The 134,273-nt window shown below is 37.0% G+C and overlaps 2 protein-coding genes across 3 annotated transcripts; one reads left to right on the top strand and one right to left on the bottom strand.

Moving 5' to 3' along the window:
• Window positions 1–40,545: 40,545 nt before the first annotated feature.
• On the bottom strand, window positions 40,546–109,354 carry NUDCD1 (NudC domain containing 1). The gene is made up of 10 exons (XM_058564798.1): window positions 109,143–109,354; window positions 98,731–98,885; window positions 86,774–86,959; window positions 83,280–83,460; window positions 82,144–82,323; window positions 78,010–78,214; window positions 74,366–74,510; window positions 69,791–69,916; window positions 43,581–43,740; window positions 40,546–41,012 (listed from the first exon to the last, which is right to left on the bottom strand). The coding sequence occupies exons 1-10, from the start codon at window positions 109,258–109,260 to the stop codon at window positions 40,720–40,722; spliced, it is 1,749 nt and encodes a 582-aa protein (XP_058420781.1). The 5' UTR covers window positions 109,261–109,354; the 3' UTR covers window positions 40,546–40,719.
• Window positions 109,355–109,574: 220 nt separating this feature from the next.
• On the top strand, window positions 109,575–119,526 carry ENY2 (ENY2 transcription and export complex 2 subunit). Of its 2 annotated transcripts, none has more exons than XM_058564801.1 (5): window positions 109,575–109,651; window positions 111,130–111,206; window positions 115,198–115,268; window positions 116,635–116,709; window positions 119,259–119,526. In XM_058564801.1, exons 2-5 carry the CDS (start codon window positions 111,139–111,141, stop codon window positions 119,333–119,335), a joined length of 291 nt encoding a protein of 96 aa, XP_058420784.1. In that variant the 5' UTR covers window positions 109,575–109,651; window positions 111,130–111,138; the 3' UTR covers window positions 119,336–119,526. The 2 variants fall into 2 exon arrangements, with proteins under 2 accessions (XP_058420784.1, XP_058420782.1); XM_058564799.1 differs by having other exon boundaries at window positions 109,641–109,723.
• The last annotated feature ends 14,747 nt before the right edge of the window (window positions 119,527–134,273 follow it).

The raw sequence follows: 134,273 nt of genomic DNA on the forward strand, positions 1-134,273 counted from the left end.
GCAGCCCACCCTAGAGAGTGGCTCCACCCAACAACAAGCCCTCAGGCAACTTGTGGGCCTGCACAGATTGGTGACTGGATTCTCTGCAGCCTGGCAACTGAGCCCAAATCAGTGGGGCAGGGCATGCGCAAGGAGAGGGTGGAGAGTGTGGGGTGGCGGTGGAGTGTGTGGGGCTCCCGCCGTGGAGAGACTGGGTCCACTTCGGGAGGTCGGGGCACGCACGCAGGGCAGGACTGTGTTGACTGTGTGTGTGGACCTGTGGGTGGCAGGGCTTGTCAGCCGCAGAAGACTTGTGCTTCTCAAAGACCCACATAGGGGGTTTGGCCCACCTTCCAAAGCCTGAAACAATTGGGTGCTCCCGTGCCGGAGGCCAGCCCCACCCAGCTGCAATCCTCAGAGAGCTGACAAGAGACCTAAAGGCTGGAGGCTTATAGCAATTGTAAGGCCCTGAGCCTAACAACCTGCCATGCTGGGGGCCTACTCACTTAAAAGAAATACTGCAACACAAATGTGGTATTAGAACTTGCAGCCAACTGTGCTGGGGCTCCCCACACCTCATAAAGAGACTGAAGGGCCCAGAACAACTACAAGCAGCTGAGCATTACAACAGCTGGCCAGGAGCATAACTCGGCCTCCCTGGGCGCCCACAGGGAGGGCAACCAGGCCAAAACAGAAGGACACACGTAGCCCACATAGGGGTCACCCTTGGAACATCAAGAACTGAAGGAAGCACATGGCAGGCCTCCTAAGCCATCATTTACATAAGGTCACCTATCCAAGAGCAGGAGACGTAGCTGACCTATCTAATACCTAGTCACAAGCACAGAGAAAGAGGCAAAATGAGGAGGCAAAGGAATACATTCCAAGTAAGGGAACAGGACAAAACCCCAGAAAAGGAACTAAGTGAAACAGAAATGAGCAACCTACCTGACAGAGAATTCAAACAAAGAGTGTTAAGGATGCTCACTGATCTGGGGAGAAGAATAGATGAACTCAGTGAGAATGTCAACAAAGAAATGGAAGATATAAAAAAGAACCAATCAGAAATGAAGAATACAATACTGGAAATGAAAAATTCACTAGAGGGACTCAAAAGCAGAGTAGAGGATACAGAAGAATGGATATGTGAGCTGGACGAAAGACTAGAAGAAATTACCCAAGCTGAATAGGTAAAAGAGAAAAGAATTAAAAGACTGAGGACAGTCTAAGGGACCTCTAGGACAACATCAAGCACACTAACATCTGTGTTATAGGTGTCCCGGAAGGAGAAGAGCGGGACAAAGGGGCAGAGAATCTATTTCAAGAAATAATAGATGAAAACTTCCCCAACCTAAGGAAGGAAACAGACATCCAGGTACAGGAATCACAGAGAGCCCCAAACAAGATAAACCCAAAGAGGGCCACACCAAGACACATCATAATCAAAATGTCCAGAATTAAAGATAAAGAGAGAATCCTAAAAGCTGCAAGAGAAAGACAAGTTACATACAAAGGAAACCCCATAAGGCTATCAGCTGACTCCTCAGCAGAAACCTTACAGGCTAGAGGAGAGTGGCACGATATATTTAAAGTGCTAAAAGGAAAAAACTTACAGCCAAGAATACTCTACCCAGCAAGGTTATCATTCAAAATGGAAGGAGACATCAAAAATTTCCCAGACAAGCAAAAATTAAAGGAGTTTGTCACCAAGAAACCAGTGCTACAAGAAATGTTAAAGGGACTGATTTAAGGGGAAAAGAGAAGACCACAAATAGGAAAAATTATCTATTTCCATGATAAGAGGGTAATGGATACAAATGCACAAAAAAGAGGTTAGATATGATATCAAAAACATAAAAGGAGGGAGAAGGGGAGTTAAAGAGTAGAGCTTTCAGACAGAGGCCAAACTAAAGAGACCATCAATTCTGTATAGAAGAAGGAAGGAACAGAGAAGGACAACTAAAACACTGAGAAAAAAAAAAAGTTAAAAAATGGCAGTAAGTACATACTTATCAATAGCTACTTTAAATGTCGATGGACTAAATGCTCCAATTAAAAGGCATAGGGTGGCTGATTGGATAAAAAAACAAGACCCATATATATGTTGCATACAAGAGACACACTTCAGACCTAAAGACACTCACAAACTGAAAGTGAAGGGATGGAAAAAGATACTCCATGCAAATGACAATGAAAAGAAAGCTGGGATAGCAGTACTCATATCAGACAAAATAGACTTTAAAACAAAAACTGTAAAAAGAGACAAAGAAGGGCATTACATAATGATCAAGGGAACAATCCAACAAGAGGAGATAACACTTGTAAATATCTATGCACCCAATGTAGGTGCACCTAAATATATAAAGCAATTATTAACAGACATAAAAAGAGAAATAGACAGTAACACAATAATAGTAGGGGACTTGAACACTCCACTTACACCAATGGATAGATCATCCAAACAGAAGATCAACAAGGAAACATTGGCCTTAAATGATACACTAGAACAGATGGACCTAGTAGATATATACAGAGCATTCCATCCAAAAACCGAAGAATACACGTTCTTTTCAAATGCACATGGAATATTCTCCAGGATTGATCACATATTAGGCCATAAAACAAGTCTCCATAAATTTAAGAAGATTGAAATAATACCAAACATCTTTTCTGACCACAAGAGTATGAAACTAGAAATCAACTATAGGAAGAAAATCAGAAAAGCCACAAATACGTGGAGATTAAACAAAATGCTACTGAACAACGACTGGGTCAACGAAGAAATCAAAGAAGAAATCAAAAAATACCTAGAGACAAATGAAAATACGACATGCCAGAATTTATGGGATACAGCAAAAGCAGTTCTAAGAGGGAAGTTTATAGCGATACAGGCCTATCTCAACAAACAAGAAAAATCTCAAATAAACAATCTAACAATGCACCTAAAGGAACTGGATAAAGAAGAACAAACCAAGCCCAAAATCAGTAGAAGAAGGGAAATAATAAAAAATCAGAGCAGAAATAAATGAAATAGAGACCAAAAAAACAATAGAAAAAATTAATAAAACCAAGAGCTGGTTCTTTGAAAAGATCAACAAAATTGACAAACCCTTAGCTAGACTCACCAAGAAAAAAAGAGAGAAGGCACAAATAAGTAAAATCAGAAATGAAAGAGGAGAAATTACAACAGACACCTCAGAAATACAAAAGAATATAAGAGAATACTATGAAAAGCGATATGCCAACCAATTTGACAATCTGGAAGAAATGGATAAATTCTTAGAATCATACAACCTTCCAAAACAGGATCAAGAAGAGGTAGAGAATTTGAATAGACCAATCACCAGTAAGGAGATTGAAACAGTAATCAAAAACTTCCCCAAAACTAAAAGTCCAGGACCAGACGGCTTCCCTGGTAAATTCTACCAAACATTCAAAGAAGACTTAATATCTATCCTTCTCAAACTCTTCCAAAAAATTGAGGCGGGGGGAAGCTCCCTAACTCATTCTATGAACCCGACATTACCCTGATACCAAAACCAGACAAGGACAACACAAAAAAAGAAAATTACAGGCCAATATCACTGATGAACATCGATGCAAAAATCCTCAACAAAATACTAGCAAATTGTATACAACAATACGTTAAAAAGATTATACACCATGATCAAGTGGGATTTCTTCCAGGTACGCAGGGATGGTTTAACATTTGCAAATCAATCAACATGATACACCTCATTAATACAATGAAGAATAAAAATCACATGATCATCTCAATAGATGCAGAGAAAGCATTTGACAAGATACAGCATCCATTTATGATAAAAACTCTGAATAAAATGGGGATAGAAGGAAAGTACCTCAACATAATAAAGACCATATATGAGAAACCCACAGCTAATATCATCCTCAACGGTAAAAATCTGAAAGCTATCCCTCTAAGAACAGGAACCAGACAAGGATGCCCACTGTCACCACTCCTATTTAACATAGTACTGGAAGTCCTAGCCAGAGCAATCAGGCAAGAGAAAGAAATAAAAGGGATCCAAACTGAAAAGGAAGAAGTGAAACTGTCACTATTTGCAGATGACATGATTTTATATATAGAAAACCCTAAAGAATCCACCAGAAAACTTTTAGAAGTAATAAACAAATATGGTAAAGTTGCAGGATACAAAATCAACATACAAAAATCAGTTGCATTTCTATACACTTACAACGAAGTAGCAGAAAGAGAAATTAAGAATACCATCCCATTCACAATTGCAACAAAAAGAATAAAATACCTAGAAATAAACTTAACCAAAGAGGCGAAAGATCTGTACACTGAAAACTATAAAACACTGCTGAAAGAAATTGAAGAAGACACAAAGAAATGGAAAGATATTCCATGCTCTTGGATTGGAAGAATTAACATAGTTAAGATGTTCATACTTCCTAAAGCAATCTATAGATTTAATGCAATCCCTATCAAAGTTCCAAAAACATTTTTCACAGAAATAGAACAAAGAATCCTAAAGTTTATTTGGAACAACCAAAGACCCCAAATAAGTAAAGGAATCATGAGAAAAAAGAACAAAGCTGGAGGTATCACACTCCCTGATTTCAAAATATACTACAAAGCTATAGTAACCAAAACAGCATGGTACTGACACAAAAACAGACACACAGATCAATGGAATAGAATCGAAAGCCCAGAAATAAACCCAGACATCTATGGACAGCTAATCTTTGACAAAGGAGCCCAGAACATACAATGGGGAAAAGAAAGTCTCTTCAACAAATGGTGTTGGGAAAACTGGACAGCCACATGCAAAAAAATGAAAGTAGACCCTTACCTTACACCATACACAAAAATTAACTCCAAATGGATTAAAGACTTGAATGTAAGACCTGAAACTATGAAACTTCTAGAAGAAAACACAGGCAATACGCTCTTCGACATCGGTCTTAGCAACATATTTTCAAGCACTATGTCTGACCGCGCTCCAACAAAGAACCCTAAGTTTTTTTTAATCTATCAATTACTGAAAGAGATATGTTAAATTACTGAAAGAGATATGTTAAAATCTGCTTTGATTGTGGATTTGTCAGCACTTTGAATAAACTCAAGGTGGATAAAAGACTTTAATATAAATATAAAGATAATATAAATATAAAGAACTGTAAAATCTATGACAGTTCCTCTTTTCTTGTTTATTATGACCTTGACACTTTTGAAGACCACTGGTCAGTTATTTTGTACAATATTCCTTAAATTTTTCCGATGTTTTCTCACGATTAGATTGAAGTTATACATCTTAGGCAAAATACCATGGAACCACTGTACCTTTATTTTTCCCTTTGTAATTAATATCTTGAGGGGGGAGGTACTTTGTGCAAATATTCTGTATCTCCTCAAACATTGGATAATAAATTTTAGCATTGATTGATGATTCTTGCCTGCTTCATTCACTTCACTTCTCTGTGCCTCAGTTTTCTTGCTATAAAATGATAGGGATTAGATTAACAAGTTTCCAACATTATTTTTAGCAATAAAAATGTAATGACTATAAACTGAAACATTTCTTCATGCCACTTGATCCCCAGTGTTTTTATTTTTTGTTTTTCCTACATTTTCTATTTTGGCTTCCTTCCTGTTCTTCCTTATTTAAGTCACATACAGAGCGGATACTCATTTATCATGTAACCTTTTCTCCAGTTGAGTTCATTAAAATTAAAGAATCTTACATTTTTTAACAGCTTTAAGTATCATCCATTTGCCAGATAAGAAAACTGCAGCCAAAGGATGAAGCAATGTGTCCAAGGTTATACAACTAGAATGGGAGGGACGGATCTAGAATTTGAACACAGCATTGGGATTCAGGACCCTTCCCAGTATACCAGCTTTTCTCCTCCTGTGAGGAGGTGCCCCCACAAGGATCCAAAGTGAATTCCATGTGCACCACTTAAGCTATATTTCAAGTTAGATCATGCCAGATATATCCTTCATATTTTACGCACTATGCCATGTAACCTAACACTGGGAAAATCTCAAACAATTTATATTTGCTTAGGAAAATTAGTCATAGTTCTTCTCTTTGTTCAGATATTTCATTTGGCCCACGGACATTCACACCTTCATTGTATCCAGGGATGAGATCTTTCCAGACAGATGATTGTGCTAGTCATTTATTTATTGTCTCTGACATCCAACTCTACTGTTTTATGCTCCACTCTGATATTGTGAGGTAGGACCCTGCAAACTTCACTACAAAACTGCCTTGTCATCCGCCTTCATTTAGGTTATGCTAAAGCAAAGTTTCTCAACCTCAGCACTTCTGACATTTTGGGCTGGATAATTCTCTCTTTTTTCTCCAATTTTATTGAGATGTAATTGACATGCAGCACTGTATAAGATTAAGGTGTATAGCATAGTGATTGGATGTACATATATTGTTAAATGATTACCACAATAAGCTTAGTTAACTTCCATCATCTCATATAGGTATAAAAAAAAGAAACAGAAAAAATATTTTTTTCCTTGTGGTGAGAATTCTTAGGATCTACTGTCCTAACAATTTTCAAATATACTATACAGCAGTGTTAACCATAGTCACCATGTTGTACGTTACATCCCTAGTACTTATTTCTCTTATAACTGGAAGTTTGTACCTTTGACTAACTTCATTCAATTCTCCTCCTCCCACCCCCTGCCTCAGGTAACCACAGATCCGATCTCTTTTTCTATGAGTTTTTTTTTGTTACTGTTTATTTGTTTGTTTGTTTAGATTCCACATAATAAGTGAGATCATACAATATTTGTCTTTCTCTGTCTGACTTATCTCACTTAGCGTAATGCCCACAAGGTCCATCCATGTTGTTGCAAATGGCAAGATTTCTTTCTTTTTATGGCTGAATAATATTCATATATGTATATATATGCTTTATGTATTAACCCCCCTCAATGGACACTTAGGTTGTTTCCATGTCTTGGCTATTATAAATAATGCTGCTATGAACATGGGGGTACAGATATCTATTCAACACAGTGTTTTCATTTCCTTTGGATATATTCCCAGAAATAGAATTGCTGGATCATATCATAGTTCTATTTTTAATTTTTTGAGGAACTTCCATGTTGTTTTCCATAGTGGCTGTACCAATTTACATTGCCACCAACAGTGCACAGGGTTCCCTTTTCTCCACATCCTCTCCAGCATTTGTTATCTCTTGTCTTTTTGATGACAGCCATCCTAACAGGCAAAAGGTGATATCTCATTGTGGATTGATTTCTATTTCCCTGATAATTAGTGATGTTGAGCACCTTTTCATACACCTGTTGGCAATTCATGTGTCGTCTTCGGAAAAATGTCTATTTGGGTCCTTTGCCCGTTTTTTTAATTAGATTATTTGTTTTTTTGTTATTTAGTATGTGTTCTTTATACATTATGGATATTAACCCCTTATCAGATATATGATTTGCAAATATTTTTTTCCCTTTTGTATGTTGTCATTTCATTTTGTTAATCATTATTTTTGCTGTGCAGAAGCTTTTTAGTTTGATGTAGTCCCTCTTGTTTATTTTGAATTTTGTTGCTTGGGCTTACATGTCAAATTCAAAAAATCATTGCCAAGATCCATGTCAAGGAGCTTTTCTCCTATGTTTCCTTCTAGAGTTTTATGGTTTCCAGCCTTACATTTAAGTCTAATCCATTCTGAGCTAACTTTGTGAGTGGTGTAAGATAGTGGTCTAGTTTTCATTCTCTTACATGTCAATATCCAATTTTCCCAGCACCATCTACTGAAGAGATTGCCTTTCTCATTGAGTATTCTTGGCTCCCTTATCAAATATTAGTTGATGCATGGATTTGTTTCTGGGCTCTCAATTCTATTCCACTGGTTTATGTGTCAATTTTTATGCCAGTACCATAGTGTTTTGATCACTATATCTTTATAATATAGCTTGAAATCAGGAAGTGTGGTACCTCTTGCTTTGTTCCTTTTTCTCAGGATTGCTTTGGCTACTTGGGGTCTTTTGTGGTTCCATTTAAATTTTAGGATTGATTTTCTACTTCCATAAAAATTGTCATTGGAATTTTTGGGGATTGCATTGAATCTATAGATGGCTTTTGGTAGTATGGACATTTTAATAATATTAATTCTTCCAATCCATGAACACAAGATGCCTTCACATTTATTTTTGTCTTCTTTGATTTATCAATGTCTTATAGTTTTCAGTGTATAGATCTTTCAACTACTTGTTAAATTTTTTCTTAAATATTTTATTGTTTTTGATGCTATTGTAAATGAGACTGTTTTCTTTATTTCTTTTCCTTTTTTTTTTTTGTTTTTGTGAGGAAGGTCAGCCCTGTGCTAACATCTGCCAATCCTCCTCTTTTTTTGCTGAGGAAGACTGGCCCTGGGCTAACATCTGTGCCCATCTTCCTCCACTTTATATGGGACACTGCCACAGCATGGCTTCCCAAGCGTTGCATCGGTGCACACCTGGGATCCAAACCGGCAAACCCCGGGCTGCTGCAGTGGAGCGTGTGCACTTAACCACTTGCGCTACTGGGCCGGCCCCCTTTATTTCTTTTTCAGATAATTCATTGTTAGTGTATAGAAACACTACTGATTTTTGTATGTTAATTTTGTATCCTACAGCTTTACTGAATTCATTGATTAGATCTAACTATTTTTTGGTGGAGTCTTTATGATTTCCTTTATATAGATCAGGTCATCTGCAAATAGAGTGAATTTTACTTCTTTCTTTCCAGTTCTGATGCTTTTTATTTCTTTTTCTTGCCTGATTGGTCTGGCTAGGACTTTTAGTACTACGTTAAATAAGAGTGGTGAGAGTCAGCGTCCTTGTCTTGTTCCTGATCTTAGAGGAAAAGCTTTTAATCTTTCGCTGTTTAGTATAATGTTAACTATGGGCTTTTCGTATATGGCATTTATTATGTTCCTTCTATTCCTAATATGTTAAAAGTTTTTAATCATAAATAAAAGCTGAGTTTTGTCAAATGCTTTTTCCACATCTATTGAGCTGATTGTATGATTTTTTTCTTTCATTCTATTAATGTGATGTATCACATTTATTGATTTTCATATGTTGAACAATCCTTGCATTTCAGGGATAAATCCCACCTGATCATGGTGAATGATCCTTTTAATGTGTTGCTGAATTCAGTTTGCTAGTATTTTATTGAGAATGTTTGCATCTATATTCATCAAGGATATTGGCCTGTAGTTCTCTTTTCTTGTAGTGTCCTTTTCTCGCTTTGGTATCAGGCTAATGCTGGTCTTGTAAAATGAGTTTGGGTGTGTTCCCTCTTCTTTGATTTTTTGGAAGAGTTTCAGAGTATTGGCATTAATTCTTCTTTAAATGTTTGGTAAAATTCACCAGTGAAGCCATTTTGTCCTGGGCTTTTCTTCTTGGGGAGATTTTTGATTACTGATTCGATCTCCTTACTAGTAATTGGTCTGGTCAGATTTTCTACATCTTCCTGACTCAGTTTTGGTATGTTGTATGTTTTTAAAATGTTTTCATGTCTTCTAGGTTGTCCAGTTTTGTGGAGTATAGTCATTCATAGTAGTTTTTTGTGATCCTTTGTATTTCTGTGGTATCAATTGTAATGTCTTTTTCATTTATACGTTTTTGATTTGGATCCTCTCATTTTTTCTTGCTTAGTCTGGCTAAGTATTTGTCAATTTATCTTTTCAAGGAACCAACTCTTGGTTTTGTTAATCTTTTCTACCATTTTCCTGTTCTCAATTTCATTTGTTTCTGCTCTAATCTTTATTATTTCCTTCCTTCTGCTAACTTTGGGCTCAGTTTGTTCTTCTCTTCCTAGTTTCTTGCAGCACAGAGTTCAGTTGTTTATTTGAGATCTATCTTGTTTCTTGCTGTAGGTGTTTATCATTATGAACTTCCCTCTTAGACTGCTTTTGCTGCATCCCATAACTTTTGGTATGTTGTGTTTCCATTTTTGTTTGTCTTAAGATATATTTTTATTTCCATTTCCAGGTGATCTGGCCCAGCTTTCCAGTCAGGCAGGGCCAGGAGCTGTACTCAAGAATAGGCAGAGCTATGAATTAACTCTCCTGCCTGTGTGGAATGTGAGGGTCAGCCCCAAGCAGCTTCTCAGGTGTTCCTAATCAGGCTTCCTGGTCAGGAGGGGCCAGGAACTGCACTCAGCAGTGGGTAGGACTATGAATTAGCTCCTTTTCCTGGATGGAACATAAGGGTCAGCCCCAAGCATTCTCCCAGGTGTTCTTGATCAGGCTTCTAAGTCAGGAGGGCCAGGAACTGCACTCAGCAGTGGGTGGAACTATGAATCAGCTCCCCTGCCTGCACAGAGTGGGAACACTGACTCTAAGCTTGGGAAGGCTCTTTGTTTATGGTCTTGACTCAAGCCAACCCACTTCTTAAGTTCCCTGGCTGAACAGTGCTACTGGCTTTGCTCTGGGGACGATCAGTTCTGCCTGCCATACTCTCTACTCAAGCATTGCTCGCCTACACAGCTTCCAGATATTCCAAACAGGCTTTCTGGTTAGGTGAGGCTGGGAGCTACACTCAGCAGTGAGCCAGACTCTGACTATGCAGTTGGCTATGCAGCTACCCTCAGCAGTGGGTCTAAGACTGTGACTCAGCTCCAGGCTCCAGGGCAATAAAAACGCTTCATCCAAGGACCCAAATCAGGCAGACCTGCACCCCACCAAGTTCTCTGGTCATACTGCTCCACCATCTTGGCTCTTCAGATGAAGAAAGCTGCTGGTTGGGACTACTACTTGGGCATTTCAGGTAAGAACTCAGTCTGCCAAGATCTGAGTGCTGGTTGTTTCAAGCCCCTTCCCTCTTCTCCACAATCAGATTCCCAGTGGTCAAGCCCCACAGATTCCCTGGGATGTTTTTCTTCATTCAACAGACATTTATTGAGTATCTATGAATAGACAGGCACTGCACTAGGCCTTAAGAATAAAAGGTAAGCAATATGCAGTCCCTGTCATCTGGGCAATAAAGAAAAGACCTATCAAGAGCCATCTGTAGATGGATCAAGTACCTGCAAATTGTCTTTTAATTCAGTGCCTCAATTGGGAACCCACAGATCAGTGTCAAGAGGTGCACTGTATTGTCTTTCTCTTTAGCAGTTTTAATTGTTTGTAGCGCATGTCCTATTTCTTTAGTTTGGCTTTTAAATTGAAAATATACTCATCCTGACACATGCACTTTTATCCCTACCAAAAATGCAAGTAATTAAAATATTTTATAGTTGCCAAAGCATCAGCAAAAGTAAAAAGAGGTTAGAAAATATGTGTACTTTGTTCTAACATCTTTGTTACATCTTGGGGAAATAAGCCAGATTTATTTAGAGAAATGGATGAAAAGTGAGGGTAAGATAGCAGCTAGGAACTAGTCATAATAAATGTTTAAAATTTCACAAAATACTTCAAGATTGATTTGAGACTTCATATGTTGAGTAATGGAAAATTTGAAAACTTTTTTTAAGTCTCCTGGTTTTAAAAGAATGAGTATTTGAAGTAGAATTCAAAATTTTCTCGTCTGCATGAATATGTCTGGTGAGACAAGGAAAGGACCTTATTTAGTCCCTGTCTTAAATTCTGATCTTGTTTATTTTGAGACAAATAACAAATGGCCTCTCCTTTCTTTTCTTCTGTGATGGAGTGGCCCTGCCAGTGCCTGATGTAGGACCCTTGCTAGGAAGTGCCAGCAGCCCAAGTCAAGCTAACAAAAGCAAAAAGGGGAATGTATTATAAGGATGTTGGGGGATCTCACCAATACACTGGGTTTCAGGAATATTGAAACCAGGGTCTTGAATTGCAGCAGGACCCAATATTTTCTCTCTTTTCTGCACATCTATGTCATTTTTTTTTCTCTCCTTGTAGATCAGCTTTCTAACAAAAACTTCCAAGTTTTATAGGGTCCAGCTTCAGCCACCAGAGAGAAACTGATATAATATGTTCTGTTCCTAAGTCCAAAACTATGAGGGAAAAATCTCAGGTTTTAACCCATTTTGTGACCCATCAAATGTCACCTGGAGATAGGGTCATTTGCAAATAGTTATAGAGCTCAATTAACGAGATAGTTGGTAATTATGCCTAGGGACATCAGGAAGTGGTAACGGAGGTACATTTCACCTGAGCATTTAGGGATGAGCAGGGGTTTGCAGAAAGAAAGTCATACCATGCATACCTGACTGAAAGAACCACCTCTGCGAAAGTGCCGAGGCCTAAAGAGGTCTAGAGTATTGGCAGAGTTCAGTTTTCAGTGTGACTGGACCATAGGAGGCCTGCTACACAGAGCAGGAGATTAAGCTGCAGAGGTGGAGCTTGTTTTCAAAAGGCTATACATGCTGTCAGGATCCCCGTATGCTGTACTACAGAGATTAGACGCAATCATACAAACAACAGGAAGATGAAAGAGGTCTCAGGTAAGAGGCTATCCCAACAGTCTCCAGATTCTAGTTTAAGACAATGGTTCTTAATTGGGGACAGTTTTATCCCCTGAGAGAACATTTGGCAATATCTGGGGACATTTTTTATTACAGTCTCGGGGAGTGCCGCTGGCATCCAGTGGGTAGAAGCCAGGGATGCTGCTAAACATTCAAATGCATAGGACAGCCCTCCACAACAAAGAATTATCCAGTCCAAAATGTCATTAGTGCTGAGGTTGAGAAACCCTGGTCTGAGATCATGGCTGTGGGGACTATAAGGCTTTTGTAGAGATGCTTCAAAAGTGGGTTGCATGTGGGAGTAAGATAATGAGAAGGATCCACAGTGACTCTGTTGTAGCTGTCTCAGGAGCTTGGATAGTCATTGATGCCATTAACTGAGAACAAGTGAACAGGGTTTTGTGGAGATGATAATGAGGTATTCTGTTAGGTTCCTGTCCCATTGCTATGATGCTCCTGCCAGCAAAGTGAAGATGGATAATCAGCCAAAGGGGAAATTGGATGCTATCTGATTGCATATTATCTCTTGCTACAGTAATATAGAGAAACAGAAACTCTGTTAGTTCTTCAGCCTCTACATCAGTATAATAGTAGTGAAAGAAGCCCACAAAATATTGGTCGTTATATGGCTAAATGAAATACTCTTATATGTTCCATTCAGGGAAATGATATTTAATACCACTAATATATATTGAAATGAATAGTGCTTCTGCTCATCTGGTTATTATTCCTTGGTTCTCAGACACTTTGAATAAAAGTATACCAAGCAGGAATTGGAAATTGTTTTATTAACATGCTACCATACCCTTTATAATATTCATACATATTACTTCTTCCAATTGATTAGTGAAATATATTTAGATGTTGACAAAGACTCTCTCCTTGACTAAACTTTAGTGAGGCTCCTCTAAGCACTCGAGGCCTCGACCTTGGTGTCCATCCTTGTCAGACCTGCATCACCCAGTCGTAGCAAGAATCTTCCTAAGTCAATTTAGAGAGAACCCCCGTTGTCGATATCTGATCACCCTCAATATCTGATCAAATTCCTCATCCCCTCCCCTTGGTATCTGGTCACCCTGGTCTGCCTTCGGCAAGAATCCTTTTAGGCCTGTTTAACCAGAATCCCTCTCTACCACTGACGTTTCCTCTTAATTTTCCATCCACTGATGCCCACCCTACTCCTTGGTTATAAATCTCCACTTGTCCATGCTGTATTTGGAACTGAGCCCAGTTCTATGCTGAGGCCTCTTTTCCCCTACTGCAATAGATCCTGAATAAAATCTGTATTTACTGCTTTAACTACCGTCCAGCTATGGTTTTCTTTAACAATATCATCCTAAAGTATGACATTAAACAATCTCAACAAATCCAGATAAATACTACCAGGTACCATTACTACGCTAAGTGGTTATATCAGTTAGGGACTAACCAGGAAGCAGAGCCACTTGAACATTTAAAACAGATTTAATTTAATGCAAGGAATTGATTACATGGGTGATAGAAGAGCTGAGAAGCCACACAGGGCACTCTGAGGCAAGACAGAGATTGCTAAAGCAGGAACCTAGGATTACTAATCCTAGGCCAGAGGGACAGAGAGGAGGTGGAATTACCAAATCCCAGGGGCCAGGGTCTCATGACAGAAGCTGACACCATAGTGCACTTGACCAGCAGGAACCCGGGGCCATGAAGGAGACACACTGCTGCCAGATACATCCCCCAAGGTAGAGAAGACAGTGGTGGGGAAATACCTTGACTTCTCCCTCTCCCACACCTCTAATCCCCAACCAGTGTCACCCATTGTCTGACTCCAGCTGGAAGCTGGGAATCTGGGAAATGCAGTCTGCGGGGGTCAACCCACTTGCAACGTAGAGCAGAGCAGGGGAAAGGCAAGGAACGGATCTGAGGCTAGCAACACTAAAGCCTGGCAGAGTGGTTCATTCAGTATTTATTTAATTTGTGCAACACTCAGCTATTATTACTCACTTTTACAGATGAGGAAATTTAAGCTCATTAAATGACTTTCCCAAAGTCACAGGCCCATAAGGGGCAGGTGTGGAAATTTTACCAGATCTCTCCTGATCCAAAGCTCCTGCCGCTTTCTCAGCAGAGGCTTGAACATCGCCGCTGGGCTTTCCATACTGCAAATCTTGAAGAACAGTTCCAAGAAGGGACTGATAGCCTCCTGGGAAGCAAAATAGGGAGAGTGTCTAAATCACAGAGAGGGCCGGCCCTGTGGCTTGGTGATTAAGTGCGCGCGCTGCGATGCTGGTGGCCCGGGTTCGGATCCCGGGTGCGCATCGAGGCACCACTTCTCCGTTCATCCTGGGGCCGAGTCCCACATGCAGCAACTAGAAGGATGTGCAGCTACGACATACGGCTACCCACTGGGGCTTTGGGGGGAAAAAATAAAATAAATAAAATCTTTAAATCACAGAGAGACTCTCCTGTAATGCAAGGCTACAGGACCTAAGAACCCAGCTGCAGACCGTGAACCTTTTTATTGAACAAAACAAAGATTCTGGACTAACTGCTTACATAAATCATTATTGTTCTGCTTAATGGGGCTGCCATAAACCTAATAACCCAAAGGATTTGAAAGCATTTTAATGAAAAATACACTGGCATTTTAGAGGAAAGCAATTTGGCCCAGGGGGACAGAGTTTGGATACAGGGAGATTTATCCTTGGTAGTCAACAATAAGCTTTGTTACCTGGGCGATGTAACACATTAGTACAAATGAGTTTATGTGATAAGTTGCTGCCAGCAAAGAGCAGAACTTGAAGACAAGTAGAAGGGCACAGGTGAAGTGGTTTTTATGGAGGAGGATGAGAGGTAAGGAGGGAGGAGTGAAGATGAGCTGTCTCGCAGAGAGATAAAGGCTACCTCGAGAATAATGGAATTGCCACGGAAGTTTAATTGTGTTTGTTGTTGTTACTAGTTTGTTTAGCAGATTTCTTATGTACTTATTAAAACTGTGTTGCATGATCCTCTGGTTGTCAGTCCATATTAGAAACCTACCTTTTATGAGTTTATAAGGTTAACTAATGTGGAAAATTCTTCTTCTTGGATGCTTCTAGAACAGGTGTCTGCATATTCTGATCTCCATAGCCCAATGGGTTAGTAAAGTCTCAGATAAGTCCATTTCCAGCGGAGCCAAGTGACAGTTTTTAAAATTCATGATTTATAATTTTTTGTACTCTTTGTGCTTGTGTTAACTTTGGACTTTTTATTGTTTGCTTTTTTGTGTTGTGAAGACAAGCTAGGCTCAAAATTCTCCCATGGGCTTTCTTTGGCCCCCTGTAATCTAGTATCAGACCTAATCCTCACTGCGCTGCTGAGCCACTGGAGAAACTTCTCCTTTGGTCACAGTGATTGCAAAGAGATGGACAAATGAACCAAGTCAAGCCCATCTGAGGCCATTGCTGGGATTTTTCCAATTTAAGGTAATCATGAAGCTGTTAGGATGTAATACTGTAAACTGTTGCCAGTCGCATTACAGCAGACGGAGAAGTCCAATGAGCATCAGGAGAGAATGAAGCTGATACACTAGGAAGGAGAGGACCAAGAGAGTGGATGTGTCAATGTGTTTCAGTTCCGGTTCAAACTCCCAGGTCCCAGACAGTCCCTGGTTCACACAGCTCAAACTCTTCCAACAAGTGCTTCTGTCACTTACAACCGAAGTTCTTGCTTAATATAGTTTGTAATGTAGGTATGATGCCGGCCCTAATATCAGTACCCCTGCATGGAACCCAGCATATATGGGGTTAAAAACAAAAAAGCACTCATTCCCTTTCCCAGCTCCTCTAAGTTACGTGCACATGTAGATATTGGTTGTTTTAAAGCTTTGTATCCCTGAACTTCACAAGGCAAACAGAAGTTACAAATTGTTAAAAGCCCAGGTAGCCTCACTCTGAAGTTCTAGCTAATTACCAATTCTTGATGTTTGTTACAGGGAAACTGATATCCAGAAAATATCAAAAAGCTAAAGCTTCCCCTTGGCTTCCTGGCACCAAAATCCACCATTCATCATGGAGGCAGATAACTGAAGACACCTGTGGATTCCCTCATCTCACCCTCCTGCTCCCTGCCAGCAGCCTCACAGAGCCAAATGCAGGCTGCTGGGAAAGCACTGACCAGCAATGCCACAGGCTCCCCCTCCCTACAAGCAGCTGCATTCCTCACCACCTTTTAAACCCCTTGCCTCCCATCGTTCAGGGAGACGGGATAAATTTGAGGGTTCACTCTCTCATCTCCTGGCTGTCGTCACCTGAAATAAAAACTCTTTCCTTGCCATAAGCAAGGCTTTCCAGTTTTATTTGGCCCCTCTTGTGTGAAGGGTAAAGAATCTGTGTATGTGTCCTGTGTGGGAGATCAAAATTAGCCACCCTGAAGTATATCTCTTTACCTTGATTATTTTCTCTGATGGACATTTGACCTCCCCCAAACTGCCTAAGAATTTAACATAGAAGACCTGTTTCAAGAAGGAGCCCATACCGTATGATGGCTGTAATATAATGTAAAATAGATGCTACAATAGGAAAGGCACCAAGCCCCTCTTATCAAAAATTCTGTCTCTCCACGGCCACATTCTCTAGGTGGCCCTGAAAAGAGTTGCCAGACAAACATTTACATTTATAAGGGAAATCTCCATTTGTAATGGTATCTCCCTCTCTGTACTGGGAAGAGGGGGGATGACCTCATCTCTAGAAATTTATCAATGTGGAAGATGAGGCCTTAAATCTGCATAATAACCTTACTCTTGTTTACTGTACTTTTCCTGTAATCTCCCATAACTGTCTCCCCCCACCCTCAGCATCCTCCTTTGTCCTTAGCTGAAGATGGTATTTAAGATGAGAATCTCTATCATTTTGTCGAGGAAACTCAGTTTCCCTGGTTTCTTCCATGTATACATGTGATTAAACTTGGTATTATTTTCTCCTGCTAACCTGTTTTTTAATTATTTGGCCAGCCAGAAGAACCTTAAGAGAAAGGGCAGAGGGGGATTCTCCCTCTTCCCCAACACTGGTAACAATACCTCATGGCCTTTTAACATCTCCACAGTATCTCCCATCTGCTATTCCTTTCTCTCTCTTTGCCTCTTCTCAGTAACAATGCACAAAAAATTTTAAATCCTTTTTTTCCCATACATAGAAATTTACTAATCATCATCTGTTACCTATAGTCTCTTTTTCAACTGTAGCCCAAATATCTTAGTAAAAGAATTTCCTAACAAAGTTCTCAAAGTCTGATGCCAACTAAAATTTTACCATATTCTATAACATTTTTTGCTTATTTCTTTTGTCTTTTTAAAAGTATATATATGTTTAGATATTTGAGATAGTAAAATTATATCTAATTTTATATTCTGCCTTCTTCACCTCACTTTAGTCCATAGGTATTTTCCCATGTGAATAAAAACTCTTTAAAACCATGATATTTAAGGTCTTCATAGTATTTTATTATATGAATATATGATAACTTACTTATAATTCCCTGAATTTTGAGTATTTAGATTTTCAGTTTTCACTATTGTAAATAACAATGCAATGAACATCTTTATGAATAAATGTTTGTATTTTTGATTCATCTTCTGGAATTGTTTCCAAGAAATGAAATTATAGAGTTAGAGGGTATGAAAAATATTAAGGCTCTTAACCAAATCACTAAACTGTGTCTTCAGAAAGATTGTGTAGGTTTAAAATCTCTCTGGCAGCATATGAAGAAGCGTTTGCTTCACTCCATCCTTGTTATCCAGTGCTTGTTTCAGTTCACCTTGTATAAAAAACTGCTTATTTCACTCCACCCTTGTTACCTATGAAACTTTAAGCGTGGTTACCACGCTTAAAGATTTTCTAACTGATAAGTGAAAAATGATTCATCATTAAATTTCTTTAATTGTCTGAGAGGCTGAGAAATTTTTATACAAGTTTCAGCCTTTTCTTCTTTTGTAAATGGTCTGTTCATGTCCTTTGCCACTTAAGTAATAAAAAACAAAGTCTCCCGTTCCACCTCTCCCTCCATCAGAGACAAACTCTTTTAGTGTTTCTGTTTGAATTTGTTCTGCTGGTTTTAACCATAACTGGGTAACATGCTCAAACTGCCATTTCTTGTTTTATCAAATTTAGACAATATGTATCAGCTCCTGGGTATGAAAAAAGGATTTGACTCACAGTTTATAACTTAGTTTGGTTCCCACTAAAAAGAGACCCTGAGACAAGGACTTAGGTACAAGCAGTTTATTTGGGAAGGCAATGCTGGGAAACACAGCAAAGGAGTGAGGAAGTGTAACACAGAAGGGAGAAAAGCAACGAATGGTGGATTAATGAGCGAGTTACCTCTGTGGGCAACTGGGCTCAGTATCTCTGGGGACCCTCTAAAAAGGGGCAACCAACTCAAATTCTCAGTGAGAGTTTGTCTCACTGAGAGCAAACTCTCATCCTCATTGGTTGAGGGCTATTCCTGGGCCATCTTCCCAGCACTTCTGGCCTGTTTAACTTGCAGGCCAAGCCCATTTGAGCAGAGAGAGAGACACAGGAGGCCGTCAGGACAGTGTGTGCAGGAACTGGCTGTGGTGGCCTCTGGGGTAGACTGTGGGGATACGGGTAGGCACCAACAGCATCTGTGACACTCTTCCTCCCAAAGTGTGATATTCATGTTTCTATTATATATATATATTTGTGTGTATGTGTGAGGAAGATTAGCCCTGAGCTAACATCTGTTGCCAATACTCCTCTTTTTTTTTTTGCTAAGGAAGATTGGCCCTGAGCTAACATCTGTGTCCATCTTCCTCTATTTTGTATATGTGATGCCACTGTAGCATGGCTTGATGAGGGGTGCGTAGGTCCACACCCGGGATCCAAACCCGTGAATCCCGGGCCACCAAAGCGGAGCACGCAAACTTAACTGCTACGCCACCGGGCCAGCCCCTCGTGTTTCTATTATTTTTTTAATTGTTCTGTTGGTTACTTTGATAATTTAACATAGCATACTCCAGATACTTTTGACATTATCTCTTATTGACTCCCCGCTTTGTGAGATAAAAAGATTAGCACCCATGCTCTTTCTTAGCTTTTCCTCTCCCCTTCTATATGTCACCCTCTTTCAGCAACACCTTAACAAGGTTGTTAAAATTCACATTATTTCTGACAACCATAACCAAGCCTTCTTTGTTTTGTCTTTATGGTGATTCTAAAAATTGAGACCCAAAAAATAACATTTCCATATTTATGATTATATAAGCATTGTTTATTAAAATCCCAAGTAATTTGTTTGGATTGCATTTCCACCTCTGTGATCACATTAGCTTGACCTAATGCCACTGGAAGAGGAAATTAAATTTAACATGCTTAATTTCACACCATGTGTCACTCAGCATCACATTTGAGCCATGACTCTCTTCTCTGGTTTTTTATTTTGTTTAGGAATTCTATTCATAATTTTTTCCCTTGCACTATTTGCATTTAGCATACTCTGAGTTTTTTCTAAGCTCAAACATTGATTTTTATTCTAGATAGCTCTCCCTCTCAGAACCCTCTGTCCTTTTCTTCCTAACTGGACTGGTTGCTCTTTAACTCTACTACACAACTGCCCTCATGAGACCCTTTATTATCACTTTATTTGTTTGGGCTCACTGTTTTTCATATTTCATATGCTTCCTTCTCTTGGTTTATTCTCTCTTTTTGCTGGACTATATCCTTTCTAAGAAAATATTCAACTTTCTGAAAACTTACATGCAAGAAAATATATATGTTCTGCCCTCACACTAAATTGATAATTTGGATACAAAGTTCTAGACTGAAAATACTTTATGACAGAATTTTGAATTTATTGTGCCATTATTTTCTACTTTCTAGTACAGTTGGAAAAAAAATATGATGTCAGTATGACTCTTAATTCCTCGTGATTTGGTTTTTTGTCTTTGAAGTTTTTAGGATCATCAGTTAATCTTGGTGTTGTGAACTTTCATGACACTGTCTAGGTGAGGGTCTGTCTACACTTATTTCCTGGATCCAAAAGGATCCATCCTTTTGGCCTGAAGACTGTTTCTTCTTCAGTTCCGGGAAATTCTCTTCTATAATTGTGTTGCTGAAAAAGCCAGGATCTTGGCACCGTAGCCAAATCAATGAACACAATGACAAGGGACTGAGGAAAACAAAGAGTAATTTTTTTAATTTTGCTAGCAAAATGAGGATGTGAGAGGCCAGCACCTCAAAACCCACTGTCCTCCTGAAGTGCTAATAGCTAGGGTTTATAAAGGGAAATCCATGGGAAAGAATATGTTGTACAAGGTTTTAGATAGGGGAGGGAGAGCTGTGGCTTTGTAGGTCGGCGCCTTCCCATCAGCCTGCGTTTGGCCTTGTGAGGCTGTTTGCAGGGAGTAGGATGGTGAGATAGGGGAAACCACAGGTGGGTGTCCTTGGCTGTCTGTCTCCATGACGAATGGTGGATTTCGGCACCAGTAAGCCAAAGAATTGGGGTCTGGGAAGTCTCATTTTCTTGATATTTTCCGGATATCGGTTTCCCTGTAGCAAAACTTCAAGGGACCTGTAACTAGCCAAACTCCAGCGTGAGCCCCAGCATGAGGCCACCTGGGCTTTAACAATCTGTAACTTCCATTTGCATTGTGAAATTCAGGGATACAAAAGTTCAAAAAACAGATATTTACATGCGAATGTAACTTAGAGAAGCAGGGAAAGGAGATGAGTGCTTTTGGTTTTAACCCCATATGTGCCGGGTTTAACGTAGGGGAACTGATATCAGGGCCAGCATCAATTTTTCAGTGAATCCCCATCACAACTGCTGCCACCACAAGTTATCCATTTCTGTTTGAAACAAATGGGCAGATTGCCACGATAGATATTCTGTAATATTAAGTATCTTGGTCTCTTTTCTGACCAGGTCTCACTAGCATAAAAAATTTTGACGGAGAACTCTAGGAAACTGACTCTATGTCAGTTAGTATAATCTGCTTCATTGGGAGCCAACAGAGAGGCAGTTGTGAGGCTACAAAACTGCCCAGATTCTAGAATGAGAAATACTTTTCTTAGAAGCTCCAAAATTTTCACCAGAAGGCTTAATTGTCTCCAGACAATCAGTTCTGTTTTTTTTCTTTTCCCCTAAAAAAAGGCAACAAATGTTTTGCCTCGGAAGATGCTATCTGCTTCTGCTCCATGAGCAGGGTAGAGAAGAATAAGGAAGCCTACAGGTACAGTTGGCCCCTATAGAGACATTTAATTAATTCCTCTGATTTCAGCCTCATTCACTTTCCCAGCTGAGTGAATCTGAGCCCAAAGCCTCAGTGCGGTTCTATTTTGGTAAACTGGCTCCTATATCTTCAGTAGCCCCCTCATAGTGTCTTATAGTTATTGTTTTCTTTACCTGTTTCATCATCAACCACTTCCAATTTCTTGTGTGTGTGTGTGTGTGTGTGTGTGTGTGTGTGTGAGGAAGATCAGCCCTGAGCTAACATCCATGCTAATCCTCCTCTTTTTTTTTTTGGTGAGGAAGACGGGCTCTCAGCTAACATCTATTGCCAATCTTCCTCCTATTTTTTTCCCCAAAGCCCCAGTAGATAGTTGTATGTCATAGCTGCACATCCTTCTAGTTGCTGTATGTGGGACGCGGCCTCAGCATGGCTGGAGAAGCCGTGCTTGGGTGCGCACCTGGGATCCAAACCCGGGTCGCCAGTAGCAGAGCGCGTGCACTTAACCACTAAGCCACGGGGCCGGCCCTACCACTTCCAATTTCTATCTTTCAGAAATTGTTTTGAAATGTGCTTAATCTGCTATCTTCCTATTTATTTGAGGGTGATCTTTAGGTTTTTATTATCCATTTGTATAAGCATTTCATATATGACTTTTTGTCATAATTGTAGCAAATATTTTTACCAGTATCATATTTTTTATTTTTTTGTTTATACTTTGTCTTATTTCAAACAGGATTTAAGACAGAGATTGCTTCCAAGATATACATATATATCTTGGATAAATATATATATGTGTTTGGATAACAAAAATAAATAACAAAATAAAAATACTTTTAAAAGCTTCAATCTATAATATTGAAATAAGAATCCATATACTCTAGACAGCAGGCTGTAGCCAGCTGCAGTATGTAAATTAACCTCCTCTCCACCCCCCACATCTTTAGATGTCCACATCCTAATCCCCAGAACCTGTGGATATGTTACACTATGAGGCAAAGATACACATGGTTGCAGATGGAAATGAGGTTACTAATCAGCTGACTTTAAAATAGGGAGATTATCCTGGATTATCTGGGTGGACCCAATGTAATCAAAAGAGTCCCTAAAAGTGGAAGAGGGAGGCAGAAGAAGAGTCGGCGTGAGAGTAATGCAGCATGAGAAAAATTGGAGCACCACTGCCAGCTTAGAAGATGGAAAACCGCCATGAGCCAAGGACAGCAGGCAGCCTCCAGAAGCTGGAAAAGTCAAGGAAACAAGTTTTCCCCTACACCTTGATTTTAGCTCAGTGAGACCTATCTGGGACTTCTAACTTCTAGAACTGTTAAGATAAATTTGTGATGTTTTAAGCCACCAAATTTGTGATAATTAGTTACTTTAGTAATTTGTTGTATTAGCATACTAATATACAACAATAATGTACAAAATTAAAGACACTCTCTAGGATTCCTACTGCAATTAAGATTCTGGAGTCCAGAATGGGCAAACCCAGCTTGGCAGTACTATTTAGAGAGTGCTATCATTTAGCACATTACTTCCATCTGGGTGAAAGCAGAATAATAATATCAATATATAACAGTTTTTATTTTTTTTTCAATGTGCTTTTAAATACAATTCTTGGAGAAAATTAGGGAGTGACGATTGCCAAAAGCTTCTTTTCGAACAACCTAAAATGCTTATGCCAATGCTGAATTCTCTTATTTATTAAAAGCAACATTTCCAACTCAACCCATTATATTTGACGTCTGATGATCATGAATTGACTGTAGTTTCTAATTTCACATCAGTTTGAAAAGTTGGCGTTACTTGCCTTCAGACTGCTGTCAGACCCAGGATCAATATCTGTTAACACCAAAGTGCGAACATTTGCTAAGGGACTGATGGCTGCAATACTCCTTTCACTCTCCACAACGAGTCAATTCCTATGAATCATCATTCCAGAGTCCCACCAGGAATGCAGTGTAAACCACGAGTTAAATCCCTACCAGAGAAGTATACTCATCTCAAAAATCTGTCATTTCAACTGGCTCGACATCGACCAGACTTGGCAAATAGGTCAATAGGCTTTCCTGCTTTGTAATGAGTCACCAACACCAGGTAGATCAGGGAGCTTAGCCGGCTGCTATATTTGTAAAATAAGATCTTTGGGTAAGTAAACAAGTACTTTTAGCCCAGGACTCAACACAGGTTGAAAATATACCTTAAGAACTAAAACACATCAAGGCAGGTTTTTAAAAAAAGAGCCAAAACTTGGAGAAAAGAGAGTCAAAAAAACTATGAAAGATGCATTGCCTAAAGGAAGGTTGTCCAGAAACATTTGGATAACAGGGTTTTTTCTCATTGTACCAAACTATAATAATCCTTTTAGGCCTAATAAGGAATTATCATACAGCTGGGATCAGTCACTCGTCAGATCACTGGAGAAACCATTAAAAAGTATGCATTTGGAAAGAATTCAAAAGCAGAGCTACGGAAAACACAGTGGAAATTATCTAGACCCCACTCCACCAAGCATGGGGTGGAATCATGAGTTTCTAAAATCATAAGCCAAAATTTCCCATGGATTTGAATATTTTTAACTACTCACTTTCCCAAAGCCTCTGTTTCTAAAGATACTGAATACTGACAACTACAAGAAAAGTTAACCAAGCAGCAAAAGAAAAGCAATAATTGAGAAATACAATTGTGCCCAAAACTCCATCTCCTTAAAATCCTAGACTCTTGGGACGTATATGAATTAAAACATCACGACCACCAAAATCATCAAAAAGTATGTGGACAAGTCACTACGTGTGTGTGCAAAGCAGATTTAAAAAGTGGCTAAAAGCTCACTAGAGTCCATATTGCCTGGTTCAAATCCTGCCACTTTACTGACTGTATAACTAATGTGTAACTAAGGCAGGTTACTTAACTTCTGTGTCCCCGTTGCCTCTTCTGTAAAATAATAATAGAATTGTTATAAGAGACGAGTTAATATGTAAAGTACTAGAACAGTAGCTGGTATATAGTAGGTGCTATTTAGGTATTAGTTGTAATTGTTATTACCTTTAAGAAATAGAATTTTGAAATGCCTGTGGCTCCTATGCACTTTAAGGAAAGATTTCAGCCTGTCATTTAGAAAAATATGTAAATTTAAGATAGCATTATTAGTCTATCTTCTATTTCAAGATCCCAAGTGTTTTTGTTTTTGAAAGGAGACTTCTCTCTGTCCTTAACTTGCAGAAAAATTTTTAAAGAAATTTAAAAGGTTGGACCTTTAACACAGGATGTCCCAAATTAAAGACAGTGTATTCCTTCTACAATTTGCTCCTAATCCTGAATGTACGATAAAAGAGAAATTTGTACTATTTCTTCCTCTTTTATCCTTGTCCTCTATGTTGTCTACCTGTTCTCTCTTCTTGAGTGGCACTGTCACTACTCCAGCTCAGTTTCTCATGCGCTCTTGCAATGACGGTTATAACGGTCCTCTTACTAGTCTCATGCCTCCAGTTTCTCCGATGTCGACATACTTTTACAGACGAACCCTTTTAAGCACCACTTTAATCTCACTAATCCCTAGCCCCAAACTTCCCATAGTTCTCTATCATTTTCAAAATAAACTCCAAGATCTTTAACCTAACATTGAGGGCTTTACCCAATCTGGCCTCAACATTATGTTCCAACCTTATTTCTCCCTGCTCCTCTCTCATAAAGTCAATACTCTATCACAGTAATTCTCAACTGGGGACGATTTTGCTCCCCAGGGGACATTCAGCAATGTCTGAAGACATTTGGTTGTCACAACTGGGAAAGCACGCTACTGGTATCTAGTGGGTGGAGGTCAGGGATGCTGCTAAAGATCCTACAATGCACAGAACAACTCTGCACAACAAAGAATTATCCAGCCCAAAATATCAATAGTGCTGAGGCTGAGAAACCCTGCTTTAGCCAAACTAAGCTAATAGCTGTTTCACACACCTGCTTTAATTTCCTGCTTCTATGCTTCTTTTTTCCAGTGATGCCCCTTTTCTGTGAAATTGATCTATTCTTCAACACTACCTTATCATTTATTCATCAAACATTTATTGAACATCTACTATATGGCAGTCCCTGTAGATACAAAGATGAACAAGATACTCCCTGCCCTAAAGCAGCTCATAGTGCCTGAAACCCTCTCTTCTTGTGTATGCACACCCAAATAGTACTTATTTTTCAAGATTTATATAGAATAACAATAATAATAACTATCATTTATTGAGTGCTTATTATGTGCCAAACACTGTTCCATGTACGAACGCATTTAATTCTAATAATAATCCTATGTGGTAGGTACAACTATTACCCCCCTTTCACAGATGAGGAGACAGGCAAAGAGAGTCTAAAAACTCACCCAATCTTATGGTTAGTAAATGGCAGACCCGGGATTTGAATCTAAACAGCCTGGTTGCAGTAGTCAGGTCAACCACTATGTCACAGTCTACTGCCGCTGTCACTAACCAGCAACTGTCTAGCCACCTCATCCTGCCTCCCCTCATCCCTGACATTTTCAGAATTAAGCTTTCTGCCTTTGACAGCTGCCCCTGGGAGACCCAGCTAAATAGTCTACCTTACTCGCACATAGCAGCACCCACCCTGCAGCTGCCCTCAGATGTAGTGCTTCATGGTCAGATACTGTGGTTGTCCTTGGAGAATCTCTGACTTCTGATCTCCTCTGCTCTCTTTAGTCCTACCACTGGTGCCTACAGGCCTGAAGAGAACCCATCTCTGTACCTCTCAGGCATCAGGAACTCAGACCAGGGTCCTTGCCCCCTTTCCTCGCTGGTGCCCCACCACCAAACCATTTGTCTACACTGCCCTTACCCTGCTCCAGTGGCACTGGACAGGTGGAAAAGCCTGCTGGCTAAGTAGACATCCAACTGGGAAAGAAATGCTGTTGCCCCTTTTTGACACCCCCAAACTTTATAAGAAACTCCCAGCATCTCTTTGGGGAGGAAAAGTAGTCAGGCACTCCCTCTGTCTCCCTTCTCCAAAATAATTCTCTCTCCATCTCAGCCCTATAAGTTGCCGGAAGGCAGCAGGAGTGTGAATGGTGGTAACACAGGTTCTGCTGAACGCTGGCCTCTCAGGAGCCCTGCTACCTCCCAGCAGCTGGTTCTGCAAGCCTAGGAAGCAGGGTGCTTAGCAACCTTTGTTTTCTTCCTGTGAGCTTTAGAAGTCAATTACAGAGGAAATCTCATTTAACACCCACTATCATGCTGTTACTCATCTATCAGTTGTGTATTCTTTAAGACATTAGAAAGTCTTTTGAGGAAACTAGCATGTATTGAAATTAGGCACTCTACGTAACATACAACCCTCACAACCACTCTATGGGGAATGTATTATTGTCCCCATTTTACAGAGTAGGTATTGGGGAAAATTTGACTCCCTAAATCATGTTCATTCTACTAAACAAAACTCCTTGAAGATCTGTGTTTACATTTTGATCATCCTCATCACGTAGCAAAGTCACACAGAAACGTATAGTTGCTACACAAGAAATACTTGATCAATGAACTAATGTACTTGAAGCCTGCTCAAACTTAGGAACTAGCACTCTCTTTGGAGAATATTTATTTTCCCACATATAATAGCTAAAATGCTAAACACGGCTCAGTTCGAGCATTATCACACATATAGAGAGCTATAGATATCTTCATAATTATTCACAACAAAAATCACCTGAAGGCAGTTTCGTCCACACATAGTGGAGTAATGTAAATAAAGCTGACTAGGTAATTACGAGATCAGGCCCTTCTGATCCCCAACCTCCTCTTTCAAACAGCTTTTCTCTGTAATTTGCTCAGATGTCAAGCATCTCTCCTTATCTAAGACCTTAACTTTCAGTTACAGAAGTATTAGTTTTTTACAGTGGTAGTGGCATGTGATAAAATGGAATTGTCTTTGTTAACAGAGGTATAAACCGGTAAGTCTTGTCCTTTATGTATTAAGGAGATGATCTTAATATACCAGCAGTCAAATGCATTCTCTTAATTTTTCTATTAGTGCTGATAGATTTTTCTATTAGATATTAGCTCTTTCCTGGCAAGTGTATAGCAGATGAATGCCTGCGTTAAGGGAGGAAACTTTGCTGAGGCAGTGGCTGACAGAGACAGAGACAAAGACAGACAGACACAGACAGAGAGACAGAAGGAGAGACAGAGAGAAAGACAGAGGCAGAGAGAGAGAGACAGAGAGACAGGAAGGAGGAAGGAAGGTAGAGAGAGGGAGGGAGGAAAAGAAAGAGAAAGAAAATTGGGAGTTCTAGATCACGAGAAACTCTAGTACATGGGCATTCTCACTAATGCTTTCCCCTTGTCCAAAGGGCCTTAACAGGCTGATATCTTTATAAATAATTTTTAATACTTTTAGACCCACTGCGATGGTTTTCAGCTAGACTCTGGACATGTAAGCAATGTTTTCATTATTGATCTAAATCATTCATTACTGAAAATGTATAAATGAGAAACAAAATAAATGGAGATGTAATTTTTAAACTGTAACATGTTCAGGAAACGTTTACATATCAATTTTGCTGTCAGGATAAGACCACTTAGATGGCACATGCATTTGGGGATCTTGAAGTCAGTAGATACATTTTGTTTCTAGGACAAGAGTTAAACACTTGTAATTTTGGAGACTCCACCCCTAAACTAGAAATGTAGTGTTCTTTGTGGTTTTCATAGACTGTGCATGTTATCAAGAACAAAAATACTGAGAGTTTTAAGTCATTTCTTATAGATTCATAGTTTTAGATAAAATATAAATATCAGTAGAATATAACAAAAACACAAAAATAAAGAGAGTGCTTTCATCCAAATAACTCATAATATTACAGGAAAAGTATTGCATCTGAGAGCTTTTGGTGAGAGAGGGTATCACCACTTCCTCTAACCAGTTTCCCCCAATAAAATTATTTGAACAACTTGATCTTAAAAATTTTCCTACCAAAAGAAATTCAAATTTCTTTAAAAATATGTTAACAAGGTAAAGGCAAAAATACCAATATAATTTTTAAAATCCATACATATTTAGCATGGAGGATGACTTCAGAGACTTTCTCTCGGTTCCTTTCTCTCATGTTGTTTCTATAATGGCTTATCGAGATATAATCCACATACTACACAACCCAATTATTTATGTCAATGATTTTTAGTGTAATCAAAGTTGTGCAGCCATCAATCCATTTTAGAACATTTTCATCATCCCTCCCCACCCCCGAAAGACATATACCATTAGCAGTCACTCTCTCCAGCCCTTGGTAACCACTAATCTACTTTCCATCTCTATAGATATGCCTATTCATATAAACGGAATCATACAATATATGGCCTATTGCAGCTGGCTTCTTTCACTTTGCATGATGTTTTCAAGAATCATATGTGTTGTAGCGTGTACCAATACTTCATTCCTTTTTATTGCTGAAAAATATTCCATTGTATGGATATATCACATATTATTTATCCACTATCCATTCGGGTTGTTTATGCTTTTTGGCTATTATGAATAATGCTACTGTGAACATTCCTGTACAGGTTTTTATCTCTCTTGGGTATATAGCTAGGCATGGGATTGTTGAGTCATATGGTACCTCTATGTTTAACCTTTTGAGGAACTGCCAGGTTTTACAAAGCAGCTTTCCATGTTGTTTGCAGTTCTTGATTTCTCAGTTGTCCTCATATCTAATTCCAACTGGGTTCCTGAAGCAGCAGTAACGAACCTCCCACCAGAACCTATTATACTAACGTTATAGAAGAATGCACTTCATACTTTTGTTACCCTGTACCTCCACTAAGATATCCTCATCCTTCTCTGTGTTCCTCTAGTGAGGTGTATATTCGCAGACAGAGAAAAACACTGAATACATATTTGCTCAGGTCCATACATAAATCAGTGAAGGACCTGATAAAAATACACTTTCTTCGCAAGTTCTTAGTTTCATGATTTCAGTGACTGAACTAACATAATGTTGCATGCTAACCTACATTTTTCCTTGGAAAAATACAGATAGCAGATGAGGAAGCAATATTTGTTTTAATGTCAAGAATACGCTCAATCTTCTTCAACATTCACCTGGTACCATTTTTCCAGGAGTAAGAGATCCATGTTGGATATTTTAGCAAGCATGAGAAATGAATCTCAAACACATTTTAAAAATCAGTTTTAGAAGTAGAAAAAATTTAAATGCCTTAAAAATATAGTATGTTGCAGATTTTTTTTTCCATTTAGAGTAGATTTGTAGTATGGGCATATGAAAAATGTCAAAGTCAGAAGACACAGTTTCAGGATTGAAAGATCCCGTAAATCTTTTATCTCCCCTCCCTGGCACCAAAGAAGTTGCTTCCTAAATTTATTTTCATAAATATACATTCTTGAAGAGAGTACCAAAACTATTCTGGAGTAGAAAAAATTTCCCCCTTAAAAAGCAATTGTAATTTATTTATTAAACCCCTATTTATGCTGTTACTGTTAAAAACATAATTTAACTAATATAGTCCACAAACTCAGATGTGAAAATCTAGAATCACGTCTCAGTGTGAAGAGTAGAGTTGTTCATCAGGGGCCGGCCCAGGGGCATAGTGGTTAACTTCATGAGCTCCACTTCAGTGGCTCGCGGTTCACGTGCTTGGATCCCGGACGCAGACCTGTGCACTGCTCATCAAGCCATGCTGTGGTAGTATCTCATATACAAAATAGAGGAAGATAGGCACAGACGTTAGTTCAGGGCCAACCTTCTTTAGCAGAAAAAAAAAGAGGAAGATTGGCAATGGATGTTAGCTCAGGGCCAATCTTCCTCGCCCAAAAAAAAAGAATTTTTCATCAGGAATCAGGCCTCTTTTGACCAACTGACTTAGGCAAAAAGAGAACTTAATGACTCACATTACCCAAAGGCCCAAGAATAGATCTAGCTTTAAGCACTGCTAGGTAGGGCTGGATGATATAATCAAGGTCCATTTTCTCTCTCAGAGCCTCTTCACTCTATTCCTCTATTGGCTCCATATTTTGAGAGGGTCTCACCTTACTATAGTGACAAATTTGGTTTTGTTTATATCCCTTCATTCTCACAGCCAGTGGCAAGTCTTTGTCCCAGAAATCACAGCAAATGCTCATTGTGAATCATTGGTTCTAAATGGCTCAAGTGCCTGTTTATGAACGGATCACCATGACCAGGGAAGTGCAAAGTACTGACTGGCTTAGCCTTAGGTGATGGTGCCAAGAATGGAGCCAGGAACACACAAATATATGCTCTCAGAAAGAAATTATAGTATAACTACCAAAAGAAGGTGAAATGGATGCCGATGCCCAAAATATAGGAAATGTTTACTAAAATGCTATTTCAATACAAGAAAAGTTATTAATAAAAGCAGAAACATAGTGAAAAACATATAATTACACATGTAACAATAGGAGAAAAATCTGATAAAATTCAAACCTAATCCTTAAATAAAAATTTTAATAGCATTATTGAGGAATCACTGACATAAAATAAACTGCATGTTTAAACTAAACTGTTTAATAAAGTCTGATTCGTGTATACACTCATAAAACTATCATAATTAAGAAAATGAACATATCCATTACCCCAAAATGATTCCTTGTGCCCCTTTATAATCTTCTTTCAATGCCTCCCACTTAGGCAACCACTGATCTGTTTCCTATCAGTACAAATTGGTTGGCACTTTCTAGAATTTTATATGAATTTAATCGTACAGTGCATACTTTGCCTTCTTTCACTCTGCGTAATTATTTTCTGGTTCATTCATGTTTATTTTATCAATAGCTTATTACTTTTTACTGTTAACAATCCATTGCAGAGAGATATCACAATGAATTTATCCATTCACCTGTTGATGGACATTTGGCTTATTCTCAGGTTTCGCTATTACAAATAATGCTGCTATACAAGTCTTTGCATGGACATATACTTTCATTTCTCTTGGGTAAGAAAATGGGTAAGTGGAATGGCTGGGTCATGCGGTAGATGCACATTTAACATTTTAGAAAACTGCTGAACTGTTTTCCAAAGTGGTTCTACCATTTTACGTTCCCATCAACAGTGAATGAGGGTTGCAGTTGCCCACATCCTTGCCAACACTCGATATGGTCAGTCTCAAATTTGAGACATTTACATAGGTATGTAGTGTTATCTCATTGTGGTTTCATTTTGCAATTTCCTAAAGACTAAAAATATTGAGTATCTTTTCATGTGCTTATTTACCATTCATATATCTTCTTTGATGTGATATCTGTTCAATATTTTGGCCCATTTAAAAAATTTTATTCATTTAATTATTTTCTTATTATTGTGTTTGGAGGGTTCTTTATATATTATTTACTAGTCCCTTATCAGATAAGTGATTTGCAAAAGTTTCTCCCAATGTGTAGCTTGTCTTTCATTCTCCTAAAACTATCTTTCCAAGAACATAATTTCTTAACTTTGATGAAGTTCAATTTATCAATTTTCTCTTTAATGGATCTTACTTTTTGGTAACATATGCAAGAAATCTTCTCCTAGCCCAGAGTTACAAAGATTTTCTTTTATGTTATCTTCTAGAAGTTTCAGTTTCAGGTTTTACATTTAGATCTATGGCCCATTTTGAGCTAATTTTGGTATAAGGCTGTTAGTTTCCTATGGCTGCTATAACAAATTATGACAAATTTGGTGACTCAAAACAACAGAAATATATTCTCTCATAGTTCTGAGGCCAGAAGCCTGAAATCAAGGTGTCAACAGGGCCATATTGTCTCCACATGTTCTGGGGAAGAATCTGTTCCTTGCATCTTCTAGCTTCTGGTGGCTGCCAGCATACTTGGCTTGCGGACATATCACTCCAATCTCTGCTTCCATCTTCACATAGCTTCTTTTGTGTGTTTATCATAAAGACACTGTAATTGGATTTAGGTTCCACCTAGATAACCCATGATAATCCCTCCACGTAAATAAAGATCCTTAACGTAATCACTTCCGCAAAGACCCTGTTTCTTTATAAGCTAACATTTACAGGTTGGTGATTAGGACCTGATATCTTTTGGTAACTATTATTCAGTCTACCACAAAGGTAAATATGGATACAATTGTTCCAGCACCATTTGTTGAAAAAATTATCCTTTCTTCACTGAATTGCCTTCACATTTTTGTCGAAAATCAATTGACCATATATGTCCATAAGTCTGCATCTATATGTGGACTCTCTGTTCTATAGATCAATCTGTCTGCCTTGATGAAAATACCACATTGTCCATTGTCTTGATTACTCTAGCCTTAAGGCCCGGTGGTGTAAGACCTCTTTGTTTTTCTTTGTGGTATTCTAGGTCTTTTGCAATATCATATTCTACAAAAAAAAAAGCCTGCTAAGATTGATCGATTGCATTGAATCTATAGATAAATTTGAGGAGACATCTTATCAATACTAACTCTTCTAATTCACAAGCACAGTACTATTGTAAATGCTATTGTTTTTATGACATCAGTTTCTGATTGTTCATTGATACTATATAGAAATACAATTAAAGTTTGCATATTGATCTTGTTTCCTGCAACTTTGATAAACTCATAGTAGTTTGTTTGCTTTTTTGTGTGTGTGTGTGAGGAAGATCAGCACTGAGTAACATCCATGCCAATCCTCCTCTTTATTTTTGCTGAGGAAGACCAGCTCTGAGCTAACATCTGTGCCTATCTTCCTCCACTGTATATGGGACGCCGCCACAGCACGGCCTGACACGTGGTGCATCGGTGCATGCCTGGGATCAGAACCCGGGCCGCCAGCAGCAGAGCATGCGCACTTGACTGCTACGCCACAGGGCTGGCCCCTAGTTTGTTTTTATTTTAAATAAATTCCAAAGAATTTCCTACATAAATGATCATGTTGCCTGTGGATCAAGACAACTTGACTTCTTTTCCAATCTGGGTAACTTTTATTTATTTTTCTTGCCTGATTACACTGGTTAGAATCTCTAGTACAATACTAAATAGAAGTAGTGAGAGCAGACATTCTTGCTCTGTCCCTGATCTTGGGCACTTAGTCTTTCATCATTAAGTATGATGCTACCCGTAGTTTTCTGTAGGTGCCCTTTATTAGACTGCGGAAGTTCCCTTTCATTTCTAGTTTGCTGTGAGTTTTTAGGAAGGATATTGGACTTTATCCAATACTTTTCTTATATCTACTGATAAGATTTTATGTTTTTTTCTTATAGTCTGTTGATATGGTAAATTTCGTTGAGATGTATTTCAAATGTTAAATTAAGCTTGCAGTGCTCAGATAATCTCCACCTAGTCATGATGTTATTACCCTTTTTATATCCTTTATATTATTCTTTAATTTGCTAAAATTATGTTAAGAATTGCTGCATCTATGTTCACAAAGGATATCAGTCTATATATAGTTTTCTTTTATCATGTCTTTGCCTGGTTGTGGCATCAGGATAATGCTGGCATCATGGAACAAATTGGGAATATTCCCTCTTCAATTTTCTGGAAGAGTTTGTGTAAAATCGATGTAATTTCTTATTCAAATGTTTGGTGGAATTCACCTGTGATGCCATGTGGTCTGTGAGTCTTTGTGAGAAGAGTCTTAACTGTAAATTCTGTTTTTTAAATAAATATAAAGCTATTCAAGTTGTCTATTTCTTTTTGACTGTGCTTTGGTCGCTTGGGTCTTTTATAAATTGTCCAAATTATTGGTTTAAAGTTGTTCATAATATTCTCATATATTTTTTATATATCTTAGAATTTGTAGTGATTTCACCTCTCTTATTGGTTGATATTGGTAATTTTTATCTTCCTTTTTTCTTGATTAATTTGGCTAAATGTTAATTTTATCAGTCTTTCTTTCAAAGAACCAAGTTTTGGTTTCATTGATTTTTCTCAATTATTTTGTTTCCTATCTTGTTCTACTCTTAGTTATTTTCTTTTTTTTGCAACTTGCTTTAGGTCAAGTTTGCTCTTCCTTTTCTAGTTTCTTGACGTGGAAGCTAAGGCCATTGATTTGAGATCTTCTTTTCTAGTAAAAGCATTTAGTGCTATAAATTTCCCTTCAAATTCTGCTTTAGTGGCATCACAAATTTTAACATGTGTTCTTAGTTTCATTTCTTTTGAATACTTTATAATTACTCTTTGATTCTTTTTGACTTTCAAGTTACTTAGAAATGTGTTATTTAATTTCATAATATGGGGATTTTCCAAAGAGCTTTCTGGTACTGACTTCTTCTTTCATTCCATTTTGCTCAGAGGACATATTTTGTATGACTCTATACTTTTTGATTTATTGAGATTTGTTTTATGGCCCAGAATATGGTCTATATTAATAAATATGATGTTTGCACTTTAGAATGTTTATTCCTAGGATTAACAATATTAAGAAGAATGTAATTCTGTTGTTGCTGAGTAGTGTATCTATAAACGTCAATCAGGTCAACCTCATTGTTAGTGTTATCTGAATCGTCTACATCCTGATTTTCTATTTGTTTTATCAATGATTGAAAGGATATTCAAATCTCCAACTGTAATTGTTGATTTGTCTATTTATTCTTGCAGTTTTACCAGTCTGTGTATCTGAAGCTTTGTTATTAGGGGAATAAACATTTAGAATTGTTAGGTCCTCTTGAATAACTGCCTGCTGTATTATCATGAAATGGCCTTCTTTATCCCTGGTATTATTCTTGGCTCTTAAATTGACATTGTGTGATATTAACATAGCTACTTCAGCTTTTATAGTGGTCGTTTCATATAACTATATACGAATATTTAATATATATTACATATGAATACTTTAATATGTCAAAATACATATTAAATATATTAAAGGTGATTCAATTACACATGATAAATGGGCACAGTTGATTGTGTGCATATTATACCTCAATAAAGTTTATTTAAAAAGCTGGTGCAATGAATAATTATAGATTTGGTACCTAAATGGCACAGTATATTTTTCTAAATTAAATTTTTTTTCAGTAATGTTGGCATTTTGCAAATTGAGTATAGCACTTAACTATAAATGACAGTCTTTTAATGTATGCACACATCTCTTAGACTTTACATCAGAATGTTGCAAATAGGTGACAAGTTGCCTAGATATTTAGCCTTGGTCCTTGGATAGCCAAGGTCACTTCTGGGTAAAGTAGCCTCCTTCTTTTGCCCCAGTGTGCCATATAAGTAGAATTTTCTGTGTGCCAGGAAGTGGGGGAAAAAAAGGTTAGAAATCTATGATATTGCTGGGACACAGCATGGGTACATGTGATAGATTTCAAAAATGGTTCCAATTCTTCATCTTCCCCACATCCACGTTTTTTGCTGTGTAATTTTGCAGGGTACTCCACTCTGACTCTGGGATAAGCTATGTGATTTGCTTTGACCAATATGGTATCAGAAAATGTGACATAAGCAGAAGCTTGAAAAATGCTTGTGCAATTGATCTTGCCCTCTTGCCTTCTGACACTTAGCCATAATACATACCTGGGCTAGTCTGCTGGAGGAAAAGACAGGTGGAACAGAATCTCAGGATGGATGTGGCTGGCAATGGATCCAACACAAGTGACCTCTCTTGGAACACGGCTTGCCTGTTTTTAAACCCAAGGTGGTTGTTCAAAGTCAAGTCAAGGGGTTGGCTCCTTTATTTCCTTCTCATGCAGAAACTTAGGAACTGAAGCAATATTCAATCCTAATTTCTTATTTCCTTTGAGGCACCAAGGGGTACTTCCCTCTTATTTTTTAACACATACATTAAACAACAGAAAAACATGTTTTCATGAACAAAGACTTCTCATAGGGGTATCTATCCTTTTTGGAAAACAGCACATAAATCTTGTTGTAAATTTCCAGTGTGTTACAATTTAACTTTATCTTTCTCTTATGAGAAAAGGAAAAAATATTACTTACACTATGAGTGTCAGGGAGTTTTCAGGCTCATAAAGAAGGACTTAACCTAAAGCTTCTTATAAAGACTAACATATATAGTATTCTAATGTAAAAATATTAAAATTTCGTTATTCCCCTAAGGGACATTTAGATTCCTCTAAATTTTTATTATAAATATTGCCACAATGTATATTCTTATATTTATCACCCTGGGCACATGTTGAGTGCTTTTCTAGTATTGTTAAGATTATACAGCATGCACTATTTATTATTTGAATATATACTGCCAAGTGTCCTTCAGTCCTATTGACACTCCCACCAGGAGTGTAGGGAGAGTTCCCATTTTCCCATACCCTGGCCAATATTTAATATTATAAAACTTTTAAATTTTTACCAATTTCCCTGATTACCATAGGGACTAAGAATCTTTTAAAAAGTTTATTGGCCATCTTTATTTTTCTTTTTCAATGAATTGACTGTTTAGATCTTTTGCTTGCTTTTCTATTGTATAATTTGTTTGCTTTTTATTATTAAATAATACTTTTTATATCTAGATTTTAACCCTCATCTATTATACCCTGGCAAATACCTTCTCTCAGTATGTTGTTTTTCTTTTACCACTGTTAACAGAGCCAGGTCATAAAGAAATTTTACATTTTGTAATGATCACATGCATTCATCTTTTCCCTTATACTTTTGCTTTCTGGGTCTTAAGAAGCCTTCTCAACCTTGAGATTATAAACATTTTCTTCTAATAAGTAAATAAAAATTAAACACGGGGGCCAGCCCAGTGGTGTAGTGGTTAAGTTCACGCGCTCCACTTCGGCGGCCAGGGGTTAGCGGGTTCGGATCCCAGGCACAGGCCTACATACTGCTTATCAAACTATGCTGTGGCAGGTGTCCCACATATAAAGTAGAGAAAGATGGGCACAGATGTGAGCTCAGGGCCATTCTTCCTCAGCAAAAAGAGGAGGATTGGCAATAGATGTTAACTGAGGACTAGCCTTCCTCACCAAAAAAAAAAATTAAATGTGTATTTGTTTACTGATGCAATGATACCACCTCCTTTAATTACTGTTTCATATTATATCTTGTTATCTGGTTGGTTACCTTTTACCCTGGCTGTTTTTGCCCATTATTCTTTCATACTAATTTTAGAAGGGCTTGCTTCTCATTCATGTATTACTCCAACATCCCAGCATTAGGCCTAATTTTTACTAGCTCAACTATTACTTGTTGAGTAAGACACCCTTAGTACTAAAAGTAATTAAAATATTCTTCCAGTGATCAGTAATGACTAGTACAATACTAGTTTTATTTCTTATTATATTTGTCATATATAAACTTACCCTTTGTTCTTATCTCTATAGATAATCACAAATAAAATGCTAGAAATGCCTGTGCAATGGTGATTTAACCTGTAATTTCCCTTCTATGCAGAAATGTGATAGTTGTACATTATTTCAATATTTATTTATTTTATTTTTTTTTTTGTGACGATCAGCCCTGAGCTAACATCCATGCTAATCCTCCTCTTTTTGCTGAGGAAGATCGGCTCTGAGCTAACATCTATTGCCAATCCTCCTTCCTTTTTTTTTTTCCCCCAAAGCCCCAGTAGATAGCTATATGTCATAGTTGCACATCCTTCTAGTTGCTGTATGTGGGACGCGGCCTCAGCATGGCCGGAGAAGCAGTATGTCGGTGTGCGCCCAGGATCTGAACCCGGGCCGCCAGTAGCAGAGCACGTGCACTTAACCGCTAAGCCATGGGGCCGGCCCCTCAAAACATTATTTAACATGGTTAACCATTCTTAATTTCTTTAACTCTCTTATCCTCTTTCTGTCCCTTCCCATTGGCAACTCTTCTGTCTGCCTCTTGTATGAGTTCCACACTTGGTCAAACTCCTTTCTAACAATAGAGCAACCACGCCACCTACACTCTTCCCACTTTTTTTTCCCCCAAAGAGAAATTTTACCTGGCAGTCACTAGAATGTAGACTCTTTGTCTCTTTATCCTTAGCACTGCATTACCCTTAACACTAAAAACATCATGTTATGGTATGTAGTTGATGCTTACTAAACATTATGTTTAAATTATGAATATTGTTAAATGAGTCAATATGAAAAGCACATAACGTACTACTTTATTACTATATTTTATAAATTTTCATTTATAATTTAAGATAAAAATCAACAAAAATACAAGGTACTACGTTCATAGCACTTGTAATATATATCTCATTTAAATGTGTTTACTATTTTTAAAAGTTTAGAATATTGTTTAAGCTGAGTTAAGTGACTGTGGAATCCTTGAAACGTTTCAAGAAAACATAGCTTGGAATCACTGCTCTAGACCTATTACTCTGTTAACATAGGTCAATATGCGACAATATTTAGGACTAATTATCCTGATAGTTTTCAATTCAACATTAATCATATTAAAAATCACATGTACAAGGAAAGAAAATCGATTACTATCTTGAAATTTGCATATATACATAGCCATATGGTTAATTAAGCACCACATTAATCTGCATTTTTCTTATATTCCCTAGGAGGGTATTTATGATCCTTGGGGGAAATTTTAAAGAAAATTTAAATCTACTGTCACACCAGGGTTTTAATAGTTTACTATCTAAATAGTCTTTTGTTTAAGTTTTACGACTCTAAAAAGTTCTGGAAATATCACTGTTTTATGGCATTTTTTTCTATGTTCATGACCTCATGATGCTTGATATCTAGTCTATCTCTTTCCTAATACTAATGGAGTACTATTAGGACTCCAACTATCACTACCAGTTCTCAGAACTTTCCCCAGCTTTTTATCTAGTATCTCAATACTTCTCTCTAGGGAACTGCATTCTGACATAGTGTTTGGAGCATGCATGTAATCCCCATCTTTTTCCTCCTTTTCTGTCTCTCAAACTTGTTTCTTCTTCTTTCAGTCAAACACTTGCCTACATAGGCAAGAAAGACATTAGGACAGATATTTTTTATCTTATATCTCTTTTCTCCTCTTAAGTCTCTTATATTAAGGTCTCAACTCCACTATTAAAATATGAAAACCAACTTGAGGTTCATATAAGAAGAATACCTAAAAATGGTATAAAAAGTAAACAATTTTCCAGGTAAATGCAAACCAAAAAAATCCAAAGAAATAATATGAGAAACTAAAATTCTGGCAAAAAATATTTAATATATAAACAGGATTATTTTTTTTCAACTGTAGAAATATAAGGAGAATTATGTGGTAGACTGTTAGATTAATGGCCCCCAATGCCATTACCTCCTGCTATGTGCATCCATGTGCAGTCCCCTCTCACATTGACTCTAGACTTGGCCATGTGACTTGCTTTGTTCAAAGGAAGAAGAGCAAATATGACAGGTACAGGCTTGAAAAGCTCTTGTATATTAGGGCTTGCCCTCTTGGAATGTTTTCTCTTATGTGTTCTCCTGGGAATAAGTCCAGTCTAGTCTACTGGAGGATGAGAGGCTATATAGAACAGACAAAGCCAAGTCATTGAATCATGAAAAATTATAAAATATCCTAGTTTTAACCACTGAGTTTTGAGGTGGTTTGTTGTGCAGCAATGGATAAGAACTACACTTTGTGGAACCCTATCATCTCTCTTTGTCCTTGTCTGTGGAAGAGGAAATGGAAAAATATTAAATAAAGCTATACTTAATTTGAAAAAACACTTAGGGTCTATCAGTAAACTTTAACAATTTTGGACCTGCTGCACTCCTGTTGTATTTCCTCCTTAGCTATTCAGTCCATTTAAATAAGTATTTACAAGAATCAACATTTTAACTGTTATCCTATACATTCTATAGGTGTAGAATGAAGAAACTGTATCAATGAACAAACAGTACATGATAAATATTTTTATTTTTAAACACTGAATTGTACATCTTTCATATAAAAGATGAGATTCTAGCCTCTGTTTTACAAAATAATTATACTTGCTAATACTATCTTTACATTTTTTACAGAAGCCAATTTTCTCTAAATTTGCAGCTTAAGTCCATAGATTTTATAGAATCATCATCTCTTGAATATACTTCCAATATCCTTTAAAAAATAGAAAATTCATACAAGATAATTTTATTTAACACATTAAAACTTAACAGGTTACAGTATAACTATCCAGCCTTCCACCTACGCCTGAATACTTTTCCAGTACAGAGAAGCCAACATTATTGGAGTAATTAATTTTCTGTATTTACCTTTATTAAAAAGAGGTTTTTGGTAGTGAGAACAAATAGTCTCTCATTTGTTGCTTGAAAGCCTAAAATAGGATCATTGGTTTCTAGGCTTGCTACTTGCTGCTTAGCAACCTGCCCTACTTGCCTGCCTTCCTTTCTATTGTAAAGCACAGTGGACATGGGAGTGGGCTGACGATAGATGAACACTCGACGGAGGCACTCGCAAAGGGCTGCATAGGAGTAATTTGGAGCACAGGCAAAAAATTTTTTGTCTCTCTTTGATGCTTGAACGTAGCCTGTCAAGAAATATGAAACAAACAAAAGAAAAACTATATATTAAACAAAAGGGAAGAAATTGTGATTTAACATTTAATATCTCATAATTATTTATTATAAAATAAAATGCCTGAATAAAATATATACCATAAATACTCAACAATGGTTAAATTTGGAACCATTAATGATTAGCCACAATCAATCTTTCCCAACTGGTGCAAAAATATGGGTTTAATTCCTAAGGAACAAAACAGATGAGATTTAATCTCTTCAAGAAAAGCACAACATAGTTCCACATAATTTCCATGCATAATTAAAATACTAAAAATCTAAAACACTAAAAACATGCCAAAATATCTTTCAATGCCAATTTAATAATTAGGTTCATCAATCACCGATGTGGCATTGCAAAATCTTTTTCTTTTCTTATTAAATAAATGGGAAAATGTTTATAGGATACATTGTGAAATTATTTCAGGAGTATGTTCATAATGCAGGCCCTATCCCTGAAGGTATAGTCTCATTATTTCTATGATGTTAGTCCTATTTTTCTACACCAATACCAACATTGTACAGGATTTTGTTGTACTTCAGCTCCCAAATGTAGAACCCTGAAACTACTACAAGCTTGAAAGAAAACTCAAGTATCTAATTTTAAAAACCTCATTAGGACATCCTTTGAAAACTAATTAAATTTTGGGGAAAAAATCTTATCTTTTTAAGAATTATCTTTGCAGATTAAAAGGGCACTTATGTTCTGAAATATAAAGTAGGATTTCTAGATTGGGACATGGTTAGTGAATGTTAATAACGTGAGATAAAAAATATAACACTAATGTAAATTGAGACCTCATTAAACAACGAATGAGCAAAGGAACCACGGAACACAGACAGATCAATACTGGTTTTTTTGTTTTGTTTTGTTTTTTGTGAGGAGATCAGCCCTGTGCTAACATATGCCAATCCTCCTCTTTTTTTGCTGAGGAAGACTGGCCCTGGGCTAACATCTGTGCCCATCTTCCACCACTTTATATGGGACGCTGCCACAGCATGGCTTGCCAAGCAGTGCATCGGTGCACACCCAGGATCTGAACCAGTGAACCCCGGGCCGCCGCAGCGGAGTATGCGCGCTTAACCGCTTGTGCCACTGAGCCGGCCCCCAATACTGGTTTTTTAATATTAAGCAGAGTTTGAGGAAGAAAAAGTGAAGAGGATGTAGATACCTATTTGAGTAGCTTAGAATTAGCTCTCTAGATTAACATTGACAAAACTGATAATGTATATAACATCTCAAGACTACATATCTAAGGTAATGCTGATTTAACTTAAACTCAAGCATTTAAAAGAATGCTTCTATACTAGGGGATTTCTGGATATAAATGGAGAATCTGAGCATATGAAAATGATGATAGAGCTTTCCTCTTACTGAAAAAAGAGAATAGAGAATAAAAAAAATAGAAATTGTAGTAAAGAGACTAGAAATTATGTGGTCAAATTATTCAAGCAAACTATTTCGAGTCATAAAAATCCATTTGGAGTGTGAATTAACCAGTTTAACGGCCTATATGATCAACTATAAGGGATAATTGACAAATCTCCTCTACAATTAGGGCTGTGCATATATAGCAATCAAAATGCATAATTTTACTTCCTACTGCCAGTTTAAAATAACCTTTCAATAAACCAATAACTGTGGTTAATTCATATAAAAAGTTTCTCCCACATAATACTAAACTACTTTGACATAAAATCAATTGTAACATAAGTCTACAATTATGTAGTTTAAAATTTTTCAAGCCTTATTTATTTATTTTTTTTGTGAGGAAGATCAGCCCTGTGCTAACATCTGCCAATCCTCCTCTTTTTTTTGCTGAGGAAGACTGGCCCTGGACTAACATCCGTGCCCATCTTCCTCCACTTTATATGGGACACCGCCACAGCACGGCTTGCCAAGCAGTGTGTCGGTGCGCACCCGGGATCCAAAGCAGTGAACCCCGGGCTGCCGCAGCAGAGTGCGGGCACTTAACTGCTTGCACCACCGGGCCGGCCCCTCAAGCCTTATTTTTAAAATTGGTATTTTCCCCTTTATCCTACAAAATAAATTTCATTTTTGCTTATCACCATTTTCTCTAAGTGTTTTCATTATAACAGCTCTCTTTCACACTTAAGTTTCATGAACGATGTCTCCTAATGTGCATTACCTTAGAGCAATTCTATAATGTTTTTGAAGATTACTCTGAAGAAACCTGAATACAAGTTCCATGTCAAGCCCCTTGTTCATATTCTAATACCATATAGCTTAACTGAAATAAGCAAATGACTGATTAGAATGATTCAAGGGGTTAGATAACCTCTTTGATTTCCATTCTGTGTTGATCTTCTGTACAAGCATAAAAACAGAGCAGTCCTACTATTCTAAAAGTACTAACTTACATTCATCAACTATATTACAAGCAACCAAATTATAGCACAAATCAATCCAAATATAATTAGCACAGCTCAAATTTTAAAAAAAGAAAAGAATTTTTAAAAAATGATGACTAATTTTTGACATAATGGAAGATGCTGTCAAAGAGCTTGCTTTATACCTAAAGCATTGAAAGTCGCAATGTGCTCCCACATATCGTCTCGTTTGCTGGAATGTGGCTGCCAGAGTAGGGCATCAACATCATGGCGCAAACAGAAGCAGGGCATTTCCTTAGGATCCACTATGACAGAGAAAAGGTACTCATTGCTCCCAAGATTCACCTAAAATAAAAAGTGACAAAAAATAATTTACTCAACAACGAATTATTAATAATGATGATGACAACAACTGACACACAGCACTATATGTCAGCAACTGTTCTAAACTTTTTAACATACCTAAAACTCTTCATAATCCCCTAGGAGAAATGTGCCACTGTTACGTCCATTTTAAAGATGAGGAAAGTGATGCACAGGGCATTTAAGTAACCTGCCCAAGGTCAGCCTGATAATGAGTCGTGGAGCTGAGATTTGAACCTAGAGTCTATACTCTTAACCACTATGCAATACTATCTCCCAACTGTTAGTAACTAGTTTAAAACATGACATAAAGCACCATCTTTTATAAGCAGAATATTTTTTTAAACCAAAGAATAAAAATACGAAGTTTACAAATGCTAACTTGTAATAATGTTAGCAAGAACAATGACAGCTACTAGGATTTATGAGCACATTCTCCATGCCAGGCATGTTATAAATATTAATCTTGACAACCCACAAGGCTGTTATTATCTTCATTTAATAGATGAAATAACATACTTGGAGGACTTGAGTAACTTGTTCTAAGCTACAGAGAAAAATCAAAATGCTGGGATTCAAACTCAGATCTGTTTACCAATTACTTACTTTGGTGTACTGTTTAATTATGGTATCAATGTCAAGAATGTTTATTACGTTAATAATTTTTATTGCAATATTGATGGCTAAAGGAATTCATTTTAATACAAAATCATGAAGTAGAGACTCATAATTGGATTCCATCTACAGGAATACTTCTTTTAATGCAAACAGGTTACAAAGATCTTCTTCTTTATTAGAAATATTATTATCAGAGTTAAAAATGCCTAAATACCAACAAAAATCACATCAAATGTAGAAAACATAAAATATGCCTAGTACTTGATAAATATTGAATTGCTTCCACGAGTTTTAGAGCAGACTGAAGAATAAAATGTTGAGTTACAATCAGAAGTGGAGACCTGCCCTGTATTCAATAGGGAAAGCTGTAAAGTGGCTCTCCAGCAAGAGGACTTATTGCTACAGCTGTGCCAGCACAGGCTATGAGTCACAGGAGAATCCAGCGCCAGAGCAACCCAATTTCTGTTGCCCTAGTAATGTCCATGGATAGGCACTATGGGTGGGGCTAGTGCTTGTTCACTACAGAAAGGGAACAAGCTGGCACACAGTGTTCAAAGACTATTTCCTCTTTCCCTTTGCTCCTGATAATCACTGAAGATTTATTTTCAAAATCACCACCAATTAACCGCATCCCCCTCTGACAGTCTCAATTGTTTACCAAGCGCTTTCACAGAAGAAAAAAATTATTGAAATACAAATACAGGTTGAAATAATATTTTCATAAAAATTCATTTACTTTCATGAGTCAAGCACCTTAAGAATGTATTGAATATTATAATGAAACGACTGATCTCCGATCCTCTCATACTTAATGCACAACAGTGAGAGAGGAACAGAGGGCCCTGAACCAACAAGTGAAAGGCTAACCACTAAGAGAGATCAGCCATGAAAATAAGACGATGGGGATGCAGATCTCTTGTTATGGGTCCCTTACTCCGACTTGGATGTTCCTTCTCTTCTGCTTCTACTTACCTTATACATACCTCCACTACAGTCAAATGGAGTCAAAGTACTACTAATTACAAAAACGGCAATCTCACATGGTTTGCTTTTGCCATACCTTTGACGCAGCATTCTGCCTGGACTCTTCTTGTCCTTTCTTGCCTGATGGATTCCTACTTATCGTCCAAGATTCACTTCAAACATCAGTTGCTGCAGAAGCTTCCCTTATTCTCGTGGTTACATGAGCTGTTTGAACTCTTGAGAACCTCCAGCATCATGTATATTATTCCCAACAAATTATTTATCTTACTACGTTAGATTATTAATATGCATGTACACCACCTGTGTCCCCCCAGGATGTCCACATCTCCATTCCTTGGAACCTGTGAATATGTTACCTTAACATGGCAAAGGGAACTCTGTAGATGTGATTAAGTTAAGCATCTTGAGCTGGACAGATAATCCTGGATTATCTGGGTGGGCCCAACGCATTAACAAGAGTTCTTATAAGAGGGAAACAGTAAGGTCAAAGACACAGAAGGTGATATGACAGCAAAAGCAGAAGGATAGAAGACACAGACTAGAAGACGCTATTGGCTTTGAAGTTGGAGGCTGAGGCTACCAGCCAAGGAATGCAGGCAACCTCTAGAAGTTGGAAAAGGCAAGAAAATGGATTCTCCTCTTAAAGCCTCCAGACGGAATGTACTCCCACACACCCATTTTAGAAGTTCTGACCTCCAGAACTTCTGAAGAATAAATTTGTGTTGTTTAAGTTACTCAGTTTGTGGTAATTTGTTACAGCAGCAGTAGGAAACAAATACCTACTATCACCTATCTCACAAGACTATCTTAGGAACCAGAAGTTTGTCTTCTTGTCTCCATATTCTAGATAACTATTTTTTGAATGGATATTTTATGTAAGAAATCATTTTAAAAATATTTCCAACAAAGCCAATTATCCTTAGAGTTGGGAATACTTTACTCTAATTTACAGTTAGAATAACTGGCTGAGGATTTTGTAAAGCAAAAAACCTTATGATTAAATTCTTAAAGAAATACCCACTGGAAAGTGACAGGGTCAGCAGCTTCCTCACTTCACCAAGTACACAGTACTCTGTGCCTTTTAGTTCTTGCCTCAGGAAATCTTACTTTCTCAATAATATTTCCCCGTGGTTTTCCAGTGTTTAAAAAGGAATGTCCAAACTGACCTGAATGGCATTTTTGAAAGTTTCTCAAAACCTGACTCCAACATGTCTTTCCAATATTGGTTCCTATTACTCTCCTCAAAACCTAACATTTAGCAAAACTGGATCACAATTTATAAAACTGCCTCCCCTACTTTCCACTCTTTTGTCTGCCATGCTTTTTCTGCTTGCTGCATATCCCGCCCATCATATACTTCATGACACACTCAAATGGTACCTTCTCCTCCTAGCAGTTTTCGCGAACAGTAATAAAAAGAAATAACGTATCATCATAATTTGTTTATACCTCTCCTATAGAACTTATCTCCTCATTTCCTTTATATGTTCTTTGAGGGTGAGGACTATGACTTTGGGTAGGATACTTAGCCCCTATTTTATTTTCCTGTAAATATAATGATAATAATAGTACTTATTTCACCATTGTTATGATGAGTAAACAATGTATTTCAAGCACTTACACAGTGCTTGGTATCAAACTTTAATAAATGCAACTGTCCATTATTACCACTCTAGGCATATTCTACACATTCTGCCTTGAATATTACTGGCATTTCAAATTCAACAAATGAGATGAGCAACATTAATGAGGAAAACAGAGCAACTCGGGAGTGATCTTCACGTAGCTCACACAGGACCTACATAATTTTATGCCTAGGAAACGTGTAAATAGCTATAAAAAAGAATAATATACCAATATACCCTTACTCTGTCCTAATCTCAGCATATTTAATTTAGAGACAAATTTCTAAACTCTTGCCCCATTTCAAAAATGAGAAATGCGAAATTCATTATTCTGCTTATCATTTTATTGTCAAATAAATTCTATTTTATCTTTAGTTTCAATTTTATGCCCATCGCTTTCAATTTGATACTTTCCTATAACACATACGTTTCAGTAAACAGTTTGTGGATCTGCTCTAAAAAAAGTGAACAAGTTACTCTTCAAATAAGATTTGGATGCTTTAAATATACCCAAACCAAGTTTCTGGAAGTTTTAAAAACAAATTGTAACTAACTAGGTCTGATGGTACTAACTGCAAGTAATAATTTACTGTGAGAACATTCCCTTTAAATGAGATAAAGAATTCAGAATTTTTTTTTTTTTAATAATTTTATTTATTTTTTCCCCCAAAGCCCCAGTAGATAGTTGTATGTCGTAGCTGCACATCCTTCTAGTTGCTGTATGTGGGATGCGGCCTCAGCATGGCCGGAGAAGCGGTGCGTCGGTGCACGCCCAGGATCCGAACCCGGGCCGCCAGCAGCAGAGTGCGTGCACTTAACCGCTAAGCCACGGGGCCAGCCCAAGAATTCTTTTCTTCTTTATGTAGTAAGAGACTGTGTGACATTCATTCTACTTAATAAATTCTAGCATTCCTAGCCTTCATTTTAAAATCAAGTATTCCATACAGCTAAATAAAAAAGATTATGCCACTGCAAGATGTTTGATACTTCTTAGGTTGGTTAGCAGCTACGATAGGAAAATAAGCTCATAATTCCATTCAAAGGTTGCAAGCTAAAAGTGGATAAAGGAATTGCATATAAACACTGCTTTTATGATAACACCTAAAATATGTTTGGGTTCATTTTTCTCACGGTAGTCTTTGAATCTCTTGATGATTATTTACGCCTTTTACTACTTTTTCTTGCCTCCCTGCACCAGCTAGGATTTCCAGCATGATGCTAACCAGGAGTAATGAGGGCAAACACACTTTGCCTCTTACCAATCTTAGGGGGAAGCATTTGATCTTTTACCGTGAAGTATAATGTTAACTCCAGGCTTTTTGAGGAGGGGGTTATCTTCAATTCCTAGTTTCCTGAGCATTTTTATTATAAATGGATGCTAAATTTTGTCAAATTCTTTCTCTGCATCTAGTAGGATGGTCAAATATTTTCCTTCTTTAGCCTGTTGATATGCTGAACTATACTGATTGATATTTGAATGTTGAAACAGCTTTGAATTTCCAGGATAAACTCTACTTGGTCATGATGTATTATCCCTTTTACTTATTGCTGGATTTGATTTACTAATATTTTACTGAGGATTTTTGTGTCTATCTTCATGAGGGATATTGGTTTCTTTCCTTTTCTCTTTTTTCCTGTTTTCTTGTCACGTCTTTGCTATCAGGGTAATGCTGGCCTCATAAAATAAGCTGGAAAGTGTTTCTTTCCCTTTTATTTTCTGAAACAGTTTGTACAGAATTGGTATTATTTCTTTACTTGGTAGAACACACCAGTGAAGCAATCTAGGTCTGGAGATTTCTTTGTCAGAAGGTTTTTTAACAATAAATTCAATCTCTTTAACAGATATAGGACTATTAAGGTTATCTATTTCTTCTTGAGTAAACTGTGGAAATGCTCATCTTTCAAGAAACTTGTTTCACTTAAATTGTCAAATATATGAAAACAGAGTTCAAAATATTCCATTATTACACCTTAGTGTCTTTTGAACATGTAGTAAATATGCACATTTTTATTCCTGATATTGGTAATGTGTGTCTTCTTATTCCTTGGTTATTCTGGCTAGAGACTTAGCAATCTTGATATTTTCAAAAAACCAGCTTGTTTTATTATTTTTGGTTTTCAATTTCACTGATTTCTGCTCTTATCTTTAAAAGTTTCCTTCCTCCTGCTTGCTTTAGATTTGGTTTGCTCTTCTTTTCCTAGTTTAAGGTGGAAGCTTAAACTATTAAACAGAGACATTTTTTTCTTTTCTAATATAACATATAATGCTATAAATTTCCCTCTAAGCATTGCTTTAGCTGCATCCCAAATATGCTGTGTTTCATTTTCATTCAACTCAAAACATTTCCTAACTTCTCTTGTGAGTTCCACTACGACTCATGGCTTATTCAGAAATGTGTTGTTTAATTTCCAAATATTTGTGGGTTTTCCCGATTTCCCTGTTATTAATATCTAATTTAATTCTGTTACGGTCAGAGAACATTCTGTTTATGGTACATATTCTTTTAATTTGTTGAGGTTTATTTTATGGCCCAGAATAGGGTCTATTTTGGTGAATGTTCCATGTCCCTTCTGGGATTCCAATTAGATACGTTAGACTATTTGATATTGCCCCACAGCTCTTGAATGCTCTGTACTTTTGCTTTGGTTTTTAATCCCCCCAACACACTTTGGTTTCAGTTCTGCTAATTTTTACAAACCTATCTTCAAGGTTACTGATTTTTTTTTTGCAGACATATTGAGCATACTGATGAGTCTGCTGAAGGCATTCTTCTTCTCTTGCTGCTGGGTTTTTTTTCTTATTTCTAGCATTTTCATTCAACTCTTTTACAGTTTCTCTCTGCTAAAATTCTGCATTTATTCATGTATGTTATCCATCTTTTCCACTAAAGCCTTTGACATATTAACCATAGTTATTTTAAATTCCTTGCCTGATAGTTTCAAAGTATGGGTCTTCTCTGAGTCTAGTTATATTGTTTGCCTTGTTTCTTGACAGATTGGGATGTTTTTATTTTCTTCTTTTTGTGTGTCTTGTAATTTTTTATTGAATGCTGGATGTCTAAAACAGTAGAGACTGAGGTAAGTACTATATATGCCTGGGAATGGACACACTTCTGCTGGGCCATTAGTGTGGGTGGTTATGACAGAGGAGGTTGAGAAAGGGCTAATCTAAGCTTCAGTTTTGTGTTGTTGCTACGGTTATCTTCAGTGTATCAGTATTTTTGTTCCCCCCAGCTGCAACAGGTCTTCTTCTGAGCCCTCGGGATGCTAAGATTTGGTGCTCTTCTCTCAGCAGTTTAAGGCTTTTGTTACTTAAGGAAAATAATCTAGGCAGGACCGCATACTTTTTCCACAGCAGAAGATATGTCCCTCCTCCAACTCCACACCACCAAAGTAGCTTTTCTCTTGTCTCCTCCTCTACTCCCAATCTTTCTCGTTAGGCCCTGGTCAAGGTCCATAAAGAAGATCTGTAAATCCCAAGGGTTCTGTACTTTCTTGCTAGCCCAGGCATTTAGCAATTTGTTAGTTGAATTCTCCTTAGCCACTTCTATGGCAGTTCTTTCTTGTTCCTATACTTAGATGAACCAGTTCTCCTATCCCATCTCCCCTTGGTAGCACCTATTTTTCCTTAGACTCCAAAGCTACTTGGTTGCCTGATGAATTTTTTAAAGTAATGATTCTACAGATTACTCAGCCTTTTCTTGTTACACAGGGAGTGACACACTTTCCAGCTTTCTACATCTAGGCAGAATCTGGAACTCCCTTGCTCACTATTTACAAACTTGCCTAAAAAGCCCAGAACTTCAACTTAGGATCAGCAGACTGGTGGTAGCTCAATATCCACAAGAGGTTCCACATACACAAGCAGGCAAATGGTATCCTGTGGGACCCCACTCCCCTGGCTTCTGCTAAGAGAATCAAGGGTAAGCATCTAACTCAAAGGCAACCATCTTTTATCTGAGATTGAAGTGTTTTCTTGAACAGATGCTTCCCATACTGGATGGGGGCTGGCCAATACAATAAAATCATCCCCTCTGGGAAGTCTAAATGCCCAAATAAACAATAAACACACATACAGCTAACAAGGAAGAAAGGCAAAAGATATACCTAGAGAGAATGTAGTAAGCAGAAACCATGATATGAGGTAGAAAGTAAGTTAGTGATCAATAGGTAGAGGTATGAGTAGCAGAAGTAAATAAAGAAGATGTTGATGGGATCATAATGGCACAGCAGTGATGCAGAGAGCAAGGCACATGTGATTCTCAAGAAAAGTAGATTACCTGGTCATCAGAACTATGTGCTGTTTTCTAAACAATGTTCCACTTCTCCTCGAGGCCTGACTTGCTAATGCATTTGTTTACAGAATGACCTTCTAGTTCTCCATGAGATCTGAAGAGATTGTTTCTACTGTTCCTTACAGACTCCACATATGTTCACATTAAATATCCATCACTTAAGATAACAAAACGTTTTCTCTGTTCTCTGCAACCTCTAAAAGTCCAGATAACAAGATTTTGTCCAAAAGAAAAGCAAATCAGAATTAAGATTACATGGGCCGGCGCCGTGGCTTAGCGGTTAAGTGCACACGCTCCGCTACTGGCGGCGCGGGTTCGGATCCCGGGCGCGCACCGACACACCACTTCTCCGGCCATGCTGAGGCCGCGTCCCACGTACAGCAGCTAGAAGGATGTGCAGCTATGACATACAACTATCTACTGGGGCTTTGGGGGGTAAAAAAATAAATAAATAAAATCTTTAAAAAAAAAAAGAATTAAGATTACAAACGAAAGTAACTAAACTAGTTTTGCTAAGTGAATTAAGTGAATGAAATGAAGTGTGATAATTAAAAAATATAATTAAAATTAAGTACACTTTTGTATGATCCTATAGAAACAAAAAATACCAAATAAAAAAAGAAAGAAAATGAAAAACAACAAAGATATCATATCATAATTTGAAGCAGACAAAACAGGGGAAGTGAGACATAGCCATTACTTGGCATGGGCAATTACCTGTAAGAATCAAGACCAAGAAGTTAAAAAGGTCCCTGAATAGTCAAGAGCAGGTGCCACAAATCCCAGGGAGTTCACAACTTGGTAGCCAAGAGCAAAATGGGACAGCCAATAAGAAAGAAGAAAAAGGATGACTGCTTTGAGCAGACACTGTCAAAGGTAAGAAGTAGCATCTAAAGCTTATCAGCAGTGGAAAGAACAAAAACAAACCACATATAACCAGAAAAGAAATTTTTAAAACAGAAAAGGCTGAGGTTACTTAGTGTTGGGGTAGAGAGCCCCGCTTAATGTCGAATGTCTCTAAATGTATTACTACGGAAATATATAGCATTGTAATTAATGTTCACACTGATGACATTCAACCATCAATAAAATGTTACTTTCTCCTCTGAATGCTCTATATAAAATGTTGGACAAGGGGACCGGCCCAGTGGCTTAGTGGTTAAGTTCACATGCTCTGCTTTGGCAGCCCGGGGTTCACAGGTTCAGATCCCAGGCGCAGGCCTACACACCGTTCACCAAGCCATGCTGTGGCAGTGTCCCATATACAAAATGTTAGCTCAGGGACAATCTTCCTCAAGCAAAAAGAGGAAGATTGGCAAAAGATGTTAGCTCAGGGCCAATCTTCCTCACACACACATAAAACAATGTTGGGCAAATAATAAATTTTAGTAAGATTCCATGAAAAAAAAGGCTTTAAATATAGTTTTAGTACTTAAATGAATTGAAGAATTAACTTATACTAGACAATTCATTTATTTGGAAAACTCGTTCTTTGTTAATGCCAAATTTACTGCCTTAAAAAAACTCTTAAAACCATAAACCCTTTGGCCAATAAAATATAATTTCACATTTCTTCTATTCTCATGCTTACTACAGAAAAGGTTATACTTATCTTTGAAGTACTAGTGAAGGCTACAATTAGAATAAAACATTCTCTAGAGAAAAATTTGAAACATGAATTTCAAGTAGTCACTTGATTGTCTTTTTCTTCTCTTTGTAGAACACTTAGCAATTAAAGACCTCTGAAGATTACAAGTGAAGACATTTAAAAAGTGAAGTGAAGATATTTAAAAAATCTTTAATCACTGCTATTACCAAATTAAATTAAAAAGTAGTACTAATAAAAAAATTTCATCTATTCAGATACAAAGTATTTGTTAGGAGGCCAGATTGAAAAGTTAATGACACGAAACTTAATTCCAAATTCGTATTCTGTACACAGAATAAACTGTTAAAATTTACTCTGTTCTTACTATGCATCAAGTATTGAATTGATCTGTATGTACTATTATATAAACACAGAGTGTTTTTCCTTTACTCTCACAATACTACCACACTCAAAACATTTCTAACATCAGATATGTGGGCTGTCCACACATCAAGCAATTCTGACAGCTGGTGTCCTACAATTCAATTCAGTGCTGACACAATCTACTTGGAGATAGCTTCAGATTCCACAGGTTAAGGGCTCAGTCCCACAAGACTCCCTCACCCCAACCCCCACTTCAGATGTCACTCACGAGTCCTAGGTCGTCACCTGTACTTCTGACTGATGGGCTATAAGTCAGGGTTCCAACGATCCCCTTCTTGGGTTCAATAATTTGCTAAAATGGCTCACAGAACTCAGGGAAACAATTTATGTTTACCAGTTTATTATACAAGGATAAAGACAAACATCCAGACGGAAGGGAGGCATAGTGTGAACTACAGAGGAAGGCATACGGAGCTTTCATTCCCTCTTCAGGCATGCCACCTTCCTAGTACCTCCACGTGTTCAGCAACCCAGAAGCTCTATGAACCCCAAACTTTTGGGATTTTTATGAAGGTTTCATCACAAAGGCATGATCAGTCATTAACTCAGTCTCCAGTCCCTCTCCCCTTCCTGAGGGATGGGAGGTGGGGCTGAAAGTTCCAAGCTTCTAATTATGGCTTGGTCTTTCTGGTGACCAACCCCCATCTTGAAGCTCTCTAGGAGCCCATCAAGAGTCGCCTCACTAGGACAAAAGACACTCCTATCACCTAATATCAAATTACAAGGGATTTAGGAGTTCTGTGTCAGGAACAGGGATCAAAGACCAAACATTAGAACAAAAGATGCTCCTAGTGCTCTTATCACTTAGGAAACTACAAGCGTATTAGAAGCTCTGTGCCAAGAACCAGGGGTAGAGACCAATATATACATATTTTCTATTATTTTACAACTACCTTATTTAATCTTCATTACCTGAGAATTAGGAATATGATCCCATTTTACAGAAGAGGAAACTCAAACTCAAGAGGTTAAGAGATTTAAGTTAAGAAGCTAATAAGTGGTAGACGGAATTTAAGTTCAGATGTGCTTCCAAACCCATGTTCTTAATCACCACCACTGCACGCTTTCCCAAAACCCATTTTATAGTAATTATTAAGCAACCACCAGAGTGTGTCCCTGGCTAGGCACTATTTCAGATATGGAAACCCACATACTATAAAATATGTGTATATTCTGCTTGGTCAAATTACGTTATAAGTTGTCCATATGTGGCATGTCTAAAACTGAGGTTTGAAAACAACAGATAAGAAGTCTTATGAAATCCTGAGTTGCATTTTTGTTTGAATACGCGTTCATAAAGTTAACTATATAATTAAAGACATTTTCACATTGACTAGAGATTGGAGCATAGGAAGATGCCAGATCTTAGTTAAGTGGTATAAAATGCAATTGGGGGAAATGCATTTACATCTTTACTAAAAGCTGTTAAGACAGAAAATAACTATTATTTAGAAATATAAGAAAAAATTGCCAACTTTTTCATTTTTGACAATTATCAAATTGGATCCTTAGCTGTGTGTATCATAATTAACATCAAATTTCAACGACTATTCTAATGGAAGATATATATAAATGTACCAGACAACAGAAATATATAAATATATTAGTAAATAGAAAGTGCCATAAGAAAAAAAAAAGAGAAAGCAGGTGAGTAGACAATGCGGTTGTGTTTGACACAGCTTAGTAAGGGATGGGAGGTAACATGTGAACAGAGGTCTGAATAAAGTACAGGGACAAATGAGAAAAGGCAGAACGCTTCAGGGAGACAGAGTAACACGTGCAAGGGCCCTAAAGGACGAACACACTTAGTATGAGGAACAGCATGAACGCCAGCCAGTGCGGTTAAAGAAAAGTGAGCTGGCAAAAAATGACAGAAAATAAGAGGCAATGAGTACTGGAGGGTGGTGTTTTTCAAACTATGTGTCTCAACATGGGTGGCAAAATCAATTTAGTAGATCAAGAAGAGAATTTTCTATTTTCTTTCATCAAAAATAGTATGGAATGAAGTACTAGAGTATGTCTTATACAATAAGGATAGTACTGTTTTGTGAAATTTTTGATTCAGATACGTTTGTGTGTGTGTGTTTCTTGAGTCTCGATTTAAAATATATTACATACAGTGAGTCACAGAAAGTTTGAAGGGGGCTTACAGACCACAGTAAGGATCCCAGACATTATTCTAAATGTGACAGAGAGGAAGCCACTATAGGGAGGAAAGGAATACGGAAATGACAAAATCTATTAAACCCTTTGAAAGGATTACTTTGACCTTCACACAAAGTACTTATTAATTCAAAGGGGAAAATGATAACTTTAGAGCAGATAAACCTGGTAGACACCACATAATTAAATTTAACATCACAATAGTATGAAAAACTGCCAGCTAGTTCCTCCTAATGTGATAACACTGGAAAGGAAATATCATTTATGTAGTATTTCTGGCAAAAATGCAACAACTGAATCTGATCTTGAGGAAATACTGGAGATGGCCTATAAAAGGTACAAATAAAGTCAATGTCATAAAGGCTGGGTAAATGATATTCCAAACTAAAGGAGACTAAAGATATATCATATGACATGGGATTGGATTCCAAATCAGGTGGAAAAAAATTGATGTAAAGTATATTATTTAAGCAATTGGTAAAATATGAATAGAGACTCTATATTAGATAAAAGTATTGCATCAATGTTAAATTTCCTGAATTGTACTGTGGTTATACAAGAAAATGCCTTCAATTTTAGTATATATGTGAGGCACTGGGGATAAATGGACATGGCATGTGCAACTCAATAACATGTTTCAGCAAAAAGGAGGTGGAGAAACAGAAAAAAATAAATGTGGCAAAATGTTAACAATTGCTAAAATCTAAGTGAAGGATATTGTTATGGGCTGAGTCGTATCTCCCCAAAATTCATACGTTGAAGTCCTAACCCTCAGTAACTGAGAGTGTGACTGTATTTGGAGAGTGAACCTTTAAAAGGGTAATTAAGTTAAAATGAGGTGATTAGGGAGGGTCCTAATTCAACATGACTGGTGTCCTTATAAGAAGAGATTAGGACACAGACACAGCACAGGGAAGACCATGTGAAGACAAGAGAGAGACGACAGCCACCTACAAGCCATGCAGAGAGGCTTCAGAAAAAACTAACCATGCTAAACATCTTGATTGCAGACTTCTAGCCTCCAGAACTGGGAGAAAACAAATTTCTGTTGTTTACGCAACCTAGTCTGTGGTACTTTGTTACAGCAGCCCTAGCAGGGAAATTATTATATAGTTTAATTTCTAAGATGGTCAAATTTGATGGATATAATCCAAATGAAGAAAAAATTAAGTACCCCAAGGAACTTAAGAATGTAAAGGGGTCCTGAGACCAAAACGCTTGAGAACTGATTTAGATACTTTCTAAATATATTTCCTTCTTCTAGAACCTCTGATCCTATCTTTAATATCTTCTTGAAAGAATTAGTATACTGAGTACATGCCTTTTCTAATAGCTTTCATAAGGACAATAACTAAAAAAAATTATTTCCTTTTTCTAACTCCTCTGCTTCCGTCTTGATGGGTTTATTTATAAGTTGGAAATAAAGTATTCCCCCCTTATCTGCAGTTTCGCTTTCTTTGGTTTCAGTCACCCGTGGTAAGAAAATAATAAAGGAAAATTCCAGAAATAAACAATTCATAAGTTTTGAATTGCATGCTGTTCTGAGTAGTGTGATGAAATCTAGCACCCTCCAGCCGTGTACGTGAATCATCCCTTTGTCCAGCGTATCCACGGTGTATATGCTACTCACTTAGTAGCCATCTCATTTATCAGATCGACTGTTGCGATATCACACTGTTTGTGCTCAAGTAACCCTTATTGTACTTAACAATGGTCCCAAAGCAAAAGAGAAGTGATGCTGGCAAGTCGAATATGCTGTAAAGTGCTTCCTTTAAGGGAAAAGATGCAAGTTCTCGACTTAATAAGGAAAGAAAAAAAATCATATGCTGAGGTTTCTATGATCTACAGTAAGAACAAACCTTCTATCCACAAAACTGTGAAGAAGAAAAAAAATTCGTGCTAGTTTTGCTGTTGTACCTCAAAGTGCAAAAGTTACAGCCACAGTGCATGATAAGTACTTAGTATAGGATAAAATAGTATATATAGGGTTCTGCTCTATCCACAGTTTCAGGAATCCACTGGGGGTCTTGGAATGTATCCTCCGTGGATCAGAAGGGACTACTATATTCTTTTCAGCTGTCTCAATCTCATGTTTTAAGCAGTATATGATGAATATCATCTGATCTGAGAAACTCACAGTTAATTTTTAAAAATATCCTATCACTTTTGATTGCTCAAGTCTATATTTAATTTGATCACTATAAATCAGTGTTATCTCATAGAAATAAAATAAGAGCCACATACACAATTTTAAATTTTCTAGTAGCCACATTAAAACGCTTTAGAGGGCTGCCCCCATGGCTTAGTGGTTAAGTGCGTGCGCTCCGCTGCTGGCGGCCCAGGTTCAGATCCCGGGCGCGTACTGACACACCGCCTCTCTGGCCATGCTGAGGCCGCATCCCACATACAGCAACTAGAAGGATGTGCAGCTATGACATACGACTATCTACTGGGGCTTTGGGTGAAAAAATAAATAAATAAAATTATAAAAAAAAAAAAACGCTTTAGAAACAGGATAAATTAATTTTAATAATATATTTTATTTAACCAAATGTATCCAAACTATTATCATCTCAACACAAAAATTTCATATAAAATTATTAATAACATATTTCATCCTGAGTCTTCAAAATATGGTTGTGTATTTTACACTTAAAGTACACCTCAATTCAGACAAGCTACATTTCAAGTGCTCAATAGCTACTATGTGGCCAGTGGCTAATATTTTGTATAGCACAGCTCTAAACAGAAGCAAAATAATTCACCTTCAACTGTATTTGAATTCTGATTAGAGCTTTACACCCCAGTGACCATATCTTATTGCTTTTCTTCAGTTCTGATATTTAATATTTCTCTTTTATTGTACTACTGCATATATTCATTTAACATTTTACTTTCCAAATGCCAGATTCTAACCCTGATTTACATTTCTTTCAGGGAATTTCATGTTTTGAAAAATTTGTCATTTACAGTATAGAGTTCTGACCTTTTTATTACAGTATTTTTTCCTAAAACTACGACATATACTGACCTTTCCATGTACAGATAATTTCAAATTGTCCAAAGTCATGACAAATGAAGTCAAGAACAGAGAACTTGAAGTAAACATTGCAGAAAGAAGTACAAATTGTCAATGAAGTATTATTTGATTCCTAAAATGGATGTGGCACTGAACATCTAAAATATAGACTCCTTCAGTCTCTTCGACCACTGGTATCCTCTTGGGTACACCAAGAAACTACTTTTGACCAGGGAGACCTTGACTTTCATACAATACACTGATACACCAGATCTGCCTTTAGAAAGAAGATGCACTTACTACTTATTTGTTTTGAGCTATTCCATTTATATCCATTCCACTTATACTTAAACAGCAAGATTCATGCATTTTTACTTCACTGAATCTTTGTCTTTATAAAAAATAACTAATAATAGAAAAATTATTATAATTTAAGTATTATAATTATAAATATGCTTATAATATGTTTATAATAGTAAAAAGAAACTTTGGTCTCTAATTTAACCAAACTGAAACAGAGATAAGAATCTTTAGGAGGTTCCAGTTCAAGATGGCAACATAGGAAGATCATGAACTCACCTCCTCCATGGACACACTGACTCTACAGCTACATATGGAACCATTTCCTCTGAAAAAAACCCCAAAAACTAGCTTAGCAACTCCTATATATCAGGTGAATGAGAAAAAACCACACCAAAGCAGATAGGCGAAACTGAGACAATCTCACTGTAAATCACACCCCTGGTGCAGCAACCCACAATCGGGAGGGAACTCGAAACTCAGAGCTCCTTCCTGAGGAGCAGTGGGTTCAAACCCCACATCAGGCACTGCAACTTTTAAGACCTGCACCTGAGAGACGAGCCCTGGAAACATCTAGCTTTGAAAGCCATTGTGACTTGGATCCACAAGACCCACAAGCCTATAGTGAACTGAGAAATGTTCTTAAAGGGCTCTCATGCGTGGACTCACCCATCCCAGAGCCTAGCACAGATACAGCTGACTGCATAGGCAACTGACTGCAAAGTGTCTAGACTTTCTATGAAAGAGGCTTTTATTTGCTTATCTTAAAGAACTGACCTAGGTGCAGGCATCTAATTTAACATACATCTACAGGCCTACTGAAATATTCTCCCGTGAAAGAGACTGGCAGATGCCAACTCTGCACTTTCCCTCTGCCTCACTCCAGGACACCAGTATATCCCAGAAAGAGCTGGTACCCTCGCGTGGTGCCCTGATTTTTGCGGCTCCCATCCTGGGGACACCTCTAGATCACCTGGCTCTGTTGGTCAGGGAGGCTTATGCTCAAGGGTCCCACAAGACTGTAACCAATAGAGAAAGACATCTTAACTGGCTTCAACCCCCAGGGCAGAGCAGAGAGGCAACAGACTAAGGCAACCAGTATCTCTGTGAAAGAGGACTATTAGCTTATCTTCATAGCTGTGGCCTGAGGGATAGGCTTCTAATTAAACATACATCTAAGAGCCACCTGTAACCCTCTCCAGAGACCTCAGAGGGTGGGTGCCATCGCCACGCTTTCCCTCTGCTGTGCTCCAGAGCACCAGTATCTCCGGAGGAGAGTTTGTACAAGCGTCTGGCACCCTGGATTTTGTGGCTGCTGCCCAAGGGATGCCCCCTGATCACTTGGCTCTGGTGGCCAGCAGCAGGGCTTGTGTTCTTGGGTCCCATGAGATGGTAACAATTGGAAAGATAGGTCTTGGCCAGCTACCAACACCAGGGCACAGCACAGACAGAAGACAAATTCACCGGCAGTCTTTCTGTGAAAAACACCTATTTGCTTGTCCTGGAGCTTCAGACTGAGGGGCTGGTTTCTGGTTTGGTACACATCTAGGGACTTACTGAGATACTCTCTGGGGATGGAGACCAGTGGGCACTATATTTGTATTCTGCCTCGCTCCAGGTTGCCGGTATCACCTGGAAAGGAGCTTGTACTTTTCTGGTGCCCCAATTTTTGTGGCTGCTGCCCAGGAGACACCCCTAGATCACCTGGTTCTGGTGGCCAGCAGGACTTACGATTGTGGTCCCACAGGACTATATATTTTTCATACTTTAAAAGCTGCCTGCGGGCCGGCCCCGTGGCTTAGCAGTTAAGTGCGCACGCTCCGCTGCTGGCGACCCGGGATCGGATCCCGGGTGCGCACCGACGCACCACTTCTCTGGCCATGCTGAGGCCGCGTCCCACATACAGCAACTAGAAGGATGTGCAGCTATAACATACAACTATCTACTGGGGCTTTGGGGGAAAAAAAAATAAATAAAAAACAAAACAAAACAAAACAAAAAAACTTAAAAAAAAAAAAAAAAAAAAAAAAAAAGCTGCCTCTGTGTCTGGCTTCCAATCACCCTGAATCTAGGTGCTGACTAAGATCCTCCTCTTTGGGACAGTGACAGGTCTTGGTACACTTTCAACTACTGAGAGTCACTAAAAATAAAATAGCCTGCTTGGACAATCACAAAGGTTTGAGAGACAACCAAGAGCTAGAGCATGGTTGAATGACAAGATTCATCTTTTATACAAGGCCACTCCCTTAAGATTGGCAAAGATGGCTGTTTTAGCTAATACACAGAAACCAACACAGAGAGTCAAGGAAAATGAAGAAACAGAGGAATATATGTTTCAAAGGAAAGAATAAGACAAAACCTCAGAAAGAGACCTTAATGAAATGGAGATAAGTGATTTAACTGATAAAGAGTTCACAATAACAGTCATAAAAATGCTCACCAAACACAAAAGAATGGATAAACAAAGTGAGAACTTCAACAAAGAGACAGAAAATATAAGAAAAGCTAAGAAAGTACTAAAGAAAAGTCACAGAACTGAAGAATACAATAACTGAACTGAAAAACACACTACAGGGGTTCAACAGCAGACAAGATGACACAGAAGAAAAGATCAGTGAACTCAAAGACAAGGCAGTGGAACATACCCAATCAGAGCAGAAAGAAAAAAGAATGAAACAAAGTGAAGACAGCTTAAGGGACTTATGGAACAACATCAAGCAGAACAACATTCTCATTATAGGGTTCTCAGAAGGAGAAGAGAGAGAGAGGGGCAGAAAACTTTCCTAACCTGAGGAAGAAAAGACATCTATATCCAGGAAGCCCAGAGAGTTCCAAAAAAGATGAACCCAAAGAGACCCACACCAAGACACATTATATTTAAAGTGTTAAAAGTCAAAGACAAGGAGAGAATCTTAAAAGCAAGAGAAAAACAACTTGTTATGTACAAGGGAACCCCATAAAACTATCAACAGAAATTTTGCAGGCCAGAGGGAGGGACATGATATACTCAAGTGATAAAAGAAAAAAATTTCCAACCAAGAATACTCTACCCTGCGAAGTTGTCATTTGGAATGGAAAAAGAAGTAAAGAATTTCCAGACCAGCAAAAGCTGAAGGAGTTCATCACCACTAGACTGGCCTTACAAGAAATGTTAAAGGAACTTCTGTAAGCTGAAACAAAAGGGTACTAATTAGTAACAGAAAAACATATGAAAATACAAATAAATCTCACTGGTAAAGGCAAATTATGTAGTAACTTTCAGAGTAATCTAATGTTGCAAAGGTGGTGGATTAATCACTTACAAAGCTAGTATGAAGGTTAAAAGACAAAAGTAGTAAAAATAACTATAACAATAATTTCTTAAGGGATACACAAGATAAAAATACATAAATTGTGACATCAAAAACATACAATGTGAGTGGGGTAAAAATGTAGAGCTTTAGAATGCATTCAAACTTAAGTTCTTATCAACTTAAAATAGACTATTATAAGTTGTTATATGTAAACCTCAAGGTAACCACAAAGCAAAAACCTATAGTAGATACACAAAAGATAAAAAGAAAAGAATCTAAGCATACCACTACAGAAAATCATCACATCACAAAGAAGAGAGCAAGAGATGAAGAAAGGAACAGAGGAACTACAAAACAGCCAGAAAACAATGCAAAAAAACGACAATAAGTGCATACCTATCAATAAGTACTTTAAGTGTAAATGGATTAAATTCTCCAATCAAAAGACACAGAGTAGCTGAATGGATTAAAAAAAAAGACCCATCTATATGCTGCCTGTAAGAGACTCACTTCAGATGTAAGGACACACACAGGTTGAAAGTGAAGGGATGGACAAAAATATTCCATGCAAATGGAAACCAAAAGAAAGCTGGGGTAGCTATACTTATATCACACAAAATAGACTTTGAGACAAAGACTGTAATAAGAGACAAACAAGGTCATTATATAATGACAAAGAGGTCAATCAACAAGAAAATATAACATTTGTAACTAGTTATACACCCAACACAGGTGCACCTAAATATATAAAGCAAATATTAACAGACCTAAAGAGAGAAACAGACAGCAATACAATAATACTAGGGGACTTTAATACCTCACTCTCACAAATAGATCATCCAGACAGAAAATCAATAAGGAAACACTGACCTTAAACAAAATGTTAGACCAGGTGGACTTAACAGACATATACAGAACATTCTATCCAAAAGCAACAGAATCCACATTCTTCTCAAGTGCACATAAAATATTCTCTGGGATAGATCAAATGTTAGGTGAGAAAACAAGTCTTAATAAATTTAAGAAGACTGCAATCATATCAAGCATCTTTTCTGAGTACAATGGTATGAAACTGGAAATCAATTACAAGAACAAAACTGGAAAATTCACAAATATGTGGAGAGTAAACAACACACTACTGAACAACCAATGAGTCTAAGAAGAAATCAAAAGAGAGTTCAAAAAATACTTTGAAAAAATGAAAATGGAACTACAACATACCAAAACTTATGGGATGCAGCAAAAGCAGTTCTAAAAGAGAAGTTGATAGCAAAAAAACACCTACATGAGGAAACAAAAAAAATCTCAAACAAACTAACTTTATACTTCAAGGAACTAGAGAAAGAACAAACAAAGGCCAGAGTTAGTAGGAGGAAGGAAATAAAAATTAGAGCTGAAATAAATGAAACGGAGACCAAAAAGCAACAGAAAAGAGAAATGAAACTAAAAGCTGGTTCTTTGAAAAGATAAACAAAATTGACAAACCTTTAGCTAAACTTCCCAAGAAAAAAGAGGGCTCAAATAAGTAAAAGCAGAAATGAAAGAGAAGATGTTACAACTGATACCACAGAAGTGGACAGGATCATAAAAAGACTACTATAACAATTATATGCCAACAAAGAAGAAATAATTAAATTCCTAGAATAACAACCCAACAAGACTGAATCATGAATAAAAAGAAAATCTGAACAGATTACTAAAAAGGAGATTGAATCAGTAATCAAATATCTCCCTATAAACAAAAGTCCAGGACCAGATGGCTTCACTGGTGAATTCTACCAAACATTTAAAGAAGAATTAATACCAATCCTTCTCAAACTCTTCTAAAAAATAGAAGAGGAGGGAACACTTCCAAACTCACTTTACAAGGCCAGCATTACCCTGATATGAAAACCAGACAAGGATGCCAGAAGGAAAGAAAATTACAGGCCAATATCCCTGATGAACATAGAAGCAAAAATCCTCAACAAAATATTAGCAAACCAAATTCCATACATTAAAAGGATCATACAATATGATTAAGTGAGGTTTATTCCAGGGATGCAAGGATGGTTCAACATCTGCAAATCAATCAACATGATATACCACATTAACAAAAGTAAAGATAAAAGTCATATGATCATCTCAATAGATGCAGAAAAAGCATTTGATAAAATTCAAGATCCATTTATGAAAAAAACTCTCAACAAAGTGGGTATAGAGGGAACATACCTCAACACAATAAAGGCCATATATGACAAGCCCACACCTAATATCATACTCAATGATGAAAAGCTGAAAAGTTTTCCTCTAAGATCATGAGGAACAAGACATGGATACCCACTCTAGCCAATTTTATTCAACATAGTGTTGGAAGTCCTAGCCAGAGCAATTAGGCAAGAAAAAGAACTAAAAGGCATCCAAATCAGAGCCAGTCCTGATGGCCTAGCAGTTAAAGTTTGGTCAGGTTCAATTCCCAAGGCATGGAACCATATCACTCATCTGTCAGTAACCATGCTGTGGTGGCAGCTCATACAGAAGAACTAGAAGGATCTACAACTAAAAGATACAACTATGTACCGGGGCTTTGGGGAGAAAAAAAAAAAAACAGGAAAATTGGCAACAGACGTTAGCTCAGAGCGAATCTTTCCCAGCAAAAAAAAAAAAAAAAAAAGGGCATCCAAATCAGAAAGGAAGAAGTAAAACTGTCACTATTTGCAGATGACATATTATATATAGGAAAAAAATCCTAAAGATTCCACTACAAAACTGTTAGAACTAACAAATTCAGTAAAGTTGTAGAATACAAAATCAACATATGAAAATCTGTTGAATTTCTATACATTAATAAACTAGGAGAAAGAGAAATTAAGAAAACAATCCCATTTACAACTGCATCAAAAAGAATAAAATACTTGGAATAGGTAAGGAGGTAAACAACCTGTACGTTGAAAACTATAAGACATTGATGAAAGAAATTGAAGACGACACAAATAAATGGCAAGATATTCTCTGTTCACGGACTGGAAGAATTAGCATTGGTAAAATGTCCATACTATCCAAAGCAATGCACAGGTTTAATGCAAACCCTATCAAAATTCCCATGGCATTTTTCACAGAAATAGAACAAACAATCCTAAAATTTGTATGGAACCACAAAAGACCCCAAATAGCCAAAGCAATCTTGAGAAAGAACAAAGCTCAAGACATCACACTCCCTGATTTCAAACTATATTACAAATCTATAGCAATGAAGACAGTATGATAACACCATAAAAAGAGACACATAGATCAATGAAACAGAACAGAGAGCCCAGAAATAAACGCACACGTATATGGTCGATTAATTTACAACAAAAGAGTCAAGAACATACGATGGGGGAAGGACAGTTTCTTCAATAAATGGTGTTGGGAAAACTGGACAGCCACATTCAAAAGAATGACACTGGTCCACTGTCCTATACCACACACAAAAACCAACTCAAAATGGATTAACAATTTGAACATAAGACCTGAAACCATAAAACTCCCAGAAGAAAACATTAGCAGTAAGCTCCTTGACATCAGTCTTGATGATTTTTTGGATGCGACACCAAAAGCAAAGGCAATAAAAGCAAAAATAAACAAGTTGGACTATATAAAACTAAAAAGCTTCTGCACAGCAAAAGAAACCATCAAGAAAATGAAAAGGCAACCTGCCGAATGGGAGAAAATATTTGCAAATCATATATCCGATAAGGAGTTAATATCCAAAATATATAAAGAACTCATACTACTCAATAGCCAAAAAACAATTAAAAAATGGTAGGAGGAACTTAATAGACATTTTTCCAAAGACGACGTACAGATGGCCGACAGGTACATGAAAAGGTGCTCAACATTACTAGCAATAGGAAAATGCATATCAAAACCACAATGAGATATCACCTCACGTCTCACACCTTACAGGGTCTGGGAGGTGGGTGAAACAGGAGAAGGGGGTCAAAAGGTACAAACGTCCAGTTATGAAATAAATAAGGACTGAAGGGGTAATGTACAGCATTGGCCATAATTAATAATACTGTATTGTATATTTGAAATTGCTGAGAGTAGATCTTAAAAGTTCTCATCACAAGAAAAAAAATTTTTAAATATGCAGAGTGACAGGTGTTAACTAGACTTATTGTGTTGATCATTTCATAATATATACAAATATCGAATCACTATGTTGTACACCTGAAACTAATGTTAATTATATATATCTCTAATATATCTCATTAAAAAAGAGAGAATCTTTAGTTTGAATCATACACTAATTGGACTTAAATCAGCAATTAACATTGTGATTCAAAAGTTTAAAAGTTATATACAAAATGCTGGGAATGTTTCACCAAATACTGTCTCTAAAAACTATGATGCAATGAGGGATGACTGTATATTTCTTAACTTTCTGAGGATAGAACCTGCTTATAACAGAAGACTATCATTCATGCTCTTTAGGAACACATTTTATTCAGAAGTAGGAACTGACTCTAGTGGCTTAGAATTTTCAAATTGTAATTTATGATCTCAGTGTTTAGAGGGAATTATGGTGAAGCATACTGCAAGTTCACAGATCTAGTTTCTAATACTGATTCTGTCTTTGATCTCATATAAACCTCATCTACCTTAGCTCGGCCTAAAACCTCTGCAAAATGAAGAAGATGAAATATAGTTAGTTCTACAGATCTAAAGTTTTTTCAAAGTTGGAAGGATTGTCCCTGTTTATCACATATTACACTTCTCCATTCCTGATGTTTCTACCTATGACACCGAGAAGTTCCATAGCTATGACACTCCAGCTTCTATAAATCCGTAAGGAGTGAAATGGCATCTGGTTGGCAGATATAAGAAAAATCCAAGCATGTTCTGCTCAGTTCTATCAATTTTTTCCTCTAGGGAACTAGAGGTCTCAGAGAATAAGAGGTTTCCACTGCTCCTCCAAGGGCAGCCAGATCTGGTTTAACATTGCCTGTGACTATTGTTAAATCTGCTGAATTTTAGGTTTAGTGAGCAGATGAGGCTTTCATACTATAATGTGTCAGTAAGAAAGGTTTTATTTTGGTCCCCTTCTGTCACTCCTTGGTTTTAATTCTTAACATGCTCAAACATAGGAAATGAAGAAGTATCATTAACTAGAGGCCTCTCGGTGAACAACATTAAACTACTGATCAACACTACTTAGCAGTACTAAGATGAACCGAAATTCTCAGAGAAACTAAGTTTAAACATAGTATTTTATGCCATCTAAGATCAGGTGCCCTCCCTATATAACTTAGGCAGGAAAGAGTACAGGGACAGTACAGAAACTCAAGAGTTACAGCTACTAAGACTATAACTTTAGGAAGAGAGGCCTGATTCTTCATTACAAGAACAAATAATAATCTACGATTAGTAAGATTCAAGAGTCTTCCATCAGTCACACTTAAGAGTGATTCTCTAAAATTTAACCCAGGACAGTAAGAGTATTTGTGTAATGGCCCTTATTTACTCACAATTAGCGGAGTCATCAATGGCATTATGCCAAAACTAAACAACATCTAGGAACCAAAACTCCTAGATAATCTAAGAAAAACTTCGATTATCTGAGATTTGGATCAGCCCCCAGGCTGCATAAAACCATCTGAACAAGAACCCTGTTTACTCTTCAATTAGAAGAGCGATTGAATAGGAAGAGGAGACAGAAAGGTATAGGCAAATTTCTTGAGATTCAAGATGGACCTAAAACAATTTTTATTTTTATGACTGTCACCAAGAGATCAGTCTAAAAATATTTATTAAGCACCTATAATGAATCAGAACCTTTGGTTGGTGTTGGGTACACTGTGGTGAGCAAAATGTCATCTCTGTGCTTTTTAGAAGTTATTGGTGTTGGGGAGGAGAGCAGTGCAGATATAGAAATTCATTATAAAAGTATTTAATTTTGGTACAGCTTCAGTGGCACTTTTCCCTAGCCACTGGTCTTCTGCCATTTCACCTCATCTGTCTACATTGTCTACATAGGCATATAAGCTAAAAATGCTCATTTTTATAACTCCTTTAAGTACTATAATGTCCAGCCATTAGTTAAAGAAAGTTAAATATCCCAAACAGCAAAGGATAGTGAGTGAGAAGAACAGTTAGGAATTTGCTTATAACCAATCAGATGTTGGTCTGCGACTTAGATTCGGTAAATCAAGTTCCCATAACACTTTTGATTTTGTTGCCATGAATTTTGCTAGAATACACTCTCCTCTCAACCTCTACAAGACAAAGAAACACACTAGGCCAAACTTGGCAGAAACTTCCAAGAATTTTCTTGAAAAGAGAGCCTTTAAACCCTATATCAAAGACTGAGAGGTCTAACAACAAAATAACAAAAGACCAAATTGTTCTCTCTCTTCTATTACTTTCGCTTGGACTGAGACTCCTAAAGCCCCAATACTTCTGGTTTTAGTAATAAGACTAAACTAATTTCTACATGCACAGCTCCAAATTAGCCACTGATTTGCTATGGAGACCGTTCTCACATAAACAACTCTATGAAACACTCACTTGGTTATATAGTATTAAGTAATGATTAATGATTCTCCTAAGCAAGACTATCTAATAAAGTTCTAAATTTAAAAAAAATCTACATTTACAAAGCTGAGGACCATACCCTTGGTGACTACACCAAGCTAGTCTAAGCAACGTTCTTCAGTATCTTGATGCACACATCTCAAAGCTTTTGAACAGAATACAATTTTGAAGGAAAAAATTAACCAATTTATATATACTTATGGCATACCAGGGAGAGAGGAAAAAAAATTCCAGATGAATTAAAGAGTCAGATAAAAATATTCCAAAATGAGGGGAAAAAAGGACAAAACTAAATCACTTGAAATAGAAGAATTTTTCAAGTTTGTAACAGGTCACACAAATCACTAAGAAACATTAAAACAAGTAAATGAAAAAATTCTTCACAAAAGAAGAAATAGTCAAAAGAAATATATGAAACAGTCAACAGTAAAAAAAAAACAGAATAACACAAGATCCTGCATCTCGCACACCAATTAGCTAGGAACAAATAAAAATTGAAGGGGCAGGTAAAGATGTAGTGGACCAGGTGATAACTGCCAACGCTAGTAACGAGATTATAAAGTGGAAATCAATTTGTCAGAGCCTTGTCATTAATTTGACTTCTGTAACTTTTTATTAGATAAATACCTCTGAATATAGAAAAGGCCTCATGCAAAAGAGAGATTTAAAACAATAGCATCATCATGAAGAATGCAATTCAAGAAAAAATATGTAAAAGATGCATACCGTAATCTGTAGGACAACCACTACACACACACGAACACCAGCAATAACATTACAGTATAATCCAACCAATTCAGAGATTGAAATAATGTGAGAACATAAGGAAATGCATATGTCATAATGTTGAATGAAAAAAGATATCAAGTTATCATATATTACAGACACAACTGTATACAAAAACCTGCACAGAAAAAAGCCAATTGAAAGATATCAAATATACAATAGCACCAATACAAAACAACATTGTTTTGTTGGGGGTGGTGGTATGAAAAATTCTACTTTACAGAGTGATGAGATTTATATCAGAACCAACTGCCAATCAAGCCATCTTCGCAAAATACATATTTGGTCAATCAATTATCATCTCATCTAATTAACTTCTATTTATTCACAAATTTTTAGAAATATGATCAAGAACTTACCACATGAGTAGTTTTTAACGTATTGCCATCAAATCTGCATAAACTGGAGCTCTCTTCAAAGAAAATATCACATTCTTCTAACTCTTGAGCATTACAAGGAGGTTTTTCTTTATCTGGATTTGGATTCTTAGACCAGAAGATAAAATAAATAAACAAACAACAATAAAATATTTCTTCATATTTAAAAATGTTAAGTTACAACAATAACTAAAAACTAAATTTCAGATCCATGACCAATAAAAACCTAATCAACAAAAACAGACACAGAAATGACAGAATGATGGAATCAGCAGAAAGAGATAGTAAAACAGCTATTATAAACATGTCTATATACTCAAAGACGTAAAGAAAAACATGAACATGTTGAGGGAGGTAAAGAAGATATGAAAAAGAACCAAACTGAACTTCTAGATATGAAAATATAATATCTGAAATGGAAAACAAAATAGATGGGATAGACAGCTGATTAGACATTGCAGAAGAAAAGACCAGTGAGTTTGAAACACAGGAATAGAGTCTATCTAAAATGAAACACAGAGAAGACAAAAAATAAAAACACGGAATCCCAGTGACCTGTGGAACGCTATCAAATGATCTAACATATGAGTAACTGGAAGGTAGCAGGAAGAATGGAAAAAATTTTTTATAAATAGTGGCCAAAACATTTTCAAATTTTATGAAAACTCTAATCCTATAGATTTAAGAAGGTCAAGAATCTCAAGCATCAACAAATATAAAAAAAAAAAAATCACAGCAAGTCACATATTGAAATTGCTGAAAAGCAGTAATAAAGAGAAAATCTTAAAAGCAGTCAGAGGAGGAAAAAAACATATAAACAGAGGAATAAAGACACAAATGATAGCCAACTTCTCATCAGAAACTACTATGCAAGCCAGAAAACAATGGAGTATATTCGAAGTTCTGAAAGGGAGAAAAAAAAGACAACCCTATCAACATTGACTTATATACTTGACAAAAAAAAGCTTTAAAAAAGGGACACAAGATATTTTCGCAGACAAACAAAAGCTGAGAGAATTTATCCAGCAAACCTACACTACAAAAAATTGCTAAAGGAAGTTCTTCAGCCAGGGAAAAATGACACCAGACGGAAATTTGAATTGACACAAAGAAACATAGAACAGAGGAAATGACAAATATGTGGGTCAGTGGAAGACTTTTTTCCTCGTTTTTAATCTCTTTAAAAGAGAACTGACTGACTAAAGCTAAAATAACAATGTATTATTAAGTTTATAACATACAGAAATAATGTATGACAAGATAACACAAAGGATGGAGGAATGAAAATATATGGTAAAGTTCTTAAATTATAAGTGAAGTGATACAGTATTTTTTGAAGACAGAGGGTGATAAGTTAAAAACGTATACTGTAAACTTTAAAACAACCACTAAACACATACATAGGCAAATATCCACCCAAACAAAAACATAGAAGTATAGCTAATAATAAGCTAAAAGTAGAGATAAATGGGATCATTAAAGTAATTTTAATATGTTACATTGCTTAAATGCAAGAATCACTGTCTGGTCTTATATCCCTCATAAGGTAAAGGGATGACAATTTTAGTGATAAATTATACATACACATGTACATAACAGAAATACAATTCTATAACAACTGACAAAATGTCCACACACTCAGTTTGCCAAAACACAGTCATGTTATTGAGAATTAATGAAATGACCTGAGAAAGTTTGTGAAACTAAATGGCTGGGAGTTACAGAGGATCTGTATTACCAAATCTGTCCATGGCCCAGCTGGAATATGGAGACACTTAGTTGTGGTTGTTGGCTCCAGTCTAAACATCAGTGGACACAGCTCTGGTTGCTGTGGCTAGCTAAGAAGGCAATTCCAGCAATTAGCTGGAGCCATTTTGTCACAGTGACTCAAGAAGATACAGTCGTACATTGCTTAATGACAGGATATGTTCTAAGAAATGCATTGTTAGATAATTCTGTTGTGTACTTACAAGGAGTGTACTTACACAAACCTAGATGGTAGAGCCTACTACACACCTAGGCTATATGGTACTAATCTTTTGGGACCACTGTCATATATGCAGTCCATCGTTTACCGGTATGTCATTATGTGGTGCATGACTGCACAGATGTCCAGCAGCACAGAAGGCACCTTCCACATTCCTCCCTCTTTTCCTCTTTCAATTACCCATAGATTAGAGATAGGAGGGCAAAAATTAAAAGTTCAGGACTATTAAGGCAGCCGGTACTTAACAGGACAAGATTACAGAGAAAAGGGAATAGCAGAGAAGAGAACTCAAGCCTACGCTGCTTTCCTAGAGCCATTTACTGATTTCCAAGCTGAGTTGAAAAAGATATGTGGAAAGCAGCAGATAAGGGGCTAAAAAGCTGAGTTTTCATATTATGAAAGCGCTGGGAAACAAAAATTAGAGATCAGGGCCCACACAGGAGGAGAAGCCCTGATAAACATCCCCGACTTTCAGTTGTGATTCATAAAAAGTTCTACCCTAGGAGTAAGAACAAACAAGGAATAAATATCAGCCAAGTAAAGAACTGAAACCCAGCATCAAATCAAATCAATCCCTAATGGGATTAAGATAGTCTGAAAATTTGGGGGATGCAGCTAAAGTCACGTTTAGAAGGAAGTATATAGCATTAAATCAACCATCTGAGCTTTCATCTTCAAAAAAACAGCAAAATAAATCCAAAGTAAGCTTTAAAAGGGAGAAAAAAATAAATGTAGTAACAGAAATGAATGAAATTGGAAACAGAGGGGGAAAAAAAAAAGATCAATGGAAATAGATGCCCAAAATAATCCCATACCTATTAAAGAAATTAAATTCATGGTTAAAAACCTTCCAAATGAGGAAACTCCAGTCCAGATAATTTCACTGGCAAATCATACCAAATATTTAAAGAAGAAATAATGCCAATTCTACACAATCTCTTCCAGAAATAGAACAAGAAGGAAATACTCCCCTACTCATTTTAGGAAGTCAGCATTACCCAATACCAAAACAGGATAAAGACAGTAAAAAGACAAAACAAAACTACAGATCAATATTCCTCACAAACATAGATGTAAAACTCCTCAATAACATATTAGCAAACCAAAACCAGTAATACGTAAAAAGGATAATATATCATGCATTTATCCTACAAATGAAGAAAATGCATTTGACAAAATTCTACAGCCTTTCATGATAAAAACTCTCAGTATCCTAGGAGAATAGAAGGAATAAAAGGAAATTTCCTTAATGTGATAAACAGAATCCATCATACTTAATGGTGAAATATTCCATTCTTTTTCCCAAGATCATGAATAAGGCAAGAATGTCTGCTTTCACTATTTATCACTTCTATTTTATAGCAGATTAGAGGTTCTAACCAATGCAGTAAGGCAAGAAAAAGTATAAAGATTGAGAAACACAAAACTGCCCTCAGTTGCAGATGACAAGATTGTATGTTTGTTTTTTTCAAAATGTAACAAACACACTGGTGTTCAGGCATAAATAACTTACTCACATATACCAATATTCATTTGAAATCATCAAGTTTAAAAGGGAGCTGGCAGCAATTATCTACAATCTCAAAACAAGCCCCCACTACCATCACTATTATATCCCCAGAGCCCTATCACAATAAATACCTGCTGAATGAATGAACATAGGGCAACGCAGTCTGCATGGCTAACTGTAACAAAAGGGCTAAATCAAAGTTTGGTAGTCTTATATACGAATTACAGTGATTCCTGAAATTTTCAATTATTGTTGGCAAACATGAAACTTGGTTTCTCCATTTTAGCCATGTTTTCTTTTGATAGTGACATTTAATTTCAATATTCTAATCTTTCCTTTCTACCTTTGGATGCAACTAACCCTATAGCATAAATACATCTTACAGTCTTCCTCATCACTATAATTCCAGATGGCATTAAGTCAGACATTTTACATGTGCTGATATAATTTTTAGTGAATGAACATATAACTGAAATTCCAGTATACTGCTATATTTGTTCAAATTCTTAACATTATCTTAAAAGTTATCAGAGTGGGAATACATTCCACAAAATCTCATAGTTGAATGAGTAGTGTATTATCATTGTAATAATTACAATGAATTACTTTGTCAATCTAAAATAATTGTACAATATATGATATATATATTTATACATATATATTTACCCCTTGTGATATTCTAAGATCACTTAAAAAAAATTCAGTGATGATAAGTAGCTTATTAGCAAAGTAGACAGTAAATCATAATTATTGTCTCTGCCAGCAATGGTCATTCTATTCTTCTAAAGGAGAATATATACATATATATATATAGAGAGAGAGATACACATAAATACATGCACACCCACCCTACACAACATGACCACAGATATATATGTATTCACATGGTGTAAGGAATGAATATTAGAATTTTAAGCCATATTCAAACACAAGTCAGTGGTACCTAATCAGTGTTTTTTACATTAGGAAAAGCAAAATAATGTTTGAAAAACATGGCATACGCCTCACATAACATACTTCCAGACCCTTGGAAAGTCACACTACTATTGCAATTGCTTACCAGTTCTTCAGAGGTCAAATGCATCAAACGTTCAGCTATTGCAGCACATTGGGCTGAGTCTCTTATAAATTCCCCTTGTTTATCACCGACTACTAGTTCTGGCCATGTCAGTCCTTCGTTCTTCTTAATGAAGGAAATCTCTAGGCTAGAAGTTTAAATGAGAAAAGTAATGTTACATTAAGCAACTATACAAATTACAACAACAATACCAAACAGAAGAATCTTTCATAGAAATTACCCCTCTGGTGTTCAGAAGATGTTTTAACAAAAATTATGTTCATTTTCATTTTGCATATGATGAAAAATCTACAATCCAATGGTAAATAACTTAGATTTAATAAAAAACAAGAAAGTACCACTGGAAATGGTATGTCAAATAGCTTGATGAGAGGAGTGATTAGAAAGAGTAAGACCACCCAGAAAGTACTGTAGTCCAGGCGTGCAGTGTGTTACCCAACTTAAGTAACAGAAATGCCAGCAGCATGCATCTATGAGCTATTTCACTGGGGAATAGGGGTGGTGGTGAGGGTGGTGGTTGGGGTGGGGGTTGGTACATAGAGTTAATTGGAAAGAACCTATAACTAAAGGTACCTCTTGAAATGGGGAGCCAACAATTAACTTTATTTTCACAAACTAGTAGCCATAATATATGATTATTAACCTAAAGATTAGGTAGGTTAAATACATGTTTATTTTTAAAACATAGATTTTAAAGAATTGAAAAGAAATGTGGGAATTAGAAAAAAATTAACTTTGGTAATACAGGAAAAAAATTTGTTAATGTGGTCTCCATCAACTTAAAATCTAATAATTCTGTACACTTAAGCCATTAAACACAAATTCCAAATGCACTAAAAAGCGCCTATCAAGGAATCCTGAGATTAAGGTCTGATGCAGCAGGACAGGGAGAGGGAGCTGAGTCAGGGCAGACTGTGGACATAGGAGAACAAGGAGTTGCCCATGTGCCACATGAATAGGAAGGGAAATTTAAGTAAGCTGCTTTGAGAGCAGCCACCGTCGTAACACAGAGAAAAGTGGAGTGGTGGTAGCTATTCCATAGCAAGCAACCGTTTCCACATGCCAGCTTTGGTACACGTGTGCCATACTAACCCATGCCCAGGAACACAATTGCAAGCAAACAACTGCAAGAACACAATAATAACTATTATCATAATTATCGAATAAAACAAAGTTATCAGCTATTCTTTTTCAAGGCTATCATCAGCACCTCATGAATTAATTATAGCACTCTAAAATTTCCTGAAACTACTTAAAGAGACTACATAAAATAATACTTTTTCTATGTAATGAGTTCCTAGCATTAGCATTAAAAATTACCACCACAATCAATAATGCCCAGATTTAGTTATATTTACTAAAGAGAAAACTAATCTTGAGAATGATGATGATGAAGATGATAATAATAAGATACTAATAATGACAGCAACTTATTCTTACTAACGCTTACCATATGCCAGGTGCTATCTTAAGCACTTTCCATGTTTTAACCCATTTATTGTTCACCACAACCAAATAAAGTATTATTTTCATCTCCACTTTACAAGTAAGAAAAAAAACCACTGAGAGGTTAAGTAACTTGCCAAGGTCACAAGCTAGTAAAGCAGTTTGGCTCCAAGTCCATGTTCTTCACTACTGTAACTATTCTACCTCTCTGAAAAAATATATGTAAATAACTATTAAAGAACTTTTACCAAGTGACCAGAATGTATAAATACTGTTCTTAGTCAGCTGCTACCTAAAGAAGTTAGAAAGAGTTCATACAACTGCAGTAATAAAGAATTTCTGAACCATCATTAAATTTGCACACTTAGTCGATGCAACCCTTTTAGCATAATTGCATTTCTACATTTTAAAACTAGCATCATATCTTACCATCTAAGCAAAAAGGAACATATAACCCCATATATAATAAACTATAGACTAGTTAATAAATCAAAAGTGAGAGGGAACATTAACTATTTGAAAATGAAAGATATGAATAATTTAATCAAGTACAGACAATTACGTGTTTTTAAACCAACGACACCACCTACACACATTGTAATTATCTTTTGTAACATAAAATAGTAATCAAGCACCTCAAATTTAATGGAAAAACAATACTGGTCTATGCTCATGTATTAAATACTGAAACTATTTGCCTGAAGTTCAGTTATTCTCCTAGATCTCTGCTGGGTTATTGCTTGATGACTTATATTACCAATATGTTGTAGTTGGTTTGCCGATATATAAATGCTACTACCCTAAGCCTCTCACATACACATAAGATATGTTTAAATAGAGTATGTGGAGATATAAAATATTTTTTAAAGAACCTTTCAAATAATTAACTTTTTTAAATAATACATTAAAAAAGGTAGGGGGCCAGCCCGGTAGCACAGTGGTTTAGTTCACGCGCTCCGCTTCGGCAGCCTGGGGTTTCCGGGTTCAAATGCTGGGCACGGAGCTACACATGGCTTATCAAGCCATGCTGTGGTAGGCATCCCACATATAAAGTAGAAGAAGATGGGCCCAGATGTTAGCCCAGGGCCAATCTTCCTCAGCAAAAAGAGGACTGACAACAGATGTTAGCTCAGGGCTAATCTTCCTCACCAAAAAAAGTATATATAGAACCAAGTCACCAAATTTCTCCATTAATAAAATAAATTCAGGATATTTGCTTTTAAATCTTAAAAGAATTTTTGAACTCGATATCTATTTCTTAGACTTCCAGGATTTAGACTCATATCAAAGACTCATATGGATCATATACTACTAATCGAGACATATTTAGAGTAAAAATATCTAATTTTAACCCACTCCTGACCATTTTTAAAATTAAGTGCCTAATACCATTCATTAACCCATCATGGAATCCAATAATTACTAAGATCAATTTTTTTAAGTGATTGTGTAGTTGTGTAGTTGATAGAGTAAAATACTATGAAGCCACAAAGAAAGATAAAAAAAAATCATTATGTATTCTTTACAGAAAGCTCTCTAAGATTTATTGTTGAAAGTCAACAAAAGCAAGCTGTACAACTGTCTATAGTATGTGTTGAAAATTTTTTTGTTAAAAAATATGCAGCTTGAATATGCATAAAATACCTCTGAAAAGAAACTAATAATAGTGGTTGTGAGGAGTGAGGGGACAGGTGACTGAAGGGCCTGGGTTGGAGGGAGACTTCTCACTGTATTCCCTTTTATATATCTTAACATTTAAAGAATGGGAACGTATTATCTAATGTATTATCTGTAAATTAAAGTTAATAGAAAAAAAATTATTTCTATGAAAAAGTTTAAAAAGTACTAATTAAATAACTATTTTACCTATTAATTATTAGTTACTGTTATTATTATTATTAACATATCCAGAGCTAATAATGAAAGCACTAACATATATATATATATATAACGCAAGCAATAACCATTCTAGTATTTTTAATCTTAACTACAATTATGCTCTTCCACATGGTAATTCCATTTTTAATCTATCTGAAGAAAAATAATCAGCAATACAGGCAGACCTATTGTAGTACTGACCTTTGATGTAACCACTGTAGAAAAGACAAAAAGAAAAGAAAAAGAAAAAAGTAAAATAATAAAAAGTAAAATTTTAAATACAAATAAAACTATAAAAATACCTATTATTCTCTGTAATTATCCATGTACTGCCTTCTTGATCAATAGATGAATAGAGATTTCCTTCCAAAAACCTCTGACCCTTCAGCACAATGATGATGTGATCAGGCAAAAACTGTACTTGAATGTCCTCCTTAGTACTGTCTTCTGGAAGCCGTATTGTTACTGTCAAATCATCTTCCGTCTGTTGCCAATAATATAGAGGTTCTATTAGGAAAAGAAGAATGCATTACATGAGAAAAAGGGAACAGAACATACAAAATTAGAGACTAGAACATACAAAAGAACACCCCTCTAAAAGAATCTTAACATATCTTCTAGTGATCTTCTCACAAAAAAGTAACTATAAACAAACACACAGATCTGTTTGGGGAATTTTCAAACACTTATAGCAATTGCACTTGACATTTTCCTCTCCCAGGCCTATCTAATGCTCTAGGAGATAAGCACTCATAAAACACTAATGATAGAATCCTTTATCCCCATTCCTTCTCTCCCTGCCCCCCAGGCCCCTCCTTTCCTCCTTCTCCTTCTTCCCCTTTCACACACACACACACACACACACACGCACACGCACACACTCTCTCTCTCTCCCCTCTGGATTCCTAGTTCAAAAGAATATCAAATACGTCATAAGCCACTGTCTGAAACTTTCACATTGCCTTGATTTCCCCTAACAATGTAACTCTTGTGATATAGGAGACCACTATTATTTGGGGGGATATACACCCACACAAAAATAAAAGATATATTATAAAGGTATTGATTATTCTACCCCACAACTTTGTTGCATTAAAGCAATATCATAGGAAATTCAAGAGCTGTCAGTATACTTTGTCTAAGTTCCCACTAAAAGAATCCTTCCTTTTCTCCCTCTCTATCTCCTCGGCCTGTCTCCTAAAAAGCCAGCTACTAAAGAAATACCTTTAGACCCATCATACTATAACCATGAAAATAAGAAAATAGGGCTTATATGCAAAAAGAATAAATATTTGCTTATGACATCCATAAGCATTAATCTGTCCACCCACCAAGACTATAACAGTGGTTAGGAGCTAGTGCTCCAGAGTTGACTAGTCCTGGGTCTGAATCCTGGTTCAACCATTTATTAATTTTTGTATACAACTTTATCTCTGAGCTTCATTTCCCTAATCTGTAAAATAAGATAACAGCAAGTGACATACCTCGTAGGACTGCTGACATTTAAATAAGTTAATACATATAAAACATTTACTATCAATCCTGTTCTTAAATATATTATAAACTCTAAATGTGAGTTATTATTCTTCTTTTTATTTTTGTGCTGTTTTATGTAAAAACTGTGGGGGTACTTCATTGTTAGTGCCATCAAGTCTATTTCAACTCCTAGCGACCCTGTGTCCAGCAGAGTGGAACCCAACCAGTCTTTTTGTTACCCTCTCATCTTCCAGCACTGTATCAGACAATGCTCCACTGTTATTTAAAGGGTTATCACGGCCAATTTGTTTTTCAGAAGTGGGTGGCCAGGTCCTTCTTCCTAGTTTGTCTTAGTCTGGAAGCTCCGCTGAAACCTGTCCACCATGGGTGACCCTGATGGTATATGAAATACCAGTGGCACAGCTTTCAGCATCACACCCACCACAGTATGACAAAAGACAGACGGGTTTATGGTTTCCTAACTGGGAAACGAACCTGGGCCGCGGAGGTGAGTGCGCCGAATCTCAACCACTAGACCACCAGGGCTGGGGGAGGGTACTAGATATGCTCAAAGATATAGCATAGGTATGGTGTATCTTCTTGAAGGGCTCACTTTTACTTGATGTTAAAAAAAATGTATTTAAACAAACATGATATTAAAGAAATACATATAAAATATGCATGAATTTTCAGGATAGAATTGTTACTTTGGGGAAATTTCTAACTTGCATCATTTCCTTTAAGTAACCTTTCAGATTCTCTCTATTTTGCCTTTAGAAGTACTTTTAATATAAACTCACTGAAAAAGTTTGAACTATAGCTTAAAAGATTGATAACTATAAGCTCCTTAAGGCAAGTAATTTGTTTTATTCATCTTTTTGTCTACCAGAAAAGTTAATGAGGCAGTTTATATATAATAATCACTCAAAAGATAACTTTCTGATATAGAAATGGGAGGAATTTGCAAAATCATGTGAGCTTTTAGTATAAATTAAAGGCCATGGAAGGAGACTAGAGAGAAAGCCAGAATTTTTTAATCCTCTCTCCACTAAAAGTATACAAATACCTAAATAATTTTTTCAATTGTTGGTTGCTCTGAGTGTCTTTCTATGTCTTTAGATACCATGTTTTGGGTCTTTCAAAGAAAATACTATTATTTATATCATTCTGACAATACCAATTGGGCAACAGACAGTATCAGTCTTCTTAAGGTTTACAGAAAACAAAACCAATATATACACTCAGAAGAGTGTTCAAAAGAAAACATGCTATAATTAACTATCCACAATTTTTAAAAATTACAACATTTTTCCTTTATTATTGTGAAAATCCTATGACAAAACAAATACAGGGGCCAGCCCAGTGGCATAGTAGTTAAGTTCGTGCGCCCTGCTTTGGCAGCCTGGGGTTCGCAGGTTCGGATCCCGGGCACGGACCTACGCACCACGTATCAAGCCATGCTGCGGCAGGTATCCCGCATATAAAGTAGAGGAAGATGGGCATGGATGTTAGCCCAGGGCCAATCTTCCTCAGCAAAAAGAGGAGGTTTGGCAACAGATGTTAGCTCAGGGCTCGTCATCCTCACCAAAATAAATAAATAAATACAGAATAAATTTCCCAAGAGAAAGTGGGTACAAGAAATTAAATAGGGGATGTTTGTTAAAAGGAAAACAAAAACGGAGGGGATTTGATGTTTACATTAAAAGAGAAGAACAGACATATAATGAATTCATGAGGAATTCAAAATATAATGTGCGATGTCAAAAAGAAAAACAATACCTGGACTGGCAGTGATTTAAACACATGTTCTGTCCCACCCAGGCTGCAATCTGTCTTGGAACTACAGGGTCCTAGCTACTAGGCAGAATGCTTCCAAAGAGGAAGCCATTCTTTCACTTCTTCACAATTGCTCACCAAAAGAGTCCTAAAGGGCACTGGTCTACAGATATAAATAGCTGTTCTTGCTAAGTTCTAAGAGAGTTAATATTATAATTTAGACAGAACAGTAGGATTTATTCAGAAAGGGATCTCAGAGATCCTCAGAGAACAAAAAATACATCACATGTGAGGAAACCAAGTTGTTAAGAGGCTAAATAAAAGGTCACCAGGAACAATTCATATTCAGAGGTGTATGTATTTATAAACCTGGGGAAAATATTTTTTAAATATTAGTATTTTCAAATACTTTTCAAAGAATTCATTGTTTAGAAAGCTATAAATATATAAAAATAATGAAACTAATTTTTATTTTACATATAAAGTTGTTTAAGTAACAAAAAAGGTATATTCAAAGAGTAATATGTATAAGTGTTAAATATTGTGAAAAATCTCTGTTAAGTAACATATACTATTCTCTGGCTATAAACATCAGAAATATGAACACTAATGATTATAGAGGGATGTCCTCTTGAATAGCTTTAAAAGAGTATGCACTCTTTTATATAAACATAAATTTCTTTTGAAAGACCTTGTTACTCTTCATTCTAAAATACTACCTTCATTCATTCATTCAACACCGAGAAAACTTAATGATTCTGCCCTCAAGGAACCTACTTTCAGTATAGTACAAAAGGTAAGAACATGTACATTAGTATACACCTATAATGAAGAGAGTTTAGCTTATCTTAAAAGATTAATATCTTCAATACTAATATGCTGGCTTCTCAATTGACAACAAACAGACATTATTTATTCATTTGATAAGTATTTATGAAACATCTAAACAGGTAAGCGAATGTATCAATTTTTTAAAAACATTTTTGGTAACTACAAAATTATTTAATTAAACTAGTTCACACTATTTAGGTACTACATTTTACAAAAGACTATTCTGGGAAATACAAAGGAAAATAAAATGCCCTGGTAGAACCCATAACCCACTAACCGGGAAGACAAACCAGACATAAATACGTAGGTACATAAATACACACGAGCTCTATGAAGATTAAAAGGAAAATTACTTTTGATTTTCTCTGACATGTCTTCATCCTTGTTTTCTTCAAGATCTTGACCAACTTGAACAAATGTGAAGGACTTGTAGGAAACAATCATTAGACCATTCCCATCAGGCTCGATAGCAGCATAATGCGGCACTGACTTTCCACGGAGAATATCACGCTTAATAATTTCATATTTTTTATCTGTAAGAAACTAAAGTATTTTAGAACAAAAAAATTATAATTAAAACACTATATTATAAAAATATTCTGGGGGCCGGCCCTGTGGTGTAGTGGTTAAGTGCACACGCTACGCTGCTGGCGGCCTGGATTCGGATCCCGAGCATGCACTGAGGTACCACTTGTACCTCAGTGTGGCGTCACACATAAAGTGGAGGAAGATGGGCACAGACGTTAGCCCAGGGCCAGTCTTCCTCAGCAAAAAAGAGGAGGATTGGCATGGATGTTAGCTCAGGGCTGATCTTCCTCACAAAAAAAAAAAAAAAAACTGAAAATATTTGTGTATCAATTTAATCAATATAAAGTACTTTTAGATGCACACTATTGAGTCTTTCACAAGGATAAAAAAATTTACAAACATTTTCTGTAAATAAATCCTTATTTTAAAATACTAAGTCTGATGAAATTTGCTCTGGATTGTGCTTTCCAACGTGGTAGCCACAGGTCACAGTGGCTAATTAAAATTAAGTAAAATTTAAAGTTCAATTCCTCAGTCATAGTAGCCACATTTCAAATGCTCAATAGCCATACATGGCTAGCTGCTGTTGTACTGAATGGCACCCATATAAAAGATGTCCATCTTGCAGAAATTTCCATTGCCCCAAGCCTTGGATCGGAAAGACAGATTTGAGAGCTTTTGCCTCCTGTCTCCTTGCAGGTCGACCTCGAAATGAAGCTTTTTTCTTTCCTCAAAAGATGATGCTGTAATAACTGGCTTTTTATGAGCACTGGGCAAGAGAACCCCATCTTTGTGAGGTAACAAAACTATCTATAGATAGTCATTTCACTGCATGGCAGGTACTAGAAACATAACACAATGCCCAAGAAAAAGTAAACAGCATTCACGAGAACAGCCTTGCATTTCAAAATCTACTAAATGATGTCAATCACTACAGATTCACAATTTGGTTATATTTTACCTTTATTTTTCTTACTGAGCGTGACCCACTCCAAAGAAACATAGAAACCACTTCCTTTCATATCCAATTCCTCTTTCTCTATTCGAAGAAGTAGGGTAGCTATCGAATGTTCTTCAGTGTTCAGCAATGAGATACTATGAATTATGATAAAAGGATTCCCAAGCTCTTCATTAAACATAATCTACAAAAAAAATAAAATTACACATACACAAAAATGCATATATTACACAAACACAGACAGCATAAAAGGAATACACAGAATTCTGACAATTCAACAATTAATTTGGATACTATTTATTACAAGGAATACAAAAATGAAAAAAGCCCTTAAATAAAAGTTAGAAGTTTAAATAATATTCCTTGAAGAAAGAACTTGTTAAAAATGTCTATTTGTTTAACAAAGAAAATTTGTCCATACTCTTGGCTTAAAAACACACAACAGGGCATCCAAGCAGCACCTAAAGGAGAAAGAGAACTAAAATCAGTCTCCTAGAAAAGAACTATCAGGTGAAAACAGTGCTCTATACAAAGAGAGGACAAGGGCCGGTCAATGTTCATTCCTCCATCTCTTCCTCTGTCTCACGTATGATTTATTTCTGCTGTCTTCCTCTTAGTTTCTGGACACTGTGGGTGCATGCATGTGTGCATACGTATGTCTGTGTGTATGCTTTTTTTTCCTATTGTTGTTGTTTTGGTTTGGTTTTTCTGTTTGTTTTCTGGAAGTTTCCAAAGGTAAGAATCAAAGAAACTAGAGAACACATCACTTAAACTTTCTTATTTCTCAAAAACAAGAGTCCATTTACATTTAAAAGGTATAATTCAACAAACTCTATTTAAAATATAATACCAAAATTGCTTTTTAAAAAGCAAATCTAAGGGGCCAGCCTGGTGGTGTAGTGGTTAAGTTCGAGCACTCCACTTCGGGGGCCCAGGGTTTGCAGGTTTGGATCCCAGGAGCAGACCTACATACTGCTCACCAAGGCATGCTGTGGCAGCGTCCCACATACAAAATAGAGGAAGATGGGCACAGATGTTAGATCAGGGACAATCTTCCTCACAAAAAAAAAAAGCATATCTAAGCATCATACAAAGACACAAAATCCTATCAAATTCTCTTTTTATACCACAACACATAATCTAAAAGACTATTATATAAGAGTAAACATTAAATAAGAGACATTTTAAGACTGATTCTAAACAAGATTTTTGAATAAATGAAAAGATAAATAGTTGGAAACAAACACTCAAGTGAAAAACAAATTAGCCTTTTTTTTTTTTTAAACCTATATCTGGAATCCCATCCTATCTGCTCCTACTTGAAAGCCTTATTAAAAAAAAAGTGTGCTTTAATGTCATCAATTTCCCCATATGTTTGAGCACCTCCAATAAAATTATTCCAATAGTAGACCTCTGGAAGCCATTCTAAAGTCTTCCATAGCAGGAAAAAAAAAAAACCCTCAAATACTCAAAACAGAGATGATAAAGACAGGTTTTTAGTCAGTTGACTGAGTTTTTCTTTGGGGGACAATGGGAGACAAGAGGGAGGAAAGAAAAACGCCAAGTTTTGCCAGGTACAAGTAGCTAGTTTATTGTTTCCTCCTCTTCCTTCCCTCTCACGTGAGTGACAGGGACTGGAATGAGACCAGAGGAGTGGATGTCTGGACTTTTATAAATTGTTAGCCTGAAGTTTCCATCTCCTGCACAAGCCCAGCAACTCAACTGTGATATTACTGATATATAGCACCCCCATCATAGTAGAGGCAAAACTTTCAGAAAGCAGGCAGTCTTCCTGTCTCCTTTCATTTCTCTTTCTACACTTCAGTCGTCACCACCCTTGCTTGGCCCCCTTATGCCCTACCATGCCCTCTAACCACTCCGACCTTTAGCTGCCTCTGTTACACCAATTCCCCCAAAGTCCTAAAACTCTCCTATGTTGTTTCTCTTAAAGTAACCATATTCCATAGCATCCTTCCCCCCTCAGTTAATGCCCAAGTCCCATCCCTTTCCCACTGCCCACCTCCCCAATCCCCAGTCAAAACTATTATTAACTGAAAACATCTCAGAGGTTATTTCATTACAGTATATACTGAAGAGAATATATAGCATATATGGGAAACCATATATACAGCCTGTTTATTTCATACGGCATATACTGTATACTGAAGAGAACACGGAAGATTTAAATTTCTGATTTAAAAAATTTATTGAAGGCTTAATATGTGCCAAGGGGATATACACAGCAGAAACCAAATTAATTATAAATCTATATGCATTTCCTTCTGGTGGAATATGTGGTATTATTTTTAAGCTGAAGGTGAGCTGAGCCAGGGTGTCTCTTCCTGTTCAAAACCAAGAGAATCCACACAGCTTGACAACAGATCAATTCTCCAAACTCCTTCCAACTGTTTCAGGTAGCTGTGCTATATACCACATTACCTCAGTTAAAAAAGAAGTTATTACTGGAAGCCAGAGCAGAAAATGTCACAATGTCCAATGAATATTTGAAACTGTGACTGCAAAGGCCTGCAAAAGCTCCCTTTGTTAGGCTATTGTTGTTCGGTCATTTATTGTATTTTTTGTTTAGTTTTTTGAACATACTACAATTTGGTAGTACTCCATTTAGTATAACTTAGTAAGAAAGGGAAACTTGGTTCTAAGGCCTTCTTGGTTTTCTTCAAATAATTAAAGCCTGGTCTTTGTAGGCATCTACTGATCTGATAAAAATATTTTAGGAGATATAAATACTTTAAGTTTGTATTTCTTTACCCAGAACTAAAGGACACCTGCTGAGATTTAGACAGTAGCAATATCACAATACACTTATTAGCATTACTCAGTTTCATTCTTTTCCACTTTCCAAAACTGTGGCTCTAGAGAAATTAATTCCTTATTTATTACTATTAAAATGCTACCCTGACCCTCAGATTTAAATGTTACATTGTTTTAAGAAAACTGAAGTAAAAATGGCATCTTAGAGATTGGCACATTACTATATTTATGTCAGAGTGTATTTTTTTAAGTAGGGAATACCCTGGTAAACTCACTATCTGACTAATGTAAAACATACCAGACAGCTAGCAGAGTGGTGAAGAAGTATGCTGGGCCCATAAACATACCAGCAAATATAACATGAGTAGAAGAGAAAAGACATTCTAATGTAATTTTTTTGGCCAACTCTTCAAGGAGGCGGCAACGTCAATGCTTACTGTACCACTTTTATATATATAAAGCGCTCAATAAATATTTGCTGAAAATGAATACAATTCCTGACAACTGCACTGACACCAGATCAAAACAGGAATGGTTAACATATCAGTTTTGTAAAAGGTATACATTTTATAATTTAACGAAAAATATATCCAAAACATTATATATTCTAAAAACCAAGAGGTCACATGTAAACTACACCTAAAAAGTGTTATTTCAAAATCATTAAGGTCTAATTTATATATACTTTCCAGAATTTGCATAAGTCTAGAAAAAAAAAGTCTCACCTCCCATTTTTCAGAAGCACTATTTCCACGTTCACCTGTACCAATGAGATACAATCTTCCAGTTCCATCTGACAAGGTAACCCAGGTAGAAGATGTGAACTGGATAGATGCAGAAAGGCGATTGTCGTATGCTGTCAAATCTGTGGGAAGTCGAAACACCTCTCGTGGTTTTCCCAAGGCAGTGTCCTAAAAAGAAACCAAACATAGATGAGTCTCTTCCTCTCCCTGATCCCTATACACACAGAATAAGTATGTGCAGTGTAGTGGTTACTCTCCTCTTCAAGAGAAGGTGCCTGATTCCCCTCCCTTTGAGTATGACCTGTACCACTAACTCAATTCTAACAAACAAAATACGGCAAAAAGTGAGGGTTATGTGACTTCTCACTAGGTCATAAAAGACTTTTTGCTTCTTTACATCTTCTATCTTGCTCTCTCTCCTGGATTGCACACGGCAGACCCACATCGGGAGGAACTGAGGGCTCCTGACAATAACCAGCACCTTGTGAGCCAATCATTCTGGGAGTGTATCCTTCAGCCCTAGTCAAGCCTTCAGATCACTGCAGTCTTGGCGACATCTTGGCTACAACCTCATGAGAAACCTTGAGACAGAATCACCCAGCTAAGCCACTCTGATTTCTGACCCACAGAAACTGTGTGAGATAACAAATGTTTATTGTTTTAAGTCACTAAGTTTTGAAGTGAATTGTTACACAGCAATAGATAACTAATACAATGCAGGAATCTAGTTTTAATTCTTCTCTTAAGTTTAGAGTTAATGATCAGTATTTTGAACTAACTGGAAATACCACATCATGTTCTAAATGCCTACATAGACATCAGCCTGTGGTATGAAAACACTACATTTAGACTATTACAAACTTAGGTTTTTGTAAACACATTTTTATTGTGTCTATATCCTTATATTTTAAAGCTGTAAAACGGACTGCATCATTAATATACTTCATAAGAAAATATATAAAAAAGCCTACAATTCAGGGAATAAACTTCCTTTCATATACCAAAATGTACTCAACTCAATAATTTTTTGTCACTGTTGTTAAAGTTTTAGTTTTCAGTTAAAAGATTTTCCTACAGGCCAAAAATAATCCTTGATTCGTGTATTTCATTCTCTGTTCCTAGAATTAGTTAGATCTATGTATATATTAATAAAATTTAAATAAACTATATACAATGTCCTTACCAGCCAGTTTTTTAGTGACCCATTGTTTCTTTCTAAAGAGGCCAATTTTCTTTTCTTTGAAAGGGCGCCTTTCCTTCTTTTTGTACTCATATTTTACTGATTTACATAATATTGAATTAAATAATGAAAATACAATAACAAGCACAACTGGCATAAAGTTTTTAGGAAGACCATATCTGAGTATTAGCGATGCAAAACTCAACTAGCAGAAACAGAAGTGTATCAGCACAGTACTGAGTAGCCTATTAGCAATAAATCTTAAGCTTACTTTGGTCTTCAGTCAGTATGTTATCAGAGGAAATAGAGAATATCAGTTAATCCAGTCAGTCAGTTAAATGGAGGTCAATTAAGAGAAATTTTACTGCAGGCTGAAATCTAAGTAGGCATTTAGAACATAATGTGGTATTTCCAACCAGTGAGAAACAAATGGAGTAGTTAAAAAATGGTATTGGGACACTAGAGATCTTTTGGAAAAAAATCATTCTTTTCTGCATACCATACACAAAAACATTCCATATTCTAAACAGATTAATAATCTAAACGTTTTAAAGAAAAAGTAAAATAACTTTGATAGAATATTAATAATGTTCTAATAATTTCAGGGTGGAGAAAGTCTTCCTACGCAAAATAAAAGATATGTGGGAGACAGGGAGGAAAATATTTGCCACAAATATAACACAGGACTAATATCTATAACATATAAAGAGACTTTAAAACTCAAGAAGAAATACATGATTATCCAAAATGTTTAAATGGGAAAAAAATATGAACAGGAAAACTGTGGTTAAAAAAAATTAGCCAGAAAAAAAAGATCTTAGTCTAGAAATGCCTTTTCTTGACTAAAGTGCCTTGCTGGCGGGAGTAAAAATAAGTATAGGCTATTTGGAGATGACTATAAATCAAATTTTATGAGGTTTTATATACCCTTTGGTACAATTCCAGCTCTAGAAATTTATAAGAATACTTGCACACACACACAAAGTTCCAAGAAACAAGAATGTTCATTTTAACAATGAAAACGAAAAATTGTGCCAATAAAAACTAGGCAACGACCTAGTTATTTATCAACAGTAAGTAAGAAAAAAGCAGCCCCGACATCCTAGAGCTGGCCTGGTAGCATTAGCTAGGCCTCGGTTTTGCTACAAGCTGGCCTGGCACTAACAGCTATGTTCTCCTGATCAACATAAACAGTTTCACAGAACAGAAATATCGATTAGGCCACTGTGTGACCATGATGGAACAAGACAAAAATAGCATCACTCCGTAATGATATCTGAGCACAGATGAAACATGAACATTGTCAAAGCCACAAACAGGACCTTAACCCAGGCCAGCATGAGTGACTGCAGCTTCTTTACTAACTACAGCCTGAGCCTCGGTCTAGTCTTCTCTCCTTCGGGAGAAGCCTTATTAAGATACCCATTAGAGAATTATACAGCTTCCTGGCAGTTTTCCTGGCAGTTTTCAATCCAGAGCAAAGCCCCACTTTCTTAAATCCTTCCCCCAAATCACCTAATACAAGCCCAATCCTATAATAAGTCCTTTCTAACATCCTCTTACTGAAACACTCTGTCTTTCCCCATGGTGTGCATTCTCCTCTGCTGCAAAATGTAATAAATCCAACTCGTTCAATTATAGATGTGTACCTGGCACCTTTGTCTGAACAGAATGGCTAACTATGGAATATCCACCCTTTGGAATACCAAATAACTGTTAAGTATACTGAAGTGGATTTATAAGACTGACATAAAAGGATCTCCAAGATAATAAATGAAAGAAGAAAGATGCAGAATATGTACAGTATGATTCCATATATATTGAAACAACCAAACGTTGTGATATGACAGCACGGAGCAAGGTGTAGACAGACACATGCTGGTCTGTTAACAGTGTTTACCATTAGAAAGGAAAATAGGACTGGAGTGTGACTGGTGGTAGGGGAGACTGGGGATAAGGGGAAACTTTCCATTTTTGCTTCAAATACATTGCTTGACTTTTTTTTTTTTTTTTTACACTGAGCAATTTATGTGTGATATATATAATTTAAAAGAACTCAATAGGACAAAATAAAATGGAACTTCTTTCTCAAAACAGTTGTTTCATTGAAAAGGTTTCCAGTGGTCTCCTCCACTACACACCCTTCACTGAATCTAACCTAGTGAACCACCATTAAGAAGAATGCAGGACTAAAGTTGTTAAATCATTGTTCTTCATTTCATACAATTATTAAGGTTGTTTTAAGCCATTTTCTTTTAAATACAAGGTCACACATGACTGAGATTGCTAGAAGTCTAATTGTCAGATAAATGACTGCAATATCCAATGGAATGATAAAGATATTCAAGTATATAAATGTAAAGCCAAAATTAATTAAATTAAAATACAAAAGAAACCACACAGTATCACTTACTTAAGTTAAAAGATAGTTTAAGTGAAAGCAACCTGAATGTTCCTGATTTTTTAAATCTAATCCTCAAAGGGTACATTTGAATTTTAAATGGACTATATGCAATAAAATATTTTCTTCTGTAAATCTTGGACTGTTAAATTATTTCTGAATAACCTCCGTTGACAGTTTTACAAAGTGTCCTCATAATAATGCTTTATGATACTGGTCTATAATGGCCTTGTTCTAGCCAATCATTTTCTTCTTCCACACCAAAAAAAGGTTAATGTAACTACAGTTGGACCTCCTCATCCTTGGATTCAACCACCTGTGGATTGAAAGGCCTACAATGGTTTAGTCTGTACTGAACACATACACTTTTCTTCCTTGTCATTATTTCCTAAACAATACAGTATAACAACAACTTACATAGCATTTACATTGTATTAGGTATTATAAGTAGTCTAGAGATGATTTAAAGTATACGGGAGGATGTGCATAGGTTATATGCAAATACTACACTACTTTATATAAGGGACTTGAGCATCCACAGATTTTGGTATTCGAAGGGGGTCCTGGAACCAATCCCCCGCAGATATCTACGTACCACTGTATGTTCAAAGCTGTTGAAAATCATTCTGAGGTAACATTTCACAGCTGAACTACAGAAGAACTAAAATTTCATTGATGAATGGAACACTTACTGAATGACTACAATCTACAAGCATCATATTAAATAAGTGCTTGGACTTTCTGCCATCTCATTTAATTATTACCAAATCCTATATAGTTGAAATTATTATTCCTACTTTAAGAAGATAAAGAGCTCTGTTCGAAAACATTAAATAATTTGCCTGGAACGCCATTGCTAGAAAATGGCAGGGCTACGATTCAAATCCTGGTTGACTCCACTCCAAAAGTTGATGGTCTTTTCCTGTATTCCACACTTTCTTGACAAGAAATCACTTTCCAGGTTTTTCTAAACAAGTGATACCTCAGATCTCATTGCAATTTCTAGAATACTCTCCCTACAAAAAAAAATCCCACTATGAATGCAACTATGATATTCAGCTTTTCTTCAGGCTAATATATTATACAGTATTTTTCATTAAATTCCTGAATCAATAAAATGTAATACAAAAATTATAATGTCCACATACTGTATATAAATGACATTGTAAATAAATAATAAATATTAATATATAAACTGTATATATTTATGAAAAACATCTCTAAACAGGAGTTTGGAGGCCTCAGTTAAAGATATAAGGAGACAAGCTTTGAACTAACAAAGCATTTTTCTAACACATATACATTTACAGAAAGCACTAGTCAAGTTTAAAGAAAAATGGCCAAGTAAAATTAAATAAGGATGCCATTTACTAGTACTATTAGACATAGACATTTAAAGTTTTGCCCTTTTAAAAGGAAGTGATCTTTTTCTGGAGAAAGGCTTTCATCACTAATAACATTATTTGGAAGAAAAAAATTCTTCCTTTTTCCTTCTTTTTTTTTTTGGTAAAGCTTTAAGAAAAGCTCTTTTAAAGTAATTGCAATTTGATTGAGTAATGTCTCTATGTAACATAAAGCTTTCAATAATGCATTAAGCACACACAGTAAAAAGAACTTAATCCTCCCTTTTATTTTTTTTTTAACCAGGTAAATAACTGGCTTCCTATTAATAAACTCGACTGTAGAAAATAAGCTGAGATTCAGGTCTAGACATAAACATACTGGCATACAACTGAGCTGTCACTCCAAGACACTGCCTCACAAATACATGCTTTCAAAGGGAATCCAGCAACTCTCCTCTGGATGTCTAAGTGCAATTTAAAGAGGCACCACGAGATGACATTCTTCTTTAGTAGCAGAAACAAACTAGTTTTTCAGGTAAATGGAAAAATAAATTATGACAATTAATTCCCTAAATATTAAGAAACAGAACATAATACTTTAAAATAAGCACTAATACCATAATAAAATTACAATATAATAAAAAACAAATTTTAGACACACTTTTTTTTTTTTTTTTTCACTTTCCTAAGGCATTTTCTACTTCCTAAGTGCACTTCCTCCCAATTGATATTTCTCTACTATTAAGGACTGTAAACTCACAAATTAAACTGACTTGGAAGCATAATGCCTCTATAAACCTGCGTGTTGAACTACTGCCACCTGCTGCCTCCTGACAAAACTAAAAGGTCAAGCAATGTGTGGATTTCCTTTCTTGGGCCCACTTTGACCACAATACTGCTTAGCCCAGATTTAACAGGGGTGGGTGGGTGGTCATTTGTAAACCAGCCACAGGAAAAGAAACTCTCTGGGATTTGTGTGTGTGTGTGTCTTTGATGAAAACAAAAATTCAGACACTAAAATGGTTATTAAAACAACTGTTTTCTGCTATTAAAAAAAGCCAATGTGTAGCCAGTGGCCAATACCCTCCACTTGCCTCTGACACAGCAGTTCAAAGAGCAAGTCGATTTCTTTTGTTGCTGATCAGAAAAATAGTATTCTTCTGTACCACAGATGCAGAGTTTCTCAAAACTTGCTCACTGGACCACAAGCAACATTTCACCTGAGGTGCTTCATAAAATGCAGATTCCCAGACCACGACCAATTCTGACATAATGAATCAGAATCTTTGGGAACCATAACCTGATATGAGCTTTTGTTTTGATCAATTACTTCAAGTGATTCTGATGTGCAATACAGGTTGAAAATCAAAGGCAAAAGCTGACTTAAGCAGAAAACAAGCTAGAACAACCCCAAACATGGTTCTTTAAAAATAAAATAATAATAACAATACACTTCTAAGTTTGATTAAGGAAAAAGAGGAAAAAGAGAGAAAGGAAAAAGAGAGAAAAGACAACAACAATCTTAGCATAAAACATGCAACTTTACAGCAACAAACTTGAAAACTTAAGAGGAAACAGATGATATTTTTCCCTGGCAAAAATATACTACTACAAAATTACCCAAGAAAAAGAGCTTGAATAAACCAATTACCATAAAATAAATTCAATAAATGATTAGAGAACTACCATCGAAAAGGACAACAGGATGTGCAATAGGTCCAAAGAGGATCTTTATCTAATATCTAAACAATAGATCATTCTAATCTTAAACTACTCCAGTTCCAGAACACTCTCCAATTCATTTAAGAAAGCCAGCAAAATTTTAACCAAAATCTGATAAATATCACCAAAAACAAAATAAAAAACTACTATAATTTGTGAAAAAACTACAAATATTCTAAATAAAATATCGGCAAAAGAATCCAACAACGTATCAAAAGAATAATATACTCTTACCAAAAAGGGTTTATTCTAGGAACTTAGAGAATTAGGAAACTAAGAATTTAAAAGTATATCAATTTAACTTACTACATTGATAAATTAATTAAAAGCAGACAATCATTAACAATAGGTGGATGCTGAAAAGGCATGTGATAAAATTCAGCAGGTATAACAAAAAACATTAAATAGAAACAGAAACTGAAGGAAGCAACTTTAAAACAATAAAAGCTATTCATAAAAAACCAAGAGTAAGTCTTTTCTTAATTTAAAAGCCATTACAATTAAAATCAAGAGCTAAACTGGGATACCTGTAATCCCCATCATTATTCAACATTGTCTCAAAGGTTCTATCTAGTAACAGCAATAAGACAAAAACGAAATGACATGGCAATCTTATTTCCATTTTCATCAACATTGGAAAAGGAGAGATAAAACCATTTCCTTCTGCTGATGATATAACTGTATACTTTGAAAACCTAAGTGGGAGTAGGTAAAAATCACTGAATTATCAAATAAGGTGGCTGTTTACATAACAAATAATCTTTATCAATAAGCACCCAGAAAAGAAAATAGAAAAAACTATACTCTGTTAACAACACAGGCACAAATTATAAAATACTTAAGAATAAATTTTAATAAAATTAGCATAAAATAAAGGGAAAACTATAAAAATCTTACTTAAGAACATAAAAGATCTAAACAAATAGAAGGACATACCATGTTCCGAGGTGAAAAAAAGATCATAAAAATGCCAATTCTCCCAAAATCAATATAAATTCTCCCACCCTAGCAAAAAACTGGAGATTTCTCTATTGCAAGTTTAAACTAGACTGACTCAGGCCATCAGGCCCAGCTAATAAGCACAGGGGTAAAAGACACTACTGCAAGAAAAACAGGAGAATCAGTGAATGTCCACCTGTTGAAAGATGAGACCACAAACTCTTTTCTTTTGCTTGGATCTCAGAAAGCCAGGATCAGGCCTTATACCTCTCAGAAAAGAAACAAGAGGACTCCTTTCTGGGGATATCTGCCAGCCCAGAAGATACGACCTACAAAAACTAACATTTGGGGCAAGGGATCCTCACTCAAACATAGCATCACTTACCAGTTGGAAAAAAAAAGGTACATGGCAGGTCTTTTCTATGGAGGATCTAATACACTACTTTTAGAGTGTATATTATGTCTTTTCAACTAGGTAATTCATGGACTTTATAACCTAATTGCTAAATAGAGAATACATATGAAGTGCTAAGAGTTTAGAGTTGAGAATGATAACTAAGAACTAGGAAAGAAGGCAACCTGTAGAAACTTCCCCAGAAGTCATGCATTCTAAATTATGGTTTCCATATTGCTTACCAATGAATTATTTTTTTTAAAAACCTTTCTGATTTTATCAGGAAGCTAAACAAATTTAAATTCAAATTTCAAATAATTCAAATTCAAAATACAAATTATTATATATATATACACATGTGGAAAGGCGTACATTGTTGTGAACATATACAAACGTGTATCAAAAGAGGTTGTTATTTCAATGTCAAGTTCAAATTGGGGAAGAGAGGGAAGGAAGCAGTTCATATTCTACTGTAAGTTAATAAACTGGAAGAGATTATTTTGTACACTGCTGCATTACTAGGGCATACAATAATATGTAACATATAGTAGGTATTCAAAAAATGTTTTGAATATTGGGTGAATAGTATAACTTAGACTATGTGACCTAGTTAGGCTCTGTAAGTCAATAATCTTAGTGAACTTCCAGATTTTGGTTTTGTCTCTAAAAAAAACAAAACATAACAGAATCTAAAAAACATAAAAGTCCTTACATTTAAAAGACACAATAAAATGCAAACTACATATATGCAGAGCATAGACATGTATGATCATGTATGGGCAATACAGTGCACATGTATGATTTAGGGCATTTGGCTTGTGTGTACACACTATCCAAGTCTATAGTGCATGTGACACCAGCTCAACACAAGGCCGACATGAGGGAAGCCATATTGTAGAAAAGAAACCCTACTGTAACTTTGAATGACCTCTGATTAACTAACCCAGACATGCTCTGTAGATTTTATGGCCCCTCACAGCTCCTCTAAGTTGATAACTTTGTTCTCTTGAGTTCCTTAGGAATGTGATGAGCCCCGGGCAGAGAGTCTATGCTGATAGCCGTCATCAAGGACAAGTGAAAGATCTGGTGTGGCACTCCCAGTCTGTAACACCAGAGGGTCAACATTCCTAACCCCCTCCCCTATAACCCACTGGCCTATATAACTGCTGTAAGATTTTGTGCCCCCTCAAGATGGTTCTTTCAGACATTAGTCGCCCATCTTCCCTCCTCCTAGCAAGCTGTCCTTTCTCTCCTACCTCCTCGCCTCTTGGCTATAGGCACGTCTTGCGGTGGGCAGACGACCCCCAACTTCGGGTGGTAACATATATAGAGTATATGTGTATATATGTCTTTAATGAGTCCATAGACAAGCAAAGAGAGACTAAATAAGGAACTGTAACAAGTTATTCTAAGGTATCCACAGAATAGAGAGTAGGCCAGGAAAAGAAATCAAAGACATACTAGTCTTTGCTCTGATTCCATGTCAAATAACCTATCTTCATAAAATTACAGTATTTGATTTCCTATGGAAACTTTCCAATAGAAGAAAAATATACTGACCCAGTCCACACTGCTTATCTATAGTATTTCAAATTTAATCATTAAGCTTTCATTCCAGATTTCAAATCATGCTTGTGACTTAAGTTGGAATTAGCATCCCAAATTGTGATTATCAGTGAGTGAACTGATAAAACAAAGCTTTTGGCCCTAAAGTGTGACTCTATCTGCATAGTACTAAACTGTATCCTCCTCCATATTATTTGTGCATCTTATCCCTGCTACCACTGTTACACGTTACCAATTTATTTGTGTATGTGGCTACTAAGCATGCAGCAGCATTCAATTAATGTTCTTTGAAGAAAAATAAATATTTCTTATTCAGTAAAATTATTTATCTCAACAAACCAAAGACTCATATCTGTAACTGAAGGAGAAATAATAAGACGAAGATCCCATCAAGAATGCAAAGCCAACTCTAAAGAGTAAGAACAAGCTTTAAACAGCTGTTATCCATTCAACAAACATATTGACCAAGCTTTCTGCTAGGTGCTAGGATTATAGAAATATGAGAATGTTTTCACACTACTATAACAAAATTGAGCAGTTTTGACATAAGACTATCAGGCCCTCAAACCCTAAAATATTTATTATCTGGCCCTGTGTAGAAAAAGTTTGCCAACTCCTGGCCTAGAAGGAATTCACAGTCCATGCAGATCTGAGAGCCAACGGTTTGAATATTACTGGGGGAGCAAAGGGAGGATGTGAGAGCAAGCTTTCTAGATGAAACAGTTAGCTGGGACTTCAGTGAAGACTGGGAAGCAGCTTGACACAGAAGTAAGAGAGAATATTCCAGGTAGAGTTAATCAAATGGGAAAAGGGCTGGAGACAACAGGATACAGGGCAGGTCTCAGGAAGTGCAAGAGTTTGGTATTGCTAGGGCGTAGTATCCAAAATGCTGAAAGACAAGGTTGGAGGGAAGGGCATTATAAACTGCATGTGCCAAGATGAGTTTGTATTTTAAGAACATATATCACTCTGTACTTACACTTGCCAAAAAATTCAAAAACAAACACACAAAAAAACCACTTCTGGAAGGATACACAAGAAACTAATAGAGGGAATATGGTATCGAACACAGGACAAATAGATAAAAGATGGGGTCTGAGAGACTTCACTCAACACTTTTTTAAATTTCTTGTTTTTAAAATCACAGGAAAGCATTACCAATTCTAAAATTACACATTAAAAAGTGTGGATTTTGTCATAAAGGAAATAGTTAAGGAATTTAAATGACAAGTGAAAAGATCTGACAAACAAATTAGAGAGATTATTCTGTAGATGTAGATACAATGTAGAGGAGGGCTAGAAAGATCGAGACTAGTTAGGAAGCTATTAACAGACTACTGACCGTTTGAAGCAAATACATCAACAATGTATTGTGGAGCTTACAACATCTAAAGAAGTAAAAAACCTGACAAAAATAGCTCAAATGGTGGGAAGGGAAGTGAAAGGAATCATATTACTGTAAGGTTTTTATATTGTTTTTTAAGTGGAATAACAATTAGAGGCAGATTAGGGTAAGTTAAGGATGAATACTATAATCTCTACATTAACCATTAAAAATACAAAGTTTGGATAAAAAGAGTAAATTAAATGGAATTTTAAGAAAATTTTTTTAAAAAAGAAAAAACCTTGATTAATCCCAAAACAGGTAGGAATAGAGACAAAAAGGAACAAAGAACAGATGGGACAAACTGAAAAGAATTTGCAAAATGGTAACAAAAACCCAACCATATCAGTAATTATAATAAATTTCAATGTACACAGCCTTCCAATTAACGGACAAAGATTGTCATACTGGATAAAAATCAAGACTCGACTATATGCTTTTTACAAGAGATACACTTTAAAAATAATAACTGATAAAGTGAAAGAAAAAGGATCAAAAAAGATACATACTAATTTTAACAAAGCCAGGACAACTATATTAATATCAGAAGATTTCAAGATAAAAATTATTCCCAGAGCCTAGAGACAAAGAGGGACATTACATAATGCTAAAGGACCAATCCATAGCAGACAAAACAATCCTAAATGTTCACACCCAATTAACATAGTTAAAAATACATAAAGCAAAAATTAACTAAAAGGAAAAACAGACAAATCCACTTTCATAGTCAGGGTTAACACAAGGCAGACATGAACAGTTACACTGACACTGATATATAAAACTCATTAGAGTAGCTGCCAATTGGTGGGAGCAGAGAGGAATAAATAAGGAACAGGAATAAAGCGAAAAATTAAAACTGAATTAAACAGAAGGGAGCCTTATGTAGACTGGATGATGGAATTCCATATACTAAAGGTATGTGTACCTCAATTCTCTGGACATCAGATTAGTAGTGAAAATTAAGGATCAAATTTATTGGAAAATCCTAGTATTATAGATTTATGCCTTACCAGCATCACTGATAAATTCATAATTCTTCCAAGGTTATCAATGTAGTAGACACTGTCTTGATACCATGAATCACAGTGTAGGTAATTATACATTCCAAAGGCATGCATGTGTTCCAGTGTATATTGATCATCTCGAAGTTTTACTTCTGCCACAGCTGAAATACAAGAAAAATAAACATAAACATCAAGAATTCTGCCTCAGATTGTTCCTTTCTGCAGAATGCCTATAAGGCAAAGCAATCACAGAATGCTATTCACAAAGGCCTTCAGGACAATTCACTATATTATTCACTCAAAAATAATTTCTGGGGCCGGCCCCGTGGCTTGGCAGTTGGGTGCACGCGCTCTGCTGCTGGCAGCCCGGGTTCAGATCCCGGGCGTGCATCGACGCACCGCTTCTCCGGCCATGCTGAGGCCGCATCCCACATACAGCAACTGGAAGGATGTGCAACTACGACATACGACTATCTACTGGGGCTTTGGGGAAAAGAAATAAATAAATAAAATTTAAAAAAATAATAATAATAATAATTTCTGGATACCTACCAGGCACTGTGTGCAGAGGATAAACAGTGAGTAAAACTAACATGGTCCCTGCCCCGGCAGAACTTAGAATAGCGGCTATGGGAGACAGGGCTTTTCATGCCATAACCCTCTTTTCTCTCAGGCACCTCTTAAGACAGAGAAATTCCAAAATTGAAGGATTTCCTGTCTTCTGGGCAAATATTAAGTCCACTTTATAAACTGTTTTTATACTTGTAAAATGCTTTATTTCTATTATCTCATTCATTTTTACCACATATTAAGAAATAAAGAGAATGTTTTTATTATAAATGTAAGCACAAACGGTGACTTCTCCAATGTTATACCACATCTTTTCCAAGGGAACAGAACACAGCAATATTATACCTAGAATAGAAACAAGGTTTTCTACCTAAGGAACAGTGTTTTTTCTACCAGGGCATTAGCCGCTTCCATAATTTTATTTTACTTTTTTCCAACTTTATTAAGATATATCAGCATATAACATTGTATAAGTTTAAGATGTACAACATAACGATTTGATATATTGTGAAATGATTACCACAATAAGTTTACTTGACACATCCATCACCTCACATAGTTTTCCTTCTTGTGATGAGAACTTTTAAGATCTACTCTTAGCTGCTTCCATAATTTTAAATCTGCAAAATGTGATCTCTGCCTTCCATTCCTCCTTTCCTTCCATGCAGACAGGAACCCTTACAGCTCAGGGCTGCCTGTGACCTAGAATTAATTTCTGCTCCAACAGGAAATACATAAGTGGACTACGCTCAGCCAATACTTTACCTTAATAATATAAAACTCACCTTACTGTATTCTGATTGCAAGTAATTTCTTCTTCTTCCAGAGTGCTCACCTGTTCCTACTTCTATTACCTGCCTTGAGTCCTGGCTGACTTATATTCATTTATTCAGAAAATATTTTAATAGGCACGAATGATGAGCAAAGAGCACAAAAACTACCTTCTTAGCACTTACGATCCAGCAGGGAAACAAATTAGTCAAATAATCACATAAATAAATACACAATTAAAATGTATTAAATGTTATAAAGAAAAACTACTGGTACCACGAGAACAAATAACACTGAGAGCCAATCTACTTGGGAAGATTAATGAAAGTTTTCAAAAATTTGAGCCAAACTACAAAGGATAAGGTAGATTTAACTTCAGAAGAAATATACTCACACCCACACCCACACCCACACGCACCTCTATTCATCACAGGCAGAAGGAAAAGCAAACAAAAGTAGGAGGAAAAGCTGGTGTTCGAAGAACAAAAAGAAGGTCAGACGGGCTGAAATACAGAGCATTAAGGAGAACTGTTGAAGAAAAGGCTACAGATGAATAAAGCTAGAAAACCGGGCAAGAGCTGATACAAGGAAGCCCTTGTCTTTATTTATCTTTGTTGATAAAGTCAATGTAATAAGAATTCATTTAAGAGTTTTTAAGCAGCAGAGTAAAGTCCAGATTTGAATTTATAAAAGATTACTTATAACTACAACATGCAAAACAGACCATAGCAAAGCAGGGGTAAAGCCAGGAGGATCCGTAGGAAGTTCCTGCAGTCATCCAGGGAAAGGATGGTTAAGTCTGGAGGCTTTTCAGATGTAAAATCATTACAACTTTATGAGGGATTTGATAGAGGCTGAGGAAACTGTTATTATATAACTTGAGGAAGTGTTTATTTTATCAGGAACAGTTAGAAATAAATATTCCACTGATTAGGAGGGAAACAATCATCAATTCTTGGTTTTGTAGCACCACTGTGTGGACGAAACTTGACACTGCAGGAAATGTGCATGGAACATAACAGTCCAGAGCAGTAATACTAGGCAATGATATAACACACTTTCTTCATATTTGTTCCAAAGATCCTGGGGCAATCCTGAGCAAGCCAGAGGCTTCTTAGCCCGTTGTCTTTACACCTCATCTGTGAACATATGGATCTGGAAAACCATTATTAGGAGACCATGATATAGTCTAAGTGTTGCACTCCAGCGAGATAATTTATGTAAATTATTAGAACACAGAAATGAGCAGAGGGTATATTACATACTTAGTATTTTGTAAAAGCTGTTAGTGCATGGAAAAAGGCCACCGATCTGGCCCCAAATGAGAAAGGAAAAGTTATCATTGCATTTATCATGTCAATCATCTTGAGTACAAAAGGGCAGGCAGAGCAACTGAAAGGAGAAAAGCAGCATCAAGAATGTGACAGAGCTTAACCACTGACAAAGCTCTTCTGCAGAGTCTCCTAAGAGGGAGGAGAGCAGGGAGTCTCCCATCTCTACTTAGATCTTTAAAATGGTTGAAGAGGAGGAATCTCTTTAACAGAGGGCTAAGAAGCCAACGTAGTAAATATTTTATTATTTAATATTATCTTGCATTGGAAATAAAAGAGCTTTGCTGAAAAATTCTTCTTAGTCTTTTAAAAAAAACTTAGGGCCTGACAAGAAGGGGATCTCCCCTAATCTTTACCTACATTGCTTACAAAATACACGTGGAACCTCAAAAACCTATAGTTTTTCATTCACAAATTGTTTATTGAATGTCTACTATATGCCAGAAACTGTGCCCGGCATTTGAGCACACACTGGTAAATAAAACAGACATCATCCCTGCACTAACGGTGCTAACAATGGTTACAATGACTGTGTCTTGTCCTCTCAAAACAGACTATTATGTTGAACCACATGAAAGTGCCAATATTCAACTCTTTTGACACCAATTAAATACAATTCAATTTAATACTTATATAAGCAAAGTACAATAGTTTAAAAAAAGGAGAGGGGAGTAGAGGCAAAGAACATTAATTTACAAAGGTCACTTCTTAGACTATTTATCTTCTAATCATACCCATGAGTTGTCTTCTTTTCCCCTAGTTACTGAGTTTGCTATCTGTGTATAAAGGTGTAAAAAAGTAAGAGTACATTTTGTATAACAAATTCTGAAGCAAGATTTACAGAACAGGGCAGGGCTAGAATTAGGTGCATTGCTCCCACTGAATTATTTTATACAATGCTTCTGCACACATTAACACATTCATCTCCTCTCTTCCCCATATTTTCCTCTGTAGGAGGAGGTGTGAATTTTTATAGTAAACTCTACATAAACACAATGGTTACACAGCTCTTCTCTTCCTTTACTCCAATTATAGACTAAATCTTCATGAGCTTTTGTTCTCCCTGCCCTGAAGAAAGAGCCGAGAGAGACTCTATAGAGCATTAGGAAAAGCAGGAGCTTCCGGATCAGCTTTGCCACTGATGAGTACTTTGGTTAAGTTCCCTACCCTTTCTACCGCACCTCCTCATCAAGGTTAACAATACTTATCCTATAAAAGTATTAACAAGCTTAAATTAAAAACATGTAAAGTATTTGCCATATGGCACATAAGAAGAATTTTAAATGTTGATTTCCCTGTTCCTCTTCTCCCTTCCAAGTCTAATTCTCACACAGGTGTTTATGATTCCATTCGCTCCTGCCTCTTCTAGGCCCTTCCTCCACAGTTATCTCCTCTCTACTGGCCCCTTCTCCTCCACTTAAATACGTTGAAAACTTCCCAATTCATAAAACAAACAATGAAAAAGGTTTCCTCCTCTCTGCCCTGCACTCAAAGTAGAGCTCTCCCCTACCCTGCACTTCTCAAACTTCTTTCAAAAGCAGTCTACACTTCCATTTTCTCATTATCCTCATTAACCCATTTCATTTTTGTTTCTAGCTCTACTAGTCTATAGAAATTATTTTTTCATTTAAAAAATATATATTGAACTTTTGCTTGCAGCCAAGGTGGAATAGTGACCAGATTTATCTTCCCATCAGAAACAACCAATATGATAAAATAAAATAAACCAGACAAAATTACAGGAAACAGTAGTTCTCAAGACACTACACATCAGACAACAAAGAAGAGTGACCCTTAAGTAATGAGAAATAAGTGAGGTGAGCCCTACCACTGCCCAGCTTACCACCTTGAGTGAGTTTCCAGACCACGGCACAAAGAGGGGAAAGTGAGGGAGAACCTGGCAGGCTCCATGAGTTGAGGAAACTGAGCTGAAAGTCTTGGCAGACCAAGGCAGCTATAGCTCATTGGCCAGACTACCAGGGAAGAAGAGCCAAACAGAGAGAGAACTCAGAGATCTGCAGAGGGTCGCTCTCACATACTCAGCCGAGTGCTTATGGCATATGTTTAAGAAAACTACCCCAGGCCAGGGAAAAAACCATCTGAAAGGATTAGAGGCAGCAGTGCTGGGTGCTCACACAAGGCTGGGAGCTGTGACTGTTCCTACCAGGCAGCATGGAGAAAACTCCTAACTCATGGGATAATAGGTAGAGTATACAGAAAAGTCTCATCTCAGTAGTGGGGAATAATTAGTCCTTGACTGAGCACTGCTCCAGACCAGCCTAACAAATCATAAAAGCAAGACTCAATGGAATTAACCTGTTTCCAAGTAACTGAACTGCATGCCAGAACAAAGTTCAAGAAGATTCATATGAATACAAAAGTATCCTGCATCCAACAAGGTAAAATTCACAATTTCTGGCATCCAATCAGAGATTATCAGGCATGCAAAAAGAAAACAAAACCCATAATGAGGAGAATAACCAATCAATACATAACTGACACAGAGGTTATAATCAGTATAAGAAAACATTAAAACAGTTATTAAACTACATTCCATATGTTCAAAACAACAGAGACATGAAAGATGTAAAAATGATTTAAATCAAACGTCTAGAGATGAAAACTACAAAATCTAAAAGGAAAAATACACTGGATGGGATTAACGACAGACAGACATTGCAAAAGAAAAGACTAGTGAAATTAAAGGCATGAAAATAGAAGCTATGCAAAATAAAAAGAGGGAAAAAAAGAATGAAAAAATATATGAAAAGAGCATTGACGAGCTGGGGTCAACTTCTAGCAATCTAAAAACGGGTACCTAGAGTCCTCGAAGGAGATAAGAGAGAGGAAAAATAATTGGCAGAAATGATGGCTGAAAACTTTCCAACTATAAACTCACAAATCCAGGAAGCTCAAGACCCTAAGCACAAGAATCATGAGGAAAACCACACCAAGCTACAACACAATCAAACTGCTCAAAACCAATGTAAAAGAGAAAAATCTTAAAAGGAGCCAGAGAAAAAAGACACGCTATATATAAAAGAACAAAGACAGGATAACATCAGATTTCTCATCAGAAGCAATACAAGTAAGAAGACAGTGGGGCAACACCTTTAAGTATTGGAAGAAAAAAACTGTCAATGTAGAATTCTACACATGGCAAAAACATCTTTTGAAAACCAAGGCAAAATAAAAATGTTTTCAGGTACAGTTATGTGCCACTTAACGACAGGGATACGTTCTGAGAAATGTGTTGTGAGGCGATGTCGTCGTTTCGCGAACATCAGGGTGTACTTACACAAACCTAGATGGTATAGCCTACTACCTAGTTTACATGGTACTAATGTTATGGGACCACCATTGTATATGTGGTGCATCATTGACTGAAACGTCGTTATGTGGCACATGACTGTATATCAAAGGTGAAAAATTTCACCACCAGAAGACCTAACTACAAAAATATTAAAAGTCCTTCAGGTAGGAGGAAAATCATACAGAGAAAAATACAAATCTGCATAACAGAATGAAGAGCACCAAAAATGGCAACTACATATAAGTAAATACATAAGACTTCTCTTACTTAAATCTCTTTAAGAGATAATTAACTATTTAAACAAAAATAACAACAATGTATTGTGAGTTTATACTAATATGTAAAAGTAAAATGCATGACAACAATAGTATAAAGGCCAGGAAGAGAGAAATGGAAGTATACTATTGTAAGGTTCTTAAACTACACATGAAGTAGTGTAATATCAATTGACTGTATCATGTAATAAGTTAAAAATGTATACTATAAACCCTAAAGCAACCACTAAAATAACAAAGAACTATAGCTAATAAGCCAACAAATGTGATAAAAATGGACTCATAAAAAATACTTAAGAGGCCGGCCCGGGATTCGCCGGTTCAGATCCCAGGCGCACACCGACACACCGCTTGTCAAACCATGCTGTGGCAGGCGTCCCATATAAAGTGGAGGAAGATGGGCATGGATGTTAGCCCAGGGCCAGTCTTCCTCAGCAAAAAGAGGAGGATTGGCAGATGTTAGCTCAGGGCCGATCTTCCTCACACACAAAAATAATAATAATAATAATACTCAATCCAAAAGGCAGAAAAGTGAGAAAATTCCATTTTTCCAAAGACTAGATGGGGCAAATGGAATACCAACAGCAAGAAGAAAGCCTCAAATGAGCAAAATCAATAATCACATTAAATGTAAACAGTCTAATTTAAAGACAGAGATGGTCAGATTGAATAGAAAAGCAAGACCCAATTATTTCTGCCAATAAAAAATGCATGTTAGGGGCTGACCCCATAGCCTAGTGGTTAAGTTCAGCACACTCCGCTTCAGTGGCCCGGGTTCAGTTCCGAGCACAGACCTACACCATTCATCAGAAGCCATGCTGTGGCCAGAACCCACACACAAAACAGAGGAAGACTGGCACAGATGTTAGGTCAGGGCAAATCTTCCTCAAGCAAAAAGAGGAAGATTGGCAACAGATGTTAGCTCAGGGCAAATCTTCCTCAGAAAAAAAAAATGTTAAAAAAATGCATGTTAAATACTAAGACACAAATAAGTTAAAAGTAAAAAGGATATAAAAATATATATATACATGGTAACACTAATCAAAAGAAAGCTGGAGTGACCATTTTAATATCAGTAGTTTTCAGACCAATGACCATCACCAAGGATAAAGGTTATTCCATAATGATAAAGGGGTCAATTTATCAAAAGGACACAATAATCAATAAATTATGCAATATATCAGAGCTTCAAAATATATGAAGCAAAAACTGATAGAACTGCAAGGAGAAACAGAAAATCCACAATTATAGTCAGAGGTTTCAACATCCCTCTCTCACACAACAAGGATGAACTCTAATAATGCTGAGTAAAAGAAGCCAGACGAAAAGAGTAGATACTCTATGACCCATGTATATAAAACTCTAGAAAATGCAAACTAATATGTAGTGGCAAAAAGCAGATCAGTAATTGCTTAGGGATGGGAGACAGGGGAGGGAACAGACGGCTTGGTTACAGAAAGGCACAGGGAACTTTGGGGGATGACAGCTAAGTTTAAAATCTTGACTGTGGTGATGACTTCATGAGTGTATACATACATCAAAACTTGTCAAACTGTACAAAATGTGCAGTTTATTGTCAATTCTATCTCAGTAAAGCTGTTTAATGTTTGCATGTGATATATAATCATCTATTATTCACAGGCATGCTCCAGCCCTAGAGATAAAGCATTGAAAAAGATGGACACAGAACCCATTAATACAGAACTAATAGTCTTAGCAGAGAAAACAGACACCAAATGCTACAAAGTGTGATAAAATCTACAAAGTGCCGCGTACCGTGGGAAAGTATAATACAGACTCTAATTTGTACAGATTCTATAGTATAGATTCTAACTAGGTAGTCCAGAAAGGAACCTCTGAGTAACTAACATGCAAACCAAGATGACAGAATGGAGTATGAGTTAGCTAGGTGAAATACAGGGGGAACATATATACAAAGATGTTTACTGAATGAAGATTCTAGGGAAAAAATATCTATGAGATAAATGCCCAGAAAGAGAATTGCTGGGTCAAAAGGCAATTACAATTTTATAAAAAAGGTTTGTTTGCTTAGTTCTTTGGAATAGAAAAAGACAAAGTCACACTTACTGTTTATGTAGCAGAGGGAATTTTAGAACAATTTAATAACATTATTTAAGACAAGAGACTAAAACTCAGTGCTCCAAGCTCTGAGACCAGAGACCACGTCATCATCCTCACATCCTAAATGCAGAGCTTCACACGCCAGAGGTGCCCACCAATGGTTTCCTGAATTAATGTGAATCCTTAGGTTAATATAAAAGAAATGAAATTGTCAGGAGGACTCCTCCATCACACCTATCTCTAGAAATGACAGCTTTTAAAAGAATTAACCTCTTCATCATCATCCCCTATTTTTTTTTTTTTTTTTTTTTTGCTGGGAAACATTCGTGCTGAGCTAAATCTGTTGCCAATCTTCCTCTCTCTCGTTTTTGTTCCTCTGCAAAGCCCCAGTACATAGTTGTATATTCTAGTTGTAAATCTTTCTAGTTCATTTATGTGAGCCACCCCCACAGCAAGGCTACTGACAGAGGAGTGTTGTGGTTCTGCACCCTGAGCCAAACCTGGGCGGCTGGAGTGGGCCGAACTTTAACCACCAGGCCATCAGGACCAGCTGCCCAAGTAATTTTTAATGAAAGCCCCTCACATGAACTATTGCAAAAGCCTCCAAACTGGTCTCCATGTCTCCATTCCTCTCATCTTCCAAACTCAACCTCCACAGAGTCTGAGAGTCCCCAAATCTGTCATTTCTCTTCTATACTTAAAACTCTAAATGGCACCTCAACACCTCCAATTGTGCATCCCAAACACAGAACCTAAGACCAACACTGCTGAAACCAGGGGAGAAAAAGGACAATTTAGTGAGTTTTTCATAAAGTTAATGTATTCAACTTAGAGGACTATTTATTATGAGATTTTGCTTCCTGCCTTTTTGGTGTTTAAAATATCCTTTTGTTTATGAAAGGATGGGTGAGTACATGATAGTTTTTAAGAAACATCTCCACTTAGCAAATTAAAAAGTTGGCAAATCTATAACAGGTAGGCTTTATTTTTTTATTGTAATGGTCCATGAAAAAGTCTGGGAAACACTGACTTACACGATAAAGTCCAAAACACAAACAGTTCCCTCACCTATCTGTGTCCTCTCTTTCCCAGATTTTTTGCTCTGGCAATACAGGACCACAATAGTGTCCTGCACACAACCTAATTTTTTCTCTTTGTTCATCTTTCCCACGAGTAGAAAGACCTCATCTACAACTCCTTCTCTTCTTCATTCACTCAATTTACTGAGTACCCACTATGCAAGCACTTGGGATACAGCAGGCAGCCAAAGAAGAACATCACTGTCTTCATGCAGCTCACAGTCTAGTGGAGAAAACGAAATCAAATAAATACAGAATTAAAAACTCTGATAAGTATTGCCTTACGGAAAACGGAATGAAGGAGCCCCAAAATGAAGGCAGGAAGGCTAGTCTGGAACCTACTATAATTCGGGTAAGAGATAACCATGATTGGTGGCAATGGATAAGTCATAATCTTGAGTAGACTGGTTTCCCTGACAAAAGTCCTTAGTCTGATAGCACCTAGGTAATTCAAAGTGCTCTGAACTGCAATGGAGTTTCTTTTCTAAGAAATGGGTCTCGGCCAGAGGAAACAGGAGCTAGGGGTCCTCCAAAGAGGTGTGGCTTCTCAACGCACAAGTTTACAGAGGATGCTCCAGGTGGAAAGCATGTCCTGAGCTTTCTCCGCAGCAGGGGTCAGGCCGGGGACGGAGAGGCGGCTGGAGCCCAGGCAGGAGCCGCGTGCCGGACCTCGGAGCCCGGGCGGGGGACGGAGAGGCGGCTGGAGCCCAGGCAGGAGCCGCGTGCCGGACCTCGGAGCCCGGGCGGCCGAGCCGAAAACCAACCCAAGGTCCCGCTAAGGAAGAGCCGCGCGAAGGCGGTTCCCACGGGGTTCCGGGATGGGTATCCTTCTCCAGAGGCGGCCACCCTGGGTCCACCCCAGCCCAACGGGCTGTGAGAAAGGCCCCGGTCGCTTTGCTTGCCCGAGTCAGAAAGGAAGAAAATTCAGGAAGGGTCGGGCCGATAGGAGCCGAAAGGGGACAGGAACAGAGTGCGAGGGGGCGCCGCCGCTTCCCACCTGCGTCAAGCTCCAGCTGGTAACAGGGCAGCGGCTCGAGGGAGAGCTTGTAACCCTCGAAGCGGGGATCCAACAGAGGTCTCTTCACTCGCAGGGAGCAGTTAGCGGCCACCTCCATCGCCTTTCAGGGTCCTAGCGTGAGAATTAATAAAGCTCTTGTTAAAAGGTCCGCGCTTCACTCGTAGCATCGAGGCAGGGAGGCGGCGTGGCTCCCATCCCAGAAAACACTGCGGTGCAAAACGCCTTCTGGGAAATGTAGTGCCCGTGAGAAAGTTGACTCTGTTGCATGCTGGGCTATGTAGTTTTCCGGGGACTTGAACGCGTGCACGACAGCAGGGTCTGGACTCTGTTACCCAGAGGGCTGAGCGGCCAGGAGGCGGCCCGCGCTGGTTAAATTCTCACATTATAGGCAGGGTGGCGAGACCCCGCCCCGGAAATGCGTGTTCTAGCTTTCTGTGTGCTTAGGTGCCCGAGCTACTGAGGGTCTAAGTCCGGGCAGCCGAAGTGTGGTAGGTAACGGTCGTCAGCGCAAGGGTCATTTCGTCGCTGGGAAGGGACGGCCCTCGCCCGCGGTGATGGTGGTGAGCTATGCCCGTGGTCCTCAGGGCCGGGACCCGGGCCCAGCCCAGGCTCCTTTCGATGTGCTGTCTTTAGTTAGCTTCCCCGACCCGCGCTCGCGGGCCTGTAGGGCTCTCCGACAGGGCGTGCTACCGGAGTTGGCCTGAAGCCAGTCCTCGCTTTGTTTTCTGGCTCCTCCCCTCCCGCCGTCTCCGCCCTATTCTATTTTCCCAAAGAATGGCTGAATTGGGAGGGATCCCCTAGCGCCCTGGTTTTACCAGTGAGAAAACTGAGGCCTTTAAGAATTGACTTGTCCAAGGTCACTATCCGTATTTTAGGGGCCAAGGCGAGATCAAGTTCAATATTCTAGGAATGGTACTGGCTAGACCTTAGAATTATTTTGAAAATGTTAGCCTCCAACTACCAAACCGAACATTTCCTAGTCTTTTCCCAACCCCTCCTTTTTCTTGTTCCACTCAAAAAAAGAAAAAACAATTTTTTCCAACTCTGAAAACTCATTGCCATCTTGAGTTTTCATATAGGGGAGATGGGAGACAACACAAAAGTAGTCTCAAGTTAGTGACAGATTAGGTGGAATAACATTAGCTTATTCCAAGTTTTACAACCTAACCTTCTTCTCTTTTCTATACCATTTTGGTTTTGGTTGTCTGTTTTTACTGAAAATTGAGAATTTTCTAAGTTAGGAATTCGTTTTTGACATTTGTTTTCCTCTTATCCCACCAGCAATCTTTGGTAAAGAGCATGGACACACACACACTTCGAGTTAGTTTGGCAGTTGTAATTCTGGCTACATCCTAGTGAAAAGTAGTCAAGTAAAGCACTTTGGGCCTTATCTGGAAATTCCGTGCTTAATTTTTTACTGATGTTTAGGTTATATGGCTTCCTCAAAATTTTGAGTGCAGTTAAGGTGCAGAAATGATTAACAGTCAGTTATGATGTGCTGTTAAAGTGTTTTGGGGCTTCTGGGTTCAAAGTAACTGAGTTCAAATTCTGCCTTCACCACTTTTTATCTTGGTGCCTCAGTTTCCTCATCTGTAAAATACAAAGTATGTTAATAATATTTACATAAAAGAATAAGGTCTGGGAATTAAGTGAGATAGAAAACCAATGTGTTAGCCCAGTACCAAGCACATAAGTGTTTAATAAATGTTACGATAATTATTATTACCCAAAGACTCCTTAATAAGGGTATATGGGGGAAGAAAATTGTAAAGTGAGTTCATCAGTATGACTTCTTGGGATATAGTAAATAATATTAAGAGTAGTGACACTGTTAACACATTGTTGAAATTTATCACCCCTTCATTTGATAGAATGTATGTTAAGTGTGTTGGGAGGCTTGCCTAGAGGATTTAGAAGAAAATGCTTTGTAAGTGTTCTATATCTGAAAATACATGTTGATGTTCAGGTTAGCAAGATGAACAAAGATGCGCAGATGAGAGCAGCGATTAACCAAAAGTTGATAGAAACTGGAGAAAGAGAACGGTAAGTAATAGATTGTGTTCATAAATTACATTTAACTTCTTTAAATTATAGTTACATTTTATATAAGAATCTAAATATCAAGGAACAAAACTCATGTCAGTGGAAAGAATTACAGAAAATTGAGATCATCAAAAGCTTCAGTTCCTAACATCTATAAAAATAGTTAGCTCTGTTCAGTATTGTAAGACTTGGAAGGAAGTGGGTGATGTAGAAAGATGAACAAGAAATGACAGTCTTTCAAAGGATATTTAATAGAGAAGAAAAATACCCAAATCACTACAGTTGAAGACATAATGTTACCCAGGTTTTAACAGGGAGACAACATGATAGAACTCGTGTCAGTTACCAAGCTCTCTTAACCTCAGAGAAGCATGTACTGTTCCTGCTTTCTGAAACATTCCTCTTCCTTCCCCTCATCTTGAGCTAATTCTAGCTCATTTTTCAGGTGTTAATTTAAATATCATCACTTCTAGGTATCTTGTTCTGTCATACCATTTAATCACATTGCATTGTAACCAGCTACTTTGCTAGTTTGTATCCTCCAATATAATCTCAGTTTCCTGGCAGTGGAAATACCATTGTATACCAGGCATCATGCCTAGCACATAATTGGCCAAGTAAATATTTGAAGAATATACAGGTTTGGAAGTACAAAGGACAGGTTAAGGAATCAAGAAAGTCTTCCAGAACCAGGGAGATAAGTTGTATGAGAAAACTATATATAAGGAGCAGAAGGGAGCTTTCAGCTCCACCTGGGGGTTAAGGTGATCTGTTAAGGTCTCACAGAATAGTAAAAGAGGTGCTTCAGCTGGGGGAGAAGGATTATCAGTTCTCCAAGCCGATAAAGGAAGGAGAGAAGACGGTCTGGGCAGATGGAACAGAATGTGCAAAATCACAGAGATTTGTTATGACATGATGATGTTCTGGGGAACTGCAAAATTAAAGCTAGAGTGTGAAGTGTGAAAGCTGTGTGGCTGGAACAGTGGACAGGAGTGTGGATTTTGTATAAGTCAAAATTTTTTCAGTAAAAATGATAGAAACTGAACGCAGAAACTGGCTTAACCAAGGGAAATATATAAGCTCATCTAACTAAAAAGTCTAGAGCTCGAAATTGCTTCAGGTACCTCTGAGTCCAGGCACTCAAAAATTGTCAAGAATATGTCTTTCTTTTCCTCTCTCAGCTCTGCTTTCCTCTGTGTTGGCTTTATTCTCAAGCAGGCTCTTCCCACAAGGTGGCAAAGCAGAGATTAGCTGTTCGAAATTTACATCACTCCAGCCCGGACTACTTTCCTCCTAGTAGTTTCAGGCCTAGCTTGGTTACCATCTGACTTAGGTAATAGGCCAGTTATGATGAGCCTTGCCTAGGTCACATTTCCATTGCTAGAACCCTTTCCAAATTTCTTACACTGAGAGTGGTGGAGTGTTTTTTTTGTTTTTTTTTTCTGTCAAAAAAGGGCAAGAAAACGGGTGTTGGGTTTGCAAAAACATTTGTTGATTTTATCCTTAGGTGGTGGGAGCATTAACAGATTTTATGAAAGGGAATAACTAGATGGCTTTTGCACTTTAGGAATGTTATGCTGACAGTGTGGAGGATCCACTTGAAGGGCTAGAGATAGAGGGCAGGAGAATGTATGAGAAGATTATATTGGGTTAAAAATGAAAAACAGCAAAAATGAAAGGAGAACTTAACAATTTTTTTTAAAAGTAAAATCAGCAGCCCTTAATGTGAGGAATGATGAAGAAGGTGGCATCTAGCACAGTGCCTTGGGAAACTGAGAGGGTTGTGTTGCCAGTAATGAGTATAGGGGATTATATATTGTTTTTTATTTCTGTTTTCATTCATGTATCTTAAAGTTATTGAATTTCTACCACATGCCATGTCCTATTAAGATGCTGAAGATACAGTAGTGAACAAAATGAAGTCTGTTCTTTCATGGAGCTTACATTCTAATGGGAGGAGACAGACACTAAATGTGTAATGTGTCAGATGGTGATGAGTCCTAGAGGAAAAATAAAGCAGGAATAATGGGGTGTGTTATTTTGGATAGAAAAAAAAAAACAAAAAAAGGCTTCACTGATAGGCGATCAGAAGGATATGAGGGAGTTGGGGAGACTTCAGGAGCCAAGATCCTGAGATAGGAGCTTGCCTGGCAGTTGGGGGAGCACATGGAAGCTAATGGGACTGCGTAAATTGGGAGAGGGAGGGAAAAGATAAAAGTCAGGCATAGCTGGGGAGAGGGCAGATCCTGGAGGGTCATTCAAGCTGTAGTTAAGACTTGGAATTTTATTCTGAGTAAATTGGGAAGCCACTGGAAGGTTTTGAGCAGTGGGAGGAGAATGAAGTGTACAAGAGAAGCAGCAGGGGGACGAATTAGGAGGCTTTGGTAACAGTCCTGTCAAGACACGATGGTGGCTGAACTAGGGTAGTAGTGGCAGAGATGGTAAAAAACATTTGGATTGTAGGTATGTATTTTAAAACTGGAACCAATAGGATTTGCTCATGGATTGGATGTGTAGTGTTAACAAAGTTGTTGAGTGAAGGACGCTGCCAAGGTTTCTAGCCTGAGGACCCAGAAGAATGGAGTCACCATTCTGACAAGGAGAACAGGTTGAGGTGGGAGAGAAGCGAGAGTTGGGTTTTGGCCCTGTTGAGATGGAAAGGCCTAATTAAATATCAAGATGGAAATGTCACATAGTGGATATATAGGAATATTGAGAGAAGCGGTGTGGTTTGGGACATGACATGTTTAAGCTGAGAAATTAGATGATTTAAATTGAAGATTGAGGATTTATAAGGGGGGTATGACAAAAAGATAAAGTACTGATAAAATATTTTATTGCATCCATGATGCCATTAGTTGCAATATACACCTTTTTATTTTTTATCAATAAGAAACAAGAAAACACTTGTTTTCTTAATTAACTTAGAATAGGCATGCCAATTACTTAATTGTTAAAATATGGAAAAAAGGTGTTAGATTCAGGGCCAGCCCGGTGGTATAGTGGTTAAGTTCACACACTCCGCTTCAGCGGCCCGGGGTTCACAGGTTCGGATCCTGGGTGGGGACAGACATACCACTCATCAAGCCATGCTGTAGAGCTGTCGTATATACAAAATAGAGGAAGATGGGCACAGATGTTAGCTCAGGGCCAATCTTCCTCAGCAAAAAGAGGAAGATTGGCAACGAGTGTTAGCTTATGGCCAAGCTTCCTCAGACACACACACACACACACACAAAAAGGTGTTAGACTCAGTGAAATACCATAGTTAATGTATAACTTAGGGCCAGCCCCGTGGCTTAGCGGTTAAGTGCGCGCACTCCGCTGCTGGCGGCCCGCGTTCGGATCCCGGGCGCGCACCGACGCACCGCTTCTCTGGCCACGATGAGGCCGCGTCCCACATACAGCAACTAGAAGGATGTGCAACTATGACACACAACTATCTACTGGGGCTTTGGGGGAAAAAAATAAAATAAAAATTAAAAAAAAAAATGTATAACTTAGAAGCTTAGTGGGAAAAAGGGAGAGGGAGGTCTGTGAGGTTAGAGAGAGTTATATTGGGGAAGTAAGAGAGCTAAAGGGTGAGTGTTTGTAGTCAAAGAATGGAGTTTGAAGATTTCAGAGGTGCAGCTGACCCAAGCTCAACTAATACCCTCGAGAAGTTATACAGGACCCACAGTATTCCTGTTGGTAGAGGGAAGTAGAAAGTGTGTAAGAAGGCCAGAGAGTAGAGTTTCTTGAGAATTATTGTGCCCCACCCACTTCATTTAATTTTCCTGATGACAGAAATGAGGCCCAGAGTTTAAATGATTTGCATAAGATCGAAGAAGTATTTAGTGATAGACCCAAGATTAGGCCACCGTTAAAGTTTTGTGACTAGAAGGTGGGGGGTATTTAATTGAATAGTTGAACCTTTGCTTCAAACATTGCTATCCAAGTAAGATATTGTACATTGTTGTAGTTTAATTTGAAAACACTTCTTTTTCAACAGTCTCAAAGAGTTGCTGAGAGCTAAATTAATTGAATGTGGCTGGAAGGATCAGTTGAAGGCCCACTGTAAAGGTAATCAGTTTCATTTGGAGGATAAGCTAATTCCATTGCTCCCAACTGTGTAGATTTGGGGTTCACCAGAAAAATTATAGTCAGTATTTTAAGGTATATTGAGTGCTCAGGCATAATTTAAAACAAATAGAAAATGGAATCTTGTAGTAATCATTTCCTCCTCTTGGTAATAATACGTAGACATAGTTCCTAAATTGTTAGAAATTTTCTTTTTGTTTCTCTTAAAACAAGTGAGGCAAGATTTTCTCTGACTTCAAAATATGGAATCCCACCTTTTCCAGTGTGCCTCCTCAAAGTGAAACATGAGTTATTCCTAATATGGTCTAATTTAAAACAAATTGATCACTTCATGATTGGCAGACTTAAAGGAATTGTATCTCCTGTCTTAACAGGGTTATTTTAAAAAATTCATGTATAAAAGCTCTTAGAGAACTACACTTATTTTTAAAAGTGTAGAATGGAAGCTTGTTAAATTGCTGGGTATTGATACCACTAAATAGATTATACGTCACTAAGATGAGCCTCGTTACTTTCTGGCTCACCTTTTAGTATGATGGCATTGTGATTATTTTTAATGAATTCCCATTGTGTTGTAATGGTTTCTATAAATAATAATGATAATAGAGACTATTTATACCATTACCCCTAAGAAGGCAATGTGGCAAATTAGTAAAGCATAGGCTTTGAGGTCATACAGACCTTCACTGGTAAAAGACTAGAGCTGGATTTTAACTCATGTTTGATGAGTTATTTCATCTTTAGGCTTCAGTTGTCTCACCTGTGAAGTGGGAGAAATGCCCGCCCGTTAGATTATTGTGGCTAGTAAATGATGTAAAGCACCCAGCTCATGATAGGCGTCCAGTACATGTTAACTGCTTTCTCTCTTCTCTGTCTTTCGGCCCAGCCTAGAGAAGAGAAAGGAGCAAAAGAGTTGTTCTATATTTTAATTTTGGGCTATGAAATTACAAGTTAGACTCAAATAATAGCTTTTTTTCCCCATCCATACATTTAAGAGCTGGTACGATGATAATCAGATAAGATCTGTGTGGTTATAAGTTTCAAGCGTTTTACAAATGTTAGATTTGAAATTACAGTTCAAATTTATTCTTAGTGTTATAATTATTTGTGAAGTTACAGGTTATTTAGCTGAGAGATGAACAGGCTTTTATGTTTTTGATCTGGTGAATACTTAATGTGTTTAAGGATGAACTAAATCTTCATTAGAAAAGAAAAAAAGAAGTGTCCTCTTTTTTTGTTAAAGACCAGTCTGCACTCTAAAAACATGATCTTAACCCTTCCTCTATGAAAATCTTTCTTACAGATAATGATTTTAAATGATATGATTTGTTTTTTGCTTTTGCATAAGAGGTAATTAAAGAAAAAGGACTAGAACACGTTACTGTTGATGACTTGGTGGCTGAAATCACACCAAAAGGCAGAGGTAAGGGATACACATTGTGTGAAAGGAAACGTGTGCTAAAGACATGAGTTTCTTTTTCTTTCTTGCTGGTTCAGCTTTTCTTTCTTTTTACAAGGAAAAGCACTTTTTCTAGAATTGTTTGGGTGCTTGCATCTCCTCATGTGGAAGGAGTTATAAGTGCCTACCTGCATTTCTAGAATGGTCTCAAGTAACAAATAAGATAAAAGGTATAAAATGTTCTTGCACTTTAAAACAGTATACAAATGTAAGTTGATATGGTTAAGACAGATAATTTTTAAAATATGGTATTTTGTAGAGGCAAATATCTAAAGCTAGGATTTATAAACTTTATCAGATATGGCAAGACTCCACTTAAATTTTTAATAATTCAAAGTTTACTCCAGCCCCTGAGTCATTGCTGTGCTATCTCCTGTCTTATTAAAAATAAACACAGCTCTGTCTTCTTGAATGTCTAATTAAGAATTTGATAGCTCCATAACTCCGTGTTCAAGGTAGTCCATATTTAAGACCCACACTACAGCCACCTTCTTAATTTCTCCCTTGAATGCTTTGTTTACAGAAGGCAAAGGAAAGAGAGGAAATATTATATTAACACTGATGATGTGTAATAAATATTAAATCAGGAACTACCTCATATTGTTAGATATAGCTACATTATTTTCATTTGTTTCGAGGAAGTTTTTTTTTGTAGTTAAAGTGGAAGCAGATAAATTAGATGACCCGTTAGTTGTTTTCTCACACAGAAATAGTAAAAAGAATTGTGTGAAAAGTAAATAAGTTTGAAAACTATTACTAGAAAATACTAATTCCTTGAACTGCTACCTGCTGGGGAGGAGCTACAGAACCCCGTGGTCCTTTCCATCCATCTCTTTAGGCCTGGCTACAGCTAAAAAATGTGACTTTTTTGTCAAGAATGTGTCAGGGAAAGGAAGAAAAAAAACCAACAGTATTTATTGTTCCCCTGTGAATTTATATTTTAAAATAATTTTTGTTAATTTCTTTTTCTATTTTTCTTCTGTAATTTATGCTTAATCTGTTAACATTTAGGAACTGGTTATATAGGGTAGAAATTGTCTTTTGCTTCTCCTTCAATACTGGTGTCTTGAACATTTCAGTCTCTTGTAGCTCCCCTGCTAGAGAAGGAGCAAGAAAAGAAAAGAGAAGTAAAAATAAATATTTTCTTTTATGTTTTTAGTCTTTTTATTGTCAAGAGAAGTTTTTATTTTATTTGTTTAAATTAACCTACTTAGTAAAATTGACCTTTTTTTAGTGTGTAGTTCTGTGAATTTTGTGCACATGTGTAGATTCATGTAATCACCACCCCAAAAAAAACTCCCTCAGGCTGTCCCTTGATAATCACACCCTATCCTAACCCCCAGGCAGCTGATCTATTCTTGATCACCATAATTTTGATTGAAGGTGTGTTTATTATACATATTGATCACATTTCAGTGGACTTGAATTATGTAATCTTTATTTCTGGGCAGGCTTAAACTAAACAATTTATAAAGAGGGGTATCTGTCTGATTTGATTTGTGTACTTATTTTTGGAATTCTTTATAGAAATATTGAATGTATCTGAAGTTTTTCGTTTCCTCTGGATACCAGCAGATAAGAGTAGAAGTTTCAATGAATTCCCTATTGTCCTTATTTATTAGTAGCCAAAAAAGGAAAAACATTAGTGAAGATTTGTTTATTGACATTTAATATTAATTAAAATTTCAGAAAGCAGGGTGTTTTTTTTGTTTTTATTGAACACTTTAGATAATACAGTCATATGGTTCAAAATTCAAAAAGTAAAAATAGAGCATAACTACTGTTGCAGTGTTTGCATCTTTGCTGAGTCAGAGAGTGTGTGCATTTATTTCAATAGAATATTGCCAAATTTCCTTCCCAAAAATGTTGTGCCAGTTTATACTCCCACCAGCTAATGTGAGAGTTCCAGTTCTCCCTCAGTCTTGCCAACACAGTGTATTATTGACGTTTGGATGTTAGTCAGTCTGATTGATAAAACATGCTATCTGAATGTGGTTTTAATTTTTATTTCTCTTAGGTTAAGCCCCTCTTATGTTCAAGAACTATGTGTTTCTCCTTTTCTTCACCTCCTTTGCTCATTTTTCTCTTAGCCTGCTGATCTTTTGCTTATCAATTTGAAAAAATTGTATAGTAGAGAGATTAGCCCGTTTCTCCCCCTTTTTATCATTTGATTTTGTTTATGGTGATTTTGGCTAAGCTTAAGTAGTGGTTATGGGTTTAAATCAAATTTATCAATCTCTTACAGCCTGTTTTTAAAAAGGCCTTTCCTACTCCCAGTTTAAACAGTTTTCCCATGTTTTCTTATCAGTGTGCAATGTATTTAGGTATTGGATAGTTCATTCAAATAGTGAATTGCAAATATTCTTTATTTCAGATATCCTTACCAATTTTTTATTGAAGTATGAGAATTATTAAAATTTTTTACTAGTAATCCTGAATAAGATATCAAATCTCAAGTTGACATATATTAATTGGAATCTTCTTACTCTTATATTTTTATTTTTATATTTCAGCCCTGGTACCTGACAGTGTAAAGAAGGAACTCCTACAAAGAATAAGAACATTCCTTGCTCAGCATGCCAGCCTTTAAGATTGAATTAGATTGTGTCATTTTGTGGTTTTATTTCTGAAAGTAACACTTGCCATAAATTAGGAGTCAGTTTCCCAAAATAAAATCCTTTTTTGTATGATGGTATACAGTTTTCAGTAATGATGTATACATTGTATTGATTTTTTCCCTAAATGTGTTATTTTAATAAATATCTCATGAATGAGTTTGAAGTTTCCTTGGATTTTGGAATAAATGGGACTTTTTAAATAATTCACCACATTTGTTGAGAGAAAGCAATTAATATAGTTTTAAGTATGCAAATCTCTGTGCTATAACTGAGGAGAAGTAAGCAGCCTCTTCTGATTGTCTGGATGTGGTGTATTCCTCTTTTGAATCCCTATGATATTTTATAATGTCCCATCTTGTACTACTGTTGTCTTATTTCTTATTTGTTATAAACTCTGAGTGTTAGGACTGGGTCTTACTCATCTTTATGTGCCTTCCTTATTCCTCAAAGAATTTACCATCCTATTGGAAGAGAGAACACTTGCAAACTGGCTCCATACCAAGCTCCTCTCACATAGTCTACTGATCTGAACTTTGAAAGCAGAAACTAAATTGCATCCTCACATACTAAGGTCAAGAAAGAACTTAATGGGAAATAATCTCCACCCATAGCTTTACTCTGACATCAAGATTGCCAAATCCAATGGACTCTTGTCTGTTCTTATGTGATCTCCGCTGGAAAATGAGAATGATGACCATCCTGCCACTTGGAACTTTCTTGCCATTCCTCACATTGTTTCTTCCTACCACTGGATGTTCCTTCTGATTCTTGTGAAGTACCTTTTGCTGTATGCGGCTTTAAATAATGGTGTTTCTAGGGCTCCTTCCTTGGCCCTCTGTCTGACAAATGATACACTTTTCCTGGGCAAATACCAGGAAACTTGGGTCGGACCATGGCTTCAAATGCTAACAGATTGATAAATGGTAAATTGCATCTCCAAACCAGACTTCAAGCCAGCCTCCAGACCGTATACCCAACTGCTATGGATCAGCTTTCTTGGATGTTACATAAACACTTCAAACTGACCATACCTAATATAGTGATTTTATTTCCTCTAGTAACTGCCCCTTCTGTGTTCCTTGTCTCTGAGTGGTACCTCCCAGACATACAGATTCCCCGAGAAGCTTGTTAAAATACTGGTTCTGAAGGTAAGGGATATGGCACAAGATTTCTGACAAGCTGCCGGTCCATGCTCACGCTGCTAGTCAAGGACCACTATTGAGTGTAGCAAGGCTGTGAGTTGTCCACTCCTTGCCCTCTTAACTGCCTTAGTTCAAGCCCAGATTAGTGCAGTAGTCTCCTAATATTTCCTTGCGTTGTTGTTCTAGGCCTCCTCCAATATCTTCCACAGTGTTGCCTAAGTGACCTTACTAAAATGCAAGCCTGGTCAGTTTATTCCCCTACTTGAAATTGCTCAATGGCTCTTTTAGTTTTCAGGGTAAAATTCAAGCTCAGGCATAGCAGCTAGGCCCTGCTTGATCTGACATTTACTTATTTCTCTAGTTAAGAGTTCCCAAAAGTATCAAGTTGTTTCATCTCTCAATACCTGTGAAAATCCATCAACCTAGAAAGAGCCCTTGAATTGTTAAAACATTCTGCCATTTTTCTGTTTGACTTAGATTCCCCACCACTGTTTTTCTATAAGAAGCACTTGTGGGTAATTTCTCAACACAGTGCTTTTTTAACTTTTGCATGCGCCTCCTGGAGAGGAGGAAACGACTTTTTTTTACTTCATATTATACTTACTTGTGGATGAATGGACGAGGAAATGAATATACGGATGAACCAGTGGATGATCATTATGGGAACACAAAGGTAAACAATACAATTGGGTGTAGTTGAGGAAAGGATTAACGTTAATTTTTGGTTCGTGTTCCAGAGATACATTTTATTTTTCTGTTGAATTTGTGTTTTAAGTATAGTCTGAACAAACTGGATTTAATTATGTAAATTTTGAACGTAAGACACACACAATTTCAAAAACTCCCCAAAAGAGTTGTTTGTTTCACTTCATCTCTTCTAAAGCAATGATCTAAAGTAATAATAGTTAACATTCATCATTCTGCTACCCATTATCAAAAAGGAAACAGTCTTATTAAAACCAATGGGTAGTTCATATTTCATAGTACTGTATATGCAAGCAAACCAAGAATTGCTCAGAGATACTATTTTAATAGCTCAACAAATATGATAAAATGAAAAATTATGAAAATATTTTGAAATGGAGCAAAAAATAGCTGAACTGATAATACTTCATAGTAATTCAAAATACTAAAGAGCATAGCTTTAAAGTGACAGTGCAGAGGACTCCCCACCACCTCTAGGGTTTTTTGACGTCTTAGAAATGTCTTGAACCATTGATATCTTTCAGATGAACCAACTTTGTGAACACTCTGACTCACGTCATTCATTTATGTACACTAGGAATATATTCTTTCAAAACCTTGTACCCTGTCATGCTCAATGTTGGAAATTAAATAGGAGGTTACTGTTACATGACTGCACTGGGTGAGTACATTACTAATTGGGATTACTGTAAGCTTCTGTTATATAGGATTAAAGACCCAACTAAATTATTTATATAATCACTTTGCTTTGGCATTACAAGTGTATCACCTGGTTGAGCGCTGCCAAGCCAGGACCTGGGTGTTGCTGGGCATTGGTAATTGGATATGAGACTTTTCATAACTTGATAAAAGGCTCCATTCCAGCTCAAGAGAATTGTGACAGCTGCTCAGTAGCTGGTGTTGGAATGATCCAATGTGTACGTGTGTGTTTTAACCCTTCTGGTAAATGGCTGTCTCATGTTACTGAGTGACTTCATAAAACCCCTCATGTTTACCTTTAGAAACCACACAAAAGTCAATGGATGAATCTATCAAGAAAACTAACAGGTGCAATCAGACAATTCAAGTTCTAGTCTCATCTATCATACTGAATTATCAGGTAAGACTGACTCTTCTGCCTCAGTTTCCTCATCTGCTTAATGACTTGATAATGCTGACCTGGCAAAAATTAAAATAATGAAAAAACTGTAAATATTATTAATAAGATAATCATAGGAAGCAAAGTGGATACCCAGAAAAAGCAATATGGATTCATGTTACTCCTAGGAAAAACTCTAGAAAGATATAATCATTTACTAGATGTTTTCTAGATGAAGATACATGAATTACACTTGTGTGGGAAATAGCTGATTTTATTTTTCAGTAATTTCTAGGTAGTATTAATTGCCATAAGAATACCTACAAAAATAAAGACCAACATAACTTGATTGGAATAGAAGAAAGTCACTATAATAGCACTTAGCAGGGAGTGTTGAAATTACCTGTAGTCATTTTGTCCCTCATTATGCTATGAACTCCTCTGTGACACAGACTGTACCCCATTTGTCTTTCGATCCTCGGTGCCTAACAGTAAACTCTTGGTAAATTCTTTTAAATGAATGAATGAATAAATCAACCAGAGAAAGAAATTTGGCATGTGCTTGTTTATTCCAGACTTCAAATTATATTTGGTTATTCTGTTCTTCAGCCACCAGGGGGCACTTGAAGCCTGTATTTTGGTCCTCACTGGAGCTCACTAACTGAGATGCGTTCATTTCAACAGGCCCAAGTCCAAGTCAGGCCAAACAGCTTTTTCAAGATGAAAGTGTTTTTGAGTTAAAACTTAATGTAAAGGCCTGAAAATGTGCTTTCGGTATAAATTAAGATGAAGCTACAATGAGACGTACATGTTATTTTACTGGGATCATTTTCCGAAGCCAGTTCAGTAATTCAGGCAGCAAATTGATTTAATTAGCATACACCACAACTGAAATAGTTCTATTTCAGCTATTCTATCCAAAAAAGAATCACAGTAAATTCTTTTTTTTTTTTTTTTTTTTTGATTTTTATTGATATTTTAATGGTTTCTAACATTGTGAAATTTTGGGTTGTACATTTTTGTTTGTCCATCACCCCATATATGACTCCCTTCACCCCTTGTGCCCACCCCCCACCCCCACTGCCCGGCTAACCACAGTCCAGTTTTCTCTGTCCATGTGTTGGTTTATATTCCACATATGAGTGAGATCATACAGTGTTTGTCTTTCTCTTTCTGGCTTATTTCACTTAACATAATACGCTCCAGGCCCATCCATGTTGTTGCAAATGGGACGATTTTGTCTTTTTTTATGGCTGAGTAGTATTCCATTGTATATATATACCACATTTTCTTAATCCAATCGTCAGTCGAGGGACACTTAGGTTGCTTCCACTTCTTGGCTATGGTGAATAATGCTGCAATGAACATAGGGGTGCATAAGCCTCTTTGGATTGTTGATTTCAGGTGCGTTGGATAGATTCCCAGTAGTGGGATGGCTGGATCATAGGGCATCTCTATTTTTAATTCTTTGAGGAATCTCCATACCGTTTTCCATAGAGGCTGCACCAATTTGCATTCCCACCAGCTGTGTATGAGGGTTCCTGTTTCTCCACATCCTCTCCAACATTTGTTGTTTTTTGTCTTGGTGATTATAGCCATTCTAACGGGCGTGAGGTGGTATCTTAGTGTTGTTTTGATTTGCATTTCCCTGATGATTAGTGATGTTGAGCATCTTTTCATGTGCCTATTGGCCATCTGTATATCTTCCTTGGAGAAGTGTCTGTTCATTTCCTGTGCCCATTTTTTGATCGGGTTGTTTGTTTTTTTGTTGTTCAATTGTGTGAGTTCTTTATATATTATGGAGATCAACCCCTTGTCAGATGTATGTTTTGCAAATATTCTCTCCCAGCTGGTTGGTTGTTTGTTCATCTTGATTCTGATTTCATTTGTCTTATAAAAGCTCTTTAGTCTGATAAAGTCCCACTTGTTTATTTTTTCTTTAGTTTCCCTAGTCTGGGTAGGCATGTCATCCGAAAAGATTCCTTTAAACCCAATGTCAAATAGTGTGTTGCCTATATTTTCTTCTATGAGTTTTATAGTTTCAGGTCTCACCTTCAGGTCTTTGATCCATTTTGAGTTAATTTTTGTGAATGGCGATAGCACATGGTCCACTTTCATTCTTTTGCATGTGGCTGTCCAGTTTTCCCAACACCATTTATTGAAGAGACTTTCCTTTCTCCATTGCATGTCCTTAGCACCTTTGTCGAAAATTAGCTGTCCGTATATGTGTGGTTTTATTTCTGGGCTTTCAATTCTGTTCCATTGATCTGTGTGTCTGTTTTTGTACCAGTACCATGCTGTTTTGATTACTATTGCTTTGTAGTATGTTTTGAAGTCAGGAATTGTGATGCCTCCTGCTTTGTTCTTTTTCTTTAGGATTTCTTTAGCTATTCGGGGTCTTTTGTTGCCCCATATAAATTTTAGTATTCTTTTTTCTATTTCTGTGAAGAATGTCATTGGGATTCTGATTGGGATTGCATTGAATCTGTAGATTGCTTTAGGTAATATAGACATTTTAACTATGTTTATTCTTCCAATCCACGTGCATGGGATATCTTTCCATTTCTTTATGTCATCGTAGATTTCCCTCAATAATGTCTTGTAGTTCTCATTGTATAGGTCCTTCACCTCCTTGGTAAGATTTATTCCTAGGTATTTTATTTTTTTTGATGCAATTGTAAATGGTATTATCTTTTTGAGCTCTCTTTCTGTTAGTTCATTATTAGCATATAGAAATGCAACTGATTTTTGTAGATTGATTTTGTACCCTGCAACTTTGCTGTAGTTGTTGATTGTTTCTAACAGTTTTCCAACAGATTCTTTAGGGTTTTCTATATATACAATCATGTCATCTGCAAATAGTGAGAGTTTCACTTCTTCGTTACCTATTTGGATTCCTTTTATTCCTTTTTCTTGCCTAATTGCTCTGGCCAAAACCTCCAGTACTATGTTGAACAGGAGTGGTGAGAGTGGGCAGCCCTGCCTCGTTCCTGTTCTCAGAGGAATGGCTTTCAGTCTTTCCCCGTTGAGTATGATGTTAGCTGTGGGTTTGTCATATATGGCCTTTATTATGTTGAGGTACTTTCCTTCTATTCCCATTTTATTGAGAGTTTTTATCATAAATGGATGTTGTATCTTGTCAAATGCCTTCTCTGCGTCTATTGAGATGATCATGTGGTTTTTATTCTTTGTTTTGTTGATGTGATGTATCACGTTGATTGATTTGCGGATGTTGAACCATCCCTGCGTCTCTGGTATAAATCCCACTTGATCATGGTGTATGATCTTTTTAATATATTGTTGTATTCGGTTTGCCAATATTTTGTTGAGGATTTTTGCATCAATGTTCATCAGCGATATTGGCCTGTAATTTTCTTTCTTTGTATTGTCTTTGTCTGGTTTTGGTATCAGGGTGATGTTGGCCTCATAGAATGATTCAGGAAGTGTTCCATCTTCCTCTATTTTTTGGAATAGTTTGAGGAGGATGGGTATTAAATCTTCTTTGAATGTTTGGTAAAATTCACTGGAGAAGCCATCTGGTCCTGGACTTTTATTTTTTGGGAGGTTTTTGATTACTATTTCAATCTCTTTACTTGTTATTGGTCTATTCAGATTCTCCATTTCTTCTTGGTTCAATTTTGGGAGGTTGTATAAGTCTAAGAATTTATCCATTTCTTCTAGATTGTCCAATTTGTTGGCATATAATTTCTCATAGTATTCTCTTATAATCCTCTGTATTTCCATGGTATCCGTTGTAATTTCTCCTCTTTCATTTCTAATTTTATTTACTTGAGCCTTTTCTCTTTTTTTCTTAGTTAGCCTGGCTAAGGGTTTGTCTATTTTGTTTATCTTCTCGAAGAACCAACTCTTTGTTTCATTAATCCTTTCTACTGTTTTTTTGGTCTCAATATCATTTATTTCTGCTCTGATTTTTATTATTTCTCTCCTTCTGCTGGCTTTGGGCTTTGTTTGTTCTTCTTTTTCTAGTTCTGTTAGATGTAATTTAAGGTTGCCTATTAGGGCTTTTTCTTGTTTCTTAAGGTGGGCTTGTATCGCTATGAGTTTCCCTCTCAGGACCGCTTTTGCTGCGTCCCATATGGTTTGATATGGCATGTTATCATTTTCGTTTGTTTCCAGATAGTTTTTGATTTCTCCTTTAATTTCATCAATGATCCATTGGTTGTTCAGTAGCATGTTGTTTAATCTCCACATTTTTGTCACTTTCCCAGTTTTTTTTTCCTGGTTCATTTCCAGTTTCATAGCCTTATGGTCTGAAAAGATGCTTGTTATGATTTCAATCTTCTTAAATTTATTGAGGCTTGCTTTGTTTCCCAACATATGGTCTATCCTAGAGAATGTTCCATGCGCGCTTGAGAAGAATGTGTAGTCAGCTGTTTTTGGGTGGAGTGCTCTGTATATGTCTACTAGGTCCATCTTGTCCAGTTTTTCATTTAAGTCTAATATTTCTTTATTAACTTTTTGTCTGGATGATCTATCCATTGCTGTAAGTGGGGTGTTAAGATCCCCTACTATTATTGTGTTGTTGTTGATTTCTCCTTTTAGGTTTGTTAATAGTTGTTTTATGTACATTGGTGCTCCTATGTTGGGTGCATATATATTTATAAGTGATATGTCTTCTTGATGGAGTGTCCCTTTTATCATTATATATTTCCCTTCTTTGTCTTTCTTAACCTGTTTTATCTTGAAGTCTACTTTGTCTGATATGAGTATGGCAACACCTGCTTTCTTTTGTTTGCCATTAGCTTGGAGTATTGTCTTCCATCCTTTCACTCTGAGCCTGTGCTTGTCTTTAGTGCTAAGATGTGTTTCCTGAAGGCAGCATATTATTGGGTCTTGCTTTTTAATCCATCCTGCCACTCTGTATCTTTTGATTGGAGAGTTCAATCCATTTACATTTAGGGTAATTATTGAAATATGAGGGTTGAATGTTGCTGTTTTGTCACTTATTTTCTGGTTCTTTTGCATTTCCTTTGTTTCTTGTCCCATTTGTTTTGGACTGCCAATCAGTTTGGTTGTTCTGTCTTATGATTCTTCTAGTTTTCTCTTTGTTTATCATATGTGGTTTTAATTTGATTATTTGTTTAGTGGTTACCTTGAGGTTTGGGCGAAAAATCTTCTGTATGAGATAGTCCATTATCTGATAGCCTCCTATTTCCTTATACTAAGTCAATTCAGTCACTTTCCTCTTCCCCTTCTAAGTTGCTCTTGTTATACCTTATTCTATCTTGTGTTGTGGCTGTGTGTTTACAGTGATGAGGTTAAATTTATTTTTGGTGAATTTCTTCCTTTGATCTTTGAGTTTAGTATTTAAGTGGTTGCTAACCTATTCCGGTAAAGATCTACTATTTCTCTGACTTTGTCTACCTACTTTTCTCCTTACTCCAAGCTTTGTGTTCCCTTTCTCTTCTTATTTTCAGGCCTGAGGGCCTTCTTGAGTATTTCTTGTAGTGGCGGTCTCGTGGCCATGAACTCCCTTAGCTTTTGTTTATCTGGGAGAGTTACTATTTCTCCATCATATTTGAAGGATATTTTTGCTGGATAGAGTATTCTTGGCTGAAAGTTTTTGTCTTTTAGTATTTTGAATATATCATTCCAGTCTCTTCTAGCCTGAAAAGTTTCTGTTGAGAAATCCGCTGAGAGCCTGATGGGAGTTCCTTTGTACGTTATTTTTTGTTTTTGTCTAGCTGCCCTTAATATTGTTTCTTTGTCGTTGACCCTGGCTAGCCTTACCACTAGGTGTCGTGGTGAAGGCCTTTGTCTGTTAATATATATAGGAGTCCTGTTGGCTTCGCTTACTGGTATTTCCTGCTCCTTCCCCAGATTTGGGAAATTTTCAGCTATTATTTCCTTGAATAGGCTCTCTGTTCCTCTTTCCCTCTCCTCTCCCTCAGGAATACCTATAATTCTTATGTTACATTTTCTAATAGAGTCCGATATTTCTCGGAGTCTTTCTTCATTTCTTTTTAGTCTTAGTTCTCTCTCTTCTTCCATCTGGAGTATATCTGTATTCCTATCCTCTAAAGTACTAATTCTTTCCTCCATATTGTCAGCTCTGTTCTTTAAAGATTCCAGATTCTCCTTTATCTCCTCCATTGTGTTCTTCATCTCCATCAGCCCTGATAGGTTTTTCTTTATGATTTCAATCTCTTTTGTGAAGAAACTCCTAATCTCATTGAATTGTTTGTCTGTGTTGTCTCGTATTTCGTTGAGTGTTTTTATGATAGCTATTTTGAAATCTCTGTCATTTAGTTTATGGATTTCTGTGTCTTCGGGGTTGATTTCTGGGTGCTTGTCATTTTGTTTCTGGTCTGGTGATTTCATATATTTTTGCATTGTGGTTCCTGTGTTGGTTTTGATTTTCCTCATCCTGGAAGTCTCTGGTTGCAATTTCCACCTGCCGCCACTGTGTGGTGGTAAAGGGCTGTGTAGTCTAAGCCCCCTGCGCTCTGCCCCAGTTTTTCTGCTGCGATCCGCAGTTTTGTTTTGTTTTGTTTTGTTTCTTTTCCCCACTGCGATCCACGGGTCCAGTCCAGTTTATTCAGGTCTGCCTCGGACCGCTAGATCTGGTCGAGCTGCAGACTCCGGGTTGCGGGGAGGGGGGAGCTCTCTCTTTTGCCCTCTGGATCCCTGACATGGGAGGCTTCTCGTTTGCCCCTCTTTATCCGCTCTCTGGGTTGCTCAGATGTTGATGGTAGCCCTGTGGCTCCTCTGAGCCCTCTGTGCGGGAGTTTCCCACTGGCTGAGAGCGCCCGAAGAGCTATAGTTTCCCGCCGAGGGCCGCCCCTCCCCCCTCTCTGGGAGCCGCGCGGACCGGATCGCTGATCTGATGGGGAGGGAGCGGAGTTCTCCTTACCTCTCCCCACTTCCTCCGGGGGCCCAGCACATTCCGCTCTCAGATGTGCGGCAGTGTGGATCCCTCCGCTCCAGCTTTTGACTGTCTGGGATTCCGTTGTTGGTCTGTGGCTGTTACTTTTGTTGTATTTTGTGGGGGAAGAATTCACGGGAAAGCTCACTCCGCCATGATGCTGACGTCACTCTCCACAGTAAATTCTTAATAAAAAGTGAAAGAAAATAATTTCCAATGTCTATTTCCCTGTCATTATGCTCCTCTCTCATAGAGAGCTCTTTTAAAAGGGAATAATATTCATATTTTCCTTTTTCATTCTGTGTCACTTTGTTAGAAAAAAAAAATAGTATAAATAGAGCATTAACTAGTGCCAAAACACTGGACATTCGATGAATGTTTGCTTATGATGACAGTGGTGAAGAAAGCCTGTGAATGAAGGCAGGTAGAATCTGCTCTCATGATGCAATGCTGCTCATAAAACAGGCTTGAGTTCAGGAGCTCGTGCTAGTACTTACCACATCCATGAATGCTTTGGCTTTGTGCGTAGGATCACTGGAATTAAGTGATGAGAAATATCTTTCAGTTACTGCATGCCTTCTCATTCTAAAATTATTTGTTGAGGGCACACCTTTGGAAACTTACTCTTCCTAGAGAGCTCCTCATATCAAAGTTGGACTTTGACAGAATAAGAGGCACAAAGTAGAGTAATTGAAATAGGGATGTCCGTTAAACCACAGCCTGTCTGGCGTGCAGTGATTTAGGTAGCGAGATACATTGTGTGATTTGAGGAGCATTCGGCTTGGTTAATACAGTATGTGAGTGCTCTGGTTCTCTTCTCAGTCTACCATTGATGTGCTTAATGGCTTCATTAGTCATTTCAATGTTCTGTGTGGCAGTTGTCTATCAACACATCTCTCTGCTAGGGATGCTGGGAGTATATTAAAGTATGAGAATTATGGGCGCTCCTCTTAGAAGGACATAAAGTCAAAGTTATGGTAAAGGACTTATCACGTCCTTATATAATATATATGCTGTACTTTTCTCCTAGCGATGGGGCTCATAAAACAGTTTTGTGTATGGGATCTATTTCCCATATTTTACCCCATCCATAAACATTGGGCTTTCAGCAGACCTATTTATTGAAAAAGCACAGATACATTTCCTATGTTCCTGATACAATTCTTCACTTTACAGAGACTTTGTAGAGACCTCCAGTCAACTAACGACCCATTTATCATCATTACCCGTCACTCCCCTCATGTTCTCACTTCCCTCCCTACCCGCTTAACGTTTGATGGTTTATCATTAGAACTCCCTCACAATAACCCTTAACGTCTCTCTCCTCTTTTTCCAATCACACTCAGTTCTGCTTAAACCTAACTACCCAGAGACCTTACTCTCTGCATGCATCTAATCCCCTGAACTTGGTTGAAGAAAAATACACAACCTTCCGATAAGTCCCATTCTAAAATAACAACAACATTCTGAAAAGCAATTGGCATGGATTTTTCAAAAATGTTAATGTTATGAAAGAATAAAAGACTGAAAAAAAAGAAAAGAAGGGGATAAAAGGACAGAAGCCTCAGGAACTGTTCTATGTTAAAAGAGAATAAAGAGACAGTATTTAAAGCAATGTGTCATCTTGATAATATTAAGAATGTTATTAGGACAATTGGAAAATTTTGAACATGGACTGTAGTGTCAGTGTTAAAGTTCCTGAGTGTTCCATCTGCATTCAAGAAGAATGACTTTGTTCTATGTTGAAGAATTTAGGGATAAAGTGTCAGTTTATAACTAACTCTCAAATGGTTCAACAACAAAAATGTATATATATTAAATATGGAGATAGAAAATGTGAATATAAGGGAAGAGTACATAGATACTTATTGCAGATAGGTTTGAAATTTTTCAAAATAAAATTTTGAAAAGAAGTAACAATCGCAAATCTCAAATGAACACTTGTCACTGCACAAGAACTCAACAACACTTTCCTAGTGTATACACTTTCCCACTCCCTGAAATGCCTGTTTCACACTCCTCTCCAGCACTAACAACACCGCCTCAGGCTTTATCAAGGAAAACTGCAATCAGACAGGAACCCAGCATCCTCTCATCACCAAACCTGCCAGCCTTCCTGAGTTTGGACCCATATGTCCAGCCTTCCCTCAGCTGGTGTTCTGGATCCCAGAGCCTCTCTCTTTCTCATTGATTTCCCTCCTGTGGTTGTCTTCCTCTCTCTTTCTTCAAAAGTTTCTGCCTGTATTGCATCAGCCCTAGCAGCACAGTCATTTGGCCTGGAATCTCCCATCTTTTATAAAAACCATGTCTTGGTCACAGATCTCCCTCAAGGAACAGCCTCATTTCTCTGCTCCCATTCAAAGCAAGAAAGTCTTCTTAATTGAGTTGTCTGTAGGTAGTCTCCACTTCTCCACCTCCCACTCACTCATTCAATTTGGGCTTATGAAAATTGCCATTCCACCAAAGCTATTCATGTCAAGGTCAAGAGAAATTACTACCTTAATCAACCTCTTGGCAGCACTGGTAACAAGTGACCACTCTCCTTCCTCAGACACGTTCTTCTCTTGGTTTTCGTACTACAAAACTCTCCTGCTTTCCCCCTAACTCATGGCTGCTGTTTCTCAGTCTTCTTTGCCAACTTCTCTTCTACTAGACCTCTAACTGTTGGAGTTCCTCAAATCCTAATCATGTGACCTAGTTTCTTCTCCATCTGCACTCTCTCCCTAAGTCAGGGGTTCTTAACTGTTTTTGTGTTACTTTGGCAGTTGAGGGAAGGCTATGAATTCTTTCTCAGAATAATATATTTAAATGCACAAAATAAAATTCTTAGAATTATACAGGAAACTATATTAAAATATAATTATAAAATATTTTTAAATAAATGCTGATTTTCATCTTTATTAATACAAAAATAAGGCAATGCATTTCAAATATAGGTAAGCTTAGAATCATATTTTAAAATATCAGTGCAAAGTCTTATTCAAGTTATTTCTTAATAACTTGTGGGATGGTATTCAACAGGACAACATATATATCATATAGATATGTTAGACATTCCATCAATTTCAAATTTTAAGTATAAGTTATAAGTATAGGTTATAACTATTGAAAATCTTGATTAGTTGAGATGTATATATTTTTGCAAATGGAATTAAATCTTCTTTGGCTCATTTTACAAGGTGAGGGAAGCTTGTCTCAAAGAACACCAGAATTCTCAAAGGCTTTTTCAGTTAAACTTCGACTATAATAAGATTTGTTCCTAAGATCAAAGATCACAGGCTAGGACACTGTCTTCAATAGAGTTTACAGTAGTCCCCCCTTGTCCCTGGGTTCACTTTCCTCGGTTTCAGTTACCTTTGGTCAACAGTGGTTCGAAAATATTAAATGGAAAATCCCAGAAATAAACAATTCGTCAGTTTTAAATTGCACGCCATTCTGAGTAGCATGATGAAATTTCGCCCCCTCCTGCTCCATCTTGCCCGGGTCATGAATCATCCTGTAACCGGGCATAAAGGGGCTTGTTCTGCTTGCTGCAATCCGATGCCAATCAATTGCAAATGAGCTGGTGGTTGAGAAAGGAAAGTTTATACGATTAGCTAGCATAATTGGAACATGGCGGACTAGTGTCCTAAAGAACGAATTTAAAATCATACAGACTCTTGAGGCAGTTATACAGGGGAAATGGGCAGGGAAGGAGGGGGTTTAGGGATGTCGACCATCTGGTGTAACGAACTTCAGGGCACCACATTATCTCTTTCTTCTGTCATTTGTGATGGGTACCAACGCAGAATTTTTCTTTCTGGAGGTCATGATGTTCCTGGGGAATTCAGAGGACAAAGTTATCATCTTATCACAGCTGGGAGATATACGTAAGCAAGAGTCATAGAACTAGCAGATCATGTATTTTGCAAAGGGAGAGGTGCTTAATCATCTAGGCTACTTGCAGGCTAGAATGTATTCACAGAGACTAGTGAGTCAGGGTCATATATAGTTACAATATTGCTTCCTTTCCCTAAGATGGCTTCCCTCATCTCATGCTAACTTAAGATCTAGCTGTTATAATCCCTTTGTCCAGCACATCCATGCTGTATATACTACCTGCCAGTTAGTCACTTAGTACTCATCTCTGTTAGCAGATCAACTGTCCCAGTATCGCAGTGCTTGTGTTCAAGTAACCCTTATTTTACTTAAAAATGGCTCCAAAACACAAGAGTAGTGATGCTAGAAATTCAGATATTCTCTTACTGTGCCTAATTTATAAATTAAACTTTGTCATAGGTATGTATGTATGTATAGGAAAAAACATAGTATATGTAGAGTTTGCTACGATCTGCAGTTTCAGGCATCCGCTAGGGGTCTTGGAACGTATCCCCCAAGTAGATAAGGGGGGACTACTGTATATCAAAAAGAAAAGGATTATGGATTTTTGGTTCAGCTTTAATACCATCAAGACAGAAGTAACTTCTCAAAGAGTCCTCAATAGTTTCCAGTTGTCCACAGATTTCTCTTTTTAAAGAAATCAACAGTCATCTGAGATTGAAGCGTCTTCTCCCGCATTTCAAAGTTTAGCAAGGATGTCAGCCTCTATTCTGGTCTTCCCCATCAATTGCTAATCCTAGAAACCTCATAATTTTTTTTAAGTAGAAATCATAATGAGCTTGAAATGAAAGCTTTATCTCACTCATATGGTTAAAAATAACTGCCACGTGAGCCAGTGCACGGATAAACCATTTTTTTCAAGGTGTTCCAAACATGGAATTTCTTTTCTTTCAGAAAAATTAAAGCAACTGTCCTTAATTCAAACAAGCACTTAAGTCTTGTTCTCTGGGAAAGCCAGTGAACTATTTGGTAAAGATGTACTTTATATTCTGGTCGTCTTTCTTGAGAATGTTTTAAATGTGACAATTCAGAGGAATTATCAGAGGATAATGCTGATGACTTTTATGGTTGTTGGCAAAGCTTCTCTCAGGATTGCAAGTAGAGTCTTAATTCCTAGTGCATCTCTGTGTAAAAAAACAAGAAGTGATGACATCATGAGGTGCTTCCTTTTCCATTAAGGTAGGAATACCGAATATATTACCAAATATTGCTGGGACCAG

Source organism: Diceros bicornis, chromosome 21, assembly GCF_020826845.1.
Source record: "Diceros bicornis minor isolate mBicDic1 chromosome 21, mDicBic1.mat.cur, whole genome shotgun sequence".
Taxonomy (NCBI): Eukaryota; Metazoa; Chordata; class Mammalia; order Perissodactyla; family Rhinocerotidae; genus Diceros; species Diceros bicornis.

Coding starts and splice junctions, on each gene's coding strand:
- NUDCD1 (XM_058564798.1), bottom strand. CDS start 109,260: ATGGAGGTGGCCGCTAACTGCTCCCTGCGAGTGAAGAGACCTCTGTTG. Junction 98,886..109,142: donor CCAGCTGGAGCTTGACGCAG/GTGGGAAGCGGC, acceptor CTTGTATTTCAG/CTGTGGCAGAAGTAAAACTT. Junction 82,324..83,279: donor GCTCAGTAAGAAAAATAAAG/GTAAAATATAAC, acceptor AGTTTCTTACAG/ATAAAAAATATGAAATTATT.
- ENY2 (XM_058564799.1), top strand. Junction 115,269..116,634: donor GTTGAAGGCCCACTGTAAAG/GTAATCAGTTTC, acceptor CTTTTGCATAAG/AGGTAATTAAAGAAAAAGGA. Junction 116,710..119,258: donor AATCACACCAAAAGGCAGAG/GTAAGGGATACA, acceptor TTTATATTTCAG/CCCTGGTACCTGACAGTGTA.